The following is a 144179-nucleotide window of genomic DNA, read 5'->3' on the forward strand; positions in this document are numbered from 1 at the left end:
TGGAGAATAGCTGTGTACTGCCCTGCCCATTGTCCACCCAATCTTTCCATAAATTACCCTAAACAAAACTCTGTGTAAGTGGTATGGAGTGGCTTGATTACATTTTTTTTTTTTTTTTTAATCTCAAAGTGACTTCTCAGTCTGGAGAATTTTTTTACTGTCCCTTCTCTACCTTCTAACTGTGCCCCATGCATCCTCTCTGATCTTGGCTGTGGAGGGTCTTAGACTGGTCAACTCTCGAGTTCAGTAAAGTACGACTAATCATATATCACTCTATGTGTGTCGTGCTGGCACCCACTTTTGGATTATGGCGACAGATACTTGTCCTATAACTCAAATTTTCAATCTGTAATAGCTCTGTCAGAAAACTGCAGGTTGGACACGACGTCTCCTATCCCGCTTCGCACATCTGCTTTCCCTCTCAAGGTATGTCTGAAGGCACAGAGCCTTAGTACAACAAATAAAAGCCTAGAGGAACATGTGCATGCACAACTTCAAGTCTATCTACATACCTCTGGCCATCACCGTTGAACCAGTACTTTTATAGCACCTTGACACATTGGATCCAGAGCATTTTACCAGGGATTTACAGTTCCCATCACAATTCCTATGGAACTATGCCATTTGCTACAATGTTTCCAAATTCTAACTTACAGGAATGTACGTTTTTTAAAACCCTCACCTTAAAGTTTGGGTACTGAGTGATAAAGAAAGGAGTTTTGACCTCCAAACTACCTTATCTTCCTTAGGAAACTATCTTACCTTCCTATAAACTCAGTTTATAATGTTCAAAATAGTATTTTGATGAAAAACAATTATCTTCTCTGCAATATGAAAGAAAAATATGAATGGAGTCTATTAGGGTTATTGCTTAATATACTAAAAAGATTTAGAAAATTATGTCTCTCTGGAAAAGTTTAGATATCTAGATAATTGTTTTTCATCAAAATACTATTTTGAACATTATAAACTGAGTACAGCATTAATTCTTTAATTCCCTTTGCATTCCTGCTGCATCAACTATTACTCTCCACACATAAACTGAAAAGAATGCCTTGATGTACTAGTGAGACAATTACAAACCCATTACAGAAAAAAATGGTGCCTTAATATATTCCAAAACATCAGATCCACTACACCTGAAAGTGAAACTGCAGACTTAGGGTGGAACTGATTTGAATTTGGAATGTATTATCTACTAATTTCCTCCAGACTTTCCACTAATTTCTTTTGGATTGAGAGAACCATGCAAGTATAATTCATATTTTATCATTTCCCTATTACCAGAAATCAGGTAATTTCTAAATCAGAAATTGACTCCCTTGTGTAACATGAACTATCCTTGAGAACCTGTAACTCTAAGATGATCCACTATCTGATGAAAAAACAAAATTTTAAGAATCCATTTTTTTGATGTATGGTAGGGTTCTATTAATGTCTATTAATTGTCTACCTTTGTTACTGTTCTTACAAAAACCTAGACCTCATTTGTCTCTCATATGGCTTTGTTTTCTTTATCACCTTCACCTTAAATTTGACCTTTATAACCTGTACCAGTCATACCTATTTATATCTGTTCAAAATAATTTCTGTATTAGTTTTCAATAACTGAGTAACAAATTACCTCATAATTTAGTTCTTAAAACAAAAGACATTATCATACCACTCTGTGTATCAAGAACTGGAGAGCCCTTGAGGGTACTTCTGGCTCAAAATTTCTCATGAAGTTGCCATCAAGATTTCAGCTAGGCTGCAGTTGTCTGGAGGATTTGCTGGAGCTGAAGGATTTGCTTGGAACCTCACTCATATAGCTGTTGGCAAGAAGCCTTAGTTCCTTGCGGTTGTTGGTCAGAGGCCTCCATTCCTCAGGATAGGGGCCATAGGAAAGCTCTAGTGTTCTTATGACATAGAGAAAGCTGCGTACCTTTTATGATCTAGTCTCAGAACTGTGACTGGCTATTACTTTCACTTTCAACATATTCTATTTGTCAGGAGCAAGTGATTAAATCCAGCCCACATTTAAGGAGAGGAGGAAGTAAGCTCTACTTCTCTAAAGGGGGAACATCAGATAATTTGTGGATATATTTTGAAACCACAACACCCTCCTCCAGAGAACTACTTTTCTGCCATAATAATGCATTTGACTTTCATAATGCTCTCCTGAACCCAGGAGTTATGTAATCAGATAAAGCCAGTGACTTCCATCCACTGGACAATGATGGTGCATTTTAGAGTTTAGTGCTAAAGCTTTTTCACTCTTCCACCCAAGAGATGTGTCTATACTTACTTGTTATAATCCCCTTACCAATATGCTCTTTGCTTTCCCAAATCTATAGATTTGTCCATGAGATTCCTGCCTGAAATACATTTCTAAATAATTTCTTCATCTTACTATATCTTCTGAATCTTTATGTATAAAATCCTAATATATCTCTGAATTCTAGTTCAAATACTACCTCATATTAAGGTGCTCTGTATTAAGAGTACCTTACCCCCCTTTCCCATCCTCTTATATTCTCTCAGTCTATCCTTTATTTCAGCCATTGCCACAGATTCACACAGGTACCCCCATGAGCTATACCAATGATCTTTTACTTTCTGTCCCAAGCTTCTCTGACACAGAACACCTGTGGGAACCAATCTGGGCAACCTGGGAGTATGAGAGCATTAATGTCCCAATGGGCCACTATTAATAGACAGGAAATAATTGCTATTAAGTTCTGACTTCCTTTGTCCTTTAGACAGGCAGTTCTGGGACATACCCTTCATGGCTCCACAGAAGGTCAAGGGAGAATCAAGCCAAGTTGCCATCAGTTGTGACTGATGTAAGAATGTACTCTGGGGTTGGCATTTCCTTCTTCCCTATTTCCCTCAGCCTGATCTGACACTCCTCTTCCCTGTGACTATTCCTGAAAATAAACTACCTCTTAGCAATATTCTCTACTTCTGTTTCTAGGTCAGTAGCTTGAGGAAGACATTCTACTTGGTGATAATGAAAAGCAATCACTTCTTTCTTTTCTATCACAGTAGGTCTTCTATGTTGTCCTTATTATGCCCCCCTGTCCTTGGCTGTAAAATTTTTTAAAGTGGAAACAGTATGCCATTTATCTTCACAGCCATGATGCTTACCCCAGTGTTTTTAACATCATAGGTTTTTAATCATTTCTTGAATGAAGACGTAACTCTTAAATTCCTTAAAAGGAGATGACATAGTGAATACATATGCATGTTGTCCACAGAACCAGATATGTAACTTCGCTGAAATGTGCACTATAGCATTTAGTCAATGAGACAAGTCAATTTCAACTTGTTTATGTTCTCAAAACAGATGCAAACTCTGGCAGTTTGGATTTTGGGAGGCATCTCTTCTAGCAAATTATAGCTGTAGATTTATGGGGAACTTTCAGGGATTTTAAGGACTTAATAAAGCCCAAACTTCTTGGGAGAATCATCTGAGGCTGTGTTATGTGACACACACACACACGCACACACACACACACACACACGAAAGAAAATAAATTACAGCATAGCCAGATTAATATAAGATTGAAAAGCATTATTTTAACATAGAAACCAGCCCTATCATTTCCCTTTGCCTGTGTTTCACAATGTTCTGCTGTTATGTAGGAGATTTCTAGAAAAAAATTCCTTATCTTTTGGTTTGTCTATTTTCTAAATCTTCACAAAGTCAACATCTTTCATTTTAAAGAGTTATAAGGTATAAATGTTTTCCCTGTTCTCATTTGACTTAAAATTAATTTCCCACACACAGTGCCAAAATATTTTTGAAAATGCCTATCAGATCATGTCATCATCCTACTTAAAAAAGGGGATGTTAGAATAAATCCACCTCTTACCCAAATTACATAGCTCTGTATCATCTGACTCTTGTCTCTCCCAGGTTTCATACCATTCTCACTGTTGATTATGGTGCTAGGCACACAGTCCAGTATTCTTTAACATTCCAGTTTTTTCTCATGTTGGGATCTTCACCTTACTTCCCTCTATCTGGAGTGCTCTTTTTGCATGTCTGAGTCCTTATTATCCATCAGTATCAGTTCAATGTTATCTTCTTAAGATAATTCTCCCCTATAATTGTATCTAATGAAACCATACTTGATCATTTCTTTCACAGCACCTTTTACAATCTAACATTAAATTACATGTTTATTTGATTATTATACATTTTCCTTGTCTCTTTCCACCCTCATTAGGTCCATTAAAGCAGAAGGGTCTTTTGCTATATCCCTCTTGATCTTCCCATAGCAGGGGGTATTCAGTAATTCTATATTGAATAAATGAATGAAAATCAGTATATAGCATGGTAGGAAGAGGATGGGGTCTTAGAGTCAGACTGCTTGGTTTTGAATATCAGCCACACTGCCCACTAGCTATACACCATAAGCAATTTACTTGCTCTCATTATGCCTCAGCAATATGGAATTGATTTAAAAAAAAAACCTCAACATTATTGTGAAGATTAAATGCCTAGAACACAGCTCAGATTAACAAGCACTCAATGAACTTAGATTTGTCAGGTTAGGGAGAAATATGGCCTTATTTTAAAAGATGAAAACTGCCTATATCTTTACTACTCATTTTCAAAATTAGGGATGCTAGTAATTAGAGGAAAAGAGAGTGGTGGTGGATATTCTTTGTTATCTTTACGTAGAAAGAGAAAATTTTAAATGTTTCCATCAACAAGACCCCTGAAAAACTGGGCATAATCATGGGGTGATGTAGGCTTGCCCAAGAAAAATGTCTAGGAGGCAGTGATGGTTCTTCATGGAGTACCACGCATAATGACATGAAAGATTCTCAGAAAGAAAGGTCAAGACGGGTAAATGCTAGAATTTCCTTAGACTAGCTTATGAAAAGACTGAATAATTTTCCGAAAGTGGTTTTGTACAAATGAAAAACACTATTTTGAACCAGAAGTAATGGATAAGCCAAATTCAAGGTTTTTTTTTGTTTGTTTTTTTTTTTTTTTTTTACTTTATTTCAGTCTTTTGAAACTAGGGTTAGATAGCATGATGAATCAGTAATAGGAAATAAAATTACAGGATTTGTGAATGTATTATAACACATACATTTTGAAATTCTAGATCCACACAATACACTCATTTTGAAGATTTTAAAAAATATTCTATGAAAAAATTCACCAATTATGCCATATCTAACACCAAGGAAAAGGTCCTCAAACTTCAATAGGTAAAATAATTGTATGGTAATATTATGCAACTATAGATATGTAGTATTTAACTCCAAATAGTCTGATTCAGTAAGGTTGAGTAGGCTTGGAAATCCGTTTTAAAAAAAACTCAATGACCAGTCATATGACAGGCTGCTTGAGGACTAAACTTAAAACTCTTTGTGTTAAAGATCTGTCAAACTGGTAGTACCAACAAATTAAGAAGGCATTTTCACAGGGCTTATTCCACAAGGGAATAACAAGCCCAGATTTTAGATGGTATGAAAAGAGGGGAATAAATCATTGAAAATATAAATACCATCTGTTCACAATCTAAAAACCTGATAACTAACATTGGTTGTATTAACTGATAACCAGAAAAAGTTGAAATACTTTAGAGAACGCAAGCTCTGTGTAATTACAAAGCTTAGGGAAAAGAAATATTACAATGAAATGAAGACAAAATTTCATATCTTTCTTTCTTCTACCCTTCCTGAGTATTTTATTTCCAAATAGCTACATTATACCTGAAGTAAATACAAGGTGTGCTAACTGCTCACATGTACCTTAATTTTATACCTATGAATGTGCATAATCAAGGGCAAATATGTTCCCATTGGAGCCTCAAGTGACATGAGCCAATTTGTCATTTCTAAAAGAATTTTTTTCCCACTGTGTGATTCTTTCTGTGTTTTACATTCAGCAACAGGTAAAACTAATCTATACTGTTAGAGGTCAGGATTGTGGTTGGAGGAGTAGAGACTGGGGTTGGAGGTCTGGGGAGAATGAGGAGGCTTTGGTGGTGCTTGTGATATTCTACTTCACGATCTGGGAGCTAGATACACATGTACTTTCTAAAACTGTTTTGTAAAATAACATTTGTTGTTGTTTTAGAATAGTTTTAGATTTATAGAAAGATTATAAAGATAGTACTGAGAATTTCCATATACCTCACAACCAATTTCCCCTATTAGTAACATCTTATATTTGCCATAATTAGTTTATTCAGATTTTCTGTTCCAGGATTCTATCCAGAATTCTACATTGAATTTAGACATCATGTCTCCTTAGCTGTAACAGTTTATCAAAGTTTTTTGAGTTTTGATGACCTTGACAATTTCAAGAATACGGTCAAGTGTTTTGCAAACTATCCCTCAATTAGAATTTGTCTCATTTTTCTCATTATTGATTGAGGTTATGGGTTTTTTGGGGAGAAAGTGCCATTCTCATCACATCATATCGAGAGTACATACTATCAACCTGATTTACCACAGTTGATGTTAACCATCTTTACTTGTCTAAGATAGTTATTGTCACTGTAAAGTCATCTTTTTTTCTTCCTTTCTATACTGTGCTCTATGGATGGAAATCACTATGTGTACCCACACTTAATGAGTAGGAAGTTATGCTCTAACTACTTGAATTTAGGTATCCTAAATTATTATTTAGGTATTATTAGGTATACCTAAATTATTTTAGGTATCCTAAATAAATTATTTGGAATTCTTCCACACAGGAGTTTTATCTATTTTCTTCTGTTTATTTGTTTATTCTGTTAGTTATATAAACATAAACTCATAAATATTTATATTATACTTTGGATTGAACTAATATTACTTTGTTTATTATTTGCTCAAACTTTACCAGCTTTGGTCACTGGGACCCATTTTAGCTGATTCCAGTGCCCTTTTTATGTATCCATACATTGTACCTTTTTTGTTTTGTTTTTGTTGCATTTGTTTATTTGTTTTGGTGAGCATTTCCTTCCTTCCTGGCATGACAAAAAGCTCCAGGCTCCTCATATATTTCCTGCCTCAGGCCTAGAATCAGCTATTTCTTCAAGGAGCAACTGGCTCTTTTTATTGGAGAAAAATAAAACCAAGATTTGAGAGCTAAACGTGATCACTATTACTAGGATGTCATTGATTCTAATCCTTTTCAGCTTACACAAAAACGCGTGTGTGTACCAGCTTATGTATGTTTAAATATCCATAAATATTTCTATATGTCATCACCTATATCTACTTTAATCTGAATATAAATATAACATAAATATAAGAAAACTCTATTCTATTACTCCATGAATCCTTCCAGCTCTTCCTCTTACCTGTAACCTCTCACTCTAATAATAAGAATCTTGGTTCACAATGTATGCAGTCTATTAATTGGTCAGTTGAAGTATACATGTAAAACATTATCAGAATTATTAACCAGTTTTGCTGTGTGAAACAGTTTTTATCAATTAAGGTACAGTACTTACATGCAGTTTCTTTTGCCTTTTGTCTTACAGACTTCACACTTTTCCAAAGTCACTTCAGTCATCGCCTGTCACTCCATCCCCTTTAGTGAAATTGTTTTAATCATTTAACTCTGCATTCTATCCTATGGCATCTTTTTAAATATTTAAATGATTAAAAATTTTCATACATAAAGGTTCATTCTTTTTGCTATAAAGTTCTATGGGTTCTGCTAAATATGCAGTTTCATATATCTATCATTACAGTATCATACCGAACAGTTTTGCCTCCCCTCAAAATTCCACCCCCCTCCCCTTCAAAATTCCATCCCCCATCATCTTCCCCCACAACCACTGAACCCCTAGAAGACACTGATCTGTTTATTGTCTTTATAATTTTGCCCTTTCCAGAATATTATATAATTGTAAGTATATGTATGTAGCCTTTCAGACTGGCTGCTTTTCTTTAGTAATATGCATTTTAGATCCAACTATGTGTTTGTGTGGCTTGATACCTTGCTCCTTTTATTGTTGAGAGTATTCTGTTGTATGAACATAAAATAGCTTGTTATCAATTTACCTATTGAAGAACATCTTAGTTGTTTCCAATCTTTGGTGATTATATGTAAAGCTACTATAAAAAATTGTATGTGGGTTTTTTGTGGATATACATTTTTAAATTATTTGAGCAAATGTCTAAGAGTTTGATTGCTGAATCACAAATTAAGGTTATGTTCGGCTTTGAAAGAAGCTGAAATGTCTTCCAAAGTGGCTGTGCCATTTTGATTTCCCTCCAGTGATGAATGAGAGTTTCTGTTGTTGTATATCCTAACCAGCATTGGTAAATGTCACTTGTTTGGATTTTAGCCATTCTAATATGTGTATAGTGGTATCTCATTATAGTTTTAGTTTCTTTGTCTTAATGACATACAACATTGAGCATTTTTTCAGGTGCTTATTTGCTATTACTATATCTTCTTTGATGAGGTATTTGTTCAGCTCTTGTGCTCATTATGTACCGATTTAACTTAATTTTGTGTTTGAAGAGTTCTTGTATATTTGTCATTTGTTCTTTATCATATATGTGTTTTACAAATATTTTCTCCTACTTTGTGGCTTGTCTTTCATTCTCTTAATATTATCTCTTGCAAAAGCTTTTTATTTTTTTAAAGATTTTATTTATTTATTCATGAGAGACAGAGAGAGAGAGAGAGAGAGAGAGAGAGAGAGGCAGAGACATAGGCAGAGGGAAAAGCAGGCTCCATGCAGGGAGCCTGACATGAGACTCAATCCCAGGTCTCCAGGATCACGCCCTGGGCTGAAGGTGGCTCTAAACTGCTGAGCTACCTGGGCTGCCTGAAAAGCTTTTCATTTTATTAAAGACCAGCTTACCATGTTTTTTCTTTTATAGATTGTGCTTTTAGTGTTGCATCAAAAATTAGTCACCAAATTTAAGGTCACCCAGACTTTCTCATATATTTTCTTCCAACAGTTCTGTAATTTTCCATTTTACATTTGGTATCTACATTTTTTATGTAAGATATACATCAAGGAAAAAATCTTTTTGTTTTTTGTTGTTAGTTTTGTTAAGATGGATCTTCTATTCCAAAACATTTTTACCAAGGGCTCAGCCACCAGAGATTGAGTTGGATTAAAGAAAAGTTGTCTCCAGGAGTTGTCTGACCTCAATTAGACGTACCAAAACTTTGGCAATGTTTCCTCTAAGTGTGATAGCTGTGTTGGCTGCCAAGACCAAGCTCCAGCTTGGTGCTATGAGACCTCAGAGTTCCAGTCCATTGCTTATGGTCCATGCTTCTGGATGCGGATCTTCTCTGGCTTTAGGTGAACTTGAGGGCTCCTAAAATCTTAGGTTGAATCTTTAAGGCTGTATCATGGAGAAGGAAGGTAGAAGGTAGTGGTGGGTTCTACATGGCATACACTTGTATCCTTAGTTGCCATGTTTGAGGTTCAATCCTATAAATGGTTTTATGCTAAAGAAAAGACAAAATAGCTTGACCTGATTATATAAATGAAATTTACTTTGTTCTTGTGCAAATCTTACTTCAGCAATTGATACCAGGAGGTCAGATTGATAGACAGCTCTTTGGAAACCATAGCACAGTTAGAAACGCAGGTGGGTGGGCATGGCTGACATTTTAAAAACTAGATTTATTATACAGCTAATTCTAAGGTTCAAGTACTCTCCCTTAGGTTGGAATTCAGTTTTTTGTTAATTAAAAACCCATTTATCTAAATTGTATTAGGTTTCCCACAAATCTGAAATGTGAACACCTGCAAGTGATATTGACATTCTAAAGCTCTGGCTGCATAAGGGTGGGTGAGTTATTTTTCATTGTCAGAAATGCCCTTTTTCCAGATCTCTATATGAAGAAAATAAGTATGTAACAGAGAAAAAAAAATGAAGCCCAGCATTATCCTCTGAGAAGATGGATATTTTTTAGAGGCAAGGGAATGTCACTATATTGATAAATCCTTATTCTGAATTATTTTGCAGTGGATATTTAGAAGTAGTAGAACATTATGATAAATGAAAGCTCTGAAGCCAAACTACATGGGTTTGTATCCCAGGTCCAAAAATGACTGAATAGTTGATCTTGCACAAGTTACTTAATCTCAGTTTCCTAATGAAAATAGTATGTTAATTACATACATTACCATGAGTCTAATGTTACCTATGCTCACAGGGAAATATGCTGGCTTAACTTAGTGCTGCTTTGGTCAGGGGTGAGGTTCTTGCTTCGGCCCTGTTTCCATCAGGATGTTCAAATTTCCTACCATCTTTTTAAGAGGGAGTTTACAAACATCCAAACTGTGAAAGAGCAAGTTGTTTACCGTTGATACATTGGTAGGAATAGGGGAAATTAATGACCAACCCCAGTTCCATCTTAGAGGTCTCTCCAAACAATCCATTTTCTCCTTTAGGTTTTAATGTCACATCATTTTTTATCTCTCGTTTCCACAGGCTATTTTATCTCACAAAAAGCCTGTTTCTGAAAAACAAAACAAACCAAAAAAACAAAAACATGTTTTTCCCTTTAGATTGGCAGTTTTTTTATATCTTTCTTTTCCCTTTAGTGTAAGATAGACAGAAAGAAAATAGCCCCTGGGTTACAGGTGTGAAAGAGGAGGGAAGAGAAGCATGGAAGGTACCTATATTAATTAATACTTCAGGATATAATTTGACCATACATATAATGCCCAAAGTTCAGTGACTGGCACCCGTAAAAAGACTAGTAACAGACTTGTTATTATATAATCATATCACCACTATTATGATGACTGTCTTAGTCAGTTTGGGCTGCTGTAACAAAATACCACAGATTGAGTAGCTTATAAACAACAGAAATTTAGTGCCAGCATGGTCAGGCCAGGTCCCTATCACAGACTTCTTATTGTATCTTCCTTTGGTGGAAGGGGCAAAGGTACTTCCTGAGGACTCTTTTATAAGAACACTATCTCATTCATGAGGGCTCTACCTGCATGACCTAAGCAACTCCCAGTGTCCCCACTTCCTAATACCACCATTTTGAGGCTTTGTATTTTTAACATATAAATTTGGATGGGTAGGTGGTGGATGGGACACAAACATTCAGACCATAGACATGACCCAGAAAGTTTCCCTGACATGGGGTTTGGAAAAGGTTATAAATAAGAATTCCTGACTAGAGAGACTTAAAAAAAAAAAAGAAGAAGAAGAAAAAGAAAGAAAGGAAGAAAGAAAGAGAAAAAAATAAAGAAAACTGTCCTGACCACTTCAAATAGCCACCAAACCAATAATAGAGACCAAAGAGAGAGTGACCCATGGGATAAAAGGAATCAGAATTGTCCTGAATGCTTTCTTGGACTAGTTTGTACATCACTCTAAATAGCACCTTGATCTCCGATCCAGGAAAGACAAAATCAGTCCTTCTTAGGCACCCAAATACATTTTGGTAAGTGACAACAGATCATTGTGCAATGAACAGCAAGATAAGTAACACACGTAACTTTCACATCAGTCTGGTCTTGAGTGTTGGTCGCCTCAGAGCCTCAGATGGTGCCAAGACCAGGGCTCACTACAAGGTCCAGGCTGGGTGACCCCTAACATTTTCCTTTTCTTTTCAGGACAAATGATTTCCAAGTCATTTGGAATAAAGCAAATTTAATAAATAGGAAACTCTTATGCAACTGGCTAATGTTTATTAACCAGAAATGGTGAGGTAGTTAGAAGATTGATCCTATATTAAGGGTTTAAACAATTTGAGAAATCATTTTTTTATTTCTTGGGTCACTTTTACATGTTGTAACCAGAAGCTAGCGTTATTCCCGTTACTAGTCATCAAGCCTATTCCTTTTCCTGACAGGATAGTCTCTGAAGCTACTCTGCAGCTACAATGACTTAATCATAATTTTTTATTTGTTTTCACTAAACATGCAGATTTTTAGCATTGAACCTCAACTTGACTTTTACATAATAATGGCCTATTTGCATATGCCTTACATGTTAATTATTATGCTGCTAATCTCTTTGCTATAATTAAAGTTAGCACTTCATTATAAAAATCCTATTTTCTAAGTTTTATAGCATGGCAGTAAATATTTCCTGAAGCTAATATTAACCTACCCACTTATTTGCAGTTACTTTTTATGTATTGAGATGGATGCGTGTGTGTGTGTGTGTTTGTGTGTGTGTGTGTGTGTGTCTGTGTGTTTACCCAAGTGTGAGGATGGTAAAGTTTAGAAAGTTTTGTATTTTTGTTGTTTTCATTACTTAACCTAGAGTTAGTTTACGTGTTTCACAGTGATTGCACAGATTCATTAATGGTTGTTTTATCTTTATATTAATTTGTGTTACATATATCTGATGCAATATTTCCTATATTCCATTTATATTCCTATAAAATAAAACCTTTTATTTTAAATCACTTCTACCATCTTATGATTTGTGTGAGTTTTGAATAATCTAACTATTTGAGTGTCTTCTTCCAATGGAAATAGACTCTACCAGAACTTTGCTAAGGGCTGACACCAATATTGACTCTGCCAGTCTTACTAAATTTAGAGACTCCAAGAGAAACACAAAGCACAGATATCATTTACTTTCCATCTAATTTCCAAACATAAGCCATATCTATTGTCTCTTCAAATCCATCTTTACTAACTGAAGAAAATATTCTGAAAAGAATTTGTAACAATATGATTGGTTGTCAAGAGACCAAAGTTTTGTCTAGCAGTTTGACCAGCTACATGCCTCTTAACTTCTCTGGTATTTGGTTCAAAATATGAGGTTTTTGATGAGATCATTTGTAGGATCTACATGCTTTAAAATTCTGAGATTCTGAGACTGAAATTTTAAAGCCCTATGCTCAAATCCAAATCTACTCTGATAAGCTATTAATTGGTCAATTGATCTCCCTGGGGTTAGGTTTCTCATCTGTGAAACAAAAGAAAGGGCAGTTTGGGTGGCTCAGTGGTTTAGTGCCGCCTTCCACCCAGGGTGTGATCCTGGAGATCCGGGATCAAGTCCCACATTGGACTCCATGCATGGAGCCTGTTTCTCCCTCTGCCTGTGTCTCTGCCTCTCTCTCTCTCTCTCTCTCTCTCTCTCTGTGTGTGTCTCTCATGGATGTATGTATGTATGGATGGATAGATAAATAAATAAATAAATAAATAAATAAATAAATAAATAAAATCTTAAAAAAAAACAAAAGAAAGAAGCATCTGATATCTATAGGCTTTTTCAAATGTAACATTAAGGATTATAAATTACAAGTGCAGCAAAATAAAGAATGAAACCAGAAACAATGGCATGTTGAATGGATGTATTATGTTCTGCTTCTTCCTAAAATCCCATTAAATGACCCCAAAAGAATGTTTATAAGATTTGGAGATTTGAAGATTTGGAAAGAAAATCTTATAAGAAAATGACAAGAACAATGAGAATGGGAAAAGACACAATAGCAACAAAATTTGGAGCAAATGACTTGGTACATGCAAGAAAACTGAACCCTAAGCAACGGTAGGGAAAGCAGAACAGCAACTATATTTATACTGTGACCCTTGAAAAGGATCCAGAATTCATTTTACTAGTTAATTCTGAAAATGGGGCAGACAGTAGGGCTATACAAGGTTGATTGGATATCTCTTTAAGATATTGGTAGACTTCCACATGCCCTTCTCAGTTTTACAACTGAACAATGCCTCCTCCTCTATCTAGAGAGTGACTGAAGTTCTGTTTAAGCATTGAATCATAGGGTTTCTGAACTGGGGGAGAGCAGACCAAGTTGAAAGTTAGATTCTATACAGAAAAGAGGCAGAAAATTAAAGTACACATATTGATTAAGTCCTCAAATTTTATCCCTCACTTGGTCCCTAGAATGCTAGCAGCCAAGTCAGGAGATAGAAAGAATCCAACTACTCTTGATCAATCAAGAGGAAAAACCTAATGATATTGACAGAAAATGTCTCAATAAATAAATAGTCCACATGAACATCCCACATTAAAGCTACACTCAATACAATCTTACCTAGATGTCCCTATCAGTGTGTTATTTTCTACTCTAAAACATAGATGGACAGCCAAGGATTAGTAATCTGACATTTTAGGGATGCATTTAATATGAAAGGGAAGGCCAAAAATAAACACAGAAACAGAATAAAAGGATAACTTGGAAAAAACAATCTTTTTAAAAGCAACGTGATAAGGAATTACCAAAAAGATTTGAAAAGATGATGCGGAAGTATAGGGATCGAGGGATGAAGAGCAGGAGGGGGAAGAGAAGCCATTCTCTGGATAACTGATGTAGTAAACTGAGCCAAATTTCAACCAATCAATACCCAGAAAGGAAACTTTGTAAGTTATTGACCAATTCATTCCTTTCTTTAATATGAAGAATCAGAGGTAAATTTCAAGCTTAAGGAGTATTCAAACATAAGATCCTAAAATAAGAACTTACAATGAACTTTTATTTAAAAGGCTCTTTTACTCATGGTTATTTGGATTCATTGTCTCAATTTTCTCCTCAATTCTCTTAGCTAAATTCTGGCTGCAGTGACACAAACATGCTGAATTCTTTCTCTTTGCTTGTTTTGGAACTGATTCAGAGGGAAGTCTCTTTCATATCTCTAGAGGTCCTCTGGGGGACTAACAAGGGCAATCCCAGGTGTTTGAAACACACATACATTGGGGGACCCACTGATTTACTCCTGTCATTTTTAGAACATTGTGGTAAAGGGGTGTATTAGAAGTATGAATTGGCAAGGACTGTGGCAGATCTGTCTGAAACAATGGCACAGTCACCAGATGGAGAGGAGGGACTCACTTAATGGTTTGGGACCCCAGTGGAGAGCATATGGCTGTGCTCATGAAAGGAAATCCACATGTACGTGGATCCATATGTTTCATCTCCTTCCCGTGGCATTATCCAGGGAAAACCAGGAGCCCAGGCCCAGATTATCACTTTACGTGCTTACTATAACACAGTGGCCTGCTTGGTATGTGCAATTCACAAGCTGAATTGCTCACTTTTCTTTCAACTTTGTAGGTGTCCAGTTTCTACATTTTAACCCAGTGGTTGGCCTGGCCTAGGAGCTCCCAGCTAAGGGAGGAGGCTATGCTGCGTGAAGTAGCCCCTCTGTTTTGTGAAGTAGATTTGAGAGCAAGTGGAAGAGGCAAGACACAGCTATTCTAACCTATTTTGTGGGAAAGGAAACCAATATGCATCCTGTGTTTGTTTCTCTGCTACTGCTTTTTTTTTTTATTAGTATGCAGGAGGGTAATTATTCTTAAAACACCAATTTTTAATTTGATTGGTATTTACTTTGTATTCTTAGGTGTGGAAATACTATTTAACTATATAGCATGCCAGTGATATCTCTTCTTGTTCCAATATTCCCTACTTACTTCACAGAGGTGAAAGAGATTGTCACACTTCAATGAAGGATCCTTCATAAACTGCAAGTGCTAGTTTGAGAAAGCTGACATTTGAGAAGTCATGCTGTGTTTCCATGGAAACTACTTGCAGTTTTAAGAAAAATTCTTAGAGCCAGATTTTAATCTCAAATGCAAGAAGCACAGAACTACACATTCTAAATGGAGAAGAGAAATGGAGGGATGGAAAAAAATGCTAATTTGAATGCACAGAATGATTGTTCTTTGCAAATTTAAAACCTCATCCTAAAGTTGTATTTGTTGTATGTATATAGTTTCCTAATAGTGCATCCAAGTTTGATTTTGTCAGAGGTCCAAGTGCTTTGATTTAAAATGAAGCATTTTAATACGAGACTCATCTTCAATTTTGGAGGGAATTTGAGAAAGCTATTTAAAAGGAAGAACTCTGTGAAGGGCTACTTTTGCAGTAACCCACGATGAAGCTATGAAAGTTTGGCGTAAACTCATCTCTGTGGAAATATAGCACCATTCTTAAGCACTAAATGACAAATTGGCTGTGTGTTAAAAACTTATTACAAGGATGGACAGGGTGTGATAAATAAAGACAGAATAAAGGAGTAGGATTCTTTTGTAATATTAATAATGAAAAAGAAATGGGAAAAGGGAAAAGCTTTATGATAGTCTCAAAAACATTCATACGTATGTTGGCACATTTTAAAAGTAAGTTGGAAGGAGATATGAGGTATTGCTAGCTAAGACAAAATGTCTTTCAAAAGTTTTGAAAGGTCTTTTGAATGTTCTTGCCATCTGTGAAAGATCAAAGCCAACTAGAGGATTAGTGAATAGGTGATGAATGTTATAAAATGTCCTAAATAATTCTTTTTTCTCAGTGAAATTTTCAGAAAAGGATAAGTTAATGAGAATTTCTTAAAAGCCTAGATAAATACTGCTATGATTGTTGAAAAAGGAGAATGGAGAAAAGGTCCCTTATTTCCCAGAAGAAAAATAATGAATCTATCAGAAATGTGATAAATCATCAAAACCATGTATATAGCTACAAATAAATCATTACACTAGGTGACAGATCTATTGCATAACAAAATTCTTTATCAAGATATAAACATTTTAATGGAAAACTGTCTTTTTTACAACCCAAGAAATGGGAGTATTTTGATATTTTAATTTTTATGATTTGCTGCTTTGCTAATGCTTCATCTAACTCTGGGAACTTCTATGCATTGAGATGTAGTAGTGAGTAAACAAAGAGAGGACCTAACAGGTCATGGAGCTTAAATTCTAGAAGGAACGACAGACTATAAAACAGCTATATAATATTGTCTTTTGGTAAAAGATCCTTGAAGCAAAGTGATATACTACAAGGAAATAGAAAGTGATATGGCTGCTATTTTAAATAATATAGTCAGGGAAGGAATTTACAAATATCTTGGGGAAGATCATTCTGGACAAAAGAAACAGCAAGTACAGAGAAAGGAGGAGCCTGAGGAGCACACCCATATAGAGCACTCTAGAGACAGCAAAAAGGTCTGTGTGGCTAGGGTGGAGTGAGCAAAGGAAGACTGAAGTAAAGATGATCAGGACAGGCTAGATCATGCAGGGTTAGATGCCTACTAAATACTTTAGATTTTATTCCTAGTGTGAGGGGAGTCTTTGGATGGTTTTATGAAATATCATGATATAACTTAACATATTAAAAAGAATCACTCACTCAGCTACTAGGGAGGAGATAGATGCATGCTTCCAGAAATAGAAACAAGGTGAGAAATTACATTCAGGAAATAAATGATGGTGCCTATCCAAAGTGGCCTTAGTAAATGAGTGAGAAAGGTTCATATTTGGGACATATTTTAAGACAGCACTAGCATATTCTCCATTAAGAAAATGGATGTGGGATGTGAAGTAAAGATTGAGTCTAAGGATTTTGGTATGAAGAACAGAAAGTATGCTGGGAAAGCAAATGTTTGTGGGATGTGGGAAATTGAATTCAGTTTTTAAAAGGTTAAATTTAAGTTACCTATTAGACATCCAAAAATCAGACTAGCTATATAAGCTTAGTCATTCAGGTGAAAAGTCAGGGCTTATAGATACAATTTTGGAAGTTATATCCTATAGATATAGTTTTGGACGTTATATGCATATCCATGAGATTTAAAGACATGGAACTAGACAAGTTTGCCTAGAAAAAGAATGTGGATAGAAAACAGAAATGTACAAGAACAGAGACCAGAGCCTTGTATCTTTCATGAATATGCAGCAAGGTAGAATGCTAAAGAGCAATGAATGTTAGAAGGAAAACCAGAAGTGGGTGCTATCACCAAAACTAAGAGAAGAAAGTTCTTTGGGGTGCTTTGGTGGCTCAGTTGGTTAAACATCTGCCTTCAGCTCTGGTCATGATCCCAGGGTCCTGGGATAGAGCCCCATGTCAGACTCCCTGCTCAGCGGGGAGTCTGCTTCTTCTTTTTCCTCTGCTTCTGCTCCTTCTGTCTCTCTCTTTCTCTCTCTCTCTCTCTCCTTCAAATAAAATCTTTTTAAAAAAGTTCTTCAAGGTGGAGGAAGTGATTCACTGTGTCACTGCTGAATTTGAATAAGATGGAGACTGAGAATTACTTTTTAAATTTGGCAATTTGGAAGTCATTAAAAACTCTAATAAGAGCATTTTTAGTGGAAAGAAAGATTAATTGGATCTAAAAGGGAATATCAAGAGATGAATTATATAAGAGAGTATAAACAACTTCCTGAGTTATTTGCTATATAAAGGAGCAGAGGGCTATAACTGGTAGGAAAGAAAGTCAAAGGAAAGTTTTATTGTTGTTTTATGATGGGTATATTATATATTCTTCTATGAAAATAAGAACCATCCAATAGATTTAAAAAAATGGAAGATAGAGAGGGTATAAATAATTCTGGAAGCAAAGTCTTTGAGGTGAAGAGAAGGAATTGGGTTAATTGCGCAATTCAAAAGATGGCCTTAGGAGCATGGAAAGTTTATACATTGTAACAGGAAAGACAGTTGAATAATCAAGGAAAAAAAAATTAGGTAGATTGGAATACTTGCTAATGGATGTAGAAATTCTCTTCAGACAGCCTCCATTTCCTCAATGAATTCCAGAGGTCATGTACAAAGAGTTTTGGGGATTCACGGGTGCATTTAGTTGTATATTGCTGTATAACAATATCACAAATTTAGCAGCTGAAATAATGCAGATTTATCATCTTCCAATTTCTGTGGGTCAGGAGTCTAAGCATGGTTTATCTGATCCTTTAAAAGGTTGCAATAAACTAAAAATAAAAATAATAACAAAAACAAACAAACGAACAAACAAAAAGGGTTGCAATCAAGGTTCCAGCCAAAGCTGTGTTCTCAAGATTTGACTAGGGAAGGATTCGCTTTCATACTCATGTAGCTGTTGGCAGGATTCAGATACTTGCAGGCTGATGGATTAAGGGCCTTAGTTTCTTGTTAGTCTCTTGCTTCTGTCAGCGGATTCCCTTCAGTTCTTTGTCATGTAGACTTTCCAAGTAAATCCGCTTGCTTCATCAAAACCAGCAAAGGGGAGTCTTCTAGCAAAGCAGAAATCATAATCTCATATCATAACCACGGAAATGAAGATCTATTAACTTTTGCAGTATTTTCTTGGTTAGAAGCAAGTCCCAGGCCCCCACACACACTGAAGAGGAGGAAATTATACAAAAACTTGAGTATCAGGAACTTGGGATAGCTGAGGTTGTCTTAGAGTATGTGGACCACAGGAAAGAATGGGAGTTTGTGTCAGATTAAAAAATATTTAGTCCCATGTGCAGACAAATTGAGAGGGGATATGGGGTATGGACTTTTTGTCAGGGGGACTAAGATAAACAGGAAAAAGACACAATGTTATTTATACTGATAGTATCTTATGAAGAGATGGATGATTAAGTCTAATTATAGACCCATCTAGGAACTGGTTCAAGGTTAGGTTTGGATAATTGGAGGATGGAAAGTTATGGTCATAATGAAAGTTAAGCCAACTCTGTCATCTCCCCCGCCTTACCCCGACAATACCTGATCTAATGGATGGTTCTTTCCAGCAGCAGTTAGCTTTTAGTATGTCATTATAGCACAATTAAGCACGGAAGCTCTAGAGTTGAACATGTCTAGGTTTAAATCCTGGTCCTATAATTGTTAGGTCTAGAACCCTGTGCAGGTTACTGTGAATCATTTTCCTCAACTAATACACATACCTCCAGGAGGTAAGTGCTACTATTATTTGCATTTTTACAGATGAAGAAACTAAAACTGGAGTTAAATTAGCTCCTTTAACCTCACACAAATGATTTGAAGCTTAAGGAAGCAACAAACTTAAAATAGAGCCAGTAGATACTCAAAAACTATTAGTCATAAATGCTATTCTCATCCAAGATGGACCAACATGCTCTAATCAAATTACATGTAGGAAGAGTAATAAAAGTTCAAATATTACCTAACTTAGAGTTTATAACTTATGAAAAATATAATAGATCATTACCACTAAAACTTACTTTCAAAGACCACAAAGTTCAAGGCAGGTTATAACATGTGAAAGTTGCTTTGGTATTTATTTATTTTTTCTTTTTTTAATTAATTTTTATTGGTGTTCAATTTACCAACATACAGAAAAACACCCAGTGCTCATCCCGTCAAGTGTCCACCTCAGTGCCCGTCACCCATTCCCCTCCAACACCCGCCCTCCTCCCCCCTTCCACCACCCCTAGTTCATTTCCCCGAGTTAGGAGTCTTTATGTTCTGTCTCTCTTCCTGATATTTCCCAACATTTCTTCTCCCTTCCTTTATATTCCCTTTCACTATTATTTATATTCCCCAAATAAATGAGAACATACAATGGAATATTACTCAGCAATTAGAAATGACAAATACCCACCATTTGCTTCAACGTGGATGGAACTGGAGGGTATTATGCTGAGTGAAATAAGTCAATCAGAGAAGGACAAACAGTGTATGCTTTGGTATTTATATTTAACAATTGAAAAGAGAATTTAAAAATGTATGGCATCATACTTTGTATCTCAATAATTCTATCTATAAGAAAAAAATCTGGTCTGGAGAGATGTTATTTGTAGCATTTAGTTTTTATTTTATTTTGTCTTATTTTATTTCATTTTATTTTTAGAGAGGAAGGAAGGAAACTGGGAAGGAAAAAAGAAGGAAGGGAGGAAGGGAGAGGGAAGAAAAGGGAAAGACAGAAAGCAAGAAAGAAGTGAAGCGAAAAAAAGAAGAAAAGAAGAGGAGACCCTAGAGAAATTTTTAAAACTTTGAAAATGAAGTACATGTAAGCTTATTTCCAACTTGATTATCAAGCTTTCAGTGAAAGTGTCACTATAAATTGTCAGCTCACTTGAAACTAGTTAGTTAAAATAGGTTTCTCAAATTCATAGTTGAAAACATTTTATTTCTTAGAACACAGTAATTACCACTAAGAAAGCATGATGCTTATAAATGGTGAATAAAAACACATTTCTCTGGAGTTCTTGGAAATCAGTGCACAATAAAGTAGAAATATTTCAGTTTATGAATTCTTGGATTGATGCCTACAAAAGGCAAAAAGTCAAAAAGACTGAAATGTTCCAGGGTATCATTAAAGAAAATCAATATTTTCTCAGCTATCTTAATAATATATAATGCCATAATGCTGAGCAACAAAAGAACAGTTGTCAATTAGTGAAAGATACCTTAATTAAAGAAAAGTTTTGGGTGTTTCACTAATGATAGAGAGATTACTGAGATCAATCTCCATGACTTTATAATACATCTGCAGAATATCAGATATTACTTGAAGAAAGTGAATGTTTGAAAGTGTGGAGAAAAGGGAACCCTTGCACATTGTTGATGGGAATGTAAATTGGTATAGCCGTTACAGAAAACTGTATGGAGGCTCCTCAGAGAATTGAAAATAAAACTGCTATAAGATCCAGTAATTCCACTTCTGGGTATTGATTTGAAGAAAACAAAAGCACTAATTCAGAAAGATATTTGTACCCCTATATTCACTTCAACATTATTTACAGCAGACAAGATATGGATATATCCATAGTCTATAGATAGATGAATATAGAAAGAAGATGTAATACATCCTCACACACACACACACACACACACACACACAATGGAGTATTACTCAGTGATAAAAAAACAATGAAATCTTGCCATTTGATATGACATGAACCTAGAGGGTATTATGCTAAGTGAAATAAGTCAGAGAAAGACAAATACTATATGATTTGAAACAAAACAGAACAGGACTCTCAGATACCAGAAACAAACTGATGTTTGAGGGAGACGGGGGGATGAGGAACAGGTGAAAAAGTTAAGGGGATTAAAATGTACAAACTTCTAGTTATAAGATAAATAAGTCATGTAAAGTACAGGATAGGGAATATAGTCAATTATAGTATAATAACTATATGGTAACAGATGGTAACTAGACTTAAACTCCATCATTTTCTAAAGTATTTAAATTACCTTAGTTAAGTCAAAGTTAGAACAAAGTTAGGAATTTTAAGTTTATTCATACTTATGTAATGTAAGAAATCTAAGGATAAAGAAACTTATTATATGTGAAAATATCCATTATTAAATGTGTTTCATATAATTATCGAATACTATAATTATCAAATACTATAATCATGAAAATTTCCAAATATGAGTCTGTGGCAGCTGACATGGAGAAAAATATATAAAATAATGGGTTCTCAATTATTAGTCATCCCTGCATAAATGTATTATTTTTTAAATTTTCTCAATTTATAAATTATTGAATGAAACTTTATAAAAACAGCTGACTTTATGTGGTTTTTTTAATTATAACAAAACAATTTACAGCATCCTCTCTTGATTAAAACTCTTCACAGTGTAGGAATAGAAGGAACATACCTCAATATCATAAAGGTCATATGTGAAAAGCCCACAGTGAATATAATTCTCAATGGAAAAAAACTGAGAGCTTTTCCCCTAAGGTCAGGAACATGACAGGGATGTCCATTATCTAGTATTATGTTCAACATACTAGAAGTTCTAGCCTCAGCAATCAAACAACAAAAAGAAATAAAAGGCATCTGAATTTGCAAAGAAGTCAAGCTCTCACTCTTTGCAGATGACATGATAATATATATGGAAATCCCAAAGACTCCACCCCAAAATTGCTAGCACTCATACAGGAATTCAGCAAAGTGGCAGGATATAAAATCGATACACAAAAATCAGTTGCATTTCTATATATTAACAATGAGACAGAAGAAAGAGAAATTAAGGAGTCAATCCCATTTACAATTATACCCAAAACCATAAGATACCCAGGAATAAGCCTAACCAAAAAGGCAAAGGATCTGTACTCAGAAACTATAGAACCTTCATGAAAGAAATTGAGGAAGACACAAAGAAATGGAAAAATGTTCCATCTTCATGGATTGGAAGAACAAATACTGTTAAAAATGTCTATGCTACCTAGAGCAATCTACACATTCAATGCGATCTTTATCAAAATACCATCAATTTATTTCAGATTAGGAACAAATAATCCTAAAATTTGTATGGAACCAGGATAGACCCTGAATACCCAAAGGAATGTTGAAAAAGAAAACCAAAGCGGGAGGCATCACAATTCCAGACTTCAAGCTCTATTACAAAGCTGTAATCAGCAAGATGGTATAGTACTGGCACAAAAACGAACACATAGATCAATGGAGCAGAATAGAGAACCCAGAAACAGACCCTCAACTCTCTGGTTAACTAATCTTTTACAAAGCAGGAAAGAATATCCAATGGAAAAAAAAAAAAACAGTTTCTTCAATTAACACAGATTTAAACAAAAGATCTGTGTGTATGGTTTTGTTATTCAGTCCTCCTTACCGTTGAATTAATTTAATATTCATTAATAAGCACCCCTTTTAACATAGGCAGAAAATTATTGGGTTATATTGTAAATGTAGCATATTAAGAAATAATGTCCTTATTGAAGCTAAACAGGCCATGCTTACTTGAGGCAACAAAATCAACATACTTAATTTAAGTGTTTTTTTCTTCTTTGTAAAAATCTACAATTGTTAAATAAATAAATCATGAATAATTTTCAAATTAAGCTTAAAATGGATTTATAAGAAAAATATTCATAAAAGAACAAGTTCAAGAAGCTGCAGCATGTAGAAAATTCTATATCACTTGGTGTTAGATGTTATTAGATTTTGTGAGCAAATCAATCTGAAGTTTTCTCAAAACTGCCAATTCTTAGAGGATTATTCATGCATCCTCAAAAATACTTGCCACTTTTCCTTATAGAAATTAACATATTTTTGGTAAAAAGTATCTTACTATTCTATTATTCAGAAATAAAGCGCTTTAAAACTGGCACACTTAAGTGTCTCAAACTCTTTCTTTTTGCTTGACTAAGTTCACTCATGGAGAGAACACCCACAAACTCATCCAAGCAGTTGTTACCAACTCTACCTGACACAGTGGTTCAACCACAGTAGGGCAAATACTTGATTACCATAAGAAATTTTTCAAATTGTAGATGCTTAGAAATAACTGCTCCACCTAGGGATCAGCAGTCCACAGGTAGTAGACCACTAGTCAATAAACTCAGTTATTCTTCTTAAGCCCCATTTCTGTTTTATCCATCAGTCCTTAGTATATTATTCACCTTAAGCAAAAGTTTGATGGTTTCAGGGCTCAAATTATATACCTTTTACAGGAAATCCAATCCACAACAAATAAAGTTTTTGTGTATTAATTTATAATTCTCAGAAGGTGGCAAAATGTCAAAAATTATATATCATAAAACTTGTTTTCCTCTTTTTTTAAATTAATTAATTAATTATTTATTTATGATAGTCACACAGAGAGAGAGAGAGAGAGAGAGAGAGAGAGGCAGAGACACAGGCAGAGGGAGAAGCAGACTCCATGCACCGGGAGCCTAACGTGGGATTCGATCCCGGGTCTCCAGGATCACGCCCTGGGCCAAAGGCAGGCGCCAAACCGCTGCGCCACCCAGGGATCCCAAAACTTGTTTTCCTAAAAGGTGTGTACAGTGGAATTTGGCTCTTGATTCAGTTATTTGATGTAAACTTGGGCAATTTATTAACTGCTTTCTCTCTCCATTAAGAAATTGATGCCAATAACAATCTATTTCCTAACATATGTGATGTACTTAAGACAAAGCTGGCTCATAGTAGGAACTCAGAAATTCAATAAGGTATTTTCTTGGTTAGCCCATGTGTTGGGTTCTTAGGCTTTAAAACTTGAGTGACTCCTTTGTGAATGTTTCCTAGCCTTTCAGAGAGGACGTCTTTTTCCTTATCTACCTGATGTCTTTTCCTTATCTACCTCTATGTTCAGACTTACAACAGTATATGCAGTTGTATTAATCAGAACTATTTCAGTTTCGTGAATGAAATCTAACTAAAATTAGCTTAATCAAAAAGGAAGGTTTACTGGCTTATGGAATGGAGCCGAAAGGCAGACATAGATTAGGGTAGAATTTGAGAGTTCCAAATATGTTATCAAGGCTATTTTTTCCCACTTCTTGCGTCCCTCTGCATATTTTTTTCTCAAAGACTTCCATGTAGGACAAAATATATCTATGGAGTGCTCCACACCTATATTATTAGAGCATAACTGAGCTTGGTTCACATGCCTAGCCCTGGAGCAATCACTGAAGCAAAGAGAGTAGATTCATTTGCTAGTTTATACTAACCCAAAGATACAGGGATTAAGAATACTGCCAGGACCACACAGAATAGGGAAAGATTGTCCCTCAAATACAAAGCCAGACCTTTTATCATAAGAGTCAAGGGACACTGGGGAAGCGGAAATGACAATTGTGAAGAAATTATTCTTTGGCTTCTAACATGTGAACTCCTTCGGCATGGAGATATTACCTTCATTTTATTTCCTCATTATCTAAAAGTAAGTACATTATATATGTGTTTGATGAAAATAATGGGTGTAATCTAAACTAAAATAGACTAGTCAAAGGCAGCCTGCCTGGAAAGCCCTCACTGATATTTCAGCAAATTGAAGAAGGTGAGGGACCACCATGGTATATTTGTCAAAACTAAGAAAGGAACACTGATTACTTCAGACTTTATTCAGGCTTTATTTATCAATTTATTCAGTAATTGTTCCCTTAATGTCCTTTTCTTGTTACAAGGTCCAGCCCCAGAAACCATTTGCATGTAGCCGCCAAGTTGACTCAGTCTCTGCTGGCCCGGGACAGCTAGCCTTTTTGTTTCATGACCTTGGGAGTTTTGTGGAGTTTTGCTTAGATATTTTGTTGAAAGTCCCTCAGGACTAGACTGAGATTATTGTTTCTTGAAGAGGGGACCACAGAAGCAGTATATTTTTTGAAGTCAGAAGAAAACAGATCCTATTTGCTGATGAAATGAGTCAGCAGAAAAGGGGAGATTTAATGCTGTTCAAGTAAGAAAGGGCTACTTACTGTCAGAGTCATGCCTTTGAGCACACAAGAAAAAATAGGATTTCGAACCTGGAGGAAGAAATTGGCCTTAGATGAAACAAGGATGGTTTATTCATAATTAAAAGAAGGTCTGATAGAGTTTATGAGCATAGCGGCTTGCAGGGCAGTGCAGGTGGTGGCAGTAGCTTATGCACATTTTCTTTTGATTGTGTGTTAGTTTTCCATGGCTATATAACACATTATCACAAATTTAGCAGTCTAAGATGAATATTTTATGATCTTACAGTTTCTGTGAGTCAGGATACCTGGCATGGCCTACCTGGATTCTCAGCTCCAGGGTCTCATAGGGCTGTACTTAATGTGTCAGCTGGTGCTGAGGCAAATGTAAAGCTGAGTCTTCCCAGCTCATGGGCTGTTAGGGGAATCATTTCCTTGTAGCTGTAGACAGGGCTCACCTGATTAGATTAGCCTACCAAGGATTAATCGCCTTTTGATTAACTTAAAATCAACTGAGTAGGTATCTCAATTATATCCTCAAAAATCCCTTCACCTTTGCCATATAATAATTGTGGGAATGGTAGCGCATTAACTGTGATGTATTCTGTTTAGAAATAAATTAGAGATCCTGCTCACACTTAAGGGGAGGGGATTATATAAGAGCATGGCTCATTGAGCATCATCTTCAATTGCTTCTACTTAGTTAAGTAGGAAGCAAGATCACAAATTGGATAGAAAAGGTAGTGGAGGTTTCAGGAAATGGGAAAAAGGATGACCTACATCTAAAAAGGTGTACCTTTTGACTAAACAATCTCTTCAATATTTCTCCAAAATGTGGTTTCCTTGGATAATGGCTTATTCAACCCAATTATCATACTTTTGTCAATTACTTAATATTTTGAATGGTATTTCACAAATAGTTAAGAAAAAATCGACTCTACTGTCTTTCTTAAGATTGAATGATCTATGAGGAATTATGATTAATGGAGAAATGAGGTTAATATTCAACACATGGTTTTCTCAATCTTAATATTGATTGAAAAGCATGTCAATATTTACTTTTAAAAAATTTCTGGTGCATGTTCTCTTTTAATAGCTGTGTTAAATTTAGCAAAACATTTAGTGGAAAGAGCACAGGGATTATGCAAATAGCTTAGAAGCTATGACTATCTCAAACATTATACTGTTAGGGTAAATGACTGATTACGAGTCTGTTTAATTGGGACACTTCTAGAATTTCTGCTACTAATGTGTTCAATCAACAAAATAGCTTTACTTTTACATAAGCAATGTATTTTTTTTTTGTCTTTTTGGTTTTGTTTGCATTACACAACTTTCCTGAAATTGACTTCATAAAAAAAAGGGTCAGAAAACAAACAAAAAATCTTATGAGACACAACTACAATCTTATTTCTAGTATTTTAGTTAATGAAGATAAAAAGAAATTGTATCTGCCAATATTATTTGGTTATAGCCATCAACTCATAGAACACATCTATAATTTTCTTGCCAGTAGCTCGAGGAATAGAATAACAATAATAAATGTTCATGAACAGAAGCTTCTGTGTAACACATTGTTTTATACATGCAAAGCTTCATATAAATCTGTCTTCAACAATAATTTAATTGGCATCTACTCTTTGTCAGACATTGTGAGTGTAAGGGTGGAAAAGACACATTCCCTGAGGTTTCAAAGTTATAAAGAATGCTACATTTCATTACATTTAGTATTGGGTCTATGTCTGCCTTTTAAGAAAATGTATATATCTATTATGTTATTTTTTCTATATGTGATATATTTATATTCTTAAAAAAGTGAAACCAAAGATATTTCCCACCCCCAGAAAGATAGTCATGAAGCTTATCTCAAAACAAAGTAGCAGAGTACCTGAACTGGGTGATTGCAGGGAAAGTGTTGGGTGTAGGCAAAATACTTGTAGATAAGTTGGCCCTATAGGAGAATGAGATAGTTTAGTCAGACTCACCTCTACTCAGCTGTGGGACATTGGCAACTTCTGTAATATACTTTATTTAACTATAAAGTAAATAAAAGCTACCTCAGAGTTGGATGCATATTACATGAAATAACATGTATAACACTTTAACACAGCATTTGATAGATATTAGATATTTTTTAGAAATATTTATTTCCTTTCTTGCTTTGATTTTCTGATCCAGTCTCATCCTTTTTTTTTTTTTTTCCAAGTAGGAGCAAATAAGTGAGGGACAATGAGAAAGACATCGCACACACATGCACACATACACATATATGTTTCCATGGGTTTATGAAATAGCAAGTTGTGTTTAATAATCCCACTGAAGTAAAATAATATTGTCACAAAAATTTTGAGGGAAAAAAATTAACCAGGAGATGAGACTGTTGCTATATGAATAGAACAGTAATGAGGCATCTTCTATACCTTTGAAATTTGTGCTTTTATTCTACAGGAAATTAGCTGTCACTTAAAGGATTCAAAGCAAAAGAATGACCTAGATTCTGGGTCTGGAGATTGATTTGAATTAAGCAATACTCTAGTTATGTAAACCAGTTGAGGAAATCTAACAGGCCAAGTGAAAAATGATGATGTCCTGGGTATGGTCAGAGGTTATACAGATAGAGAATGGCAGAGAATGGCATAAATATTTAGGAAATGTCTAGGGGGAAAAAGGTAGCAGTACTTAACTGGCTGATGTGATTTAGGGCACTGAGAGTGTGTAGTAGGGCAAAGAATGACTCTACATTTCTGGTTGTGTGGTATGAATGACAATGTTATGAATTGAGATAGGGAAGCAAAAATGAGGGAAGATGTGAAATTCTATTACTAGTGGAAGTGACATTCTTGGCCATAGTGTAAAGATATGTTTAACTTGGGATGCCTGGGTGGCTCAGTGGTTGTGGGCTCTGGGTGCGGTGCTGGATCCCAGGACCGAATCCCACGTCAGGCTGCCTTGAGGAGCCTGCCTTCTCCCTCTGCCTATGTCTTTGCCTCAATGGGTCTTTCATGAATAAATAAATAAAATCTTAAAAAAACGATATGTTTAACTTTATAAGAAATTGCCAGTGTTTGAAAGTTGGGGAAATATTTTATACTAGCACCAGAAAAGTACGAGTCCTTTAGCATTGTTAAGTCTTTTTAATCTTAGTCATTTGTATGAGTGTAGTAGTACCACACTGTAGGCTTAAAGAACACTAAGATACAGACAATTCATCTCTCTCTCTCTCTCTCTCTCTCTCTCTCGCATATGTATGTGTTGACTGAGAGGAGTTGTATAGCTCTGAATTTTGGCAAACGTATAGTGCTGTTGAGTAACCAAAAATAATTTTGTGCCGCTCCTTTGTAATCAAGGCCCTGTCCCCGAATCCTAGACCTCGGGGACCACCAATCTATTTTGCCTTTTCCAGAATATCATAGAAGAAGAATCATAAAGTATATACAGGCTTCCCCTGCTACCTGAGGGTTTGCTTTATGCCACTTTTCTTTCAGGAAAGACCTACATTAGTATCAATTTTTGCTAACCAGAAGAAATTCGAAGAGGATTTTCACTTTTGTGAAATGGTAATTGCTTCTGTCTTCACATGAGTTTAGCTCACAAAGGTTTCATAGGAACATTCTTTCAGATAAGTGGGGAAAACCTGTAATCCTTGGCAGCTGACTTCTTTCACTGAGCATAATGCACTGAGATTTATCTATGTGGTTGTATGTATCAGTTTTTTTTATTACTACTGAACAATATTTTATTATATGAATGTATAACAGTTCATTTGTCCTTCTGCTTACTGACAGACATTTGGGTTGTCCTTATTTTGAGTATAAAAATGACAGAGGTGGCCGACATTTACTGATCATTAGCATGTTTCAGGACTATTTTAGGCACTTTATTCGTATTAACATATTTAATACCCACAATGATGTTATTTGAAAGGCAAACATTGGAGTAATAAAATCCAGGGTGGATTACAGATGTTAATTTTAAGGTTTATATGATTATATCAAATCTGCTTTTTTCACATAGTTTATATGTCTGTAGAAATGCAGGCTTTTACATTTTTGTTGATGTTTTGATGTTTTAAAAGATATAAATTATGTTGTTTTGATGTTTTTAAAGATATAAATTATTTATTCATGACAGACAGAGAGAGGCAAAGACATAGGTAGAGGGAGAAGCAGGCTCCCTGCAAGGAGCCTGATGTGAGACTCAATCCCAGGACCCAGGGATCACACCCTGAGCCCCAGGTGACCCTTTTTCGTTTTGATTTTGATGCTACTGATAACATAAAATATTAGTTCTAAATAGCAATCTTAGCTGTTATCCAACCCAATGTCTTCATTTTAAAGATAATGGAAACCCGGCAGATGAGTTATCAGTAAACATTTTAGTCTCCTTTTTTGTAAATAAATGGTGATGTACTACCAATTCAGCAAATATAAATCTTTTTCTGTATAAAATTGTAAGCAATATAATTTCTTTTCCCTTCTGGAACTAATATATATTTGACTCAGCCTTTCATTTTGATTATTTATAAGAAAACTTCTGTTACGAATATAGCTTATTGGGTACAAGGGATCAAAAAATGTTAACTGCATCACCTGAAACATAATGCTTTGTTAAACACTTTAAGTATTCTGAAAGCAGGAGGCTAGCATCTTATTCGTGTGTAATCCCTTTCACCATTATACACTCTGGCAAAAATTCAAGAAATACTAATATTTTTTAAAATGGGAAGAATTGCTTGAAAGATACATGGACTTTTTGAGACAAATGGATGGGTGCGTGGGTGGGTGGATAGATAGATATATAAATGCTTTTAGTGATTGTGTTTTAGCATGATACTGCAATCACATATTTTAAGAAAAAGCCTTATGAAATTTGGTCTTGACATATGATAATGAGGATTTTGATAAAGGTATCATTCATTATATTACAGTTTCCTTTCTGAGAACTCTCAAAAAGAAATTCCTCTCTTAATATTAAGACAGATATATATATATATACATGTCAATTATTATACATAATTGATATATATTTGATTGATATTATATATATAATTGATATATATATAATTATATATATATAAAATTGACATGTTACATCAGTTTCAGGTGTACAACATAGTGCTTTGACAAATCTATACATTATGCTATGTTGACCACAAGTATGGCTACCATCTTTCACCATACAACACTATTATAATACCATTGACTATATTCTCTGTGCTGTACTTTTCATCCCTGTGGCTTTTTTATTCCAGAACTAGAAGCCTGTGTCTCCAAGCCACCCCCCTTTACCCATTTTGCTCATTCTTCCACCCCTTCCCCTTCTGGAAACCACCACTTTTATTCATGTGTCTGCTTCTGCTTTACTTGTTCACTTTTGTTTTTTAAATTCCACATAGAAGTGAAATCATACGGCATTTGTCTTTGCCTGACTTACTTCACTTAGCATAGTACCCTCTATGTCCATCCATGTCTTTGCAAATGGCAATATCTCATTCTTTTTATAGATGAGTAATATTCCTTTGACTCTGTTTACCACATCTTCTTTACCCATTTATCTATAGATGGACACTTTGGTTGCTTCCTTTATCTTGGCTACTGTAAATAATACTGAATAAACAGGGATGCGTGTATCTTTTCAAACTAGTGTTTTCATTTTTGTGGGTAAATATTCAGTATTAGAATTACTGGATCTTATGGTGTTTCAACTTTTAATTTTGTACAAAACTCCTCCCATAGTGGCTGTATCAATTTATATTCTCACTAATGGTCAATGAGGGTTCCCTTTTTCTCTGCATCCTTGCCAACACTTTTTTTTTTCTCTGAATTCTAGCCATTCTGATAGGTATAAGGTGATATCTCATTGTGGTTTTAACATTTCTTGATGATTAGTTGATGTTGAGCATCTTTTCATGTCTCTGCTGGTCATCTGTGTATCTTCTTCGGGAAAAAGTTTATTCATGTCCTTGGCCTATTTTTAAATCACATCTGTTTTATTGATGTTGAGTTGTGTAAGTTCTTACATATTTTGGATATTTACCCTTTATTGTATATATTATTTGCAAATACCTTCTCCCATTCAGTAGGCTGCCATTTCATTTTGGTGGTGGTTTCCTCTGCTGTGCAAAAGCTTTTGATTTTGATGTAGTCCAATAGTTTAATTTTATTGTTTCCCTTCCCTAAGGAGACATATCCACAAATATGTTGCTAGAGCTGAGGTCAGAGATTACTACATATTTTCTTCTAGGAGTCTTATGGGTATAGGTCTCACAATTACGTCTTTAATCCATTTTATTTTGGGGTATTGTGTAAGAAAGTCATCCAGTTTTCCCAATGCCATTTATTGGAGACTTTTTCCAACTGAACTCATAGATTAGTTGACATATGAGCATGGGCTTATATCTGAGTTCTATTCTGTTCCATTGATATATGTCTGTTCTTGTGCCAGTGTCATACTGTTTTGATTATACAGCTTTGTAGTATATTTTAAAATCTGGGAAAGTTTTGTTTTTCAAGATTGATTTGGCTATTTGGGACCTTTGTGGTCCCATATATATCTTAATATTATTCTCATTCTATGAAAAATGCTGTTGGCATTCTGATAGAGATTGCATTGAATCTGTAGATTGTTTTGGGTAGTATGGACGTTTTAGTAATATTATTCCAATTGGTGAGCTGGTGTATCTTTCCATTTGTGTTACCTTCACAATTTTCTTTCACCAATGTTTAAGAGTTTTCAGAATTCAGATCTTCCACCTCATTGGTAAAGCTTATTCCTAGGTAATTTTCGATAGTTTTAAATGGGATTGTTTTCTTAATTTCTCTTTCTTGTCATTAGCATACAGAAGGACAACAAATTTCTATATATTTTTTATCCTGCACCTTTACTGAATTCACTTATTTCTAATAGTTTTTTAGTGGAATCTATAGGGTTTTCTGTGTTTTGTACCAGGTCATCTGCAAATAGTTTTCGTTCTTTCTTACCAATTTGAAAAAATGTGGTAAGAGTAGACACCCTTAAGACATAAATAAGTTTTATCTTACTCTATGAACATTGCACAACATGTAGATGATGTTTGTTTCATATTGGCTACTCAAAAGCTTAAATTTGTAATCACCAGTATAGCAGTGTATTTTCCATAATATTGTTTTCCTTTTAATGCTGGGTTCAACATGTATCCTATTCTTGTTCAACTGAGACTTTTTGTCACGCTATATATTCTAACAGATCACTAATATCCTCTTGGAAACAAAGCAGATAAGAAAGGCAGGTAAATAGAGAACAAGAAAGAAAGGTTGAATAGCAGGCCTCAAAAAGGCAGAAAATAGGTTGCAGAAGTGGGGGCTATAATTAAATACGATTACAGGGTTTTCTACTTACTTTCCAGGCTTTAAACATGGATTCATATCTACTAAGTAAAAGAGCCAAAGGACTTCAAGTCCTTCTCAATAAATAAAATTAATTCAAATCAGCTATTCAAAAGCCAAATTAGGTTAAAGGGAGAAGACTGGCTAAGAGATATGAACCTCATTGTTGGGGTACTTTATTTCCGATCTTCCGTAAAACCTGGGAAGACATCATATAATCAAAACCCTCATGGATTCACTTTCACTGAGTTTTGTTACATACTTAGGATTTACTCAATAATCATCACCATAACTAGTCCCATGATAAATCTTTGTAATTTTATAAATAATGTTCTCAATAGTTTTATATTCTTTATATCAGAGGTCACAAATTAGTGACCCTAACCAGAAAATACTTTTAAAATCTTTTCTGATATTTGCCAAAATGTTATAATTAGAAAAATTTATAGACATGTGGGCATACATACTTCATTTTAGTGACCCATAACTACAAAATGAACATTGACAGAGCTAACTAGCAATTACTCCTTTTAGGTGAGACTGGTCCAAAGTTCCTTGGACTCTCTAGGGTCTTCAACCTGATGCATTTATTTACATTACATTGCCTGACAGGTTCCTGTAGGTTTTTACATTTTTATTATGAGGTATAATAATGCCAATGTATGAAATTGTTTTTGAAGTGTTTTTGTTTTTTTTGTATAGTTAATATACGTTACATTAGTTTAGCTGTACAACATAGTGTTCTAACATCTCTATACATTATTGCTATGCTCACCATAAATCTAACTACCATTTGTCCCACACTATTACAGGACTGTTGACTATATTCCCTATGCTTTTTTATTTTAAATTGTGACGACAAGGTAAAGTTTACCTTGTAGAGGAAAGGAGGTGCTTCTTTCCTGACCAAAAAAAAAAAAAAAAAAAAAAAAAGCCATATAATATCTTGTATTAACTACTCAGAAGCTTGATACCAAATATGTAGTCAATCATATATGCTAGCATTGTATACATATTTTTTCAAAATCCCATTTTTCATTGTTCATGTATTTTTAAATTCTCTTTATGGAAACAATACTTTAAATCCTGTCTTCAAATAGAGTACACATTTTATTTATTTTTAAATATTTTATTTATTTAATCATTGAGAGACATACAGAGAGAGGCAGAGACACAGGCAGAGGGAGAAGCAGGCTCCATGCGGGGAGCCTGACTTGGGACTGGATCCCCGGTCTCCAGGATCAGGCCCTGGGCTGAAGGTGGCGCTAAACCGCTGAGCCACCCGGACTGCCCGAGTACACATTTTACATTCTTTTTTTTTTTTTTTTTTTTTTTTTTTTTTATTTTTTTTTATTTTTTTATGATAGTTACAGAGAGAGAGAGAGGCAGAGACACAGGCAGAGGGAGAAGCAGGCTCCATGCACCGGGAGCCCGACGTGGGATTCGATCCAGGGTCTTCCGGATCGTGCCCTGGGCCAAAGGCGGGCGCCAAACCGCTGCGCCACCCAGGGATCCCCCGAGTACACATTTTAAAAAGAGAAAACATTACCTACACTTGATATAGGAGTGACTCAAGTAAAAAGAAAACAATGAAATAAAATATTAAACATTAAAATAATATTTTATTTGGGGATTATATTGTCTTTAGCTAAGAATACATAATATTCATGAGGAAAAATAGAATTTGAGCTCAGCTACTATTCATAAAATGATCGTCACTCAACATTTTTTTTTACAAGACAGCTAAAAAGAGTGTAGTTTTCAAGAATGTACTTTAATTAGATATAACACCAAGTTTTCAAATAAGAATTTAGCAGCCTTGCAGTTAACTTTTTACAAGAAGCCAGAGATTAGATTGCTCTATTTTAATATTAATGGCTTAATAGCCTGCCACATGGCTAATGAATCTAAGTAATTAAAAAACAATACATAGAATGGCAGGATTCAATAAATACAAACTTTGACTATAACAAATGTTCTGGCACGCTCTTCTTAGGTGACTATATAAATTTCTAAACTTTATTGCATTTATTACAATTGAATTTCTTCTAAATATTTTTCTCTTTTGTATTTGATAGTTTCAAAATCAGGGTAAAGATCACATTAGACATTATCAAATTAATATAGTACTGTTTTCATAATGGCCTTTTGTAAAATGCACTCAAACACTTTCATGCATGAACATAATTAATACATCTTAAATGTGGCTGAATAGTTAAGTAGTTATCCCTTTATTTCATGTTGTTTACAACAATCTTTGGTCAGACTGACCAATTCTTTCAAAAAGTCAAAAACAAACCATGATGATATAGTCATAAGTTGAGTTATGTATATAGAATTATCAAACCATAGAAACTCATTGTCTTATTTCATGAAATATTTATTTCATGGGGTATTTTCTGAAAGTCTCTTTATGATTTATGATAATTTATGATTAAATTTATGGCTAATTTTTTAATATAAATTGAGAAACAAAGTAAGATGCTTTTAAATGAAATCTAGAACATCCAAAGTAAAAAGTGCTGTTTTAACTTCACTAAACTTCAGATCTGTTACCACATATAGTTATTTTTCTTTTAATACTATAAATTATGTAACAACAAAAACCACATTGAAAAAATGTTCCTCTCTTCATTGATGAAATCTAACAGCACTACTCTAAGTTCTTTGATCAGACTGGAATGGGTCTCTATAAAGTAATTAAGCCAATGTAGTACTTGAATTCTCAAGAATGATGATCTTACAGGAAGCATACAATAACATTTAGACTTTGTTATGTATCCACATAAAGTCAGTATAAAATTTAATTTGAAGTACATTTTTTAAAAAGAAGTTCTGAGCCAAAAAAATTGTTTTGCTTGTGGCTAGGCCCATTTATCATTTTGAAATTGTAGATATTTATAAAAATAACTGAAATTTTGCTGGTCATAAAGTATTGCTTCTATGCTATGGGACATGAAAGTGTTCGACTTTAATTCAAAATTTAGACACAGACTTTCAAGAGCTGTTTCTGTAGGCACTGTAGAGTTCAGGAACAGTCTTCATGTTTAAACTGAGTAACTGATCAGTTTGAAAAAGTGCAGGGTTAGAAACTTGGTAGATTCTCTGGTGGTCTGTTAGAGCTAACATATGATTATGCCCAAAGAATAAAAAAAATAAAACATCTCCAACCCCTCCCCCCAAAAAAACCCCACATTTTTTGTGGGTGTGTTTAACTAATTCACAGATTTAAAATGTATATATAGTTAAAGACACAGACTTTGTGTTACATATTTAAATAAAGAAAATATACAGTGTTGAATGAATATTACTTTTCATCTGTTAATCAGAAATTAAACATATTTCATAAATAGAAAGGAACACATTTTTATATCTAAGATACACGATTTCATGTATGCTTTTATTAAATGAAAAGTTAGTTACTACATATAACAAAATAGCCTTTTAATTACTTTTAAAACAGAAAAAAAGTTAATGTATAACTTAAACATTAATAACAGCAGTTTTTGACAATATTAATCCTCAAGGGGAACAATGAAAAAAAGACTGTTTTCTATAGAGTCAAAACAGATTGATTAAACCATAAAAGAATTATGATTCATGCATTGCATATATTACACTGTTTGACAGTTATTTTAGTTTATTGAATTCACATCTAGATAGTTTAAATTAGGTAACCAGTTCTTTGCTTTTACATGTGATCATAATGATCCAAACTGTGTTATAAGTCCAATGATAAAGGCAGCTGTAATGAATACCTGAGGAAGATTTTTGAGAGCATTCCTCCCTAAGAATAATGAAATTATTAAACAGGCAAAAAGACACAGGATAGTCATATAATTATAAATTCTTAAACCACTCTGAGATCAGATTCCAAACATTTTCCTTTGAGAACAAATCTTTTTGTTTTACTTTGAAATCTGATCATTACAGGCTAGTTTGAGTAATGTATTGGGAAGCACAACAAAGTTCAGAGGTATAGAGTACTGCTGTACTAGATTATCTAGGCTTGCAAGGGGAGCAAGATAGAAAGTGGTGGTATTTGTGCTGAGGTTTTGTAGACCTTGGTTTTATAATTTCAGAACTATTTCAAAAATTTTTCTGTTACAGTAGGTTCAGATATGCAGTATAAGCAATGACAAAAATTCCTCTGTGGTAGTTATTTCTCTAAATTTAATAAAATATGGTAAAAGTGATTGTTAGACATATTTACAGCTTATCCTATGATAACATATAGTGGCTAACTGGATATAAGAAAAAAAATATCCACAGGTTAGGAAGAGGCTTCATTATATCATTATAGTGATTTATTCTGATAATTTCTTCTAGAAAGTAGATTACTACTATTGTTTGCATTTCACATGGCCTGATCATTCTCTGAGAAATGGCAAATTCTTAAGGTTTAAATAAGTTTTATATTAATCATGCCTCTTTTCAAATAAAAGATATTTTATTTCAAAATTACTAACTAAAAATAAATTTCACCACCTGGTGGGCTATTTTATGATAAATTCTACTGTTACCTTATTTCTGAATGAGTATCTCTAAAACCTGAAGATTTATATGTATTATTGTTTAGTACTGCCCTACTGCTTCTCTTTAGTAAATTAAATATCTAAGGAATAATCATGTCATAGTATATTTTATAGTTCTACTTAACTCTAAGAATTGAAGAATAACAATCTATTAATGAGATTCATTTTTTAGCATATTGATGGATTAATTTGTCATAATATGATAAACAACTGATCACAAGTATTGAATATGATAGGTACTGTCAAAGTATAATGTTTTTACATGGGGATATTTTGTCTTTTAAATGAGATATTCCCATCACTAAGTGTTAAACTTAAAAGTCAAACTTCAGGAATGAATTTAAGATATAAAAGAATTTTCATTTCTATGTCCTTAAAATGCAAAGTAATTTTTCTTTATTTTGTTAAAATAGCTTAAAATATTAAGAAGGAAAGCTAATGGTTGGTAAGAAAGAAAAAGATTGATACTAACAGTTGGTCTCTGATTAACATTGAATTAAAAACATGAATGACAAGGCAAAGATTGACAGGTATCCAAAAACTTGTATTTTGGTCATTCTATCTTCATAATAACTATAAACCAACTAGGTTTTCTTAACAGAGAAGCAATCATTAACTTCTATGACAGAATTTTTCATAGCTTTTAAAGCAGACACAGTAGACATGCAAAATACCTAGCATGCTATGTTATCAAAAAATCTTCAAAGAATGATGCATATTGTGCTGCAGAAAGCAGGCCTTCCTAACACAATATGATTCACAGTAAGGCTTAAGTTAAGATTTTATTTTCCTTAAGAATTCTTATTGGAGACTGGACTGTATTAGTGAACAGACTGGATGACTGAATCTTTGAAAAAAAAAAAAAACTAATGAAATATACATTATCTTGTAGATCTTATTTTCTTCACTAGACATATCAAATATACACATTCTCTCTCGTTGGGCCCAGAATACAAGCAGGATTTAACTGTGCATTCTCTATGTAATAATGTCAAATAACATTATTTGCACAACTTTTCTCTCAGATTTTTTTCAGTGCAGAATTGTGAAGGGTGACAATGATGATATTAGCATTTTTTTAAAAATTACAAATTCTTTTTATTACATATATACTGATGGGATAACTGCCAAACAACATGAAAGGTGTTTATTGAAATTAGGTGATTTCTATAATTATTTATGCATTAGGAAGGAGGCAGCTTCTGATCAACTGTATAACCTGCTCTTTCCTTACTATATTTCTCAGACCACTTGCGAGTTAGTTCTAGATAAAGACTTGGTTTATGAGGCCGGTAATCCAGGTATATTGTATTACTGGTTCTTTTGGGAATAGCTTTTTCAATCTGAGTTCCTTCATGCCACTCATTAAAAGAGGTGATCGAAATTATACTGGGATGGGCATGGAGTGCAGCATCCAGAGCAGTTTCATAGTACTTCCCGTTGATTCGGTTCCGAGTGTTCTGAGCGTTCCATGGACGGATGCTGGTATCTATATATCCTGGGCCCACACTTGGGATAAACAGGAGGTTGAACTGATCACAAAAAAATCTTAGCCTTGCCCAATTCTCATATGATGAGCCATAAGTAAAGCCATTTGTGGCAAAATATGTGTAAATTCCATCAAAACCACCTTCAAGAATATCATATCTGTGTTTGCTCTCTACCAGAAGTGCAATAAACAGTCCATCATAAGGAGAATTGCGGATGCTCTGAGACCCTGTGGGGGTTAACAAATTGGCCCATTTTTCAGGCTTTGTGATATAAGAATCATAGATATAAAACATAGGAAGAGCATTGCCGGTCCTAGTCTTGTACCTATAAAAGGCTGGATGATTTCCATATCTAGAATACAAAAATATGTAAAAGTGAAGTGAATATCTGCAACTCATTTTCCACAGACAATAACTGTTTCTATATTGAAAATAGCTGAAACACGCTATTCACTTTCTTTGGGGGATCAGTTATATTAAGGGTAATCATTAAGAATGCATTTTTAATTTTGCAGATTGGAAAAATGAGACACTGGATACATCAAGACATTACCTAACAAGAAATTAATTATCTTATATTGAAGTTTACAAATGATGACCAATACTCTAAAAAGCCCATTTTCTATATGAATATGTCAACTGCTTTTTTTCTACCAGTGATAAATGTCTCACTGTTGCTGGTAGGTTTCCTTTTAAGAGTACAGTATCTGTCACAGGTTCCTATCAGTAAAAATCCTTGAACACAATGAAGCTGTAGAAATTTTTTTTCTTGTAATCAGACTAATTATAAATGAAAATAATGGATGTGGGCCCACAGATATAAAAGCAGTTCACATTTTATAATTTGAACCTTCTTTTGAAAAGGCAAAACTCTGTATTAGTGATTTATGGAATACCAATTTAAAGTATCAGCCAACAAATCATAAATAAAGCTTAATAAACACAAAATCAGTAAATAGAATCTATACAAAAAGTGAATCATAAGGAATTTCAGAAATGTTCCTCAAAATGATTATTTATTATAAAATTTAGTATATCAGACCATAAGTCTTCAAACTCAAATATAATTTAAATGTACTCTTATAACTGTATATTATCATTGGGTCATAAAACAGTAATATAAACAAAGAAACTCACTTGTCTATAATATATTTGACATTTTTGTACATGTTTTGATCATCTCGATTGCTATATGGTTCAATGTGAAAAGTGACCTAAAACAAAACAAAAAAATCGATTAGAGAAAAAATTATCTATAATGTAAAAATAAAAGTGAAAGTATATATTTTTAATAAAGTGATTTAACAACTTTAAGATAAATACTTATTAAACATAAATATTAACAGAATTCTAGCAGAAAAAGCCCTTAGTCAATTTTGTTATTGTGAAATAATATGCTCAAGAGTCTACTTTTTAACTACTTTAGGGAACTATGTGAAGGGAGGTACTAAATGAGGTAGATGGTTGGAGGCAAAATGGACAATCTGAATTCAGAACTCAAATGTTTGACTACTATGCAATACTTCTTCCTATATGTTTATTTCTTATAAAGAATAAATAGGGATATACTCTACATCCAGAGAAGTCTCTTTAAAAAGAATATGGTACAGAAAAATCTGGATTCTATTCCCAGGTGTGACCAATCAAGTTTACATCTAAATGGAATCAATAGCAACTTTTTTTTTTTTTTTTTTTAAGATTTGAGAGGAAGTGTATACCAGTGGGAGGAGGGAGAGAATCTCAAGCAGACTCCCCACTGAGCTCAGAGGCTGCCTAGGAGCTAGTTCCTACCATCCTGAGATCATGATCTGAGCCAAAATCAAGAGTCAATGAGCCAAGCAGGCACCCCATTAGCAAATATCTTAAAATGACAAAGTCCTCTATCATTAAAACATTTACAATTAATGTAATCAACATTTAAATAATCTACATTTAATGTGTACTATTACTCAAAGAATTTGTCATAAAATTACCAGAAAAATAACACCCACTAGTACTATGAATGCTTATTATTATGGTTTATAGATGTCTACCATAATTGGAGAAAGCAGTAATCAAAAGTATTTTTTTAAATACTGTGCACAGAAGATTCATTCTTTAAACTAAAAAACATTAGTTATATATAAATCAAGAAAAATTGGTTATGGCTAGTAAAACTATTTTGTATGAAACTTCTAAAGTAGTGTAGATTGTCACTTAGATCTGTAAATCAAATTTTGACCAGTAGCCATTGAACATCTTTATGACAATCTAAAAAACTTCTTGATGTTACTCTGATTTAGGGTTTAGTCTCTATGAAGCATGTATGGAATTAAAAACTTCTATGCTACTGCAACATAAAATGCTTTTGTTTTCGGGTCACCATGGTGGCACAACTGGCTAAGCATCCCACTCTTTGTTTCCGCTTACGTTGTGATCTCAGGCCCACCTTGGCTGTGGCTGTGCACCGAGTCTGCTTGGGATTCTGTTTCACTTTCCTTGTGGCCCTCCCTCTCATGCTGTTTAAAATAAATAAATCTTTAAAATGCTTTTGTTTTCAATTACCCAATTAATGTAAATTGAATAAATAAGTAATATGAATACTATGAATAATAAAATGAATTTTACTTCTTGTCACAGAATTTTAAAGTCAGACAGCATGTAGTGAAAATATTCTTAGTATTATTGAAATCCCATTTTTATTAAAAGGGAAGTTTTATCGGTAACGAAGGTTAAAAACAATTCTGTGTATCGGAAGCATTGCTAGGACAGTCATGGTTTTCAGTAGCTCTGGTATTTGCTTTTTAACTTCAAGTGAAGCAGATTGGCAAGGGTATAGGTATTTTCGTGTTCTTATCTAATGTTACCTCGGGTAATTCTCCCTTTAGATGGAATGTTGTATTTTCTAAGCTTCCATTTTATATATAAAGGGTACTATATTTAAGCAAATAGTACCACGGCATCCTTTCCTTCTTTTGCAAATTATAGATCAAAAAAAGCTGTTATTGAAATACATTATTTTCATTTTCCCTCATATAGTTCAAACTTATTATAATAAAATTATGATGTGATCTAGTTACTAGTCCTCTTTCATTGGGAAAAATCAATTAGACCAATACTAAAGTAACCTTATAAATGACAAAATATTCTCTATATAAAATCAAATGTTTGCGTTAGCTTTAGATTAGGAAATAACAGTCATAAATATGCCCTCATTTCATGTTTCTACACTTTTGACCTTTTTAGCTCTTCCTCACCCTGCAGCCAAAGTGAACTTTCTAAAGTGAACATCTGATGATTCTGGAGAGTGGGGTCAAGCAAAATGCTTGCCATAAAATATTCCCATTTATCCTCCCTCCAAAATCAAAGGATTAGACATTCATACATGAACAAAAGGACTCTCGTGGGTGTTTTTAGCCCTATTATCTTATACTCTAAGGAATCCTCTGTATGGGCTGGGAACCACAGGAGCCAGCCAAACTTCCTAGACCCCTCTTGCCCCTACAGGACAAAAATCAGGTAAGTGTAGAGGGAATAGCATCAGAAAGAGAACTTGCCAGAGTTTCGCCTTTTTTTTTTTTTTTTAATTTTTATTTATTTATGATAGTCACACAGAGAGAGAGAGAGAGAGGCAGAGACATAGGCAGAGGGAGAAGCAGGCCCCATGCACTGGGAGCCCGACGTGGGATTCGATCCTGGCTCTCCAGGATCGTGCCCTGGGCTAAAGGCAGGCGCTAAACCGCTGTGCCACCCAGGGATCCCGAGTTTAGCCTTTTCTAAGGCAGACTCTGGCACATCACTGTAAAGGGGAGAAAATAGAAGAGTTTGTCTGCCTGAGAGATAGTAAGAGAAACTTTCACTGGGCAGTGGGGTGGTTGCCAGGAAACAATGAAGAGTGCTACTTTATCTAGTGGTGGTGACCTCTCCTGCAGGGAAAAGAGAAAAGCAGTGAGTGCCTAGTTATGGCAACTGGAGAAATCCATTCTCTCCCTCAGCACTGGAGTAGGTAGGAGATCTATAACTGGGGGTTGGGAGGATATTGGGAAAGCAGCAGATAAGAATTTCAAATGGTGTAAAAGGGATTGTGCTTAGCAGGGAATACTACTGCTGGGATCATCCTACTGGGTGTAAATGCACCGGATGCTAAAGCCACATCTCTCTCCTCATGCTCTGTTATTTCTTATGCAGGATCCCATGTGCCACTGTGAGAGCAGTCTCCAGGAGATAAGAGAGCGGGCTCAGAAACCACAAACTTGAGCTATAGCATTACTTCTAGAAAACAAACAAACAAAAAGATTTTTGGCCTGGTACATGATAAGAACCAGGTAAGACATATAAGCTTTAAAAAACTGCCACAAAGAAGGTACAAAACTGGAACAGGTGCATCTTCATAAACACAGAGGAAAAAGATGACAACAGCAGTACTATAGAACATAACACCCATCTGCAGAAGACAAAAAGAAGAATTAAAGAGGTATGTACTACTTCAAATGTGAAAGTACTAATGAATTTCTACAAAGGTTATGAAAAATCAAGGAAATATGGCACCACTAAAAGAAAATTATAATCTTCAGCAATCAAGCTCACTGGCACAGAATAGTTTAACTGATAAAGAATTTTAAATAGTTGTAATAAAGAAACTCAACAATTTATAAGAAAATTCAGAAAGACAATTCAATTAAGTTAGGAATCAAAAACACAAATAAGGGCAGCCCAGGTGGTTCAGCAGTTTAGCGCCACCTTCAGCCCAGGGCCTGATCCTGGAGACCCGGGATCGAGTCCCACGTCAGGCTCCCTGCATGGAACCTGCTTCTCCCTCTGCCTGTGTCTCTGCCTCTCTCTCTCTCTCTGTGTCTCTCATGAATAAATAAATAAAATACTAAAAAAAAAAACCACAAACAAAATGAGTTCTTTACCAAACAAATTCTGGATCTGAAAATCCAGTAAATGAGATCAAGAATGTAACAGAGAACATATATATGAGGCAGACCACAAGGAAGAAAGAATAACTGACATGGAGGATAAGAATTTTGACATTAACACAGAAGAGGGAACTTAGAGTTAAAAAAAAAAAAAAGTGAAGAAAGCCTAATGAGTGATTATCCATAAAAAAAGACAAATATCAGAATAAAAACAAAACAAAACAAACAGCGGAGGATTTCCTAAACCTGAGAAAAGGCTTGCCTACTGAACTCATAGATTATCCTTTTATCTCTAAACAAAATGACCTTGTATAAGACATAAATTCTCACAAATCAGTACTAAAGAATCATAAAGGCATTCAGGTTAAAAAAAAAAGTAACTTACATAGGAATTCCCATTAGTCTATCAGATTGCTCTGTAGAACCTCTACAGGCCAGTAGAGAATATAAGGATATTTGAAGTGTTGAAAGATATAAAATTGTCAGCCAACAATACTTATCTGGCAAAGTTTTCCTTCAGATGTGAAGAAATAAAAGCTTTTCCAGACCAACTAAATCTAAAACAATTCACCACCACCAGACTTGCCTTGCAAGCAATGCAATAAGGGATTCTTCAAGCTAAACAAAGACAGGCTGACCAGCCACATGAAAACAGAAAAGTACACAACACACTAGGTAAACGTAAAAAAATATACCTTTCAGACTTAGAAAACTAACTGTAAATTAGGATGGTGTGTTAGCTATTCATCTACGGTATAAAAGTTAAAGGAAAAGCAAGAAAAATTACAAGTTGTTAATGCAACTCAAAAAAAAGAAGGTATACATACATTGTAACATCAATAATATAAAATAGAAACTTTCTAGGCAGTCAGAAATAAGTTATCCTCAGCCTGAAATGGTTTCATCTCTAAGATATTTTATGCTAGCCCCATGGTACATACAAGACTAAAAACCCACAGCCGATCAACAAAGAAGGGGAAAACAGAGCATACCACCATGGTAAATAACCAATTTACAAAGGTTTCTACCTAGAAAGAGAGGGAAAAAGGAAAAACTGAAATACAAAACCAGGAACCAATTAAAATAGCATCAGTAAGTCTCTACATATTAATCATTACTCTACATGGAAGTGGATTGAACTCACTAATCAAAAGGCACCCTGGTTGGCTGGACAAAAAATATGACCCAATTATTGGGTGCCAATAAGAGATGTACTTCAGCTTCAAGGATGTGTATAAGACTTGAAAGGATGGGAAAAAAATACTCCATGCAAGTGGAAACTGCAATAGAACATCAAATATCAGCATATAAATTCAAGAGGACTGAAAAATTAAGTGTTCAAGTGAAAATCATTAATATTTTATGGGAATATTTTCATTGGCTGGGCAATGATGCTATATTTTAGTGTTGCTTCTGGTAATACTTTCCCTCAAAATATCAACAGATATAATTTATTGTACTTACACTAATTACTGCTAACTTTCATCTTTACAAAATTGTGTCTCTGTGTCAAATGCTTTTGTTTCTTTGTAGTTTTACTTTATAATTTTGTTGAATAATAACTCTAGTAGGAAAAGAAAAAAAAAACAGTTCCAATTCAAGATAGGGACCTAGGAAGAGCCTATAACTCATCTCACATGGACACACTGAGTCTATAGTTATCTATAGAACAATTTCCTCTGGAAAAAAAAAAAGAAACCCTAAAACCTGGTACAGTGACCTCTTCGCATGTGGTATGCAAGGGCAAAACCACATCAAAGTGGGCAGGAAAGGTGAAGGCACAATCTCACCATAAACCCCCACCCCTGACCCATAATCAGATAGGGTTTTAAAGGTTGGAGCCTCTCCCTGAGAAGCAAAGTGTTTGATCCCACATTGGGCATCGTAACGTTTAAGACTGGCACCTGAGAGATGAGACTCCCATACACCTGGCTTTGAAAACCAGGGTTTATACCTACCAGATTAATGGGGATACAGTCAACTGAAAAATGGCTCTTCAAAGACTCGTGTGCAGATTCACTTGTCCCAGGGCCCAGTACGGAAGGAGTCCTTGGCAGGTGCCCAGACTTTAAGATTAGCAAACAAATCCTTCAAATAAAGCAGTGGTCTGAAGGGCAGGTGTCTACTCTGGTGAGTGCCATGTTCCTGATCTCTCTTGGTTGTGCTATAGAGTAATAATATCTTCTGGAGGAGAGCTTTTATCCATGCCCAGGATCCTGGTTTTTATGTCTGGTGCTCCAGTTTTGCGGTTGCCACCCAGAAACACCCCTTGATCACTTGGTTCTAGAGAATGAGCAGCTTGTTTTTGTGGGTCCCACAGGACTGTAACAATCAAAGAGGCAGTTTGGCAGACCAAGACTTCCAGGGCAGAGTACAGATAGCAGACCGAATCTCACTCCCAGTCTGAGAAAGAGGCCCGTTTGCTAGTCCAAGAGCTCTGACTGGAGGGTTTGATCTGACGTTCTTAGTTTGGCACATTTATAGACATCCACAGAATTGAGTTCAGTAAACAGAGGCCAGTTGATGCAATGTTTACACTCTCCATCTGCCTTGCTTAAGCTTGCCCTTAAGAGAGGAACTTCTATTCTTGGCTGGTGCCTTGGTTTTTACAACTGCTTCTGGGGGACACCTCTACATCAACTGGCTCTGGAGGCCAGTGGAGACAATGCTCATAAATCCCACAGGATTATAACCAATAGAGAAAGAGTTCTTAAACAGCTATCACCCCCAGGGCACAGCAAGAGGTAGAGAACTAGGAGCTCAGTCTTTTTGTGAAAGAGGCCTATTAGCTTATCATCATAGCTGCAATCTGAGAAGCAGGCTTCTAATTAAACACACATTTAAGGGATGACTGTAAACCTTTCCCCGAGCCCTGAGAGGGCAGGTATTATCTATCATTCTCCCTCTTTTGTACTCCAAAGTATCAGCATCTCTTAGGAGGGAGGCCTTACATGTGTCTAGTGCCCTGATTTTTGTGGCTACAACCCAGAGGATAACCCTTCATTACCTGGCTCTGGTAGCAACTGAGCTTGAGTTCCTGAGTCCCCCAGAACTGTAATAATCAGACAGTTCTTGGGGTACCACACAGAAGACTGAAACACATCCCCATTCTGTTAAAAATGGTGACTTGCTTGTCCTGGAGCTTCAGCCCTAGGGACAGGCCTCAGGTTTGGCACCCAGCTAGAGCCTACAGAAGTGCTCTCAGGGAATGTAGGCCAGGGAATGCTATCTTTGTGCTCTCCTTCTGCCTCATTATAGCTTATGGAATCTTCAAGAAAGGAGCTTATAAATTTGCTTAGAGCCCTAATTATCACAACTACCACTCAGACAATGCCTCTAGATCACCTGGCTCTAAGGGCCAGTGGGTCTTATGTTTGTGGTCCCACTGGACTATATATATTTGCATTGTTTAAAAGCTACTGCCTAAGGGTCTGGCTTCTAAATCAGCCTGAATCTAGATGCTGACTGAGGCCCTCCCCCACTTTGGGTTGCTAACTGGTACTGGAACACCACAACTACAAGGATCTACTAGAAATAAGAAGATGCTTGGACAAACACAAAGAATTGAGAGACAACCAGAAGCTAGGGCAGGGTTGAATGTTAAAAAGTGAGAACTTTGACAAAGGGATAGGGAACATAAGAAAGTACCAAGCAGAAGTCAGTGCTAAAGAATAAAATAGCTGAACTGGAAAAAATACAAGAGGGGTTCAATACCATGAAACAGAGGAAAGGCTCAAACACAGGACAAAGAAACTCCTCAATTAGAGTAGCAATAGATAGATAGATAGATAGATAGATAGATAGATAGATAGATAGATAGAATGGAAAAACAGTGAAGCTCGATTAAGGGACTTACAGGATAAAATCAAGCAAACTAACATTTGCATGATAGGACTCCCAGAAGGAAAACAGAGAGAAAGGGGCAGAAAACTTATCTGAAGAAATAATGACTGGAAATTTCTCTGAGGAAGGAAAACACCTCCAGATCCAGGAAGCTCAGAGAATTCCTAGAAAGATGAACCCAGAAAGATGCACAGTTAGACATTACCAAATGTTTTCAAATGTAATTAAAACATCAAAAGTTAGGAACAAGGAGAAAATCTTAAGAAGACTAAGAGAAAAAATAGTTGTAACCATACAAGGAAGCAGGCCAGAAGAAATGTCACAACCAAGAACACTCCACCTAGCAAAGTTATCATTCAGAACTGGAGAGATAAAGAGCTTTCCAGACAAGCAAAAGCCAAAGGAGTTTATCACCACAAACCTGCCTTACAAGAAATGTTAAAGGGACTGTTTTAAGTAGGAAAAAAAGTGTGCTAAATAGTAACAACTTGTGAAAGTATACATTTCACTGGTAAAAATAAATATATATTGAGGGTAGTGAATTAATCATAAAGCTAGCATGACAGTTAAAAAATAAAGAGTAAAAATAACTACAATAATTAAAAGATACACACAATAAAAAAATATAAAATGTGATATCAAAAACGTAAAACAGGATGTGAAGAGAGTAAAACTGCAGAGCTTTAGAATGCATTCAAAATCAGCTTAAATCAGATTGTTATAAATTGTTATATGTGAGCCTCATGGTAAACACAAAGCAAAAACCTATAGTAGATAAGCATATACAAAATAATGAGAAAAGAATCTAGAAACACCACTAGCAAGCCATTAAACCACAAAAGGAAGTAAAAGAAGACAAAAGAAACAGAGGAATGGAAAGAAAACCACTAACAAAACAGCAAGAAGTGCATAACTATCAAATTACTTTAAATGTAAACGGACTAAATTCTCTGATCAAAAGATCGGGCAAATGGGTTAAAAATAAAAAAAAAATAAGATTCTATGTGGTACCTATAAGAGTACTCAGATATAAGAATATGCAGTCTGAAAGTGAAGGGATGAGAAAAGATATTCCATGTAAATGGAAACCAAAAGGAAATCTGGATTCGCTATATGTATATCCACAAAATAAGGTTTTTTAAAACAAAGACTATCATAAGAGGTTAAAAAAGGAGATTACATAATGATAAAAGGATCAATTCAATTAGAAGAAAAACATTTGTAGATATTTATGCATTCAGCCACAGGAGCACCTAAATATATAAAGCAAATGTTAAAACATCTGAAGGGAGAAAAAGCAATTCAATAACAGTAAGGAACTTCAATACCCACTTATATCAATGGAAAAATCAATTAGTAAAAGGAATTATAGGCCTTAACATGTCAGAACAGATGAGCTTAACAGATATTTACAGAAAATATAATTCAAAGCAACAGACTGCACCTTCTTAAAGTGTATAGTCATTCTCCAGGATAGATTAGATGTTAGGCTATAAAACAAGTCTTAACAAATTTAATAAGAGGGCACCTGGTTGGCTTAGTGGTTGAGTGTTGTCTGCCTTTGGGTCAGGTCATGATCTCAGGGTCCTAGGATCAAGTCCCACATCAGGCTCTTCACAGGGAGTCTGCCCCTATCTCTGCCTCTCTCTCTCTGTCTCTCTGTCTCTCTCTCTCTCTCTCATAACACACACACACACACACAAAACAAATAAACTCCAAATTTAATTTAATAAGATTGAAACCATATACTACATGGTCAGAAAAGATGTCTGATAAAAACAATTATAAGAAAACTGGGAAATTCACAAACAAGTGGAGATTAAATAACATGATACTGAACAACCAATATATCAAAGAAGAAATTAAAGGAAATTTAAAAATTCCTTGAGACAATGAAAATAGACCTAAAAAAAATACAAAAACTTAAGAGGGGGAATTCTTAGCAATAAATGCCTACCTCCAGAAATAAGAACAAATCTCAAGTAAACAACTAACTGTATGGGTCAAGGAACAGGAAAAAAAAGATAGAGCCCAAAGTTAGTAGAAGGAAGGAGATAACAAATCTGAAGCTATATATATAAATATATATATTAATTAAAAAGTTTGGAGTTATTTATAGGAAACAGACTAAATGACAATGGAAAAGAAAGAGCTGTTTCTTTGAAAATACAAATGAAATGGACAAACCTTTAACTAGACTCACCAAGAAAGCTCAAAAAAAAAAAAATCAGAAATGAAAGGTATGTTACAAATTAACCACAGAAATACAAAGGATCATAAAGACTACAATGAACAATTATATGCTGATAAACTGAACAACCTTGAAGAAATAGATAAAAAGACAATCTGAACAAACCAATTACTGGTAAGGAGATTGAGTCAGTAACCAAAAACTTCCAATAAGCAAAAGTCCAGGACAGAATGCTTCATTTGTGAATTCTATCAAATATTCAAAGAATTAATAACAATCCACACTCTTCCAAAAAATAGAAAAGGAGAAAAGAGCAAATTCTTCTAAACTGTTTTTACAAAGCTAGCATTACCCTGATACTTAAACCAGACAAGGATGCCACAAGAAAAGAAAATTATAAGCCGATATTCATGATAAACATAGATGTAAAAATTATCAAAAAATATTACTAAACTCTATTAATTACAATAGCCAAGACAACAGAACCTACATGTCCGGTGAAGGATGAATGGGTAAAGATGTAGCAGTATGTATGTATATATTCTCTCTCTCTTTCTCATACACACACACACAGACACACACACACACACACACACACACACACGGAATATTATTCAGCTATAATAAAGAATGAAGAATAAAATCTTGCCATTTGTGAGAACGTGGATAAGCCCTGAGGAATTTATGCTACGTGAAATATGTCAGATAGTAAAAGAGAAATGCTAATATGATCTCACTTAAATGTGGAACAAATCAAGCTAACAGCTACAAAGGCAGGGGTGGGAGGTTGAGACATGTGAGCAAAAGTATTCAAAATGTACAAATTCCCAGTTATAAAAAATGTTAGTCATAGGGATGTAATATGCAGCATGGTGACTATAATTCCTAATAGTTTCAAACTGCACATTTGAAAGTTGCTAAGAGAGCAAATCTTTAAAGTTTTTATCATGAGAAAACTTTATAATTACACGTGGCTGATGTTCACTAGCTTTACTGTGGTGATTATTCCACAATATATATAAATATAAAATATTTACATTTTAAACCTGAAACTAATATAATGTTACATGTCAGTTATACCCAATTAAAAGAAAAGAAACAGAGTATCTCAAAATAAATGAAAATGGAAACACAACATACCAAAACCAATGGGATGCTGCAAAACTAATTTGAGACAGAAGTTTATAGTGATGAAAGCACATATTAAGAAATGAGAAAGACCTGAAATGATGCTACACGGATGGAAAACTATAGACTCTATGAAAAGAGAGGCAACAGCCTAACTTTACACCTCAAGGAACTAAAAAAAGAACAAACTAAGCCCAGAGTTAGAAGGAGGAAGGAAGTAATAAAGATCATTGTAAAAGTAAATGGAAACCAGAAAAGCAATATAAAAGACTAATGAAACTAAGAGCTGTTTGTTTTGGAAAGATTAGCAAAATTTACAACTCTTAAAGGAAGACTGAGAATATGAGACTGAAGACTCAAATAAAAAGAAATTAAAACAGACACTACCAAAATAAATAGGTTCATAAAAGACTACCATGAATAATTATATGCCAACAAATTAGATAACCTGGAAGAAATGGATAATTTCCTAGAAATACAAATAGGAAGTCTGAACAGTAGCAAGTAAGGCGACTGAATCACTATCAAAAACTTCCTGACAATGGAAAACCATGACCAGATGTCTTACCTAACTGGGAAATTCTACCAAATATTTAAAGAAGAATTAATTAAGCCATTTTATGAGGCCAGCATTACCCTGATGCCAAAGCCAGATAATGATGCTACACGGATGGAAAACTATAGACTCTATGAAAAGAGAGGCAAATATTTTCAATATTAACAAACTGAATTCAGGAACTCATTAAAGGAATTATATACCATGACTAAATGGGATTTATCCCTGGGAATCAAAAATTGCTCATACTTAAATCAATGAGATATATCACATTAATAGAATAAAAGATTAAAAACATAGGATCAACTCAACAGACACAGGAAAGACATTTGAAAAAATACATCCTTTCATGATAAAACCCTCAACATGTATGATATAGAAAAAACATACCTAATGGCAATAAAGTTAAAATACAACAAACCCACAACTAACATTATAGTCAGGGAAAAATTGAAAATTTTTCCTCTAAGATCAGGAATAAGACAAGTATGCTCACCTTACCACTCTTACTCAATATAATTGGTATAAGTCCTACGTAGAGTAATCAGTCAAGACAAAGTATCCAAATAGGAGAGGAATAAGTCATTATTTGCAGATGATAGGACCTTATATATTGAAAACCCTAAAGACTCAAAGTATTGGATTTAATCAGTGAATTCAGTAAAGTTGCACAAATTAAAACCAATACATGGAAATCAGGTGCATTCTATATACTAACATACATCTGAAAAGGAAAATAAAATCGATCTCATTCACAAAAGCATCAAAAACAGTAATAAATACAGAGGAATAAGCTGAGAAGTAAAAGATCTGTATATGACTTTGCTAAAAGAAATTGAAGACAACATAAACAAATGGAAAGATATCTTGTGTTCACAGTTGCAAGAAATAATATTGTTAAAATATTCATGCTACCCAAAGCAATCTATAGATTCAGTGAAATCCTTATCCCAATCCAATGTAATTTTTCACAGAAATAGAAAAAACTATCTTGAATTTGTTTGGAACCACAGAAGACTCCAAATAGATAAAACAATCATGAAGAAAAAAACAAAATTAGAGCTATCACACTTCCTAATTTCAAACTATCTTATGACGCTATGGTAATTACAATAGCTTGGTACTGGCATAGGATAGACAGACATATGGACCCACAGAACAAAATAAAGAGCCCAGAATTAAATCCCTGCATATAAGGTCAACAAGTACTTGGTAAAAGGATCAGGGATATCCAGTGAGGAAAGGATAATCTCTTCAAGAAATGATGCTGGGAAAACTGTATAACCACATGTAGGGGGAAAAAAAAAAAAAAGGAGCCCTATCTTATACAACTCACAAGAATTGCCTCAAGGCAGACTTAAAGACTTAAATATAAGACCTGAAACTGTAAAACTCCTAGGAAAAAAACACAGGTAAGAGCCTCTCTGACATCAGTCTTGACATGATAGTTTGTGTGACACCAAAAGTACAAAACAAAACAAAAACACAAGAAAACTCCACAAAAAGCAGTAGGTGGGACTATATCAAACTTAAAATCTCCTACACTGTAAAAGAAACAATAAAATGAAAAGAGAACTATGGAATGGTAAAAAAATATTTGCAAACTATGTATTAGATAGAAGTTAATATCTAAAATTTATAAAGAACTCCTATATTTCAGTTAAAAAAATCTGATTAAAAAATGGGCAGGGGAACAGCTGAGACATTGTGTCTAAATACACAGACACAATATCCAAATGGCCAACAGGTACATGAAGAGGTGCTCAATATCACTAATCATCAGGAAAATCAAAATAAGATACTCATAATAAACAGATGTGAGGTGCTATCATTAAAAAGAAGTGTTGATGAGGATGTGGAGAAAAGGAAACCTTTGTGTACTGTTGGTGGGATATGGAGTTTCCTCAAAAAATTAAAGATAGCACTATCATAATATAGAAATTTCACTTTATTTATTCAAAGGAAATGAAATCACTATCCCCAAAAGATACCTGCACCCTTCCATTCCTTCCAGTATTATTTACAATAGGCAATATTATGGAAACAATATTAAGTGTCCAATGGATGAGTGGATAAGGAAAATGTGGTATACATACACAATGGAATGCTATTCAGCCATGAGAAAAAAATAAATCTTGCTTTGTGTGGCAACATGGGTTGATCTTAGGTCATTAATCTAAGTGAGATAGGTCAAACAGAGACAGACAATGTAGGATATCTCTTATATGTGGAATCTAAAAGAAAATGAATGCAAAAAACACAGCAGAATGGTGGTTGCTAGGGCCTGGGGCCTGAAGGAATTGGAGTGATTTTGTTTAAGGGTATATACTTGCAACTAGTAGATAAAAATCATGGAGATCTAATAAACTGTAGTACAGTGGTTATACACAATAAAACTATATTATAAACATTAAACTTGATAAAAGACTAGATCTTAATTGTTCCCACCACTGGAGAAGATAATTATGTGACATGATAGAGGTATTAGCAAGTGCCACAGTGGCAATCATACTGTGGTAGTGTAAATTTTATCAGTGTGTTGTAAACCTCAAATTTTCATGTTATATGCCAGTTATAGCCCCCAAAAAGGAGCTAAAAGTCAGATCATGCCTCTTCCTCCAATTCCTCCATTCCCTACCTTTACTCCTTTATACCCTTCATCTCCCCCTAGAATACAAATGAGGTCTTCCTACACCCATATGGTGCTTTAATACTTCGTCCTTTTCTTGCAGTTACTTGTGTTTGTCCCTGACCTCCACCAAACTGCAAAGTTCCTTAAGGTACAGGGGTTATATTATTTGTAATAGTGCCAGCATCTGGAACAGTACCTGCCAGGTAGCAGGCCCTGCATGAATGCACACATGAGTGAGTAACTTCCATGCAAAACTGGTAACAAATTGAAGTGCAGGTCTGCCATTAAATACCCCATTTGTGTAAGATTTACCAAGTTTTCACCACAAATTCACCCTATTAAAATAAGAACAAGAAGACAAAAAGGGGGAAAAAGGAGACCATGGAGAGTATAACATCTTCCAAATGGAGCTAAAAAATAATCTTAAAGGGAACCACATACTATATGCAACTTTTAACATAGCCAAAAATCTGTGTGAGCCTGAGAAACAGATAGAATGATGACTTGAGAGCCATAGGCCAAATAAATATTGGATGCTGATAAATCAACAGTATGAGAAATGGGATTTATATATATAACATAGAACAACATTTGTTATTTTAAATACTAAAAATGTTGGTTCTTTCATTGAATCTGCTGATTTTCTTTTACCTAGATGGATGGGTTAATTCAGTCAGACTCTATTTGTGATGATGTTGTATAATTAACCACTCACAATCTCAGTGGCTTTCAGAGACAAATATTTGTTGCATAGTTATACGGACTGGCTATGTTGGCTCTGCTCCAGGCTGTGGATCAGGTTCAGATCTGCTCCATGTGCCTATCCTTCTGGGTCCTAGGAAGAAAGAGCACCTGGAGCATGCTGTTCTCATAGAAAAGAATACAACCATGGAAGCATATACATGTTTATGCTCAGACATGGTACATATTCTTTCACATCTCATTAGCTAAAGTAAGCCATGAGGCCAAGCCCCACATCAATGGGTCAGGAGGTACACTCATTCTTTTCCATGGAGGGAAAGGAGGAAAGGAATATCTACTAAACAATGACACAACCCATCAAAAATATGTCTCAAACACTGTTTCACTGTTGAGCTCTTTTTTTTTTTCTTTTAATTTAATTTGGAGAAAAGTATGAATGGGAGGTGGGGCAGACGGACAAGGAGAGCAGCAGAGTCCCCACTGAGCAGGGAGCCCCATAGGGGGCTCCATCTCAAGACTGTGAGATCAAGACCAGAACCAAAATCAAGAGTCTGATGCACAAGGAACTGAGCCATCCAGGAGAGCTCCTCACTGCTGTGTTCTTAAAGGTACAGAAGGATGGCAAAGATAGAGTGGAAAAGATCTAGCTCTGATTTTTATTATATGATTTCTACAAAACCACCTACTCAGTGACAGTTAAAAGTACAACAGCAGCCCTTGTTCCAATGAATATGCTAACAAATATATCAAAGAGCAGATATCTAACGATTCGGGGTGACGCCCGAATCCTCACTGCTAATGTGAGACGAATTTTTGAGCGGGTAAAGGTCGCCCCTGAGGTGACCCGCCTACTTTGCGGGATGCCTGGGAGCCGCGATCTGCCCGGCCCCCCCCTACTCTGAAAGAGCAGACGAGCGGCGCGGTGGGCTGGCGGGCTGGGGAGGCCTCCAAGTCTTCCTATCGGGCCGGAAAAAAAAAAAAAAAAAAAAAAAAAAAAAAAGAGCAGATATCTAAATCTCTTTGAAAACTTCTAATTTATATTTTACTTTTATTCATTGACTCTGCCCCCCTAAGAAATTAATTAGTCCATGTTTGCTAAAGATAAAGCAAAACAAGTAACTAAAGTGTCAAACATTTTTGTTATTCTTGCTCATTTGACTTAAAGCACTCACCTAAAATTACTCTTGGTTGAAGGTAGTAAATAAAAGCTGCAATTACAAATTACTTAGTGACTAATACTAGTTAAACCATTATGTAATCAGAACTAATGAGGTGTGACAAATGCTTTACTGTGAGACAAACTCATTCTTTAACAAACTCTCTATTCCTAAACAAAAAACAGAATGAGGATAAAAGGAAAAACATTTTCAGCTCAAAAAGTAGAAAGAGTATAACAAACCCAAAGAATGATTAATTTTATCAATCAAGATTGAAGAGAACGAATAGATTAAAACTATTAGAACATTTAATAAAAATTATTCAAATATTTTAAAAATAAAATTGATAAATTGAAGGGCTGCTTTTTTGGCAGGAAGGGGCTAAGCAACTCTGTACTAATCAAATTGTAGGAAAGGGGAGATTATTTCCTTGTGCTAAAAAATTAGCAAGGTAAAAAGAGTTGTTACTAATAAACCCACTTATTTTAAAATTTCAGATGTGGGAAGTTATGCACATCGTAGGCCCCAGTCTATTAGCACAGAATTCACAATATTATTCATCTCTTCTATCATTGCCTTAGAACTTTAATTTTAGTAAGTTACTGTCATTATTTAAGCATTAACTTTTCTTTGTATTAGCAGGCAAAGTTTCCATTCTTTATAAAAACAGGATATATTACACTTTATCTAATTATTAAAAAAAAAATCTGTTCAACACTACAGAAATCACACAAAAATCCAATAAATAAAATCATCTTATGGTTTCATCCTGTCATTCTACAAATGAAGAAGATAAGCCAGGAAGATAAAGTAACTGAGATAACTCTAGTCTCTTCCTGGTCTATTTTTGTAAGCACTGCATAGTCTCTCGCCAGACACGAGGCCAAGAAATTATCCTAAACATTTTGTAAAATATTAGCCTGTCTGGTTCCAAGTGTTTCTGACCATTAGATATAAAAACTAAAGTACAGAGAGACCAAGTATGTTGACAATTAGACATCTTTGCCACATTCTCCTAAACAGGAGAAAACCAAACCTATCCTCAAGCATCAGAACACCCTCATTTTACCTTTAAATTACTGAAAGTACGTACTAAAAAGCCAGCTTTCTTGAGTTGTGAAGGCCTTTTCCCTCTTATCTCCCAGGATTAAAGTACCTATAATTACATGGACAGAAGAGTGGTCTCTGGACCTGTTTTGTGGAAGATAAATCATATTATTTATCCAGTTTCAGACCTGGTGCCAGAATTTGCAAGGTCTGTGTATTTGCAGATTTCAAGTGCCAATGAGAGCTTAATGAATGGTACTGGGGGATATGGCAAATGACAGCTCTTTCCAGTCAGCTAATTTAGGAGATGCAGCCTTAAGAGCTTTAGGATTATAAAGTAGAAAAATAAGGCTTTATGGACAGGAATGGGGGGCAGGGAGAACCTATTTAGCTGATCCTGTTTCCCCAGAGTTCCAGTTCTACTCCCCAATAAATTACTGAATCCTTATGCTGCAAAAGAAGAATTAAAACTAATTTTTCATATTTTTATTTGGAAACAAATATTTCAACAGTGATCTATATCATCTCTTAAAGAACTCACTTAATTTACCTTGACTGGACAAACAACCCTGTCTTCCATTAGGATATATAAACTGCAAGGCATTTCAGACAAAATAAAAACCCTCAGTGATTTTTAAGAGTAGTAACAACCTGAGAATTCAGAGTAAATAGTCTGTAGTGAAAAGACACTGAGTCACATTTTCATTAAGATTTGCTAACACACTACCTTAAAAAACAGGAATAAACTTGAAGAAAAATGAGCAATCTAAGAATTATCAGACATGAAAATTATTGCCTAAAACAGTAGAACAGATAATGCAAAAAAACAAAACCAGTATCATGAAAATAAGATTATTAATAAACATTCCTTTTATATTTCATTCTAAGTGATTCTTGAATTATATACTATAATCTCATATCAAGTGGTTTGTTTCTGTACTATTATGTTTCATTGATCTTTCTGCATACTAGTACTAATGCCTTACTCCTAATATGTCATTTTATAGTACATGCAGTTATTTGGAAAAAGAAGTTTTCCCTTCATTAATAAACATTAAAAAAATTTTTAAAAGATTTATGAGTGAGAGCATGTGGGAGGAAGCAAGAGCAGGGGAGGGGCAAAGTGAGAGGGAAAAGGAAAAGCAGACCCCTGCTGAGCACAAAGCCCAACAGAGCGCTCAATCTCAGGATAACCCTGAGATCATGACCTGAGCCAAGGTCAGACACTTAACTGACTGAGCCATGTGGACAGCCCTAAAAGTCTTACTTCTGTCTAACTTATTTCTATACTTTAGGATTAAGTGGTTAAATTCCGCATTTAAAATCTCATCAGAATTTTTTATTGCACTTAAATTTTTAAATCATATTAAAATATAAAATATAAAATACAAGGGTCCCTGTGTGGCTCCATCAGTTAAATATCTGCCTTCAGCTCAGGTCCATGATCCCAGGGTCCTGGAAACAAGCCCCCACACAGGACTCCCTACTCAGTGGGGAGTCTGTTTCTCCCTCTGCCCCTCCCCCTGCTAGTGTACGTTTTCTTGGTCTCAAATGATAAAATCTTTAAAAAAAAAAAGGTTATTTGATAAGTGAAGTCTTTTACTAACCTATATCAAGTTGAACTCACATTATTAAAAAATGAATGAGTTTTTATTTCCTTGAAATTTCAGTACCCATTAAGATGATATTTTATCTCCTGCAAATAATTAAGTTTTACTTAACACTTATATAGTGCTATGTATGACATTGAGTACTTTTCAAATATTACCTCACTGTAAAGTACAGTTTCTTACTTCTTCCATTTGAGAAATGAGAGAACTGAGGCATAAGATAGTTACATAGTTCTTGTAAGTGGTTGAGCCAGGACTGAATGCTGAGATACGGATGCAGATTTTATACTCTTAAAACTATTCTTAGATTCTTACTAATAAATGCTTCTTACCTAAGTATTCTTCTGAAATTTTGCATATATTTTCCTTAGTAAGATCAGTCTATAATCTTTTTTTAAAGATTACTTATTTGAGAGAGAGAGAGAGAGAGAGAGAGAGAGAGAGCAAGCACTGGTACAGTGAGGCGGGGAGGGAGAGGGAGAAGCAGACTCCCAACTGAGCAGAGAGCCCAACTTGGAACTCCATCCCAGGACCCTGACATCATGACCCAAGCTGAAGGAGACACTTAACTAAAGGAGCCACCCAGGCGCCCCAGGATATAAATCTCTCTCATGCTATATAAACTTGTTTGGTTGGAAACCAGTAGAACAGGGCAAAAGTGAGTCACTTGTAAGATTATGTCAAGAAAACACGGCAGCTTCTCCACTGGACTCTGTCCCAGATCATTCACTATGAGGAAACTAGCTTCCATGTCCTAAGGAGACTCAGGTAGCTGTGGAGAGGCTTAAAAGAACCAAAACTCCCACTTCAATAGCTGAAAGGAATGGACACCTGTTAACCTTCATATGAGGAAGCTTGGAAGTATCTATAGCCTTCAGATAACTGCAGTACCAGTAAAGAGATTGCCTATAACCTCTTGGGAGAGCCTGAACCAGACTCACCAGGGTAAGCCACTTGCGGATTCTCAGCTTTTAGACAATGTATTCGATAATACAGGCTTGTTGCTTTAAACTGCAGAATTTTAGGGTAATTTGTTATGCAGTAGTAGACAATAAGGAAACTTCTTATTATATTTCAGTATCATAAAATCCACTGTTTCTCAAAGGTTGACTAGAAGTGCCAGGTGAAATCTGATGCTATGGGAAGACAAGTTCAATAAACTTTTAGAATTTTATAGGACACAATTAATTTAGATTATTTAAATTTCTTCCTGCACATAATTTTTTTTTTATTTTCTAAGAAGATAGCCCATTTCTCATACATTTTAAATATGGTGATATAAAATCTAAACTCTCTTCTGTATGGGGTATTTTAATATTTGGCTTATATATATATTTTTTTTTCCTTTTTAAATCTCACCAGTGACTTTTATAGTTGTAAGTGAAAAAAAATGATGGATTTATCCAGGATACTGTTTTGAAGGTTTTGTGTTCTATTTAATTGCTTGCTTCATCCTTATTAATTCCTCTTCCCCTTTATTATCAATATCCCAGGAGTATTGGTAATGCAATAATTTTATCAGGGCTATTTTTATGTCTTAAATTTCACTCTTGGTTTTTCTTTTCAAGTAGTATTTTAACTAGAATTTTACAATTAATTTTTTTTATTTGATAACTTTTAAATGGTTCATTTGGCCTTTTATTGTTTCATTATACTGAATAGGGTCAAAGAATGCAGAATCTATGGTTATATTTCTTGTGAATTTATTAAGATTGATGTTGCCACCTACTACATATCCAATTTTTGAAAATTATCTGTGTATAAATAAAAACAATGGTATTGTCTTGCTATTTAGTATAAAATTTTCGTTTGCGGTGCTACTGAAAATCTTTAAAACATCATTTGTTTCCATGATTCATTGATTTCCGTAAGAAATAAAATCTTACACTGTGAAAAAATATCCATTTGTAACACACTTTAATGCTACTACTGTGGGCAGCCCCAGTGGCGCAGCAGTTTAGTGCCACCTGCAGCCTGGGGTGTGATCCTGGAGACCCAGGATCAAGTCTCACATCAGGCTTCCTGCATGGAGCCTGCTTCTTCCTCTGCCTGTGTCTCTGCCTCTCTCTCTCTCTCTCTCTCTCCCCCTCTCTCTCCCCCCCTCTCTCTCTCGTCTCTCTCTGTGTTTCTATGAATAAATAAAAAAAAAACCCAAAATCTAAAAAAAAATACTACTACTACTACTATTACTACTACTTCGTCTTACACCTGTCTTTAGACTTTCACCTGCTTTTATATGTAAGTAGATATGTGTGTGTAGAGGGTATATGTATTAAATACAGTTTAAATTACCGATTGTGACAAATTTTTGAGCAGCAGTTTGTTTTCCAACTACTTTATAAATACTTAATTTCACACAGTTAACACTTATTTTTAGTATATCTTTGATATCTAGAGTTAAGAATATAAATCTACTTACTATATTATCTTCATAAAAGAACATTTCAATCCTTTTCTAAGTAAATAATATGTAAATGAAGGTAATATATGCATATAAAATAGTAATGGATCTTTAATAAATTATAATGTATACAAGTTTTGGAATTCATGATAGGATTTTTTTTTACAAAAAATACAGTATTGGAAAAGATTCTCATTCATATTTTCATACACTTTTAATAAAAATAAATATTCCAGAAACTAATATCCTCATGTCCAAAAGAATTAACTTATGAGTAGCTTGATAATAAAATGAAATATCTTCAGAGGGTCCAGCTTAAGATGGTGACATAGGAGGACCTTAATTCATTTCCTCCCATGAAAATAACAAATAAGTACAAGAGTACAAATACAACTAAGTAAAGAGTAATTTCCTCTGTAAGAAATCCAAAAAGTAGCTGAGCTACTTCTATACGATCAAGCTAACAAGAAAAAAACCCCATGTTGAAATGGATACAACAGGCTGAGACACAATCTAACCATAAACTCCAATATCAGTGCAGCAACCCACAATCATGAGGGACATAGATGCAAAAATTTTCAACAAAATATTAAACTGAATACAACAACACATGAAAAAGATAACACACCATGATTAAATGGGGTTTATTCCAGGAACACAAGAGTTATTTCATCAGCAAATCAGTCAATGTGAAACACAACATTAATAAGTAAAAAGAATATCATCTCAATAGATGGAGAAAAAAACATTTGACAAAATTCAACATCCATTTATGATAAAAGGTTTAACAAAGTGGGTATAGAGGAAATGTACCCAACATCATAAAGGCTGTATAGAACAAGCCCCCAGCTAACATCATACCTAATGGAGAAATGCTGAATTTATTTTCCTCTAAGATCACAAATAAGACAAGGATGTCCACTCTCACCACTTTTATCCAACAGAGTAATGGAATTCCGTACCAGAGCAACAATGAAAGAAAAAGAAATAAAGGAATGCAAATTAGGAAGGAAGAAGCAAAACTATCATTATTTACAGATGATATATGACACAGAAAACTCTAAAACTTCATCAAAAAACTGTTAGAATAAACAACATTTAGTAAAGTTGCAGAATACAAAATCAGTATACAGAAATATGGTATTTCTATTCAATAGTAATGAACTATCACAAAGAGAAGCTAAGAAGATCCCATTTATAGTTGCATCAAAAATAATAAAATACCACAGAATAAATTTAACCAAAAAGGCAAAAGATCTGGATGCTGAAAAGTATAAGACATTAGTGAAAGAAAGGCAAGAAAATCAAATGGAAAGACATTTCGTGCAACAGAACTGTTAAAATGTCCATACTACACAAAGTAATGTATAGATTCAATACAATCCCTATGAATATTCCAATGGCTTTTTCAACAGAAATGGAGCAAATCCTAAAATTTGTAATGGAACAACTACAGAGAACCAAAGCAATCTTGAGAAAGAAAAACAAACCTGGAAGCATCAATGTCTTTGATTTCAAATTGTATTACAAAACTATAGTAATCCAAACAGTAGGGTACTGGCAAAAACAAAACAAAACAAACAAAAAACTAGACACAGATCAATGGAACAGACAGAATAGAATGCCTCCCTCTCCCCCAAAAACCACATGCAGATATGGTTAATTAATCTTCAACAATGGAGCCAAGAACACACAATGGGGAAAGGCCAGTCTCTGCAAATAAATTGTGTTGGGAAAACTACAGCTACAAGCAAAAAAAGAAAAACTGAATCACTAAATTATACCATATACAAAAGTAACTCAAAATGGATTAAAATTGGGACACCTGGGTATCTCAGTTGGTTAAGCATCTGCCTTCAGCTCAGGACATGATCTAAGGGTCCTGGGATGGAGCCCCTCATCAGGTTTTCTGCTAAGCAGGGAGTCTGCTTCTCCCCCCACCCCCCCACACCTCACTCCACTCATGCTCTCGATAAGTAAAATCTTTTTAAAAATGGATTAAAATCGAAAACATAAGTCTAGAAAGTATAAAACTTCTGGAAGACAACACGGGTGGTAAACTCCTTCACACAGGTCTTAGTGATGGTTTTTTGGATCTGACACCATAAAGTAAAGACAAAAGCAAAAATAAACAGTGGGATTACATCAAACTAAAAAGCTTCTGCACAGCAAAGTGAAAGGCAAATAGCAAACAGGAGAAAATATTTACATAGTACATATTTAATAAGGGTTTAATATCCAAAATCAATTTAAAAAGTACAACCCAGGGTCACCTGGTTGGCTCAGTCAGTTAAGTGTCTCCCTTTGGCTCAAGTCATGATCTCAGAGTCATGGGATCAAGTCCCACATGGGGCTCTCTGCTCAGTGGGGAGTCTGCTTCTCCCTCTCTCTCTATACCTCCCCCTGCTCAAATAAATAAAATCCTTAAAAAAAAAAAAAAGAAGTACAATCCAATTTAAAAAGGGGCAGTAGTTTAGACTATCTTTCCTAAGAATATATCCAGATGGTTAACAGGTACATAAAAAAGAACTTATCATCACTTATTATCAGGGAAATGCAAATCAAACCACAATGAGACACACCTGTTAGTATGGCTATTATCAAAAATATAAGAAATAACAAGTGTTGGGCACCTGGATGGCTCAGTCAGTTGAGCATCTAACACTTGGTTTCAGCTGAGGTCACGATCTTAGAGTTGTGGGATCAAGCCCCGTGTCAGGCTCCACACTCAGTGTGGAATCTGCTTGAGATTCTCTTTCTTTCCCTCTGCCCCTTGCCCTGCTCATGTGCAAGCCCCTTCCTCCCTAAAATAAATAAATCTTTAACAAATAATAAGTGTTGGAGAGGATGTAGAGACAAGGGAACACTTGTGCACTATTGATGGGAATATAAATTGATGAGGCCACTATAGAAAACTTTATGGAAGTTTTTTAAAAAATTAAAAATAAAACTACCATATGATCCAGTAATCCCCTTTCTGGTATTTATCCAAAGGAAACAAAAACAAGCTTGAAAAAATACCTATGCTTACTGTATCCGTACAACATGCTTCAGAGACATTACGGGTTTGGTTCCAGACCATCATAATAAAATGAATATGGCAAAAAAAAAAAAGTGAGCCAAATGATTTTTTTTGGTTTCCCAGTGCATAAAAAAGTTATGCTTACACTACACCGTAGTCTAAGTTTACAATGGTATTAGGTCTAAAAAAACAATGTATGTGTCTTAATTAAAAAATATTTTAATGCTAAAAAGCACTAGCTATCATTTGATCTTTCAACAAGTCATAATCACTCATCGCAAATCACCTTAACCAATATAATGAAAAAAGTTTGTAATACTGTGAGAATTACCAAAATGTGATGCAAAACATGAAGCAAATACTGTTGGAATATAGTGCTGATATATATATGCTATATGCAGCCTTGCCACAAAATGTCAATTTTTTAAAAAAATATAGTATCTGCAAAGCACAAAAAGCTAAGCACCACAAACAAGGTGTGCCTATATTTACAACAGTCAAGAAATGAAAATAACCTAAATGTCCATTAATGAAGAAAATTTATATAGACAAGGTGAACATTATTTTACTACAAAAAGAAGGAAATCTTGTCATTTGCTACAACGTAGATGGACCTTGAGTTCATTATGCTACAAATAAGTCTGTCAGATAAAGACAGATATCGTATGATCTCACTTAAATGTAGAATTAAAAACAAAAACAAAACAACAACAACCTCATAGATACAGAGAACAGATGTTCTGAGGTGAGAGGGGGGAGAGGGTGAAAACTTCTGGAAGACAACACGGGTGGTAAACTCCTTCACACAGGTCTTAGTGATGGTTTTTTGGATCTGACACCATAAAGTAAAGACAAAAGCAAAAATAAACAGTGGGATTACATCAAACTAAAAAGCTTCTGCACAGCAAAGTGAAAGGCAAATAGCAAACGGGAGAACATATTTACATAGTACATAGTGAAGATGGTTAAAAGGTACAGATTTCCAGTCATAAAATAAAAATATACCTAGGTATATAATGTATAGCATGGTGACTATAATTAACATGGTATTATACATTTAAAAGCCAATAAGAATAGATCTTAAAAATTTGTATCACAAGAAAAAATAATTTGTAAAAATGTGATGATGAATGTCAACTAGGTTTTTGTGATGATCCTTTCACAAAATAAACATATCAAATCATTATGTTGAACACCTGAAACTAAATATGTCATATGCCAATGATATCTCAATAAAAATATAAAATTAAATACCTTCAGATTATATTTATGAGCTTTATCCAAAATAGTTGGTACCAAGTCATCAGTATTTTCTCCATTCTCATCATTTGTACCAGGTGGGTACCAAGATAGGGCTAGTACACCTAATAGAAAAGGCCAAAAAGAAAAATAAATATAGGAACAGGAGTAACTAGAGTTATTCTAAAAAAGTTTTTAAAAAGGTAGAATAAAGATCAAATTGTTAATAATAGAAAAGAAATACATTATCATATGAGTTGTTGTTTTCTTACTTAGATACTATGTATGGTTATTTACTTTATATAGTCATATTTGTGAATTTTTTATCAGATATGAATATATTTTAGTTAATAGGTTTTACTTTCCAGAATAAGTTTAGGTTTACAGAAAAATTACACAGAAAGTAGTTTCCATATATTCTCCTCCTACACCCCTCTCCAACTCACATACAGGGTTCCTGTTATTAATATCTTGCAGTAATGTAGTATATTTGCCACACTTGAACCAATATTGATACATTATTAAGCAAAGTCCACAATTTACATTAGGGTTCACTCTTTATGATGTACAGTTGTATGGCTTCTGACAAAAGCATATGTGCCCACGATTATAGTATTATGCACAATAGTTTTACCAACCTCAGAATCCTTTGGCATTCATCTATTCATCCCTCCTTCCTCTCCCTCTCAATTCCCTGGATAATAACTGATCTTTTCAGTATCTCTACTGCTTTGTCTTTTCCACAAGGTTACATAGGTGGAATCACACAGTAACTCTTTCGGTCAGCCATCTTAATTAAGGTTCATTTATGTCTTTTTATGAATTTATAGAGCATTCTTTTTACTGCTGCATAATATCTCATTGCACAAATGTACCACAGTTTATCCATTTACATACTGGAAGATACTATGGATACTTACCATTTGGCGCAATTATGAAAATTCAAGGAAAAAATTAGTTTCTCCTTGTATTACTTACTTACTTTTGAAATGATATATTACAAAATAAGTTTTAGAAACATAAGCCTGCAAAAAAAAAAAAAACCACTAACTTTGAAGGAATATTGGAAATCAACTAATTCAAAGCCTCACTAATATATAAAGAAATGAGAGGCCATTAATAAAATGCTACTTATTTCTAAATCATTCAAAATACTCTTCAAGGCATGGAGATAAATACAATAGTACCAAAAGAGAAGCATGTGGAAATACAGAAGTGCAAGGTTAGAAACTGGCAGAGAACTAAATTATAAGCCTTAAACTTTATAGTAGAACCACAATGTACAGAGCAGCCCCATCTAGAGAAATAAAACAGAACTGTCATCAAAGTTTACAGAAAGAGATGTCTGTATCATCTATCCACTCTGAAAATAAAAATAGCAATAAGAACACAAGAAGTAGAAAAAAAATCTATAATACATCAGATGCTTTAGGGAAGCTTATGGCTAGCCACGAAGGGAGTCCACCATATAGAGAAAAATGCTGGTAAGAAAGTGTCTGGAAACAATGGATCAAACATCTAAGCTGCCTACTAGCCTAGCTTATAAAAAGAACACTATCAGTGAAAAGTCACAATCAAAATATTCTCAACATAGAACTTATGAAAAAATCCTGCAAGAAATAAATGAAGAAAACAAAGTTGAGACAAAATAGTAAAGGAAGAATATACAAAAGAAAGAAAATGCCGTGAAGCCTAGGAAAATTGTAGGCATAGCATTCTTCCATGAAATACAAAAGATTCCTGTTTCTAATAATAGATTAGGCTACACAGAACATTTCCAAAGAAAAAACTTATTAAATAAAATGTGGATTACAAAAATCTTAAAGAGGTGGAGAGTAAGGAATTACTTGTCCAAACTGAGGCAAAATCATGAAGAAGAGAAGTAAATGAGCAAGGAAATCAGTCTGCCCAAAAGAGTTGGCAGAAGTAAACCAATCCTCAAAATTGTGGATTAAGTCCCAGTTTGAAAACACTTGGGAAATTCTCTAGCTTTAAAGTGACGAGTATTTTCTACTGTATTGAACAGCACAGATATAGAACATTTTCATTATCAAGAAAGTTCTATTGGACAGCATTGCTAGATTATTGATTCTCCTAATACTCTAACCATTTCATTCTTCTCTACTGATTTTTCTTCCTCATTTTCCTCGTTGAAGTTATATACTAAGGCTTGAGAAGAATGTTCTTTGTTCCTCATTTTCTTTCAGATTTTTATTGTATCAAATTATCCTTTCCATATGTCTAATTCTATCCCCATACTGTGTTCCACAGTCTAAATTATCTTTGTACAGTGTCTCTTGGACTATATGACTCATGAGTTCTGAGTAAGTAATGGCCTGTGAAATAACCCAATGATGATGGTCCTCCTCATGAGGAGGGTTGGACCACTTACAGAGGTAACGAATCATCACAGCAACCAGAAAACTTTCTCTAAACACATAAACTAAGTATCATTTACAAATATGATTACTGTGTCTTTCTACTATTTCAACTGTTTAGTGAAAATAGATATTCTTTGAGGTCTATTCCTAGAATATTAGCAGTTTGTTTTTTATTTTTTTAAGATTTATCTATTTGAGAGACAGAGTGTGTGCCAAGCAGGGGGTGGGGCAGAGGGAGATAATTTTCAAGCAGACTCCCTACTGAGCCCAGAGCCTGATGTGGGGCTTGATCTCATGACCTTTGAGATCGCAACCAGAACTGAAACCAAAAGTCAGACACTTAACCAACTGAGCCGCCCAGGCACCCCTAGCATTTTATTAAATACAGATGTCCTATTGATTATGTTGTTCCTCCATAGCACATACCACAGGGCCTTCAATATAAATGAAACCCAATTATGTTTTCTTCCAATGTAGTCAAATAATGAATCTAGACAGATAATAGTTAAGAACACAAGACATGAAATCAGACCTAGAGAATCAAGTTCCCATTCCATTATTTGATAGGTATTTTTTATTTTACTTAAATTTCCATTTGTAAAATGGATATAAGTTCAGTTCATTCTCTAAAAGTATGTTTTAAAAAGTACAGAGAATGAATTAATAGAATAAGACCCCCACATAATTACAAGGAAATAAAAAGACAATGACAAATAAAGTAGGATGCATTTAACTCCGCAAAGTTTATAATAGCTTCTCATATAATTTATTGTTTCTTTCTAACATATCAAACGTTATTCCAAACTAAAGATTTAGAAGAAAGGCAAGCCCAGTTCTAGACATGAATACTATTGTCACTATATAAGATAACCTATGTTCAACAAAAAGCACAAAGCATATAAAAAAGCAAGAAAAAAATAACTGTCAAGAGCCAAAGCAGTCAAAAGAACTAGACTAAGATATGAAACAGAAATAATTAAACAATGAGTATAAAATTATTATGATTAAAACATTAAAAGGTCTAATGGGAAAGAGAGCCATCATATGTAGATCAGCTGAGATGAAAACTAAGAATCAAATAGAAATTCAGGCAAGATACACAGGATGATCCCAAACTCACCTCCTCCCATGGACACACCTCTAAGATTATAGCCACATATATGTAACTAGCTCTGAAAATAATCTGAAGACTGGCAGAGAAGACTTTCCACAGTTAAATCACAGACAGGTAGTCACATCAAAAAGGATAGAAGAGGTGGAGGCACAATTAAGAATCAAAACGCCAGGTGAGATTAACCACAAACAGGACTTATACCACAACTAAAGAAAAGGAAGAGGATTAAACCCTACACCAGCATGCAGGGCACTGGGGAATGCACTGGGAAGATGAGTTCCCATAACATCAAGCCTTGAAAACCAATGGGACTTAACTTGAAGAGCTTTATATCAGCAAGACTTAACTTAGCATACTTTAAAAATGAGCTGGGATTAACTTCAACAGGGTCAGATAACAATAGGGAACAGAGTCCTGCCTTTAAAAATCCATCATAATTATTAATTCAACCAGAGACACAGCACAACAGCAGTCTGAAAAGTGCCTGGGGTATACATGAAGGAGATTTATTCAGTAATCTTAGAACATATGCCAGGGGGAGGGGGCGGGGGGGGGGGGGGGAAATCATCAGAAGACTTCTTTAGAAACAAAAGTATTGGTAAGGTGTCATTTCTCTCGCCCTCTCCCATCCTAGGTAGTTGGACACTTGCAGGAGCCAGTACTAACACTCTCTACCTATCTTGCTAGTACTATGTGCTCTGTCCCCACATTCACCTGCAGACCTGACCATCCAACCCTCCTGCCGCCCTGTCAGGCATTCCACCAAAGTGGTTCCTGCCCCACCATAACCCGCAAGCAACCCCAGCAGGGACCAGCATCACTCAAAAGTGATTCCTGCCCTGGGGAAAGGGGAAGATAATCCTACACACTAGAATGCCCAAAGTTCCAGCATCAAAGCCTCTTTACTGGCTGAACAGAAAGAAGGTTTGCTGTTTGGTATCCCACAGCTGTGGCAGAAAGGCTAAGGGCAAACAGCCTGATTGCTGACCCTACCCACCTACTAGCCTGCCAAGGCCTCAAATAGACTTCTCAATTGCACAAACTGCCTAGTGTGCCTACAATGGGTCACTGCAGTTGGCTGAGCTGAACACAAAAGCAGTTCCACCACAACATTAGGGCACACACCGCCTACAGAGGAGACACCCCACGTGTACCTGTTTCTGGTGACCAGGGAGGATTGACAGGGTACCACAGGACCTCTTCTACAGGTCATTACTTTTTAAAAAGCAGGAGACATAAATGATCTCCCTAATATATGGACACAAACACAGAGTTAGACAAAATGAGGACATGGGGAAATATGTCCCAAATGAAACAAATCATAGCAAAAGAATTAAATGAAACTGAGATAAGCAAATATGCCTGACAGACAATTCAAAGTAATGATTATGAAGATAGTCACTGGACTTGAAAATAGAATGAATGACCTCAGAACTTCAACAAAGAAATGCCAAAGAAGAGCCAGTCAGAGATAAAGAACTCAATTGCTTAGATTATGAAACAAAACCAAAAACCAGAGGTAATCCACAGAAGATTAGAGGATGTAGAAGAACAGATCAGTGATCTGGAAGACAGGGTAATGGGAGGAAGCATCCAAGCTGAACAGCAAAGAGAGAAAGAGGTTAATGAAAAGAAGAGGAGGAAGAGGACGAGGAGGAGGAGAAGGAGGAGAAGGAGGAAGAGGAGTAGTAGCAGGAGGAGGAGGAGGAGGAGAAGAAGAAAGGAAAGAAAGAAAGAAAGAAAGAAAGAAAGAAAGAAAGAAAGAAAGAAAGAAAGAAAGAAAAGGAAGAAGAGGAAGAAGAGGAGAAGATGATTAAGGAAACTCATCACCAAGTGTAGTAACATCCACATTATAGGGAAAACATAAAAAGGAAAGAGAGAAGGCAGGAGAAAATCTGCAAAAGTAAAGCTGAAAACTTCTCATCTGGGGAAGGAAACGGACATCAGATCCAGGAAGCACACATAGGCACCAACAAGATGAACTCCAGGTCCACACTAAGACACATAGTAAGTAAAATGGCAAAACATAACGATAAAAAGAATTTTAAAATCAGCAAGAGAAAAGAAAAAGTTATATACAAGGAAAACTCCCTAAGGCTATTAGCTGATTTCTCAGCAGAAACTGTAAAGGTCAGAAGAAAGTGGCATGATATATTCAAAAGTGGCATGAAAGGGGTGGGGGGGGGAACAAAACAAAACAAAACATAAAATTTGCTACCAAGAATGCCCAGCAAGTTTATCATTCAGAATAGAAAAAGAGGTAGTGGGATGCCTGAGTGGCTCAGTGATGGAGCACCTGCCTTTGGCTCAGGTCATGATCCTGGGATTGAGTCCTGCATCGGGCTCCCCAAGGGAGCCTACTTCTCCCTCTGTCTATGTCTCTGCTTCTCTCTCTCTGTCTCTGATGAGTAAGTAAAATCTTGAAAAAAAAAAAAAGAAAAAGAAGAAGAAAAAGAAAAAGAAAAAAAAAAAGAAAAAGAAAAAGAAAAAGAAAAAGGAAAAGGAAAAGGAAAAGAAGTAGCTTCCCAAACAAAAGTTAAAGGAGTTCATCACCACTAAACCAGCCTTACATGATAAACAGAATTCTTCATATCAAAAGAAACCATAAGTACAAGTAATAAAATTATAAAAGAAAAAAATTCACAGGTAAAAGCACACATACTGTAATGGAAGTAAATGAATTACTTATAAAGCCAGTATGGAAGTTAAGACACAAAAGCAGTAAGATCAATTATACCTACAAAAATCACCTGAAGCATATACAAACTAAAAAGACATAATGTATATATATTTAGTACTATTCAGAATGTGTTTGAACTTAAGCAATCATGAACCAAGACTCGTATGCACATTATATATAAATTAATGGAAAACAAAAATCAAAAACCTATACATGGATACACAGAGACACACACACAGAATCCAAGCATAACATTAAATAAAACCATCAAACCAAATTAAAAGAATGATACAGAGAAAAGCTAAAACAACCAAAAAAGCATTAAGTACATACCTATCAATATTAAATATAAATGGACTAAATGCTTAAAAGACACAGGGCTACTGAATGGCTAACAAAACAAGACCCATCTATATCCTGCCCAAAAAACATTCACTTCAGACCTAAAGATACACACATACTGAAAAGAAGGAGACCTGGAAAACCTACACCATCCAACAACAACAACAAACTTTGTTATCAATACTAATGGGACAGAATAAACTTTAAAACAAAGACTGTAGCAAGAGACAAAAAAGGGCATTACATAATAATAAAGGGGTCAATCCAACAAGAAGATATAACAATTGTACATATCTATACACCCAAAATAGAAACACCTAAATATATAAAGCAACCATTGACAGCAATGGAGAAATTGACAGTATTATAATAATAGTAGAGGTGTTTATACCCCACTTACATCAATGGAAAGACAATCCAGAAAGAAAAATCACCAAGGAAAAAGTAGCTCCGAATGACACATTAGATCAGATGGAAATTAAAAGATGTATTCAGAACATTCTATTCAAAAACAGAAAAATATACATTCTTTCCAAATGCACATCGAACATTCTCCAAGACATATCATATGTTAGGACACAAAACAAGTGTCAATAAATTTAAGAAGATTAAGATCATATATAGGATCTTTTCACCATGATAATGTGAAACTAGAAGTCAATTACAAGAAAAAAATCTGTAAAGATCATAAATACAGGAAGGCCAAACAACATGCTACTAAGCAGTAAGTCAATCATGAAATCAAAGAGGAAATTAAAAAGCACTTAGAGATAATGAAAATGAAAATATACTATCCAAAATCTTTGGGACACAGAAAAAGTAGTTCAGCTCTAAGAGAGAAGTTATGGCAATACAGGCCTGTCTCAAGAAACAAGAAAAATTTCAAATTACCAAGCCCAGGCCTAAGAGAGCTAGAAAAAGAACAAACATAGCCCAAAGACAATAATAAAGTTCAGAGCAGAAACAGAGATAGATAGATAGATAGATAGATAGATAAGTAAATAAATAAATACCACCAAACAGAAAAAAGAAAAAAAGATCAATGAAATCAGGAACTGCTTCCTTGAAAGGAAAAACAAAATTGATAAAATTTTGGCCAGATTCATCAAGGAAAAAAAAAAAAAAAAGAGGACTCAAATAAATAAAATCAGAAATGAAGGAGAAATAACCGCCAATACCACAGAAATGTAAAGATTTATAAAAGAATATAATGAAAAAAATATGTTTCAACAAATTGGTGCAACAGGCAGCTTGGTGGCTCAGTGGGTTAAGTACCCAAATTGATTTTGGTACAGGTCATATCAGGGTCATGAGATTAAGTCCCATTTGGGGTTCTGCACTGGGTATGGGGCCTGCTTAAGATTCTTCCTTACCTCTCCCCTTCCCCACCACTTGCACATCCATAAAATTGGGATAGCCTAGGAGAAAAGGATTAATTCCTAGAAACACATCATCTTCCAAAACTGAATCAGGACGAAATAGAAAATTTGAATAGGCCAATGACTAGTAATAAAATTGAACTGGTTATAAAAAAGCTCCCAACAAATAAATGTTCAAACCCAACAGATTTACAAGTGAATTCTACCAAACATTTCAAGAAGAGTTAATGTTTACTCTTATCAAACTATTCCCAAAAACAGAAGGAAAATTAACAAATTAATTCTATGAGGCCATCATTAGACTGATACCAAAACTAGACAAAGACAATACATGGAAAGAAAACTGGAAACCAGTATTTCTGATTAACATGTAGATATAAAATCCTCAACAAAATACCAGCAAACAGAATTCAACAATATACTAAAAGGATCATTCACCACAATCAAGTAGGATTATTCTAGGGATGCAAGGGTGTTTCAATATGTGCAAAACAATCAATGTGATATATCACAGTAACAAGAGAAAGGATAAAAACCATATGATAAGCTCAATCGATGCAAAAATAGCAAATGACATAAACATACACCCATTTGTGATAAAGACTCTCAACAAAATGGGTTTTGAGGTAACATTATTCAAGATAATAAAAATCACATTAGTAAAACCCCACAATTAACACCACAGTCAATGGTGAAAGATTCAAAGTGTGTCCTTTTTCAGGAATGAAGCAAGGATGTCCACTCTCACTATCTTTATTCAATATAGTACTGAAGTCCTAATTGCAGTAATCAGACAAGAAATACAAGGTATCCAAATTGGTAAAGAAGTAAAATTGTCACTATTTGCAAATGACATGATACTATATATAGAACACCCTAAAGACTCCACCAAAAAACTACTAAGAACTGATCAATGAATTCAGTAAAGTTGCAAGATACAAAATTAATAAAAAGAAATCTGTTGCATTATCTATACATTACTGACAAAGTAGAAGAGAAATAAAGAAAACAGCTTCATTCATAATCACACCAAAAATAATAAAATATCTGAGAATAAACTTAATAAAGAAGTTAAAAAAATTATACTCTGAAAACTATAAAACACTGATGAAAAAAATTAAAGAACACTAATAAATGGAAAAATGTTCCATATTCATGGTTTGCAAAAATACTGTTGAAATGTCCATATTAACAAAAGTAATCTATAGACTCAATGCAAGCTCTATCAAAATACCAAAGCACTTTTCACAGAACTGAAACAAATAATCCTAAAATTTGTATAGAACCACTAGACCTCAGTCAAAGCAATCCTGTGAAAGAAGAATAAAGTTGGGTCACCTAGGTGGCTCAGTCAAGTGTCTGCCTTTGGCTCAGATCATGATCTCAGGGCCCTGGGAGTCCCGCATTAGGCTCTCTGCTCAGCGGGAAGTTGGCTTCTCCTCTTTCTCTGCCTCTGCCTCTGTGATCTCTCTCTCTCTCTCTCTAATAAGTAATTTTTTTTTTTTAAAGGAGTAAAGTTGAAGGTATCACAATCCCAGATTTCAAGGTATACTACACAAAGCTGTAGTAATCAAAACCGTATTGTATTGGATAAAAAATAAGATACATAAATCAACGGAACAGAACAGAGGGCTCAGAACTAAACCCACAGTCAATTAGTCTATAACAAAGGAAACAAGGATATACAATCGGATAAAGATAGACTTGTCAATAAAGTGTCCTGGTAAAGCTAGACAGCTACATGCAAAGAAGTGAAACTGAACAACTTTCTCCCAATATACAAAAAAATAAACTCAAAAGGGATTAAAGACCTAAGTGTGAGACCTGCAACTCAATATCTCCCTAGAAGAAAATAGTAATGTCTTTTGACAATGGTCTTAGCAAAATTTTCCTAGTTTTGTCTCATTTGGCAAGGGAAACAAAAGCAAAAATAAACTATTGGGACTATCCCAAAATAAAAAGCTTTGCCCAGCAAAGGAATCCATGAACAAAATGAAAAGGCAACCTACTGAATGGGAGAAGATATCTATAAATCATACGTCATATCATATAACTTAACACCAGTATCACCAATAAAAAAAGAAAAAACAAAAAATAATTTGATTTAAAAATGGGCAGAAGTCTTGAATATTTTTTCCAAAGAGGACATACAGATGACCAATAATCACATGAAAAGATGTTCAACACCACTAATCATCAGGGAAATGCAAATCAAAACCAAAATGAAATATTATCTTGTATCTGTCAGTATGGCTAGAATAAAAAAGACAGCAAATAACAAGTCTTGGCAAGAATATGGGAAAAAAGAAACCCTTATACAATGTTGGAAGGATTGTAAATAGGTGCAGCCACTGTGCAAAAAACAGTATAGAGGTTCCTCAAAAAATTAAAAATAGAAATACCTTATGATCGGGGGCACCAGGTGGTTAAGTGTCTGCCTTTGGCTCAGGTCACGATCTCAGGGTCCTGAGATCAAGCCCCACATTGGGATCCCTGCTCAGTGGGGAGTCTGTTCTCCCTCTCCCTGTCTCCTCTCTACATTCATGCATTCTCACACTCTCACACAGATAAAGAGATGATAGATGATAGATAGATAGATAGATAGATAGATAGATCTTGAAAGAATTCAGAAAGGAAAGAAGAAAAAGACCTTATGATCCAGTAATTCTACTACTGGAAATGAAAACACTTATTTTTTTCTACAGAAAATGAAAACACTAATTCAAAAAGATATATGCACCATTATTTACAATAGCCAAAATATAGAGGCAGACCAAGTATCCTTCCATAGATGAATTGCTAAAGATGATGTGGTGTGTGTATATACATGTATATATGTACACACACACAATGGAATATTACTTAGCCATAAAAAGAATGAAGCCTTGCCATTTGAAAAACATAGATGGACCCAGAGCATATTAAGTGAAATAAGTCAGGGACACAAATATCATGGTATTTCATTTATATGTGGAACCTAAAAAATAAAACAAACAAACAACAAAGCAGAAACAGACCCATAAATATGAAGAACAAATTGGTAGCTGCCTGAAGGGAGAACGGTGGGGGGATGGGTGAAATGGATAAAGGATATTAAGAAGTACAAACTTACAGTTAAGGAATAAATAAGTCAGAGAGATGAAAGGTATAGCATAGGGAATGTCATCAATAATATTGTAATAACACTGTATGGTGACAGATGGTGACTACACTTATAGTAGCACTAAGCCACATATGTTGAACAAGTATGTTGAGCACTTGATATTAATACAACACTGTATGTCAGTTGTACCTCAATAAAAAGAATAAGAAATTTGGGTATGAAAAACATGTTAAAAGATGAAGAATACCTTCAACAGACTTATGAACAGACTGAACAGAGCTAAGGAGAGTAAATTCAAGCAAGTCACAAAAATTATAATAATTAAAACATAATAATAAAGTTTAAAACAAAACATTAAACATTTCTAGGATAAACATCAACATTCTACCATTCATCTCATTGAAAACTCTGAAGAGGCAGAAGGTATACACGTCAAAGTAATTGCTAAGAATTATCTAAAGCAGATGACAGACAAAACGACAAATTCAAGAAGCTCAGAATACCCAGGATAAATACCAAAACCAACATATACAAATATCTTTAAACTGCTAAAAATCAAAAACGAAGAAAAAAACATTTTAAGTCAATGCAAAAAGACAGAAACATTCAGAAAAGTAAAGATATGAAAAGATTTGTAAAAATTATAGTATACTTATCAGAAACCAGGATCGAAGATAATAGAGTAACATTTTTAAAGTTCCATAAGAACACAGAAACCTCTAAAATCTGCCCACTGAGAATTCTATAGCAGAGGAAACATCATTCAAAACAAAGAATATAAACAACACTTGAAAGAATTCATCACAAGCAGATTAGTATTATAAGAACACTGGAAATATAAAAGATAAAATTAACATTTGTCTTTTAATTATTTATAAGATGAATGATTGTTTATTTTACTTTTTTTTTTGAATAATTGTTTAAAGCTGTCATCAACAAACTATGGCACACGAGCCAAATCTTCTCCTCTGTAAGTTTTCTATACATTTGTTTACATATGGCCACTTTTACATTTAATGGCTGAGTTGGGTAGTTGTAATAGACAATGTGGCCTACAAAACCAAAAATATGGCTGGTCCTTTAAAGAAGATGTTAGCCAACCTCTGATCTATAAGAAAAAGAGTAATAATGTACAGTGTCTTATGTCTTATGTGACAGTTATGACAATAGCAAACGATATGGGATGGAAAAATCTGGAATATATTGTGATGAGGTCCTTATACTATATGCAAAGTATGTATTATTTGTAAGTGGACTGATCACATAAAGGTGTACTTGGTAAACCTTATGTCAACAACTAAAAAAAGAAAAAAGAAGCAAATAGTGAAGAGTATATGAATCATAAAAATTATTCAATTAATCCAAAGAACACAGAAAAAAGAGGGGAACAAAGAAATTGAATAAATAGGGAGTGGCAAATGACACACTGCAATCCATCTAATCCTGTAACAATCACACTGAGTACAAACAGTCTAAGCATACCATTTTAAGGACAAAATTTTCAAATTGGTTTAAAAAAAGCAAGACCTGATCAGACTGATTTCCTTGAACACAACTTAAGTATGAAGACATAGATGGGTTAAGAAAGAACAAAAAAAAAAGATTTACCAGGTAAACACTAATTAAAGAGAGCTTGAGTTGTTATATTAACATCAAAGAAGACCTTAGAACAAAGAATATTTCCGGCACTAATAAGGGATATTTCAGAGAGGCATGGGTGGTTCAGCAGTTACGTGTCTACCTTCAGGTAGACTTCAGCTCAGGGCGTGATCCTGGAGTCCTGAGACCGAGTCCCATATAGGGTTCCCTACATGGAGCCTGCTTCTCCCTCTGCCTATGTCTCTGGTTCTCTCTCTCTGTGTCTCCCATGAATAAATAAATAAAATCTTTAAAAAGAAATAAGGGATTCTTCATATTAAAGGACTCCATCCAAATGATATAGCAGTTCTCAATGTTCATGTACTTAACAAAAGACCTTCAGGGGATCCCTGGGTGGCTCAGCGGTTTGGCGCCTGCCTTTGGCCCAGGGCGCGATCCTGGAGACCCAGGATCGAATCCCACATCGGGCTCCCGGTGCATGGAGCCTGCTTCTCCCTCTGCCTGTGTCTCTGCCTCTCTCTCTCTCTCTCTCTATCATGAATAAATAAATAAATTCTTTAAAAAAAAAAAAAAAAAAAAAAGACCTTCAAAATATAGAAAACAAAAAAATGGCAGACCTGGGAGGGGAAACAGATTAAGTCCACAATTACACTTGAAGACATCAACACTGTTTTATCAATAATTGATAGAACAAGTAGACAACTGGCAAGCATAGAAAAGACCTGAACAATACTATCAAGAACTTCAATTGACATTTGTAAGATATAATTCCACAGCAATCAACATTTTTCCAGATAATGAAACCAAGTATTGGTTGCCTGAAAGGATCAGTAATATTAGATACCCTTGACAAAATTAAAAAAAAAAAAAAGAGGAAAAAAAATATTAAAAGCACAGATGAAAGAGGTAAAACATTCAGAATATAAAGACCTCATATATTTTAAAAGCGTAATGGAGGGATAATATAAACAAATTTTTGTACATAAAACTGACAAATATGATGATACTGACCAGTTCTTTAAAAACTGAAAAAGGACCAAACTCACTCAAGAAGAAATAGATAACATGGATAGTCCTATTAATGAACTTGAATTTAAATGAAATAAGAAACCACCAGGCAAAAATGGTTTCACTGGAGAATTCTATCAAATACAGAATATGAAATACCACCAACTCTACTTAATCTCTTCCAGAAAAAAAGAGGGAAGTTTTAACTTGTTTTATCAGGCTAGCCTTTTTATTTTTGCTTTTTTAACATTTTAATTATTTATTAGAAAGAGAGTACAAGTGTAAGTGAAGGGAGGGGCATAGGGAAAGGAAGAGAGTATCAAGCAGATTCCACACTGAGTATGAAGCCTAATGTGAGGCTGGATCTCATGACCCTGAGATCATGATTTAAGCCAAAATCAAATGCTAGACACCTAACTGAGCACTCCACCAGTACTACTTTAATAACAAACAGACAGATATTTCAAGAAAAGAAAAATTGCAGACCAATCTACCAGCTGAACATGGACATAGACAAAATCTTTTAAAAAAGATTAGCAAACAGGATATACTATTATATAAATAGGATAATAAATTATCAACAAATGGGGTTTATTCCAGGAATGAAGAATAAGATTTAACATTAAAGAGTAAATCCTCTCAAGTCTATATTTAATATACTATATTAAAGACTAAAGGATTAAACAACAGTATATCAAAAAAGAAATCATAAGCCAAGTGTTTTCTAAACACTTAGAAAAAAATAAAGCAAACATGACATATCAAAACTGGATATGGACAAGGTGATACTAGCTAAGGGGATAAACTGACAGCCATAAATGCTTACATCTAAAAAACAAGAATGATCTCAAAACCACCACCTAACTTTACAACTTAAGGAATTAATACAAGAAGAAAAAAGTAGTAAGATTTCTAGAAGGAAGGAAATAATAAAGATTAGAGCACAGATAAGTGAAATAGGGAATTAAGAAACAGAAAAATCAATGAAAACAAAGGTTGGTTCTTTGAAGAAATCATCAAAACTAACAAACCTCTAGCAAGATGGGCTAAGAAAAAGGAAGGAAGATACAAAGTACTAAAATCAGAAAGACAAGTGGGGACATTACTAATAATTCTACAGAAAGAATTATCAGAGAGTACTATGAAAAAATATATGGCAAAAAAATTGGACAACCATATTGAAATGTACAAATTCCTAGAAGCCCCAAAGCTACCAAGACTAAACCATGAAGAAATAAATAGAATGGACTTATAACTAGTAAGCAAAGTAAATCACTAATCAAAAATCTCCCAACAAGGAAAAGCCCTGGACCCAAAGGCTTCATAGGTGAGTTCTATCAATATACATTAAAGAAGAATTAAGCCAATTCTTCTCAAACTATCCAAAACATTAAAGAGGAGGGAATACTTTTTAATTCTGAGGTCAGCATTACCTTAACACCAAAGCAAAGACATAACTAAACCATTATCCCAAACGAATATTGATGTAAAAATTCCTCAACAAAATACAGATGGTACCAGATACGAGATGGTTCAACCTAAGATTTTTCAACTTTATGACACTATGATAGTGTGAAAGTGATAGGCATTCAGTAGAAACTGTATTTTGAATTTTGATCTTTTCCTGGGCTAACAATATGTGGTATAATACTCCCTCCTGATGATGAGCAGCAGCAGTGAGCCACAGTTCCTAGTCAGCCAGGTGATCATGAAAGTGAACAAGCCATACATCTACAATCATTTTGTACCCATACAACTGTTCTGTTTTTCACCTGCAATATAGTATTCAATAAATTACATGAGATTTTTGAGACCTTATTTATAAAAGAGGCTTCATATTAGATGATTTCCCAACTACTGGTGAATATAAGTGTCCTAAGAACCTTAGCTATGTTAGGTTAGATGTATTAAATGTATTTTCAGGGCACCTGGGTGGCTCAGTGGTTGAGTGTCTGCCTTTGGCTCAGGTCATAATCCTGTGGTCCTGGGATCGAGTCCTGAATCAGGCTCCTCACAGGGAGCCTACTTCCCCCTCTGCCTATGTCTCTGCCTCTCTTCTCTGCCTCTCATGAATAAGTAAAATCTCTAAAAAAAAATTTTAAATTTTAAAAAATGTATTTTTGACCTATGATATTTTCAACTTACTATGGATTTAAACCCATCAGAAGACGAGGAAGATCTATCATTACTTAAAAAATCAACAGTATAGTAAAAGGATTACAAACCTTGATTAAGTGGAATTTATTCCTGGAATGCAAGGATGGTACAGTATGTGGAAGTAAATAAATGTAGTATACCACAGAGTGAAGAAGGAAAAAAAAATCTACATTGATGAGAAAAAGGGCCTGACAAAATTCAACTCTTCCATGATAAAAATACTCAAAAACTGAGAAGGAAATTATCACAACGAAAGCTATATATAAAAATAACAGAGTGAACAGCTAAGAGTGAGACTAAGTTTTTCCTAGAGAATCAAGAACAAGGCAGAATGGTCACTTTCACCACTTCTATTTAACACATATACTAACACACTAACCATAAAGCATCTGAAAAACATGGAAGAAAACTCCAATTCATAATACCATCAAAATAATAAAAAAAAAAGGTATTCACAAAATAACACAGGCATAAAACTAAATATGAACTGAAAGTTTTCTTCCTAATCACGATTAGATAATAACATACAAAGTATGTCATTTACATATTATTTCTTTATATGAACATATATGGGGGAACACTCATTGCATAAAGTTCAGTTTGCACTTAAAATCTGAAACTTCCATGGATATCCATTTTTTTGTAAAGCATAGCTTTTATAGTTACAATCAACCTTGAAATAACAAAAATGACTTAAATGTGATATAAACTCTTTGTACAAATAAGAAAAGCCATTTGAAAGGTTTTTCTCCCCAAAAGTAAATTGTGAACACAGATGGTAGTCAATGCTGTCTGATATTTTATATCTTTATCACAGACCATAGAAACTGGAGCTTTAAGTATATATTAGAAAGGTAGATTTTTTAAATAAGAATTACAGAAGAAAAACAAGTCATCTTACACATAGTTGATGTAGATTCACAAAATTCTACATTTTGTTCAGGAATAAGTCTTGCACACCTCTGATGTACATATCAGCTCAATAGTGAGTTTGTGCTTTTTGTACAGCTATAAAAATGTGAGAACACTCAATTTGTTTTTATGGCCCTGGTGTTAGGGTCACTAATAAGACAGAGGAAACACAACAACACAATTTGTTGTTGTTGTTGTTGTTGTTTTAAGTAGATTAACAAATTGAAGAATTCTCAGGGATCTAATTATTTTTTTTAATTTTTTTTTACTAATTACCTATGGGATAATATGGCTTTATGTAAACGTGTGCAATTGGAGTGCCAGAAGTTAGAGGGAAGAGCAAGTTAAGGGGAAAAGTGAACAAAAATAACAAGAGACTTCTGATCAGATAAAGTGCATATTACAAATTTTAGAGCAATCATAAAATAACAAAGATGAAAATATATGAGAAGAGAAAAAATGGAACAAGCCTATTTTATACAAGAGAAGGCAGAAAAAGAGGAAAAAATAACAGATGGGATAAATAGAAAACAGCAAACAAAACATTTAAAATAAACCATATCATCATTACATTAAATATAAATAAATACAAATTTAAAAAGAGATCATTAGACTAGTTTTAAAAAAACAGAAAAACAAGACCAAATTATATACTACATGCCTAAAATTTGAGACTGTCCAGATGTCCATCAAGATGAATGCTGAAATAAATTGCTATAATCATATAATGGAATACTACTCAGCAATAATGACTAAACTACTGACACAGTTAACAACATGAGTAAACTTCAAAATGATGTGCTATGCTGAACAAAGGACTACACACACACACACACACACACACACACACACAAATGCTAGATGATTCTATTTTCATACAATAAGAGAATACTCACAACTACTCTACAGTGACTGAATCAGTTTCCTGGGGAGGAATACGGGGTATATAAGTGAAGCATGAGGAAAGGTTTTGGGGTATAGAATGTTTTACTTCATGTTGGGGTAATATTTAAACAGGTGTATACTTTAGAGAAACATAATCGAGCTTTATACTTCAAGTGGGAGAATTCATTGTATCTTATGTAAATAATAATTTAATATAATTAAGAATATTAAATTAGAACCCGATAAAAATATATCCGGAAATGTTCCAAATATTAGAAATTAAACAATGTACTTTAAAGTAATGTTAAAAAGTGGTGTCCTGGGATCCCTGGGTGGCGCAGCGGTTTGGCGCCTGCCTTTGGCCCAGGGCGCGATCCTGGAGACCCGGGATCGAATCCCACATCGGGCTTCCGGTGCGTGGAGCCTGCTTCTCCCTCTGCCTGTGTCTCTGCCTCTCTCTCTCTCACTGTGTGCCTATCATACATAAATAAAAAAAAATTAAAAAAAAAAAAAACAAAAAAAACCCATTTGTTTAAAAAAAAAAAAAAAAAAAAAAGTGGTGTCCTGGGTGTTTAAGAATATATATACAGCTTAATTTGGTATTTATAAGTTTAAAATTATAATTAATAACAATGTGAAGAGTAATGAGCTATTTAAATGTTCTACATTTATATACACACACAATCACATACCTAAGCACACACATATAAAAATAATTACCAATTGAAGCTGAGTACATTTGTTTCATGTGACTTTCAATGACAGAAGGATCCCGAGAGCTGTAAATTCCCAATTCAGGGTAAAAGCTGGAGCCAATGTCATCCGGGGGACTGTGTTTCCCTTGTGGATAATTCTTAGTTATTCTAGGGTCCCAATGCTTCAAGATTGGATGGTTCCAATGTATATATTTACCATCAAATTGTGGATTTCCATACCAACTGTAATAAAATGCATGTAAATAATAATTCAGGGGTGGCAGCTCTTCCAGGTAAGGTTCAGAGGTTTTGGAAGGTTTCATAGTGATTTCAACACTTTTTAAGTTCTTGATATTTGTTTCACTGTTGACTTTGTCATTGTTTTGGGAATCAAAGCTTTTCCTTAAGTGAGTTTGTTGATGAAGTTCTGGAAGAAGTTCAAGTCCAAAAGGATCTCCGGAAGTAGCTTTATTTGGTCTCAGCATTTTTAAACCCATCATCAGGGAGAAAATAAATAGAATAATAAGTGACAAAATGATGCAAGTCCTTCTTCGAAACTTTGCCATGATGACATACTTTAAACTCCAAAATGGTAAATGTTTAGCTGTAATTTATTGAAAAATGGTAATTAGTAAATGGTATTGACAATATTTCTCAATGTATTTGAAATGAAAACTAAAATCCATAAATTTCATTACACTGAAGTTTTAAAAGTACATTATATTAGTTGTATCATCAATCAAGGTCTAAGAAATATATGGCTAGACCAAATGGCAGTATTTACTTGGAGATACCACAATTATGTTTTGTCGGATAAACATCTTAGGAATTTTATTTAAGAAAGTGTTTTTTCATTATTTAAACAGATTTTGTGTATGCTAAATATATAAAATTAAAGGCTCATAGTTTAAAAAGGCAAATACTCATGAATTAGATTAAAAGCCTAGTCAATATATGAATTTTCAACAAACTTTTTTTAACTAAAATAATGATTTTACAAGAGAGGAACCACACATTTTTGAAATGAAAAGAATGAGATAAATAATGATCACAAGTGAGAGATTCCTAATTTAAAAATATATTACTACTTTATAACTTTGAAAATCTTACTACTGAACAGAGGTTATAAATACGGACTTACAACTTCTAAAATAGTATTGTGTTTGTATTTTTGTTTCAATAACTATGTATATAAACATATGTATAGGTATATGTTACGTATCTATGTACATATACAGATACATATACATACATAATAAAATTTTTGTACAAATTTCTTATTAGAAAGGTTATCTGAGGAAAAATTGACATTGACTATATTTACAAAATATGACTTTCTATAATAAATCATGCTGTTGTTATTCCAGAGAATTAAGTTACAACAAATTAACCTTAATAGAAAAAAACAAGTAAAACTTAATCTAACTAGCAAGTAATTGTGTCTCTCATCATAGGCACACACAAATACTTTCTATAAATTGCTACTTCTATTATGCATATATGCAAGAATTACTAAGATGAGCAAACATATTTATTTTAAGGCAAAAATAAGTCATAGATTTTTCTTGAAGTTAACCTTGTTTAATTGTGAAGCATGACACCTTAAGATTAATATATAAGACTTAGATCTAGGTTGAAATACAAACATAGGCAAAGGAAATGGACAGTTTAAAACCCATCTCCATCTTTTGTGCCCCTTGCCAATCACTAGCCCTCCCCCTTCGCCTTAAGAACGACTTGACTTTTGTATTTACCATTCTCACCTTTCTTTATAGTTTAAATAGTATAGTATAAACATAAACATACCTAACCAATATTAATTGTTTTGCCAGTTTCAAAGTTTTATTTAAGTATATATGGTATATCCATATAAACTACATACATACACATACACACATTACTAATATGCTTATTAATCTTATACATAGATTATGTATGCTTTACATATACTTACTTACATGCTATAAATACATATAATCAGATATAATTAGATATACATAAAATACACAAAAATATTGGGAAACATTATTAAACCTTGACATTTTACTTTGTATCCTCTTTCTCATCCCTGCATTTCACCATATGAGTCCTTCTGCTCTTATTTTAAAAAGCCACGAAAGTGGAAAGGCATAGGTAGACAGGTCTGGAGAATTTTGTTTTACAACTCTATTAATCCACTAGTTTAATGGAAATGCTTTCATGTCAAATAGTCTCCTTCTTAAACTTTGGAAACAGAAAGTAACCCTTCCTCTACTGTCCCTAGACTCTAGTTTAGGGACCCCCCTCCCCCAAGTTTTATTACATGGATACACTGTGACCATACCAATAAACTAGACTCCTTAAAGTGTGTCATGTAACCAATCGATAACATTACACATAAACTAAGCATTATAAAAGTAGACATAGTTGACTTTAAGATGAGAAATGGCTAAATTCTTACTATTGTTCAAGGAAAAAACAAAAATTTATTTCATTTGGTTGAAATATCAAAAAAAGTCTAGAAAACTAAAAAGATGTGTAACTCAGTTTAACTGAACAACTAAACTTGTGTAAAAACTAGTATGCTAAGCACCACATGAAATTGATTAGTAACACACAGTTCTTATGTTCAAGGTGCTTAGAGTCCATGAAGAAAGCAGAAGACATATATGCAAATAACTATGATTCAAAGAAGAAAAGTCTCAGAAGTGAAAGACATAAATAAAACAATAAAATGCCTTATATAAATTAAGACTTGAATAAAATGGTAAAAAAAAAAAAAAAGGTAAAATCTTAGAAGAATGAGCACAATATGAATAGGCTGGTGTAAAAGGAAAGGAAAAAGAGAATGGCCACAGTGTCAGAGAAAGGATGTGCCCAGAGATATATTCACTGGATATGAAAGATGCTGTGAAACAAAAAGTCCTCTGTAGGCTGCAGCCAAGAAAACAAGATGAGGAGGAAAAATAAAGTTGTAGGGCCATGCTGGAGCCATACTGTACCAAAGAAAGAGGACTTTTCTGGTAAATAGGGAAACACTGAAGACTTGTAAATAAAATATTGGCATAATGAGAGTACAGATTAGAAGGATAGAGCCCTTATAAAGAATATTCAAGACATCAAACTTAACCAATTTCTCAATCTAATAATCTCCCATTCACTGATAATTTTAACTAATTTTCTCTTTTCCTACATTACTGTTTTTAGTGACTCTACCAACATGGATGATCCATCTAGTAGTTTAACCTCCTAATTCTTTTCCTAAAGATTTGTTCTTCCATTCCCACTTCACCAATTCAGGTGTCATACTCTTCCCTCTTGATTTTTTTATTAAATCACTTAACCACTTCAAAATCTTTAATTTTTTCCCCCATTTTCCAAACAATCTTTTGTGCTTCGAGGCCCTCTAATTCAGTATTCTCATTCTGGCAATTCCTGGACCTTAATGAGATGTCCAAGCTACTGAGTCCACTGTTTCTGTTATTTCTCCTTTTCGTCATGTTTTGTCTCTAGTATAACCCTTCACTTCTCGCCTTTCTTGACACATACCTGGTAAAATCTTAAATAAATGACGTGTGTCTTGATCTTGATTCAGAACCACAAAACTATACCGGACAAAAACATGCAACCATGACTTTTCCCTATGAATTCATGACCCTAAATTTCAAATGAACACTCAAGAATGCTTAACTATCCTGTTACCACACTCTAATATGTTCACTTTTCTAACCTCAGAATTTCATTTTCAGTTTTCATCAAACATACTGCTATCTCACCAACTTCCTTTATTATCTTCAGATAGTTATGTCGCATACAGTTGACCACTGAACAATGCTGCAATCAATTGTGCAGGTTCCTTCATATGTGGATTTTTTCAATAAATATGGTACAGTACTAAAAAATGCACATTTTTAGATTTTCTTAATCATTTTCTTTTCTCTAGCTTACTTTATTGTACAAATACAGATATAACATGTAGGACATACAAAACATTTTAATGAAGTGTTTGCTCTTGGTCAGGCTTCCAGTCAACAGTGGGTAATTAGTTATTGAGTTTTGGAGTCAAAAGTTATATGCAGATTTCCAACTGCACAAGAGTCAGCACCCCTAACCTCCATAGTTTTCAAGGGTCAACAGTACTTCATAGAGAAAACGGAAACAATCATACAGGAACTCCCTTATCTTCCCATTAAGAAATTAACTAACCTATTGGCATCAACTTTATCAACAAATGTTTCCAATTATAATTGTTTTAATATTTAATTAAATATTTAATATTTCACTGCCTTTTTTTTTTTTTAAGATTTATTTATTCGAGACACACAGAGAGAGAGGCAGAGACATAGACAGAGGGAGAAGCAGGCTCCATGTTAAGAAGCCTGATGTGGGACTCGATCCCAGAACTCCGGGATCAAGCCCTGAGCCAAAGGCAGACACTCAATCACTGAGCCACCCAGGCATCCCTCACTATTGCTTTTAATTTTACAAAAATTGTTTTCTTGAATTTTGCTCAATTTTTTCAATTGCATTTTCTTTTCAATTTTTTGTTTCTTTACACTCTTTCTCATAAGGCATGATCTGTTGTGTTTATCTTGTGTCATTTATGAAATAATTAGCTCATTTCTGATTTTTCAGAGTTTAATTAGCTCATTTCTGATTTTTCATAGTTGTAATTTGCTTATTCATTCATATCTCCTAACTTTTAGTTCTACTTAAATATTAGGTTACAGTGGTCATATTTTGTGAACATGTCTCTCTGGCATGTCTTCAGTGCTTACAAGTATGTTTACTTTTTTGCCTATAATGACTTTGTATGGGATGTGGCTGATCTTTTTCTGTTGCTAAATATTGCATGAAATAATCTCAATTTTTAGAAGTGAGTGTTTTATCATGATAGTTTTTCTAACTTCATGCTCCAGAGAACTTCCATTGTTTTTGTGAAATCTTACTACGGACTTAATTTTTTTCTGAGATCAGCTGGATTTTTCTCCATTCTCACATATACCCGGATATTTTAATTTCCTTGGCTTCTATTTTGTTATCCTGCTCAACTTTAAAGTTATTTCCAAAAGTTAGTCTTCAATACGGGGTTTTGTCCTAAAAACCAAGATACTCTAGCACCTTCAGGTAGAAAACTTCAAAGTTTCCCCTCCTCGTCCTTGCAGCTATTGTTCTCAGAGTGGGCTGTCACTCTTTCATATAAGTATATTTAGGAAGGTTCCTGTTTCCAGTTGAAGCAGATGCATTACTGCTTTCCTCTCCTTCCTCCAGCAAAACAATTAGAACACAAGTCTTATAGCTGTTATTGAGCAGTCCCCTTCCACTCATACCTTGGGGGTCCATGGGGATAACTTGTCATTTTTTTGTTAGATATTTGTTTGATTTCAGAATGATTCAAACACTATACCGTTGCTGTTGCCATGACCCCGAACTGTATACTTCCCTTAAAAATCTGTTAATACCATAATTTTACTGCTCAGTACATCTTTAGCACTATCTTGTGAGTTTTAGACCCCTGTATCTCCATGACCACTTAGTTCAAAATATATTCAGATTTCCATCCTTTCCCTTAATGACTTATTTGTAAACATATTATATATTTGGGAGACTTCCTAGTTTTTTTTATTGATTTATAGTGTGACTCCACTGAAAACATCCCCTATATGATTTCAGCCCTTTGAAATATATTGAGACTTCCTTTAAGGCTTGACCTATAATTCTGTTAAGTGTACCATATACACCTGAGAATACATATTCCACAGCTAGTGGAATATATTTATAACATTTACACATGTCTACCAAACCAAATATGTTGTTTTGCTTCTATTTTTCACATCCTCACTTTCTTCCATGTTAAAAATCCCCCACTACCAAATTTATCTCTATGTTTACATTACATAATTTTAATTGATATTATGTAGAGACAGATTTGAAGACTATTTTCCTAAAGCATTAAATCTTATAATGAAATTTCCTTTTCTACTAATTGGTTCTCTTACATTTTACTCCAATATTAATATAGCTACAATGGATTTCATTTGGTTCACGCTGGAAAGAGTATCATTTTCATCATTTCATCACCTTATATGGTTATTTTTTAAAAATATGACATTGTTTTATTATTGTTGCTGTTTTTAATCTAATCTATAGTCTGTCCAGAAATTGTATGATGCAGTGCATTTACAGTTCTGCAAATATGGACATATAAATATACATCTTACCCATATTTTTCCTTTTTGGCCTTCTTACAAGCTCCATTTTTCTCTTACCGTTTTTTTTTTCCCCTACTTGTTAACTGTATATTTACATTCAGTTTGCCATTATTTTTTTTGCCATTATTTTTATTATCTTTGTGATTATAGCAGGCATTCTTGTCAAAATCCAGGATGAATTAGATTTTTTTTTACTAGATCTCAAACAATAAAAGCACACTTAGAAGATTTTAGTTCCTTTATCCTTGGCCCAACTTTGTGCTCTGTTTTGTTGTATTTTACTTTTTACACAAATCTTTAACCCCACCAGATAGGATATTGTTTTACACACTCAACATTCATTGCATTTACCCTTTCTTTTGCGTTTCACTTCCTCCTGCATCCTACTTACATTCAAAGCAACTTTCCTTATGGTGAAGAAAGTATTCCCTTCAATGGGGCTTTTATTATCAGCCTGCTGCTGCTAAATTCCTTATTTTTTTTGAAAATATATTTTGCCTTCACTGTAACATGCACCTCTAGACTTCTATATTGGTAATTTTCTTTCAGCACAATCATCTTCTGTTCTTGTTTCTGTTGAAAACTCAATTACTGTTTTGTGGGGTTTTTCCTTTGTTCTTTAAAGACTTCAAAGGATTTCTTTATCTAGCTCCTTTTAATATTTCTTATCTTTGGTTTTTCAGCATTTTCCTATGGAATATACATGGAATATGGTCTTCTTAGTATTTATCCTGCTTTAGGTCAAAAGTGCTTCTTCAATCTGTGTGTTTACAGCTTTCCCTAGCTTTGTAAAATTCTTGACCACAGTCTCTTCAAATATTGCTTTTGCTCCATTATTGCCTTCTCGTTCATTCCTCATCTTGAAATACAATACACATTAGAATTTTATTCCCATTGTTTTTAAGCATTTTAAAACTTCCCTCTTCTCCCCATGCCTCAGTCTGAGTACTTCTGAACTCATTTCCTAATGCTCTTCATCTGTGGTTTGTTATAACTTTACTCTTAAAACCTTCATTTGATTCTTTTCAAAGACATCAGTTCTTGGCTAAAATCTTCGATCTTCTAATTCCTTGAATATGTTAATCCCACTTATTTAAAGTCCACTTCTACTAATTTGAATTGGATCTTAGGGATTCTGTTTCTATTGCCTGTATTTTTTTGGTTTGTTCTCTCAATATCTGGACACTTTTTTTGTATGCTGGGTACAGTTTTTAATTGAATGCCAATCATTGTGTATGAAATGTTTCTAGAGACAATGAAGCTCTGTATATGATTTTCCTCCAGAGAAAATTTGTTTGCTTCTTAAAGATTGCTAGGGTAGAGAAGATTATCTTAACCTAATCAGAGTGGAGTCTTCAAAACTAGTTAAAGTCCTTGTAAATATTTGAACTATTTCTGATTAATCTTATTCCCTTACAGGCATGGGTAATGAAACTAAAGCCATGGGTTTTATCAACATCCTGCCACTTTCTATCTTCTACTTAATGTTCTTAGCTTCTCCGCTACTTTTGAATCAGGGGTTTTAAACAACCTTTCCCTATTTCCTCCTGTCTTTGGGACAGTCTCCCAAAGAATAACATATGTTGCAGGTCTCAAAGCCATTGAAATGATTAATTTATAATCATTATAATCTGAATATAATGGAAAGCTTTATAACAATGACTTAAAATTCAGATGCAATAAATAAAAAAGGCTTAAATTAACTGTATAAATTTAGATGTATATTGGAAAACACTATAAACAAAGGACAACTGATGAACAGTGAAAATATTGGCAGATCTTCTACCTCACCCAAAATTTTTTAAAAATGCGAGTTAAAGAAGCTCCTGGGTAGCTCAGTAGGTTAAGAATTCAAATTTTGATTTTGGCTCAAGTGGTGATCTTAGGGTCATGAGTTCAAGCCTGCTTGAGATTTTCTCTGCCCTGTTTCCCCCCTAAAGTTAGTAAATCTTCAAAATAATGCAAATTAAAGCTACATAAAGATATCATTTCTTATCTGTAAGACTAACAAAAACAAAAATATATTATATTGGCAAGATGATAGGAAATCAAGCACTTCCAAACACTGCTAGCTGAATGCAAACTGTACAGCCTTTTTGTGAATTTGGCAATATCTAACAAAATTACACATCCATTTATCTTTGGACTCAGAAGTCCTACTTCATGGAAATTACCTTAAAAATACACAACCACATAAATAACACATAAATCCATATACAGCACTGTAATTCTAAAATACTGGGATATCCAGCTGAATAAAATGAGGAAGAGCTCTCTGAAATGACATATTGATTTTCTAGATATACTGCGCTAAGTGAAAAAAGGAAAATGAAAATAAGGAAACATACATTTTCTCAAATGCACAAAAAAACAGTGGAAGAATAAACAAGACTCTTAAGGAGGTTATGTATAGGGGTAAGGAGAAACAAGACTGAGATTGTGGGGTGAGAACAGGTAGAAGGTTGGAGAATGGAAGGGACTCTTCTTTTTGTACAGTTTTGGGTTTTTTGAGCTATGTCCTATTCCACATACTCCAAAATTCAAACATTAAATGTTAAACTCCTGTTAGTATGTTTTTGCAATGATACATATTAGCAATTCTTAACACTTAATGTGAATTCTACAGGTAAGCAAATAATGTATGTTGGAAACTGGGGCCCAGATTTTTCCATGGACAAAAAAGTGAGTTATGTATAAAGTGGGAGGCTGGAATGAAACTTTTGTTGTCAGATTGTAATTAGCAATATGAATATGTGGCTTTTTTCAGTAACAAGGGGTGTGTGTTTGTGTTATGTCTATGCATTAATATATTCACATTATTTCCTAGTTCTCTCCACCGACAGAGTCTACAAGCAAAGAAACCCCAGCAGCAATGAACACATCTGATGCCAAGATTTTTGTTTTTAAATATCCTTCTCTACTTAAAAGTAGGTCCCTCGTTGAAATGTTGATTCCCAAACTGTGGCTGGGAAAGTACAAAATGAGCCTTGATCATCTTACCAGAAAGTAAGAAGTACTCAAAAGGTGTTGGAGACATTTCCATTGGACAGAGGAGCTACTGTGAAGGCGCAACCACTGGCTAAATCCCGGACAATTTCAGCATCAAAACAGAGAGTAATAAATGACAGGTATTAAGATAAGAATTCATGAATCCATACTGATTTATTTTTTTATACTAGTATTTTTTTTGATGCAAAAATAAAAGGAATGAAGAAAACTCCTATTAGAATGCCAACTAATAAAATTCAGATGGAATAATGGAATATCATTATTTGGCAACTACCATAATTGTCCTAGGCAAAAATCATCAATGGGTATCAAATGAGGGAATAAAAGTCTCATGAGAAACAGGATAGCCATATATGGGCAAAGAATCTCCCCAAAAGACACCTGATTGACTACAAAAGGAACAATAATAACTCGGTGCCTAGCAGACACCACCTTAAACGAGTGATCAAAATGAACTTTGCCAGTTAATTTTGGTTAAGTATTATGAGTCTCCTGAGAGGATACCCTAACAAGGAACCAAAAGCACTGCTACGGTATTTGTCAAAATTTAACTTGGATCAAAACATGAGGAAACATCAAACAATATATTAGTCATTCACAAATATATCCAAAATACATATCTAGGTACACACATACATGTTACATGTAATATATATATATATATATATATATATATACACACACACACACACACACAATGTAATACATAAGTATGTGTACATCAGTATAATGATAAAGCAAATATGGTAAGATGTTACCATTTGGTGAATATACAGGAAAAATACACAGGAACTGAGTTGTTTGTACTATTTTTGGGACATTTTTAAGTCTAAAATTTGAAAATTAAAAAAAAAATGAATACCACCAACAAACTGGAGACATGAGCTGATAAACCTAATACTTATTTTTGGGAAGGGCCAACTCATATCATCTTTCAAGCTCTGCAATACATGACCCCTGGGAGTAAAATTCTAATGTATGGAATGTGGCAGCCTTACAGAGAAGAATAGAGATGACACAACAATTTTGGCCTGCCTCTACTATTTATTGTCCTGAAATTTCCAAGTTATCAAGATAAAGACAGTAAGAAATTTCACAAGCCATGAAGTAGAAAAAAATAATTATTGATATATAGGATCTCAACTACATTAAAGATACACACATGAAAAAAGAAAAGTACTTAAACATGTAAAATTATTACATCTGGGTGATAAAATCCAGTGGTATTTTCTAGTTCTACCTTCTAAAATTAGAATACTTCAAAAGTAACATTTGGGAAATAGCAGCAATGAACACTATATAAGTCACAGAGCATGGGAGCTATAACTTCATGATTTAGAAATTAGCAAGACCTTGTTTTTTGAGAGGCTGACCAGATGAGTGGTGAAATGTTGGAAGAGTCAGGATATATAACAGAATATTGGCCTTGCAATCTAAAAACCAAAGTCCAAATCAGCCATATTTGCCTTCCTGTGGGACCCTAGGTCATTTAATCTCTTCTTTAAAAAACATTATCTGTTGTGTTTCCTGACAAAGTCTTTCTGTGAATCATACAAGCTAATATACGTGGAAGTCTGAAAGGGTAGCTTTAATCTATGATAAATACCAACTGATTTAAAAATAAAGGTGAAGTTAAAGGTGAAGAAATATAGAAAACAAATAGTTCTGAATAGTTCTGAAATGTTCATGTTTGTTGGATTCATTTCTCAGATTTGTTTCTCATATCTACACAAGAATATGAAACAAAATGTACATTTATGGAAGCCACCTTGTCCCTTGCAGTCCTTGCCCATAAATATAATTGAGGTCAATCCCTCTTCCTAACATTACTTAATTCACTAACTTAAAATGTTCATTTATTACATCATTATAGATGATTCACTGGCTTTAGCCCAATCCTCACAGCTCAATTAACAGTAAGTCACCTCAACCAAAAGTTAGAACACTGTGATTAAAAGCAAATAACCTCCAGCTGTGCCTTTTAGAAGGCTATTTCACCTATTCAAATAACCTCATCTTTCTCTGCTTTTCTCATCTTTACAATGAATTATTACCTCATTCACAGATTTTTGAGCATAAAATAAGTTATTATAAAACTTTTAGAATCACTTCCTGTTTAGGGTAACACTGAATAAAAATGAGTATTTATTATGAAGATGATTATTAAAGATGGGCATCTGGCAAGCAATTAATAACCAATTCATCATTTTCTCTAAATGTCTATTCTCTACATGACTAACTTTTAAAATGTTACTCATCCTTCAAGATAAAGCTGAATCGTTGCCTCTTCTTGATACCTTCCCTACTGATTCCAGGGTGCAAAGTACTCATTTTTTTTCATTCATTCTTTTGTTACGGTACTACCTACTTATTAAAATAGCATTTCTTTACATATTGCATTATGCTATTTACTTACATGCATTGTATCCACTATTACATTGTTCCTTAATGTCAGAAAATGGAGTCCTTGTCTTTACAGTGCAGAAGAGCCCCATATATCTCATAGTCAGTGACCATCAAATATTCAGCTTAACCGATTTGAGGCCCTTTTGTTTTTAACACTGGTATATATTTGGGCAGTCTGTGTATAAACAGACTCTGACTGTACAAATGGTTGACCTTTCCATAATCTATACTGGATATTATTTAGGAGGAAATACAGATCCAATAATTTTAAAAATTCATTTTAATAAAATTATCATGTTCAAGATAGCAAGACCACAATGACCCCTGAGATGTGTTACAAGTCTAATGATGTAGCAAGAAAGGAGTGGAGGAATTATTTGGCTTCAACATAAGAAGTTTCAGAAGTCGCATGAGAAAATAAAATTATAATTGCAGATGTATGGGTTTCCAAAGTTGCAATCTACTCAAGATATTGGCTATTGAAGGCCTGTTTACTTCCAAGGACAGTTTTCATTACATAATAGGATACACAGAAGTTATACCAAACGGATTCTCTTGAAACTCTATGGTTTCTACTTTTGTGTTTTATGCTTTTAATCTTCAAAATGCTAGTTTTTGACTTGGAGGTCTAAGAGATCCAGAGCAGTGTAATATCAACTTATTTCGAGAAGTATTTGCTGTCGATCCAGTTAGGCCAAAAGATTTCACTTTTTAATTATTATTAAATTATATGGACTCCTAGTAATTTTTTAGCATCAACTTAGAAGCCACTGTAGATAAACACAACTAATAATAGAAGACACACCTGGGACTTTCAAAATCAGTTTGGATACCAAGGCTTCTGGCTCAGGGGGTTTGACACCTACAGACTCTGGTTAACAGAAATTAAGTTAGGCATAATCTCATCCTCCCATTTTCGCCTTCACAACTACCTACGAAGTACAACTTTTTAACACCATTTTACAGATGACATAACAGAGGTACAAAGCAATTAACTGTTAAGTTTTCAGTAGGTTAGTGAAGGGCTAAGTAATTTGCCTGAGGCTAGGAACCTGGAAGAAGCAGAGCTAAGTTTGGCTCTAGAACTGAAATTCCTGACTTCTCAGTGTCCTACAAGGGACGTAATATACAAATTAAGCTTAGAGACTTTTTGTTTTCGGTGGCAGATGAAACTGTGACATGTGGTCATGTTTTCATTTAAATAGGGGATCCCTGGGTGGCTCAGCAGTTTGGCGCCTGCCTTTGGCCCAGGGCCTGATCCTGGAGTCCCGGGATCAAGTCCCACATCCGGCTCCCTGCATGGAGCCTGCGTCTCCCTCTGCCTGTGTCTCTGCCTCTGTGTGTGTGTCTCTCATGAATAAATAAAATCTTTAAAAAATAAATAAATAAATAATAGTATGGGCTTAGAAAAGAAGGATTATGCTCCCTACTAATAAATTGCAGCTCAACTCTAATCTGAGGACAGTTTCTTTTCCGATCTTACACTTACTATTCATCACCTGACTACCAGAAACAGCTCTGGTTAAGGTTTTATGCACAGGGCGTCAAAGTTTACAAGATTCACTGCACCCCACCGGTTTTCTAAGCTTACATATAGTTCAAGGAGGAGGAACTGAACACTTTGTCACGAAAACGATTTGTAACGTGACAGGTTTACCAGACCTACATTTTGCTTTTCTTTCTTTCAAACTACTCTCTAAAAATACCTAAACAACCCACTCCAGTCCTTTTCGTCCCTTTTAAAGTCCTATAATATGATCCTCCCTTGTTCGACTCCTCGTTAAGTTACTTCCACGTTTTCTCTGAACATTTATCCATAGGGGTCTTACGCTCTTTAAAAGGAAATAATCTTTTATAGTCCTATAATGTCTTTTTTTTTTTTTTTTTCATTTGCCACAGGAGCAAACTGAGATTCAGGCGTTTATCATACTTTTCCTTTTATTACTGTAATATCATCCTCCCTTGTTCGACTCCTCTTTAAATACTTCCACGTTTTCTCTGGAGATTTATCCATAGGGTCTTACGGTCATAAAAGGAAAACTATCATCAACGCCTGAATTTCAGTTTGCTCCTGAGGCAGATGGAAAAAAAAAAAGAAAAAAGACGTTAGTCCGGCAGAGCCGCATCCTGAAACTTAACAGTCTACGCTGACAGAGCCAAACGTGTTGACAAGTGAGCCGAGGAAAAATAAATAAATAAAAAAGAAAGAAAGGAAAAACCAAAAGAGCCAAGTCTGGGCGGCCTCGCCGTCCCGCTCTCCCCCGGGAGGCCCGAGGCGCTGGAGGCGGCGGCCGCGACCCCCCGGACCCCCGAGCGCGGGCGGCCTCGACCCTCCTCCTCTCCCCGCAGGCTCACGGCGCCGGCGCGGCTGCAGTTCGCACACAAAAGGACGAGGCGTTCAACGGCTTCCGTCCCTCGGGGAATTTCCAAGTTGCCGGGGAGAGGAGGGACAACCGAGGCGACGGGAGGTTCCGCCCCAGAGAAGCGGCGCACGCCAGGCCGGAGGGTCGGGAGACAGCCGGCAACCCGCGAAGGCGACCAGACTAACCGAGGCACCCAGGAGGGCGCGGCGCCGCCGGCAGGTACCCCGGGGTCCCGCGCGCCGCCCGCCGCACGCGCGCGCCTCTCGCCGGCCGGGGGGCGCGGGGTCAAAGGCCGCCCGCAGACGCTGCGCGCGCATTGGCTGGCCGACGGGCGCGCAGGCGCCGGGGGTGGGTCCGGCCCCGCCGCAGCCGCGTCTGCGGAGCCCTGGGGCCGCCGGCTACTCACCGGGGTCTGGGAATCCGGCCACCAGCACACGCTCCAGCCAGAGCCGCGGGGGGTGAGCCGGGCGGGCGGCGCGGGTACCGGATACCGGATGTGGAGCCCCGCCTCCCGGAGGGCGCGCGCAGAGCGTCCCGCAGCCCCCGGGGGCGGGGCCTGGCCCCGGCTCTAGGAGGGGGCGGGGCACCGGCTTTCCCCGCGCGGGCTCCCCTCTTCTGTGAGCGTCGGGAGCGGCGCGGGGGGAAGGAGCGGAGAGCTCGTCGGGGCGTGCGGCGCGGGTGGAGCTCTGGCTGGACGCACTCCTTCCCTCTCCGATTGGAGGGGACCCACCTCTCTTAAAAACTGTTCTTTTTCTTTTTTTTTTTATAAATTTACTTTTTATTCGTGTTCAATTTGCCAACATACAGAATAACACCCAGTGCTCATCCCAAGTGCCCCCCTCAGTGCCCGCCACCCAGTCACCCCCACCCCCCGCCCACCTCTCCTTCCACCACCCCAAGTTCGTTAAAACTGTTCTCCCGTCCCTCCGGGAAGCTCTGGCTGACAGAGGACAGCTGGCCTGGGTGGGGGAGGCCTTCCAAAGTTGCTGCAAACTCCACTTGTTTTCAGACTCTTTGAAGGGACCGTTTTATCATTAACAAAACACTGGAACTTCGCTTGAACCCCTAAGTAGATGAAGATGACCTTGGATTTGCAAACGTATAAAATCACACTTGTAGTGGAAGTACAGAAATAATCGGGAGCCATGAGGCGGGTGTAAAGAACAGGAATTTTCGAAGGAGAGGTTACAGCTGAAGGTTTCCGTCTTACATCAGCCAGAGAAGCCAGGAGAATTCTCTATTTTGTTTGGTTACGTAGTAACAAGGAAATCGTGACTCACAGCCTAGAACTTGCTGACGTAAGCAATTTTGTAAGGGCTGGGCCCTAAAAATCACACTGGATTTTTTAAGAGGAATTTTAGTTGTGAAATATGCGGATATGAATGTATCCCGTATGCGCACATTTTTGAGCATAATGAAAAGAATACCCTGGTATCCACTGCAGAGCTGAAGATGCAGAAGAATACCAGTGTCTTTGAAGGCTTCTCCAAAGCCCTCTCCATCTCCTTCGCAGACAGAAATAAACTTTATGCTAAATGTTGTATTACTTATTTCCTTGCATTTTGAACACAGTTATATATGTATGACTGTCTAAAAATATGTTATTCTGGTGGTGTATTTTTTCTTTTTAAGATTTTATTTATTTATTCATGAGAGACAGAGAGAGAGGTAGAGACACAGGCAGAGGGAGAAGCAGGCTCCATGCAGGGAGCCTGCGGGACTGGATCCGGGGTCTCCAGGATCACGTCCTGGACTGAAGGCGCTCAACCGTGGAGCCGGGCTGCCCTCCTTTAACTTTCTATATTATCTTTTGATTACCAAAAGTTGTATATTTTAAGTACTGCAAGTTGAATTTAACAGATATTTTCATTATAGTTTCATGCATTTTGCTTTCTTTAAGATTTTATTTGTTTATTTATTCATGCGCGACACAGAGAGAGGCAGAGAGAGAAGCAGGCTCCATGCAGGGAGCCTGATGTGGGACTCCAGGATCACGCCCTGGGCCTAAAGCAGGCGCCAAAACCGCTCGGCCACCCGGTGATCCCTGCTTTCTTGTTTACAAGAGTCCCAAGCCATACCTAAGGTATTCTTTTTTATTTTCTAAAAGTTTTAAAGTTTAATTATGAAATATTTTTGGACACAGAAAAATAAATAACATGAACACCCATGCATTCAATTATACATATTGAAAGATTTTGCAAGCTCCTCTTATGATTCTTCTCTTAAATTGTCTTTACCCTTGGCTCTTTTTATTTTCATACAAACTTTAGGATGAATCAGCCAAGATCCATAAAAAATCCTTTTTGGATTTGTTTGGAATAGATTTGACTTTATAGATTAATTTAGCAAAAGTTGTTTCCTTATCAGTGAACATGGTAGAAATAGTCATTTATTTAGGTCTTTTATACTTCTGCAATGCTTTATAAGTTACTAAAATTTTGAACAACTTTCATTACATTACATTTTGAACATTTCATTTTATTGCTAAAATTGAAGCTATCTTTCTTTAAATTATATTTTCTGATTGGCTATTAATGGTTTATTAAAAAAAGACCTAAGTTTGTACCAATTTTTGTATATTGGTCTCATATCCACAAAACTTTGCTGATTTTTTTGTGTGTTTGCTTTGTTACCTCTCTGGATATTTTATATAAACAATCATATCATTTATAAAAAAAGTAATTCTTTCCTTCCTTTTTATTTCTTAAACCACCTATTCGTATTTCTTTGTTTTGTATTAACAGGACCTTCATACAATGTTAATGGAAGTAGTGATAGCATCTTTATCTTGTCCCTACCTAACTTTACTGCTGTATTTTTAAAATTTTATTATAAAGTATAATGTTTGCTATGGCTTTTTGGTAGATACTTTACCAGGATTATTAAGGGTTCTATTTCTAGTTGCTTACTGTTTTTTTTTTTTTTTTTTTTTTTAATTTTTATTTATTTATTATAGTCACAGAGAGAGAGAGAGAGAGAGGCAGAGACACAGGCAGAGGGAGAAGCAGGCTCCATGCACCGGGAGCCCGACGTGGGATTCGATCCCGGGTCTCCAGGATCGCGCCCTGGGCCAAAGGCAGGCGCCAAACCGCTGCGCCACCCAGGGATCCCTAGTTGCTTACTGTTTTAATCAGGAATGGTTATTTTTTTTTTTTTTTGCATTTTTTGAAATAATCATTATTCCCTTCTTTAATATGTTTACAGGAGTTATATTAATAAATATTCTGATGTTGAATGAAATAAAGGATATTTTATTTTATAAATATATCAGTGCATACCTACTTCTTAAAAACTATTTGATTATGCCTGCCAGCGTAAATAAATTAGGACAAATATATTCTCTTTGCATGCCTTTTTCTATCCATCAGATCCAGTACATAATACTATTTATAAATTGGATTGGGATTGTAGATAATGCCCCAACCTATAACTCTGTTCTGTTGGTCCCTTGCTAATGGCAAGAAATGTTAAATATCACTTATAGAGACAGTATTGTCATTGTTTTCTTTTTCCACATTACATTTTCTTTTCAAAGTGTTTTTTTTTTTTTTGTAGATTAATTATTGGGAGGAATGGGAACGGTATTTCGTTGTAATGATTATATATATTTTTACATACTAAATCCTGACATTTTCAAATATAGAATGGCTGTAATTTCTACGAAGTTCAATTGTCTACTTTTCAGATGTTTTAACTGAAAAAGTAGCATTGGAGGAATATGCCATTCATCTAATAGATGAATTCCCAGAAGGAAAAAAAGTGAAAGCTGCATATAAATTGATTTTATGTAATAAATAGGCATTTTAAATGTGTTGCATCAGCGTGGTCACTGAGATCCCAAAGAAAAAAAAATGATCCAAAAAGGGAATAATGGAAGAAAAAATACAAATTTTGCTTATCAAATTCTAGTTGAGAATTGTTCTAATGCATTAAACTAATATTAGCCTTTGGCTTCTCCTAATTACCATCTATTATTATAATAGTCTCTACTCCACGAGATCCTTGGGGTTGATCTTGTCTTGCTACTAGCTAAATAGCATCCCTTTTTCTTTTGGTATTAGCAATAAAGATCCTTCTTATTTTCCAGGCCTGTGCAAACTTTTATACCTACAGACATCCTTCTCACTCTATTTCAATGAACCTCAGAAATATACAAAATATACAGTATGTAAGGAGGTACACCAGTTAGGATAAGCTTTAGTTGCATAAAACAATATTCAGCAGTTCACATTTTGTCAAACAGAGAATATTTATTTATTTATTTATTTATTTATTTATTTATTTATTTAATAAAATTGAGGCAAATACCCTGCTTAGAGTGTATATAATGGGCTCTGTGGTTCTGACTATCCCAGCCCCTAAATGGTAAATTCTAGGGTGTCAAGGAGATCAATATCATGCATACCTGTAACACATTACTGGCACCCTGAATGGCAAACTCTTTCCTGGATAATTAATTTCAATTCATCACAGCACATCGCCATACAAAGAGAAACTGGGGCTCCGACAAGTATGCCAGTGGGATGATAGAAGACCACAGTGCATGCTACTGTGGCTTGTGGATGGCATGGGAAGTCATCCATCTGGGGGAGAAGACTAGGTTCGGACAATCTCCTTATTAGTGCTGTATAAATAAGTCCCTGTGAGTCTTCCATAGATGAGGGTTATTACTTCGCTCTGCATCTTCTGATTATATCTTACAGACTAGTGCATGTCTTTCTAGCCCTTTACTTTCCTTGAAGCAACAAAGGGTATGGAAAAGAGTGAGATATCATCATCCTTTTGACTGTGACAGATAAATTTTGTCATATCCCTTTTCTGTTTGGCTAGTGAGTTTACACCACTTCATTCTTTAAACTCTGTGTTCTATTTGATTAGAAAAGAGGACTATCAGAATTGTAGCAATAGAATTTAAATCCAGAATTTGTATCCTGAAAGCCTTGACTGCACTGTAAAAGATGAGTGTCTCCTTGACAGCATGGATTTTGCCCTTTTTATATGTCCAGAGCCATCAAAAGTTGTTGACATATAACAAGACTGCAACAAATAATTTATTCAGGGGATAAAAGAATAAAAGACTAAGAGGTTACTTACTCATTATTATTTAATCCTACTTTCTGATACGTACTATTTGCTCTAGTCCTACAACTGTCCTTACTGTCTGTCATCTGAATTGTTGATGTCTTTTTTTCTCTCCAGTCCCTGAAGTTTCATTAGAATTTCCTAGACATATTATGTCATTTTATACCTTTGTTCATCACTCCACTCACCTGACATGTCTTCTCAGTTCCTGTCTATATCATCTCCACTCATGTTAGAGTTCTTTTTTGTAAGCAATAGAAAACAATCTGGCACACTAAAGCCCAAATAGACCTCATGTAAAAGGTTATAGAGTATAGCAGGAAGGCAAAGCCTAGTAAATTAGACAATGGGCAGGACCCCAGAAGGACTGGACAATTGGGATCACAGCTTCTTACAATGATATAGATTAAGGCACTGATATTTTCAAGTGTGTATTGAACTCTCAATGTTGTTGACACAACCATGAAGAATTTATCGCTCTTGCCTGCAAGGTTTGCCTTATCCAAGATTCAAATCTTTGGTTGGAAAAACCTAATTACCTAAGCCTAAGTTATATGTCTGTATCTCCTAAGCTACCTTGAAATGGGAGTCAGTCCTTTTAGCTTCCTTCATGAGAAGTCAGGCAAAAACACACAGTCTGGTATTCCTCCAAAACCAGAAGTATTTTTGGATTCTAAATAGCCAAGAAACAACAAATGCAATAAATCCCAAAACAAAAGTTCAGTTATCTATTACACTATGCTTCAATGTCCATGTCAAGTCTACCTACTCTAATGCTATGGTATTTCATACAACATAATTATTATTATATACATACATTGATCCCTATTTCCTTATAGTCAGTACTGTGAAATGCAGGAATAATTTCTTCATTAATTAAATTGTCATACCATTCTTTACATCGTATTTTCCTTGATAAAGGTGTAACTAGGCTATCTCTTGATATCATTTAGAATGCAAAGATATAACTCCCAAGAAATCCTCTGAATAGAATACCAGAGCCTCTACCAGTTGATAGCAGCAGATAATTCATAGATCCAAACTCTTACCCATCACCTAATGCTCTAATTTTCACCATGTATATCCAAAGATCATAAGTACCTACCAGTCTTGACAACAAAGAATCCACTCTCTCTTACATAAATTGATGAGTTGTGACACAGGTCTAAGAAGAAACTGGCCTTGGCAGATCATGTCTCTAACCCAGAGCTGTGTAATTCCCTGGTCTTGTGTGGCCACAGGAGCTAAGATGCCTTTTTTATTCATTAGTAGAGGCTGATTTAGGATTGACTCAGTGTAGGTATTTCCCAACTACTATGGTCTCAATGTTTGCATCTCTTTAAAATATGTTGTAACCAAACTCCTCAGGTCGTACTGTCATACCAGGAGGTTGAGACTTTTGGAGGTGGGGACTCTGGAGGTGATTGGGTCACTAAAGCAAAGCCCTCATGAATGGGTACAGTGCTTTTATAAAAGAGGATCCAGAGAGATCCTGGCCTTTTTCTGCCATGTGAGGATAAAATAAGAAATCTGTGACCCAAAAGAAGGCTTTAACCTGATGATGCTGGTCTTGATCTTGAACTTCCAGCCTCCAGAACTGTGAGAAATAGATGCTTAATGTTTATAAATCATCTGGTTATCATTATTTGATATAGTGTTCTTAAGCAGACTAAGAAATGAACTAAAAAGGCCATGTCCCTTGACAAAAGTTCATTTTTGATTCAAGCACTAGACCAGGTCATGGAATTCTAAGTGGATGGAGATGGGAGAGAGTTCCATCCATTATCATCTTCCTACACTTCTGGTTAATTGACGCTGCTAGATTGAATGCACTGATGACTGGATATGGGCCATCTCTCCTGGCAAGACCCTGTTCCACATGGCAGTTGAGACAGAGGCTTGTCTTTAATTGAAAGCTGGGCCAGAAGAAGAATAAGGCCCTTCCTGAGTGGGGGAACTACTCCACAAGTTAATACAGAGCCTGACAGTGTTTTGAAGGAACGAAGCTTCATGTGTTGTGTCTGAGCATTAATTTCATAACCTAATTAGCAAACCTCCAAATGTTGTACTACCTATAGTCCAGATTTTACAGTTATTTTCCAAGGCATTAGGTTGTTTGTTTGTTTGTTTTTCCTTTCCAGGATAACATAGATTGCTTAACCAAATCGACCTAACCTTTATTCTGCCATAAAATCATCATCTCCTGATGTACAAAAAAAAAAAAAAAAGTTTGCAAAGTCACTAAAGAGAAAAAAGGCTTATTGCTTAAGATAGATAAGCCCACTCATCCTCTATTTATGTAAGAGAGAACACAAGTAATTTTTCTCAACAGTGAGTGCTGCAAGGTGATTTTCTGTGCTTGCTTATTCTAAGAAGTAGCCGGTAATTTCTCTTGCTAAAAGAGTAAAAGAAAGAACGTGCATTTTTTTTCTCTGATAAAATATTCCTCTATTATACAAACTAATTAAAAAACAGGTCTGTGCCTTGCACATCTTTTCTACCTCCCATAATGTCAAGATCCATGAGCACAGATACAAAGATGTCTAATTCACTGCTGGGTCTCCTATATCCAGCATGTAGTAGGTGCTTGAAGTAGGATGAGTAATGGTCCCCAAGAGAACTAGCTCCAAATCTTCGGAAAATGTGAATGTTACTTTACATGGCAAAAAAGACTTTGCAGATGTGATTAAGTATCTTGAGGTTAAGATTGTCTGCGTGGGCCCTAACTATCATCACAAGTGTCCTTATCAGAGGCAGGGAAAGGGAAATTTGACAGAGAAGGCAATGGGGCTGCTGAAGCAAAATGCTATGCTTCTGACTTTGTAGATTGGGAAAGAGCTGCAGGAAAGGAATGAAAGGAATGCAGCTATAGAAGCTGGAAAAGGCAAAAAATGAAATTCTCCCCTAAGCCTCCAAAGGGAGAGCGACCAACCAAGCCAGCACCTCGATTCCAGCCCAGTGAAATTGACTTCAGCTTTCTGAATTCCAGAACTGCAAGAAAATAAATGAATGGTGTTTTTTTAAGCTATCAAGTTTGTACTAATTGGTTCCCATAACTAAAGGAGACTAATATGGTGCTCAAGAAATGTGTTGAATAAGTAAAGCAACGAGCAGTAGGGATTCAGTAAATGTTACATTACAAGACACCCAGGTTGGTCTAAAACTAGTGTGTGAGAAGAGAAATGGTAGATGTATTGTTTACTCTTCTTTTTATTGTGGACATTAAAATGGTTTTTTTGGATGTGAGAGAATTGTCTTTCAAATAAATGCATGGAGTTAAAATTAATCATGCTGATCTAACTTGGGGTTTTCCTTCATCAAGTCTTATTCTGGTTGTTTTGTTTGGTTGCGCTTGCTCAACATGTTAGTTTTATGATAATTGGTTTTATTTGATTATGCATTTATTCACAATTTTTGTGGGGGGGGCTGCCTATGGTCAGAATACATCAGTTCAGAAGAAATACCTGCCTTCCGGGAGCTTGCTATCTACAAGGTACAGATATACACACTATGTGGTTTATATTAATTACCCACTTACCACTGTATGGGCTACTGCAATTTTATTTGTAGATGCCTATATATGTTCAAGTTTGTGTTCCTGTAAGGTGGGTTTTCCTTCCTTCATTTTTTTTTTAAGATTTTTATTTATTTATTCATGAGAGACAGAGAGAAGGCAGAGACATAGGCAGAAGAAGAAGCAGCTTCCATTCAGGAAGCCCTTTGTGGGACTTGATCCTGTGACTCCGGGATCATGCCCTGAGCCAAAGGCAGATGCTCAACTGCTGAGCCACCCAGGCATCCCTCATCTTTATATTTTATAGCACCTAGCTCAATGCCTTTACATAGCAAGTCTTCAAATATGTTTCTTTAATTGTATGTATCTAGTGGGTAGAAATTTATTCTTTATTGACTAAATAAGGAATAAAGCACTGTGTGTGTGCATGTTTATTCACATGTGTGAAAACTTGGTGATAACATTTTTATGTTCCTGCTTCTTTCAAAATAAATTCTTTGAGTATGATGCTTAATAATCTTTTACAATAAAAAAGTGCAACAATAAAAGCAGAACTTACCAAATTACCATTTATGATTCCACAGCAAAGAAATACACATGTATTCTCTAAACACTCTCTCAATATTTTATGATTCATTAGAAAAATATAATATGCTCCCAGAAAGATTAGAAATTGTTTTACCATGTAGTTGAACAGCTTTTGTATGTTTAAAACTTGTTTCAACATCTGAAATAGCCTTATTTTGCAACATTAATTTTTCTATTTTGTACTTGTTCAGAAAAAGTATAGAACATATCAAAAGAATGAGAAAATATTGACTTCAAAAACTATTTTTCAACTATTTTTTCAAGTGGATGTCAATAATATTGAGTCCATTTGAAAAAAAAAAAAACGAGATAAGGAAATTTTAGATTGAGTTTACCAAGAAACAGTACGTTGGCTTCCCCAAATTTTTCTCTAAAATCTCTCGTTCAGTTTTGATTTTCTCCTATGTATGTTCAGGCTCCCCAGATGATTCTTATCTTCCTAGTTCTGCCTGGGGTATCTTTAGCTCCAAGCCTGAGATTTCTTTTTCCTCCAGCTCTTACTGTGGGTGGCTCTGTGATATCCCTCACAGACTAATCTGTAGTCCTGAAAATTCTGACTGGAGGTACCTAGCTTAGGTTCATTGGCTCCCCTTTGATTACATCAGGCTTGCATCTACTGGGGGCTTTGTTGGAGTTATGGCAACTCACAGAATTTTAGAGTGTGAAGGAATATTAAGTTCAGCTGGACGGTATTTCTCTTGGTAGAACAATCTCTTCTACAACATTCCAAACACATGGTTACTATAGTTTGCTTGGAATAGTGAAGAATAGGCAACTGATGCCCACAAAGTCAGAACAACTTGCTGTAAATTTTCCTCGAACTAAGCCAAAACTAAGCCTATCCCTTAAATATATTGGTCCTAGCTCTTTTTATGGAGTCACAGAAAATGCTATGATCCCTCTTCTATAAGAAAGCCCTGAAAATAAATATGTTTCTAATTTTCTTTCCAAGTTTTTAGAGAGGAGTATTTGACCTCTTTAACATTCTCTGTGACTTTGCAGCCAGAATAAAGAACTGAGTTGCCAGTGAAGAATATACTCTATTTTTTTTGTCAATTTAGTCCAGGATGTCAGTATCATAAAGAAAAAGCCCTAATTTTTCACATCAACTTACTTTAAATATCAAGTTCCTGGTGAACACAATTTTGGATGAATTAACCAATGTAGACAGCCCCCTTCCCACACACATAGAAATGCTCTGTAAAATGTAATACCAAACTGTTTGGTTTTAATAACAGAGCAGTGAAAGAGAAAGAGACAACTTTTAAGTTTCAAAAACAAAGAGAATTTGAAGCCAAACAACAAAGGCAACAATTCAATTAATAATAGCAACAACCCATTAGTCACAGACTGTTTTAGAAGAGCTACTGAAAACTGTTCAAAGAAACAAGAAAACAAGATTGAAGAGTCAGGCAAATACAACTAAATTTTAAACGGATGGTAGAAAAGTAAGTAAGTAAATAAATAAATAAATAGATGGTAGTTATATGCATTTCATATTTTTGAGCATATGGAAATATTTTATAATATAAAAAACTAAGGATATATGTTTAACATACTTAAAATATGAAATGCATGTACCCACAGTTTGCTGTCTCCTGCTGCCAAAGTTGTCTGGACAAGAGTGTTTCACTCATGGTAATTGTTACAAACTTTTTGTGGATAGTTGCTGGATATGTGCTGAGCAACCTGGACCAGTTCAGAACAGAGAAGGTAAAAGAAGATGAAGAGCTGTTAATGTCCAACGTGCTTTCAGAGAAAGCCGTGGCTTCTTTAAATGAACAAAATGATTGGGCTAATGACGCAATCATTGTGGGTATTGAGTTTCATAATGATATATTTATGGTAAACATTTTGCACTTTTTTAGTATTATGCATTATAGGAACATGAGTTTGTATAGTCACTTAAAACATTAACTAGCCCCTCATCTGGCTCCCTGCTCAGCAGGGAGTCTGCTTCTGCCCCTCTTCCCTTCTCCTTCTCTCTATCTCTCTCTTACTCACTCTCTCTGATACATACATACATACATACGTACATCAAAAAAAAAAAATTAACCAGAATCTCAGAGGAATCTTGGGAAACTTGGTAAGCAAGTGTAATTTTGGTTTTTAAATTTCTAAAATTTTTAAATTATTTTTTAAGTTTTTAGCTTTAATTCCAGTATAGTTAAAAGACAGTATTATATTAGTTTCAGGTGTACAATATAGTGATTCGACAACTCTATACATTACTCAGTGCTCAAAATGATAAATGTACTCTTAATCCCCTTCACCTAATTTATCCATCTTCCTACCCATCTCCACTCTGGCAACATCAGTTCTCTTTAGTTAAGTGTTTCCTGGTTCCCTTTTTTTTTTTTTCCTTTGCTCATTTGTTTTGTTTTTTAAATTCCACATATGAGTGAGATCATATGGTATTTGACTTTCTCTGACTGACTTATTTTACTTAGCATTATATTTGGTAGTTCCATTCCTATTGTTACAAATGTCAAGATGTCATTCTTTTTATGACTGAATAATATCCAATGGAATATTGGATATATATGCGTACGCATATATAATTATACTTTTTTAAAAAAGATTTTATTTATTTATTCATGAGAGACACAGAGAGGGGGAGAGAGAGAGAGAGGCAGAGACATAGGCAGAGGGAGAAGCAGACAGAGAGGCAGAGGGAGCCCGATATGGGTCTTGATTCCGGGTCTCCAGAATCATGCCCTGGGCTGAAGGCAGTGCTAAACCGCTAAGCCATCCAGGCTGCCCATAATTATACTTTCTTTATCCACTCGTCTATCAATGAACACTTAGGCTGCTTCCATCACTTGGCAATTACAAATAAGGGTGCAATAGACATATATCACTTTGAGTTAGTGTTTTTGTATTTCAGGGGTAAATACCCAGTAGTGTGATTACTGGATCATAGTGGGAGTTCTATTTTTAACTTTCTTGGGGGACTCCACATGGTTTCCAACAGTGGCTCTACTAGTTTCTATTCCCACCAACAGTGCACAAGGGTTCCTATTTCTCCACATTGTCACCATCACTTGATGTTTCTTACATTCTTGAGGTTAACCATTCTGACAGGTGTGAGATGATACTACATTGTGGCTTTGATCTGTACTTCCCCGACGATGAGTGATGTTGAGCTTTTTTTCATGCATCTGTTGACCATTAGTATGTCTTCCTTGGAGAAATGTCTGTTCACGTCTTCTGTCCATTTTTAATTGGATTCTTTGTGTTTTGGGTGTTAAATATATTTTAAACTATTTTATTTATTTATTTATTTATTTATTTATTTATTTATTTATTTATTTATTTATTCATGAGAGACACAAAGAGAGGCAGATGCATAGGCAGAGGGAGAAGCAGACCCTCTGCTGGGAGCCTGATGTGGAACTTGATCCCAGGACCCCAGAATCACAACCAGAACCTAAGGCAGACACTCAACTACTGAGCTACCCAAGTGCTCCTGGGTGTTAAATTATATAGGTTCTTTATATATTTTGGACACGAACCCTTTATCAGCTACGGCATTTGCATATATTTTCTCCCATTCAGTAGGCTGACTTTTAGTTTTATTTATAGTGTACTTTGCTGTACAGAAGCTATTTATTTTGATGTCATCCCAATACTTTATTTTTGTTTCCCTTGCCTCAGGAGACATGCCTAGAAAGATGTTGTTACAGCTAGTGTCAGAGAAATTATTGTCCATGATGCCTTCTGGGATTCTTATGGTTTTAGGTTTCACATTTAGGTCTTTAATCCACTTTGAGTTTATTTTTGTGCATGGCTTTAAAAACTGGTCCAGTTTCATTATTTTGCAGGTAAATGTCCAGTTTTCCCAACATCATTTGTTAAAGAGACTTTTTCCATTGCATATTATCACCTCCTTGTGAAAGATTAATTGATCATATATTTGTGGTTTACTACTGGGCTATCTTTTATACTCTATTGATCTATGTATGTATTTTGGTGCCAATAACATACTGTTTTTATTTTATTTTTTAATAATAAATTTATTTTTTATTGGTGTTCAGTTTGCCAACATACAGAATAACACCCAGTGCTCATCCCGTCAAGTGCCCCCCTCAGTGCCCGTCACCCATTCACCCCACCCCCCGCCCTCCTCCCCTTTCACCATCCCTAGTTCATTTCCCAGAGTTAGGAGTCTTTATGTTCTGTCTCCCTTTCTGATATTTCCTACCCATTTCTTCTCCCTTCCCTTCTATTCCCTTTCACTATTATTTATATTCCCCAAATGAATGAGAACATATAATGTTTGTCCTTCTCCGATTGACTCCTTTCACTCAGCATAATACCCTCCAGTTCCATCCACGTTGAAGCAAATGGTGGGTATTTGTCATTTCTAATGGCTAATATCCCGTTGTATACATAGACCACATCTTCTTTATCCATTCATCTTTCGATGGACACCGAGGCTCTTTCCACAGTTTGGCTATTGTGGACATTGCTGCTATAAACATCGGGGTGCAGGTGTCCTGGCGTTTCATTGCATCTGCATCTTTGGGGTAAATCCCCAGCAGTGCAATTGCTGGGTCGTAGGGCAGGTCTATTTTTAACTCTTTGAGGAACCTCCACACAGTTTTCCAGAGTGGCTGCACCATTTCACATTCCCACCAACAGTGTAAGAGGGTTCCCTTTTCTCCGCATCCTCTCCAACATTTGTGGTTTCCTGCCTTGTTAATTTTCCCCATTCTCCCTGGTGTGAGGTGGTATCTCATTGTGGTTTTGATTTGTATTTCCCTGATGGCAAGTGATGCAGAGCATTTTCTCATTTGCGTGTTGGCCATGTCCATGTCTTCCTCTGTGAGATTTCTGTTCATGTCTTTTGCCCATTTCATGATTGGATTGTTTGTTTCTTTGCTGTTGAGTTTAATAAGTTCTTTATAGATCTTGGAAACTAGCCCTTTATCTGATATGTCATTTGCAAATATCTTCTCCCATTCTGTAGGTTGTCTTTTAGTTTTGTTTACTGTTTCTTTTGCTGTGCAAAAGCTTCTTATCTTGATGAAGTCCCAATAGTTCATTTTTGCTTTTGTTTCTTTTGCCTTTGTGGATCTATCTTGCAAGAAGTTACTGTGGCTGAGTTCAAAAAGGGTGTTGCCTGTGTTCTCCTCTAGGATTTTGATGGACTCTTGTCTCACATTTAGATCTCTCATCCATTTTGAGTTTATCTTTGTGTATGGTGAAAGAGAGTGGTCTAGTTTCATTCTTCTGCATGTGGATGTCCAATTTTCCCAGCACCATTTATTGAAGAGACTGTCTTTCTTCCAGTGGATAGTCTTTCCTGCTTTGTCGAATATTAGCTGACTATAAAGTTGAGGGTCCACTTCTGGCTTCTCTATTCTGTTCCATTGATCTATGTGTCTGTTTTTGTGCCAGTACCACACTGTCTTGATGACCACAGCTTTGTAGTACAACCTGAAATCTGGCATTGTGATGCCCCCAGATATGGTTTTCTTTTTTAAAATTCCCCTGGCTATTCGGGGTCTTTTCTGATTCCACACAAATCTTAAAATGATTTGTTCTAACTCTCTGAAGAAAGTCCATGGTATTTTGATAGGGATTGCATTAAACGTGTAAATTGCCCTGGGTAACATTGATATTTTCACAATATTAATTCTGCCAATCCATGAGCATGGAATATTTTTCCATCTCTTTGTGTCTTCCTCGATTTCTTTCAGAAGTGTTCCATAGTTTTTAGGGTATAGATCCTTTACCTCTTTAGTTAGGTTTATTCCTAGGTATTTTATGCTTTTGGGTGCAATGGTAAATGGGATCGACTCCTTAATTTCTCTTTCTTCAGTCTCAGTGTTAGTGTATAGAAATGCCACTGACTTCTGGGCATTGATTTTGTATCCTGCCACACTGCCAAATTGCTGTATGAGTTCTAGCAATCTTGGGGTGGAGGCTTTTGGGTTTTCTATGTAGAGTATCATGTCACCAGCGAAGAGGAAGAGTTTGACTTCTTCTTTGCCAATTTGAATGCCTTTAATGTCTTTTTGTTGTCTGATTGCTGAGGCTAGAACTTCTAGTACTATGTTGACAGATCAACAAAACCAGGAGTTGGTTCTTTGAAAGAATTAATAAGATAGATAAACAATTCGGTGCCTTATTAAAAAGAAGAGAGAGAAGACTCAAATTAATAAAATCATGAATGAGAAAGGAGAGATCACTACCAACACCAAGGAAATACAAACGAATTAAAAAACATATTATGAACACCTATACGCCAATAAATTAGGCAATCTAGAAGAAATGGATGCATTTCTGGAAAGCCACAAACTACCAAAACTGGAACAGGAAGAAATAGAAAACCTGAACAGGCCAATAACCAGGGAGGAAATTAGCAGTCATCAAAAACCTCCCAAGACACAAAAATCCAGGGCCAGATGGCTTTCCTGGGGAATTCTATCAAACGTTTAAAGAAGAAACCATACCTATTCTACTAAAGCTGTTTGGAAAGATAGAAAGAGATGGAGTACTTCCAAATTCGTTCTATGAGACCAGCATCACCTTAATTCCAAAACCAGACGAAGACCCCACCAAAAAGGAGAATTATAGAGCAATATCCCTGAGAACATGGATGCAAAAATTCTCAACAAGATACTGGCCAATAGCATTCAATAGTACAATAAGAAAATTATTCACCATGACCAAGTAGGATTTATTCCCGGGACACAAGGCTGGTTCAACACTCGTAAAACAATCAATGTGATTCATCATATCAGCAAGAGAAAAACCAAGAACCATATGATCCTCTCATTAGATGCAGAGAAAGCATTTGACAAAATACAGCATCCATTCCTGATCAAAACTCTTCAGAGTGTAGGGATAGAGGGAACATTCCTCAACGTCTTAAAAGCCATCTACGAAAAGCCCACAGCAAATATCATTCTCAATGGGGAAGCACTGGGAGCCTTTCCCCTAAGATCAGGAACAAGACAAGGATGTCCACTATCACCACTGCATACTGTTTTGATTACTACAGCTTTGTAACATAGCTTGAAATCTGGAATCATGATTATTTCCAGTTTTGCTTTTGTCTTTCAAAATTCCTTTATCTATTCAGGGTCTTTTGTGGTTCCATACACATTTTAGGATTATTTGTTCTAGTTTCATGAAAAAATGCTATTAGTATTTTAATAAGGATTATATTAACTCTGTATATTACTTTGGGTAGTATAGACATTTTAACAATATTTTTTCTTCCAATCCATAAGCATGAAATATCTTTCCATTTCTTCATGTTGTTTTTCCATTTTTTTCATCATTGTTTTATAGTTCTCAGAGTACAGGTCTTTCACCTCTTTGGTTAAGTTTATTCCTAAGTATTTTATTATTTTTGATATAATTATAAATGGGGTTGCTTTCTGAATTTCTTTCTGCTCATTCATTATGAGTACATAGGAATGCAACAGATTTCTGAACATTATTTTATATCCTGCAACATTACTGAATTCATTTAAGAGCTGTAGTAGTGTTTTGGTGTTTAGGGCTTTAGGGCTTTCTATACATAGTATCATGTCATGTACAAATAGTTTTACTATTTCCTTATTGATTTGGATGCCTTTTTATTTCTTTTTGTTGTCTGCTATGGCTTGGATTTACCGTACTATGTTAAATAAAAGTGGCAAGAGTGGACATCCTTATCATGTTCCCTACTTTAGGGGAAAGCTGTCAGTTTTTCCCCATTGAGGTTGATGCTAGCTATGGATTTTTCATATATGCCTGTTATTATGTTGAGATATGCTCCCTTTAAGTCTAGCTAGCTGAGGGTATTATCACAAATGGATGTTGTACATTGTCAAATGTTTTTTTTTTCTGCATCTATTAAAATAATCATATGGCTTTTATCCTTTCTCCTGTTGATGTATCACACTGATTGATTTATGAAGATTAAGTCACCCCTGCATCACAGGAATAAATCCCACTTGATTGTAGTGAATAATGTTTTTAATGTATTGGATTTGTTCTGCTAGTCTTTTATTGAGGATTTTTGCATCTATGCTCATCAGACATATTGTCCTGTAGTTCTCTTTTTTGTGTTGTCTTTATCTGGGTTTGGTATCAAGGTAATAGTGGCTTCAGAGAAAAAATTAGGAAGTTTTCCTTCTATTTTCTTGGGATAGTTTAAGAATAGGTATTAAATCTTCTTTAAATGTTTGGTAGAATTTGCCTGTGAAGCCCTCTGGTCCTGGACTTTTGGAGGTTTTTTGCTTATTGATTCAATTCCATTGCTGTTAATCAGTCTGTTTAAATTTTCTATTTCTTCCTGCTTCAGTTTTGGTAGGCTATATGCTAGGAATTTATGCATTTCTTCTAGGTTGTCCAATTTGTTGGCATATAGCTTTTCAAACTATTCTCTTACAATTTTTTGTATATCTGTGGTTGAGTTGTTATTTCTCCTCTTTCATTTGTGATTTTGTTTGAGTTCTCTCTCTTTCTTTCATGAGTCTGGCTAGACATTTATCAATTTTGTTGATCTTTTCAAAGAACTAGCTCCTGGTTTCATTGATCAGTTATTTTTGTTTGTTTGTCTCTATATCATTTATTTCTGCTCTAATCTTTATTATTTCTTTCTTTCTGCTGCATTTGGATTTTTTGTTTTGTTTTGTTTTGTTTGCTCCTATCGGGTAAGGTTAGGTTGTTCATTTGAGATTTTTCTTGCTTTCTGAGGTAGGCCTGCATTGCTATAAACTTCCCTCTAACAACTGCTTTTGCTGTATCCCAAATATTTTGGATTGTTATGTTTTCATTTTCATTTCCATGTATTTTTTTGTTTCTTCTTTGACCCATTCATTGTTTAGTAGCATATTACTTAATTTTCATGTATTTGTGCTCTTTACAGATTTTTTTCCTGGGGGATGATTTCTAGTTTCATGGCATTGTGGTCACAAAATTGAATGGTATGACTTTTAGCTTTTTGAATTTGTTGAAACTTGTTTCGTGGCCTAATATGTCATCCATTCTGGAGAATGTTCCATGTGCATTTGAAAAGAGTGTATATTTTGCTGTTTTAGGATGGAATGTTCTGAATGTATCTGTTAAATCCATCTGATCCGGGATCCCTGGGTGGCGCAGCGGTTTGGCGCCTGCCTTTGGCCCAGGGCGCGATCCTGGAGACCCGGGATCGAATACCACGTCGGGCTCCTGGTGCATGGAGCCTGCTTCTCCCTCTGCCTGTGTCTCTGCCTCTCTCTCTCTCTCTGTGTGTGACTATCATAAATAATAAATAAAAAACAAGAAAAATAAATAAATAAATAGATCCATCTGATCCAGTATGTCATTCAAAACCACTGATTCCTTGTTAATCTTCTGTTTGGATGATGTGACTATTGATTTAAATTGGGTGTTAAAGTCCTCTACCGTTATTGTACTAGTATAGATTACTTCATTTATGTTTGTTATTAATCATTTTATGTATTTGGGTGGTCCCATTTTGGGTGCATAAATATTTATAATTGTTATATCCTTTTGTTGCATTGTCCCCTGACTGATTATATAATGTCCTTCATTGTCTCTTGTTACACATTTTGTTTTGAAGTCTATTTTGTCTTATATAAGTATTGCCACTCTGGCTTTCTTTTGTAGTTCATTTGCATAATAAATGTTTCTGTATTCCCTCATTTTCAATCTGCAGATGTTTTTAGGTCTGAAATGAGTCTCTTGTAGACAGCATATAGATTAGTATTGTTTTTGTTGTTGTTGCTTTTAAAGATTTTATTTATTTATTTGAGAAAGAGAGAGACAGCATGAGCAGGGAGGAGGGGCAAAGAGAGAAGGAGAAGCAGACTCTCCACTGAGCAGAGGGAATTTGATGCAGGGCTCGATCTCAGGACCTTGGGATCATGACCTGAGTTGAAGACAGTCACTTAACCAACTGAGCCACCCAACCAACTGAGCCACCCAGGTGCCCCAAGTCTTGTTTTTTTTTTTTTTTTTCCCACTCTGTCTTCCTATGTCTTTTGATTGGAACATTTAGTCCATTTACATTCAAAGTAATTATTGATAGATATGTATTTATTGCCATTTTGTTACTTGTTTTGTGGTTGTTTTGTAGTTTTTCTCTGATTCTTTCTTTTCTTTCTCTTTTTCATGGTTGTTGGCTTTCTTTAATGGTATACCTGAATTTCTTTCTCTTTATTCTTTGTATATGTGTTACTGGTTTTTGTTTTGAGGTTACCATTAGGTTTGTATGTAATATCTTCTGCATATAGCAGTCTATATGAAGTTAATGGTCACTTAAATTTGAACTTATTCTAAATTCCCCCACCCCTCACATTTTAGGCATATTGTCATATTTTATATCTTTTTATTTTGTGAATCTCTTGATTGATTTTTATAGATACTTATTTTTACTGGCTTTGTGCTTCCAACTTTTAAAAATATTTTATTTATTTATTCATGAGAGATACAGAGAAAGAAAGAGGCAGAGACACAGGCAGAGGGAGAAGCAGGCCCCCCTCAGGGAGCCCAATGTGAGACTCCATCCCTGAACTCCAGGATCACACCCTGAGCCCAAAGCAGAGCTTAACCACTGAGCCATCCAGGTGGTCCGTGCTTCCAACTTTTTATACTTTCACTTGTAGTCTTCCCTTTCCACTCAAAGGGTCCCCTTTAACATTTCTTGTAGGGCTGCTGTAGTGGTCATGAACTTCTTTTCTTTTTGTTTGTCTGAGGAACTGTTTACTTCTCCTTTTATTTTAAATGATAGCTTTGCTGGATAGGATATTCTTGGATGCAGAATTTTTCCTTTCAGCACTTTGATTATATCATGCCACTCTCTTCTTGCCTACAAAGTTCCTGCTGAAATTCTGCTGATAGCCTTGTGGGGTTTTCTTGTACATAATTGTCTTCTCTTCTCTTGCTGCTTTAAAGTTTTTTTTTTTTCTTTATCACTACTTTTTGTCATTTTAATTACTATGTACCTTGATGTGGATCTCCTTGGGTTGACTGTGTTGGTGAATTTCTGTGCCTCCTGGATCTCAATGTCTGTTTCTTTTTCCAGATTAGGAAATTTTTCAGCTATTTTTCTCCAAATAAATTATCTGTCCCCTTTTCTCTTCATCTTCTGGGATCCCTATAATGTGAATATTATTATGCTTGATGGAGTCACTGAGTTCTGTAAGTCTATTCTTGTTTGGCATAATTCTTTTTCCTCCTTATTCTCAGCTTGATTACTTTCCATTACTCTGTCTTCCAGGTCATTAGTTCATTTCTCTGCTTCTTCTAGCCTATTTGTTCTATTGAGTGTATTTTTAAATTAATTTATTGTGTCTCATCTCTGATTGGCTTTTTAAAAATATCATTGTTAAGGGTCTCACTGTTGTTTTGCATTTTTTCTCATCCCCAGTATCTTTATGATCATTACTTTAAATTATCTATCTGGGATATTGCTTATCTCCATTTCCTGCAGGTCTCTTACTGTGGTTGGTCCTATTCTTTCATTTGTAAGACATTCCTCTGTTTCATTTTGTCTAACTCTAGGTGTCTATTTTTGTGCTTTAGAAACTCAGTTATACCTCCTGCTCTTGAAGATAATAACTTTATTAAGAAGAGGCCCTGTAGTGTCCTGCAGTAGTGTCCTCTGTTCACCAGACCCTATGCTTCCAGAAGTGTCTCCTCTGTGTATTGCATGTGCCCTGCTGTTGAATTCTGGTCACTTTTTCCTTCAGTCTGGTTGTGTGCAGAGGCTCTCTTTGACTGTTGTGGGCAGTGTTTGGTTCCTGGCTGGGTGGGGTACATTTTAAGAAGGTGTGCACTGCTCTGCTTACAAAATGAGACCTGCCCTGCTGCTGCTACCACTAGTGGAACTGAGGTCCCAAAAAACACACAGGTTGTGAGATGAGGTGTTGGCGATATTTGCACCAGTCTTCTAGGCAACAGGGCCCACATCACCAGAACTGAGGCAAGCATGGCTGGGAAGGATGGACCTACCGAGACAAGGTTTGGGTCAGGGGGTGGTATAAGCAAGTTTGGTAACAAGCGTGGAATCTGCACTGGGAATCTGTACTGGGAGGTGGGGGAAGGAAAGGGCACCTGCCAGCTCTTTTGTTCCTCGGCGTGTGGGGGGGGGTCTTCCCATGAACCCTGCCTCTCTGGGCCAAGGTCTGTGATGAATAAATAACTTCTCTTCACTCTGGCCTGGCATTTTTAAACTTCTGCTTCCAGGCCCTATCCCTGCAGGGTGTTTGTCATGCCATCTCTTTAAGGGTGAAGACTCTACTTTCTAATACCATCTAGGCTCTCTCAGGCAGGCCTGCCAATTTTTAAAATTCCAGGTTTTAGTCTTACTTGTAAGAACTCACAAGATTTAGCCCCCCCGTTTTCAAAGCATAATATTATAGGAATTTATTTTCCCCATGAGGGCTCCCTAGTATGATAGTCTATTTTCCCATGCCTTTCCGCATCCTGTGGGGTGCCTCCTTCTTCATGACAGATGGCCATGGTCCTTTTCACTTCCAGTGTCTTACACTTCCTAAATACTTTGATATGCCCTCTTCTCTACCTTTAGTTGTATAGTTTGTTCTTCCCATCTTTGGGTCATTTTCTGGATTATTTACACTGATGTGAGCATTACCTCATTGTAATCATGGGACCAAGTGAACTTAGGATCCTCCTACTCTGCCATCTTCCCAACCTCCCTAAGCCAGTGTAATTCATAATAGATTCCTTATGAGAATCGTCTCTGATAAAGTGTATCTACTCTATGAGCTGTTCTATTTTCTAGTGAATTCTTCATTGATTAAAGATTTGCCTTAACTTACTATTGTACATTCAGAAAATATCCCAAGACACCTCCTATGTTTTGATTTAAGTTATTTAGGAAATAATACTCTTAGAACTTGGGTTGGGAAGGGTTGTGGCAATAGGAAGAGACTGGAGAGTGGCATTGGAATCTGGGTAAGTGCTGCTAACACCACCAACTGAGGTATATGAAGTATCTGATTGAATATAAACAGTTAGCTACCCTTCAGTTAAGTCCAAACACAAAGTTTTGGGACTCAGAAATATGGACCTTTTATTCAAAGTTATCTAAATATTTTCTGACTTAATAATGAATTTTATACTGCCAATTTCTCATAGACACAAAGAAAATCTACTAGGTTAAAAGGCCAGTCTTGTAAAATCATGTGTGGGCTTCTAGTATGTCACATTGGAACTCATGTAAGATTCAGACAAAGAATAAATAATGGTATTCAATGGTCACAAAAGCAATTTTCATTCCTGTAAAAGGCAAAGGCCATGGCATTAAAATGACTGATAATACTCAGTTCGAGCTAGGACACAGAATATGGACACTCTCATATATGATTAGTGGAAATGTTAGTTGAGAAAACCTTTCTGAAAGGTAATTTAGGTACATATGGTAAAGTCTATTCTTTGTGTGAGCTATTTGTGGCAGTTTCTCCTACAAATTACACCCACAGTGTGCAAGCTATACACATAAGTAAATGGCACAAAAAGATGTTCATGTATTTTTTTAAGAAAAATGAAGTTGCAAGTCATGTAGATAACTATAGAAATACATTTATGTTTATATAGTTTTCTATCACTATCCTATAAAATCACCATAAATTTAGTGGCTTAAACAACACAGCTTTATTATTTCACAGTTTTTGAGGTTTGAAGTCAGACTTAGGTCTCCTTAGGGTAAAGTCAAGGTGTCAGCAGGGCTCCCTTACTTATTGGAGGTTCTAGGGGTGATTTAGTTTCTTTCCTTATTCAATTGTTGGCAGAATTCAGTGTCTCACAGTTTAATGACTTGAGGTCTTCATTTTTCTGTTAGCTGTAAACTGAGGGCAGGTCCAGTTCATGGATTCATTGATTTTTTTTTTTTTTTTTTTGGCTCATGATCCTGTTCCTCCATTGTCAAAGTAAGCAGAAACAGGTCAAGTCCTTCTAATATCACATTCATCTGACCCACTTTTCTGCTTTCCTCTTCCACTTTTAAGGACTCATGAGATTTTAGTGGGCCCACATAAGTAAATCAGGATAATCTCCCCATCTCAAGATCCTTAACCTTAATCCCATGTGCACTTTTGTCACATAAGGTAACATAGTCACAGATTCTGGGGAATAGGGTGTGGACATCTTCCAGGGCCTATCATTCCACCTACCACAATATCTATAAGTACATTATATATATGTATGTATATATAAATTCCTTTGTGTACTTATGCATATATTTATATGCATATACAACCACAGAGGTGAGGAAAGGGAGACAGAGGGTGGACAACATTGACAACAACAAAAAATAAATATGTGTTCATGTAGAACAGATATCTAGAAATAAATATACCAAATATTTTTAGCTGGTTACTTCTGGGAATTGGGGTTTCAGTTTCTATGTATACTTTTAAGAGTGGTTTGCATATATACAATAAGCACATATTAATTTTGCACTGAAAAAAGTAATAAATTGATCAATTGGCCTCAAGACACTTGATGTAAATCACTTGCTACATCCCCTAATATAAACCCCTAGAGAAACAGTCTCTAAGTAAAATCAATGCTCCTTGAATTATTCATCAAAATAAATTGGCAGACACTTCACCACAGGTGTTATATGCTCTGAATTGAAGAAATTAACCTTTAAACTAGCAATTGGCTGATTTGTGGCATATCTAAATGTTCTTAGTCTCAAATAATCATATTAGTATTATTAATAATAACCCTCTTCTGAAATGGTAATAACAAGGCAAATAATAAATTGTTTTATATTTTAGTGATTTGTATGCTACATTTTCAAGTACTTTTTTTTAAAATTCTGAAAACTATCATATAATGCTAAATAGAAAGGATAACATTATCATCATATTTTGGAAGGGAAAATATTCAAAAGGCCTAGGTAAACTTTGTGAAGTTCCAATAACTCAAAATTATGCAGAACAAAAATAAGTACTTAAGTGTTCTATTTTGGGAACTATTATAATGTAAAAATAAAGATAATTTCTTCCCTAATGAAATTAACAGCATAGAAGGGGTGGTAAGACATGCATGTGGGTGGTCATACTCAAAGCAGAAAGTCATTAGCATTATATAAAGAGTACCAATGAAGTTTTTTATAAGAGTTCAGAGACAAGTAGTTGCTTGAGCATGAGATCATTAGGGAAATTTGATTAAACAAGCAGTATTTGGATTGAGCCTTAAATAATACAAATGGTATGATTTTCCATAAACAGGAATTGAAGCAGGAGTGTGAGAGTATAAGCCCAGGGTTGAATAAGAGTAGTCCTATTAAAAGCCATGACAAGGAGAAACAAGAAAGAAGCAAGAGTCATTGTGCATAGAATTAACATCAGAAGACAAATGAGAGGAAGAAATCAAAGATGAATCCGCATTTTCTATTCTGGATACAGAAAATAGTGGAACTGTTAGCAATACTCATGGGAAACATTTCCTTACCTTCCTTCACTTCCTGAACCTTCTGTATGATGTTATTGCTCTCAGTACTCCTTAGGAATTGCTTTTTCAAGGTCTCTAGTGATGTCCTTGGACTAAATAGAATTTTTTAAAAATGTAGTCTCTGCCATATTTGATTTCCTGATTATATTCAGCTCTATAGTCAGCTCCATCTGTCTTGAACACTTTCTTCTTCGACTTTCTTGACTCCACACTCTCCAGTTTTACATATGGCAATTTATGCAAACTGCACTGTACTTCATGCGCAGTGCACATACATGTTAGCTTAATCCTATGATTATTCCTATTACTTTTTTGATGATCCCACAATCTCCTCTGTAGGCTTGTCTTTTTTGGTTTAGCCCTTCAGTAGACTCTTCTGTCTCGGTCCTCTCTTTTCTCATGCAATATACTCACTGTTGGCAACCTCTGTTCAGTTTCTTGGCTTTCATAATCATCAGTATCTTAAGAATCACCAAAGAAAAGTTTCTAGTTCAGAATTTTCTCCTAATATCCAGACCCATTGACTTCTTTTTGACTATTATGTTATTTCCTTTAAAAAAGCTTTTTCCTGGGATCCCTGGGTGGTGCAGCGGTTTGGTGCTTGCCTTTGGCCCAGGGTGCGATCCTGGAGACCCGGGATCGAATCCCACGTCGGGCTCCCGATGCATGGAGCCTGCTTCTCCCTCTGCCTGTGTCTCTGCCTCTGTGTGTGTGTGTGTGTGTGTGTGTGTGACTATCATAAAAAAAAATAAAATAAAATAAAAAAAAGCTTTTCCTGACACCGAATCAGGATTAGGTGACCCCTTTGTTCCTTCATCTTATCACAAGCTCATCATAACTTGGCACTTATCGCGCCATCTCATATTTTTTCTGCTAACTAGTGAGCATGCATGTCCCTTAATTCTGTATAAACTCCCTCAGAGAAGAGATCTTGTCTACCATTTTCATCAATATACATCCAGCAACAAAAACTGATACAAAGAAAGTATTCAATAAATACAACAATGAATATATAAATGAGTAGATGAATGAACAAGTAGAGAAATAGATTTAGAAAGGTATAAAATGATGCACTGAAGTTTGGACATGTTGCTTTAACTTAAAGTCATCATCATACTATCCAAGGCAGGAACAAGTATTCATCTGAATGGCTAAACCAGAGTTTACAGAAAATGCAAATGTAGATAGTAAGATCCATAAAGTAGAGATATCTGAAGCCACAGAGCTAGATGAAATTGTATATAAAAAATATAGAGAAAAAGAGAAAAGAATCAAAGATAAAACATTAGGTAATATCTAGGTTTATTTTTAGGTAAAAGCACAGAACACCTGGTCTCTGATGAGTAAAATCTCCATTAAAGACTTCAGAAAAACATAATTTGATGAGGATTTAAGTTTGTGAATGAGAAGCTATTGGTGATGACTTCCAGAAAAGTGAATGCCTTGAGTATTAGTACATCTAGTACCTTTGCCAACCCAATGTTCTTAGTTACCCAGTAATTAATAACAAAATGCCCAAAGAAACATAAAAATGGTGAAAAGCCTCTGTAATATTAGAAATCATGACTAATCAATATACCTCAAAACTGAGTTAATTTACCTGGAAACAAATAAAGGACTCATTGCTTCTTCCTGAGATTGTAATGTAACATTACAGAAAATAAATTTAGGAGATTCTGGCATTCACAATTTCCAGAAGAGAGAGAGATAGAGGTAATGGCACAGCATAAAATAAGCAGGGAGCACCTAAGATCCCTTTACTTGCTCAGATCAGCAGCATTTTTTCATTATCTGCCCTGGGAGGCATATAAGAATGTAAGCTACTCAAGGAGGATGTCAGTAGGTGGTGGTTTACTCCCTGATCTACTAGGATTCTTCACAATGATTGGGTTAGTAACAGGGGAGAGGCAACAGGATACATCATATCTGTAGATTTAAGACTAGGGCAAATGGAAGATGAGACACAGAAAACTGGTGCCTGGATAGCAGCCTCAAATTATGATGAGAAATTATATGCAGATTAAACTATTCCACTAGGCCTGCCCATGTCTTAACGTCCTTCCAGTTCTTTTTTAGAGTGCTGGATTACTAAATTTATGCTAACTGCCTTTCAGGTTTAAAATGTTAAAAACGAATTCTGAAAAATATATTAAGTGTATAATAAAGATACCAAAATGTATCTTTCCATGTGCTACTTAGACAAATTGCAGGCCATAAATGACCTCTCTACGTTACAGATGAAGAAAACAGAATGAAGAAAATTGAAAGTAATAGTTTGTTTTAATAAAAGGAGTAGAATCCAACACTAAAAATTGTTTGTTTGTTTGTTTTTTTAAAAAAACCTTCCCTGGGAAACAAAATCTGTTTTAAAGTGTCTGTCTCAGAAAAAGATATATACCGTTATGATCTCACTTACAGGTGGAATCCAAACAAACAAACAAAAAAAATTAGTTCATGAGTATAGAACAAAGATTGTTGGTAGCCAGAGGTGGGTGGGGAAAACAGGTTCAGGGGGTCAAAAGGTACAAATTTAAGGTATAGTAATATAGAGCATGGTGACTATAGTTAATAATACTGTATTGCATATTTTAAAGTAGCTGGGGGAATGGATCTTGAAAGGTCTCATGACAAGAAAAAAAAATGTGTAACTATGTATGGTGTTGGATATTAACTGGACTTTTTGTGGTGATAATTTTGCAATATATACAAATATCATACCTGAAGTTAATATGTTATATGTCAATTATACCTTCATATAAATTATTTAATTCATTAATTCACAAAAAGAAATTATAATACATTAAAAAAGTACACTGCAACACATTTAATTTATCTCCACAATGGGATATATAGCATGTCTTATTAATTGGTCAAATGATATTAAAAAATAAAAATGTCTTATACCATCAAAAGAATTCACGTGGACTCTTGAAGCAAAACATAAGATGAAATGATAATCAGAATACTAAGTTTGAATCTGATAACAGTCATTAATATCTTAGTTTCAAGGAATTTGGACTGAAGATGTGTGCTATAATTGAAGCCTTACTCCCTGCCACACATCAATTATAAGAGACTATTGACCTCAGACAGTTAAAGGTAGCTAGGTGGAAAACTACCCAATGCGACACTTTTTGTCATGTTTTCTCTTCTGGAAGTTGGCTAATAGCAAAGTATGTCATTAGATGATGGATGTGTAACACATGGTTGTGAGGGTACATCTAAATTGCTTAAAAGACCAAATTCCATTAGTGGAGGCCTACAGGTGAAGTAGGCCTACAGGTGAAGTACAGAGAAAACATGCATCTATGCAACAAAGACAAAGCCATCAGAAAGTTTTTTTTTTTTTTTAATCTCTTTTAGATTCTTACCAATATGGCTGGTTCACAACACAGTAGAGGAGCAATCTCTAATACACATTCTTGCAATAGGTCAATATAATACCTCATAATTTAAAAAACAAAAATTCTTTGGCTTTAATGATCTGAGACTATATAGCTCTCACTCTCTTTAGACAGCTAAATATTTGAACAGGTAATAAAACTGTTCCAATCCCTTAAACTTAAGTTCTGTGTAGATGATCAAATGAGGCCCAGTAAACAGAAGACTTAAGAAGAATTCAACCAAATTCTTGTAGCACATAAGTAACTTACCTGAAAATTATAAATGACATTCTCTCTAGGCTGACAAAATATTAAAAGATATCCTTTCCCTGTGATTTCAACTGAAAACCAGGAGACAAGGAACCTGATTGATTCAGTACCCATTGGACTTTGTCCTCTGACACACCACAGTGTGGGGAAAAATACATCATAATAAGCAAACAGCATAGTGACCACTAACAATATTAATATACAAAACTAACAGCTTTTCTATCTTTTCATGGTACCTTGCAATTTATGTAACTAGTCCTGATTTATTTTCACATATAGTCCATGAAATACAAATTAAACATGAATCTTAAAAACTGTTTTCAGATTGAAAAAGATAAAAAATCTTGATGATCTAACATACTATTAAGAGTGTAGATAAGGGAGGTGCCTGGGTGGCTCAGTTGGTTAAGCGTCTGACTCTTGATTTCCATTCATGTCATGATCTCAGAGTTCTGGGACTGAACCCAGTGTCTAGCTCTAAGCTCAGTGGCGAGTCTGCTTGAGAACCCTTTCTCTCTCCCTGTCCTCCTCCTGCTCATGCTCTCTCTCTCTAAAATAAATAAATAAATCTTTAAAAAGAAAAGAATATAGATAAGGCAAAACTCATAAAATTTTAGTTCAGTCAATTGCAAACATTCTAGAATCATATGCCAAAACTTAAAGTGATCCAGCCATTTTTCCTCCAGAAATAGATCTACAGAGACTAACAGAACCAATATGTAAAAATAAGGATATTTACCACAGTATTGTTTATAACAGCAAAAGCTCAACCATTTAATGTGCATAAAATCATTGATTATAAATTTAAAGATGCATTTATATTTGTATAACTTGAAGTGTTATACAAATTGTACATTTGCATAAACATACCCATATGATATATAAAGGTATATACAGTGATATGGAAAGATATCCATGATCTACTGCCAAGTGAAAAGCAAGCTATGTAATAAGGAGAGTGAAATGCTATAGGTACCTATAGAAAACTTTGTGTGTGTGTGTGTGTGTGTGTGTGTGTGTATACAGAAGGTGGCTCGGAAGTTCTGGTGGAAGAACGTGAAGATGATTGTCTTCATCTGCGTGATTGTTTTTATCATCATCCTCTTCACGTGCTTTTCGCCACTCATGCCATGCCTACATAGGGAGCCCCTCCCCCCTCCCTGCCCTCTTCTTTAGGGCAACCCTCCATAGCAGGTGCCAAGAAGGGCCCTCTCTTCCATCCTCATCTGCAGGAAGTGCTGCTGAGTCCTCCTGCCCCTCACTCTGAGGCCCCTCTGCCATACTGTCGCCCCAGGCACCTTGGTCCCCCAGAAGGAGAGAGCTGGACTGTGGCTGTTTCATGGGCCCTCAGAGTTGGTTGAAGAGATATCCAGAAGGCCCAGCATGGGGCTAGGATACTGATGGTGGCCGGTGGGCAATAAAGACCTTTCAGTATCCCTTCAAAAAAAAAAAAATATATATATATAATGTCTGAAAAGAAAAACACAAAGATATTTTTGTCTGGATTATGGTCAATTTTCATTTTTTCTTATACTTTTGATAGCTTACTTTTTTAACAATGACCTTTTATCCCTAGTAAAATTAAGAAAAAACATTTCATTATAAATTAATAAGAATCAGTCTATTTAATTTTGTGTGTGGTCATTAAAATACTGAAATACAGGCCTTCCTTCACTCAAGATGGGGTGAATAAACACATCCTATCATAAATTGAAAATGCATAATATACATAGCCTACCAAACATCATAGCTTAGCCTAGCCTAACTTAAATGTTCTCAGAACACTTACATTATAGTTTATAGTTGGGTAAAAATCATCAAACCCAGCCTATTTTATAAAGTGTTGAATATATCTCATGTAATTTATTGAATACTGTACTGAAAGTGAGAAACAGAATGGTTGTATGGATACAAAATGGTTGTAAGTGTACTGGCTGTTTACCCTCATGATCACGTAGCTAACTAGGTTCTGTGGCTTGTTGCTACTGTCCAGCATCATGAGAGTATCTACTATTTGGCACTAGCCTGGGAAAAAAAATTTAAAATTCAAAATACAGTTCCTACTGAACACATTATTTTTGCACCATCATAAATTTGAAAAATTATAAGTCGTACTATTGTAGGTTGGGGACTGTCTGTATGTAGTTGCAAAAATAATTTTAAAATGTCATCAAATAGGACAAATGACATAAAAAATTCTAAAAGAAAAGAATCAACAATGTTTAAAAGTTATAGTAAATTGTTTCAAACATGAAGATTATAGAACTAAAAATTTGAAGGTAGAACCACAAGTATACCCATTTCTTCCTCTTAAAAGGAAGCAAATAAATATACAGTGGTTCAGTTCTGACATAGATAATTAAAGAAGTATAGGTTTAATTTTGTTTTTGAAAAGCATAATTATAGTAGAATTTATAAGGATTTTTAGAAGCATGAAAAATATACCAGACAGCACAGGATTATGAGGTAGAACATAAGTCCGTATATCTTGAGTTGGAATGAAGAATAGTACTTAATGTGAAAAATAATAATGGATTTGGATTCAAATTTAATTAAAGAGAGGAAATCATACCACACTTAATGAACCAAAGAAAATTTCAGTCTTTCATCTAAAAAGAGAGCACACAGAGTGTAGCTGAATCCAGATGATGTATTACAGCCATTGAGTTAATTCTCCCTGTTGATTAAAATAAATACATAATCTCCAATAAATTGCTTCCTGATATTTCTTTAAGTTGTTTTACTTGAAAGAGACTTCAAATGGAGGAAAATAGCATACATCTAAAATAAATTCAGGACCACCTGCAGTTTGACTCTTAGAAGTCTGATGAGTGGAGATATTTTAGTCAAGTGTCTGATGTAAAACATCACATTTCTATCATCATTTTTGATTGGAAAGGGGATTCTTGGAAGTTATCCAGTACAGTGTGGTAGTCAAACTGAAAGGTAACATAATGCTAATTTTATCTGTATATCTTAGCTGTTAAAACTTAATTTTAAAGAACTTAATCAATGGGTGTTTCATTTTCTTGCCAAATTCACTTAAAGTTTATCAAGTCATTTCTTTTTTTGCTTTTTGAAAACATTGAAACCTATGCTATCAAAGTGATAGAGTAAGAAAAATTACATAAAAATTCAAAAATTGAATCCATATTGTCTATATTCATTATATTGATAGCTGGATAACATGAAGGGATTGAAGAGCTTAAACCTTTTAATCATTAACTAGGGTCACCTGGGTGGCTCAGTGGTTGAGCATCTGCCTTTGGCTCATGTCATGATCCTGGGGTCCTGGGATTGAGTCCCCATATCAGGCTACCTGCAGGGAGCCTGCTTTTCCCTCTGCCTATGCCTCTGCCTCTCTCTGTGTCTCTCATGAATAAACAAAATCTTAAAAAATAAATAAATAAACATTAACTAAAATGCCTGTGTTATAGGTTGTCAAAAGTAATACTAAATTAATTGCCTATGTTATAGGTTGTCGAAAGTAATACTAAATTAATGAATGCCCCTTTACAGAAAGCATTATTCTTTTTATATGTCTGACCCTATACAAAGGCAAATGCTTTAGTGACAAAATTTGGCCACCTTAAACAACAGAATGCTTGTGCCCACTTCAGAAAATAGGTGACCAGAAGAAAAACAATGAAATAGTAGCTTAGCTGGTTGTTTTTCAGCCTCTTTTCTGTAGACCATCAGCATAAGGAGTATCTGCCTGCTTTTTAAGAATTCAGATATTTAGCCCTGGTTTAGAATGACAAAATCCAAATTTCTGAGGTAAAACTCAGGAATATGCATTTTTGCCAAAACCTTACTAACATCTTTGAATAGTCCAGTACGTTAAGGTCTCTAAGCCACTGCTTACAGGGTGAGAGGCAAGAATCTGCAGGAGGAGACAAGGAAAAGCATGAAATGTGACACAAGGGCCATTAGTTGGTTCTCTGAGAGCAGCTGACTTCCTAGTTCTTAGGCTCCTCTACGCAAGACTCTGTAGGTTCTGTGGGGTCTGCATCAGGAAGACAGATGTCCTGAGCATTAGGTGCAGAGAAGAGAGTGACCATGGAGGGTGCAAGTCCCTGATGTATCAGCAGTTTTGCAGATAAAACTTAGGAATGAAAGTTAAGAGATGTATACTTATCTTCCTACCTGCTGTATGAGTTTTGGGAAAAACATATTTTTATATCTATTTTGCCATCAAAAGTAAAAAAAAAAATTAAATAACGGATGCATCCTTCCAGCCCCAGATAAACATTTATGGGAACAATTAAATGTTTCAAAGAGCTTTGGCATGTCCATAGAACTGGTGCTTTCTTAACCAGGCTCACTACTTGTCACTATATCAATTTTCTTCCTTTCACTGAACTATATCCCTCTTTTGGGGAAAATATTGATAGACTTCCTTGTAGAGTAACATTTTAATATAATACCTAGAATTGTCAGCAGACATTTAATTTATTAATAAGGAATATTTAGTATTGTTGGCAAATTTCTTACATTTATGTTTCACGTTCGCCTATTTTCTTTTTAATTCATTGATCAAACGTGTTTGAGTCTTTACTTGTACAAGTCACTAGTAGTCCCTATTCAGGAAGTGATATACTCAATAGACACCATCATAAAGTTTGCAGGATAACAAAGGAAACAAATATCAGACAAGTATTCAAGCAAATACATTTTTAAAAACTTGGAGATGGGATCCCTGGGTGGCTCGGCGGTTTGATGCCTGCCTTTGGCCCAGGGCATGATCCTGGAGTCCCAGGATCGAGTCACACATCGGGCTCCCTGCATGGAGCCTGCTTCTCCCTCTGCCTGTGTCTCTGCCTCTGTCTCTCTCTCATTCTGTGTCTCTCATGAATAAATAAATAAAATCTTAAAAAAAATTTTTTTATAAATAAATAAATAAATAAATACATAAATACATAAAAACTTGGAGATGCTATCGACAAAAAAGCATACGGTACTGTCAGAGAATATAATACAGTGATTAGCACAATAATTTAATTAATGCAGTAATCTGATAGGAAGGTCACTAAGGCCTCTCATAGGGTGTCCTATTTGAGGAGGTACTGGGGCCTGAAAGATAAATTTGTTAGCATTTGTCCACATGAGTGAGGGTGAAAGTGTTTCAGACAATGCAGAGGTTAAATAGTTATCTTCAAAATACAGAAAGCGGTCTAGTGTGGCTGAAGCATAATAATAAAGAGAGGGACTGTAGCTGGAAAGAAGCTGAATATGAAGACATGAGTCAAAGCAAAAACTTAAAAACTTGTGCTAAGGTAATGGTAAGCCACCGAAGCATTTGGAGCAGGAGAGTGACTGGATCCTCCTGGCTGCCTCCATGGAGAAGAGATGTAAACATTAAATATGAGAACATTAGAGGCTATTTTATTCTGGGTAAAAGATAGTAGTGACTTGTTTAAAGTCATCTAGCGCAGTTGGTGAGAATTGGTTAGTTTTAAAATATATTTCACATGTGCTACCACCTAAATTAGTGGTGGGTTAGCCGTGCAGTTGGCTGGAATGAGAGGAAAGAAAATGCCAAGCTAACTCAAAGATTAAAAACCTTGCTTATCTGACATTTTCTCATTTTTTTAATTTGACCAGGTATGATCTAGGAAATAAGGCTTGGGGTAATCCTGGAGAAATGCTGACCTAGAACTAGGTCTCACCATAATGGTGAAATAAAATTTGTTGCCAGGAGTTTGGAAAAATGCAGTTCAGAGAGTAGAGTACAATGTTGAAAAGCTAGTATGTGTTAACTCTGTGGTATCAGAGGGAGCCTACTGAGAGGAACAGGTTTAAAAATTCCAGCAGGGAAGCAGGGGCAGCCAGGCAACAGCTGATTGTCCTCCTCAGATTGGGCAGCAGGTTTTGATCTTCAGGGAAGAATTACAATCCCTCACTTTGCTACAGAAGTAGGTAAATCCAGAGGATCTAAAGTACTGGGTAGGTAACCATGAGAGGGATTTGAACTCACAGAGGAAAAGGCACAGCTCAGTCTTCAGAACTCATATGTAAGAATAAAACCAAGGCAAAAGTTTCAAAAGTATGGCAAGACCAGTGGCACAGGTGACAACGCTTAGTGTCAGAAGGTGGGGCTAGGAGTCATTAGGCTTCTCTCTTAGAACCCATAGTGCTGTGGGTGCAGCTTAGGAATCTTCAATGGTGGTAGATCAGAGAGCAGAAGCTGGTAGGTACCTCCAGGTAAAAAATGCTTTGTATTTTAAATCACTGGATGATATGGTGCAATGTGTGTTATGGAATAAATGTCACTACAGAAACTTAAATGTGCCAAGGATGTGTGCTGCTGATTTAAAGTGATGGGTACAAGCACCAGAATCACCTCAGTTAGCAGTGCTCGATCAAATCTTTCCCAACTTCCAACTGTAATATCTATAAAGAAATTAAACATAAGCATCTGTAACTACCCAAATCAATACACTAATATTATCTACACAAATTACACGTTTCTTTGAACTGAATGAGAAACTATAATTAATGGGTGATGCTAAGACACACTTTGCTTTTTTGAGGGATGTATTCCCCAGAGAAGCAGAACCAATAGGATAGATAGCTATAGATAGGTAAGATGGAGCTGATATAGATATATAGATACAGAATTATTGTGAGGCATTGGCTCATGTGATGATGAACGCTGAGAAATCTCACAATCTGCTATCTACAAGGTGGAGACCCAGAAAAATTGGTGATATAATTCAGTCTAAGTCTGACAGCCTGAGAGCCAGTGGAACTGATGATGTTAAATCCCAACCAGGAGAAGAAGATGAGATGAAATGTTCCAGCTCCAGCAGTGGACAGACAAGGTGCACATTTCTCTTTCCTCTTTTTTGTTCTGCTCAGGCCTCCAATAGATTGGATGATGCACACTTGGGGAAGGCCATCTACTTTACCAAGTTCACAGATTCAAATGCTAATCACATCTGTAAATGATCTGACAAATATATCCAGAAATAATGTTTAACCAGAAATTTGGGTATCTCCTGTCAGGCTGGCACATAGAATTAACTATCATAGGAGATAACGAATGTGTAAACCTAAAAATCATTCATCTTCACAGTTTTACCACAGGTAGACTCTTGGCCTCAGAGTCCAAATCTCTATACTAACCACAACACGAAACTTGTTTTCCTCTAATATGGAGGAAAGAGTTGTTTTCTAAAACATACAAGACCACAAAATCCTCCAATTTATCTCATTTGTAGTTCTCTCTGTTCATTCTGGAAATAAAATTTCTATTTTAGCCAGAGGCAGACATGGAAGGTGTTGGTGCTCTTCAGGAATGTGGAAGGATCAGGAGGGAGGAACCATGATGGGAAGCAATGGAGCAGTGTATGCTGTGTGCTGTTATCATTATTGTCTAGCAAGGGAAGATAAAAATAATATTTTCAATCATTAAAGTATAAATGATCCTTTTCAAAAGACAACCAGATAGCTACAAGAGATAAATGTTTTCTGAATGTAAGAAATTTTGATAAAGACTCTGCACAAAAAAAAAAAAAAAAAAAAAAGACTCTGCACATAAACTCTGTGTCTCAAAGTCCATGCAAGGGAGATTATAATAGAGTCAGATGGCCCATTAATTCATCCACAATGTTTATGGACAAATACCATATTTGGATACAGTCTTCCTTATCAGAAAAAGCAAATGTAAAAGATATGATTGACATAAAAGAAGTATAATGGTATTTAAACTGCAAGGACATATCTTTGGAAAGAGGAAGAGATTGGAAACGGTTTTCTATCAGAAATATTGATCACTTTTTCTTAGAGCATCTGCTTTGTGTCCTTAACATAATTTAAGAAAACATGGACTCTGACTTAAAAGGTAAAAATGTGAAGTGAAAATGCAATAGATTGACAAGAAAAGGACACTAATTGAGAAGGTAGAAATTAAAAACAAAAATGCAATAACAGACTCTCCACAAAAAAATATATATATATATTAAAAACATACATAAAGGGGCTCCTGTGTGGCTCAGTTGGTTAAGCATCTGCCTTCAGCTCAGGTCATGATCCCAGGGTCCTGGGTTGGAGCTCCACAACAGGCTCCCTGCTTAGCGGGGAATCTGCTTCTCTCTTCCACCCCTCTCCTGCTCATGTTCTCTCTCTCTCAAATAAATAAAATCTTGGGGATCCCTGGGTGGCGCAGCAGTTTAGCGCCTGCCTTTGGCCCAGGGCGCGATCCTGGAGACCCAGGATCGAATCCCACATCAGGCTCCCGGTGCATGGAGCCTGCTTCTCCCTCTGCCTGTGTCTCTGCCTCTCTCTCTCTCTCTCTCTCTCTCACTGTGTGCCTATCATAAATAAATAAAAATTTAAAAAAATAAAAAAATAAATAAAATCTTTTAAAAAGTGCATAAATCCAGCTAAGCAATGAGCTCAAGTAAAAGACTCAATAATACATGGTATTAGGCATTAGAAACAGTGATACACAATATGTTGAATTAAATGTTATCGATAGGTTATGAGAAAAAATATAAAAGTAATTCTTGAAATCATATATACAAAGTGTAAAAATAACAATAAGGATCTGGCTTCAAATTCCAGATTATGACAGACAATTGAAAGAGGTGAATCCCATATTATCCAACAAACAACTGAAGGAGGGATGAAGGAAGCAAAATAAAGCAATGCTAGAATCCAGAACTACATCAGATAGTATCAAAACACTACTTTACTTCTTATTTTGATTATTATAATTCATTTTTAACATGTATATATCTGTTAAATTTAAAATATGTTTTATAAAGCGCTAGCAAAAATTATAGTAAAAACATAGCCCATGAAGAGTCAGACAGGAAAGATAAAGATGTATTTAAAAATGTCAAAATTGAAAGGGCAAATAAACAAGCTTTTCAGGCATAACAGGTTTAAAAGATTTGAGGTTGGATGAGTCAAACTGTTCTATTGAAGACAAAGTTCAATCTATGTTATTCCCAAGAGACATAGCTACGGGGAATATGATACAGAAAATTGAAAGAAAAAAGAACTGTCAGAGATGTATTGGGTAAAGAAAACAAAAGAGTGTAATATTAAAATCAATTATATTAGATTTTGAGGCAAATAAGTCATCATACAATCAAAAAATGACTGTCATTTTATATAAAAATTGTAAGTTTTGGATCTATAATTACGGGAGATATTCAAAGCATATGCCTTTGTATGACAAATAACACAGTACAAAATATTTAGAGTAAAAACTACCCTATGAAACTTTACAAGAAAAAACTTAGAAAAGAAGAAAAAAGTAGCTTTGAAGACACATTTCTCAAATTCTGAAGAACCATGTAGAAAAAAGTAAAAATATACAGGATATATAATACTTTAATTTATAATTTAAAAGAGTCCAAATGTGTTTCAAATATGCAGTACATACACTTTCTTCTAAAAGTCAATGGATCATTTACAAAAACTGAACATCTAATCAGCCACAAAGAAAAGTATTTTAAATAAATTACAGAAAAGCTGAAATTGGGTATGCCATGATATTAGATCAGAACATAATAATAGCCATTAATAACAAAAGTTGAAAATTAATTATTTGGAAATAAACAATGCATGGCTCATTAACGTGGATCAAGGGGGATGGATTACTGATTGTTTACAAAGCAGTACAAATGAGAATGCTTTATTAAATATTTGATAGAAGCTTTATGTCTACAAATTCTTTGGCTTAAAATTACAAGATGGGATGAATTAACAGCTAGGAAGATAGTGATTAGCACTAGGGAAATACACCTTTAATGTTTATGGTCAAATACCATATGTGGGGACGCCTGGGTGGCTCTACGGTTGAGCATCTGCCTTTGGCCCAGGGCGTGATCCTGGGGTGCCGGGATCAAGTCCCACATCGAGCTCCCTGCAGGGAGCCTGCTTCTCCCTTCTGCCTATGTCTCTGCCTCTTTCTCTGTGTTTCTCATGAATAAATAAATAAAAATCTTTAAAAAAATACAATATATGAATATTCTTTCATCATGGAAAAAAGCAGATTTTTTTTGAAATATTTTATTTATTTATTTATTAGAGAGAGAGAGAGAGAGAGAGAGAACACAGGGAGGGGGATGGCAGAAGGAGAGGGAGAAGCAGCCTCCCCATTGAGCAGAGAGTCCCATGGGGGCTTAATTCCAAGGTCCTGGGATCAAGACCTGAGCCAAAGGTAGATGCCTAACCATGTGAGCCATCCAGGCACCCAAAAAAAACAAGCAGATTTTTAAAAAAAGAAAATGTGCATGGGTGTAGTTAAAAATGTAGCAAGCAGTCTGCAGCCAAAACAAAGTTATTTTAAAATTATTTTAAATTTAAAAATTAATGCAGCCAAATTATTTTTAAAGGCTTTCAATACCAAAAATAAACAAACCACCACCACCAAAAAAAAAACAAAAACAAAAACAAAAAACAAAACAAAACAAAAAAACAAAGCACACCAAAGAAAGGAAAGAAGAAATAAAACTAAATATAAAGAAAAGTCAATCATCTGCTTATTTTATAAAAGGTAGGTATAATTATTTAGTATGGTGAGTCCAACAGTAAAAGAGATGACTGCCATAGAGAAGAGAGTTTATTACTCACAGTTCCCAGGACGGAGGCAAGGCATGCCTTCATGGGGTCCCGCAGGGAAGCACCAGTATTGGTCAGGAAACAGAGGTTACAAGGGAAAAATGTGGGTAAGAGCCTTTAGTGTGGTTTCCGTGGCAAGGAACAGACATAGCAGGGCAAGCAGGTTTAGGGTTGACTGTACTGAATAATTTCAGTGGGCTCTGGGGTGCCGGGGCTGTCAGAAACTGTTTAGTACCCAACTCTGGGGTGATTAGAGTAGGGAGATAGTGGCCTTGAGAGTAAGAGAGAAGGTGGGGGGTGGGAAGACTCTGGATTGGTTGGTTTGCATATGAAAGGCATTCTCCTGGCCTCATCATTTACTACCTCTAGGAACTGGCTAACACCTGCCAGGCACATCTCTCCAGGGTCAGCAAGGCTTCAAGATGTCAAAGCTTTGGAATTACAGAAAAGGTGTGATTAATACACTGCTGATCCCAGCAGGTGGCCCAAAGCAGGCTTCCTTATCTCCCTTCCGCAGCCAAGGCAGATGCTGTGATGCACTGCTGCATTCCTAGTTAGAGAGATGAATGACTTCTCCCAGCTGCTGTCAGCAAACACCTCTCAGCTGCATTGCTCTTTCCTAGGTGGGCCCACATCCAATGGGTGATCTGTGCAGGACAGGGTTTCTCAACCTTGGTATTATTGATAATTTTAGACAGAATAATTCTTTGTTGTGGGGGTCTGTTCTGTGCACTGTAGGATGTTTAGCAGTATCTCTGGCCTCTATCCACCTAGATACCAATAATCCCAGCCCTCAGAATGTCCCCAGACACTGCCAAACATCCCTGAAGGAGCAAAATCACCTCCAAAAGAGAACCACTGGCATAAGAGTATAAAAGCCCACCTGCTTCTAATTCTGGACAGCTGTAATGTGTCATTCTTTCTTCCGCACATCCCACGAGTTCCATATGAAGCCCACGACTCTGGTCACACTATCCACTTTTTCAGGGCTAATCCATCCATTTCCATGCATCCATTTTCATGTATATACTGACAGGTTTTAGGTCCATATTTCCAGCCCAGATCTCTTGCTTAATCATCAAATCTGTATAGTTAACTATCTATTGGCTGTGTCTTTTTATCAAGAGACATTTTATTTTTATACTTAAGAAAATGAGCTCTAAAAAAAATAAGAAGGAGAAAGAAAAAAAACAAAAACAAAAACAAGAACACAAGCTCTAGAAGCAGTTGCTCATGTATGTACCTTGACTCATCTACTAGCTTTATAACTTTGGGATACTACTGAGCCTCCCTTTGCTGCTTCTTCATCATCTATAAAATGGACACATGACTATGATCTACCTTATAGGTTTGTGTGGAACTTAAGTGAGTTAATGTAGATAGAGAATTTAAAACAGTTCCTGGAAAATTTTAAGTTCTCAATAAATGTTAGCTATTACTATTAATCACTAGATTGTCTTGCCAGTACGAAAAGGAGTATGTTCAAGTCCAAACTAAATTCTCCATTTCCCAACTTGGGTCTTCTGTATTTATTTCCATAAATGACATCACCAACTACCTATTTAAGCCAGATGCTTATTCAGTGATGTTATTATTGATTGTTCCATCTCCTACAGCAAATCATAGTGAATTTACTTTCTTAGAATTGGTTGGATCTGTACATTTTCTTCATCTCAATTGCCACTATCTTAGTGTAATCTCATATCTCTTATTGCAAGAGCCTAATGAAGAAATGAAGAACGTGGATGCTGGAGTCACAGCTGAGTTAAAGCTCAGCTGAATGATATTGAGTAAATTATATTTCCTCTATTTATTTCTTTGTCTGAAAAACAAAGACAATCAGGCTTACCTCAGAAGATTGTAAAGAATATTACAAGAGAAACATTGTTTGTATTACTTTCAACCTAAAATAACACAAATAACCTTTATTATAAGACTGGATTAAATAAGTCATAATATTTTCATATAATAGAATACCATATAGCAATAAAAATAAGGAAAGTACCATTGCACAGTACAACATGGTTGAATCTTGAAAAGATAATATTGAGCTCATCTACCAAAAAAAAAAAAAAAAGGCAAGACGCAAAAGAATACATGCAGAATTTATATAAAATTTAAAACAGGAAAATCTTAACTATATTATTTATTTAGTGATATATACCTAGTGGTAAAACTGTAAAGGAACACATGCTTGTAATTACCATAAAATTCAAGCACATGAAAAGGTCAGGGAAATACTGAGGAGGGTTGATTTGGAAAATGACAATATGGTACCTTTTGAGATACTGACAATGTTCATTTTTTCAACCTAGGAGGTGGTTGCATGGGTATTTATATATAAATATTATTTATTTTATTGTGGATTAAGATTTTTATGTTCTTTTTTATATGATAGTTACATTTCACAAATTAGAAAAGGTTAAATAAAAGGAATGTAATAACTGAAAACTAAGTATAAGCACAGAAATAGAAAAATGTAACACTTTGAAATTATATATAATATATATTCTATATATTTTATATTATATATAAATATTTATGTAAATATATATATAAATATATAAATATTTTATATATTATATATATAATATATATATTATATATATATATAACTTCTGTGAATAAAGAGTTACTATCAGACCTGAATTTTAGGCCTGTTTCAGGAATATCTCCAATTCTCACAGCACTGTTTCCTTGGAAACAGTAGTGCTAAAATAAATGAGGAATATTTTGTTTGCCTCATTGGTGTGTGGAACACACATCTGCCTTGTGTTAGGGAGCTTTGAGCTGGTTTGAGCTGGCATTGGGCCTATGTGGTAAATATGATGTAAAACTTGGTGGGAAATAGAGGCGGGGGTCTCCATGTGTCAACATGACCCATACATACTCTGGCCCTCATCTGTGGCAGTCATATGTGTCTATGTAGGTGAGGCTGCAAGTGAAGCCATCTCTTTGTGTACTTATGTAGCTGCTGAGGCCAGATGAGGAGATGAAGATGCCTAACCTGCATGTATGGCCTTCTTTTCTTCTCTAATGCCAAGTAAACAGAGATTTATGTCAAATCTTGCCTATGTCTCTTAAGTGTGATAGCTTATTCACACCTATAACCACATCTGTGGTGTTAGACACTGGTGTCCAAAATAGACTTGTCTTTCAGGCCCTTGAGTCAAAACACTGTGATGCAGGAAGCAGAACTGGGCAGGGTAGGGAGGAGACTGTGATGAGAATTTGCTGTCTGGGGGGCTACATGTCAGATTTATCTTCTGGGTTACTGATAAAACAGTCAAGGAAAGGCAAAGTGAGGTAGGGAGCAGCTGAAAAAATAAGGAAAGGGTGAATCAGATAGACCTATTATTAGGTGACTATTAAGATGAGGGATGAGAAGAGACTTTTTAAAAAAGATTTTATTTATTTATTCATGAGAGACACAGAGAGAGATAGGCAGAGACACAGGCAGAGGGAGAAGCAGGCTCCCTGTAAGGGGCCTGATATGAGACTCAGTCCCAGGACCTCAGGATCACAACCTGAGCGGGAGGCAGAAGCTCAACTGCTGAGCCACACAAGCATCCCAAAAAGAGAAGAAATTTAAAGAGTTCTTTCAAAAGATTTACTAGCTCATTATCAGTAGTTGGAAAATCTGTTCCATGTCAAGCAGAGTCTTCCCTTAATTAATCTCATGAAACATGTTCCCTTTAACCCAGTCTGGATGAATTTAAATCCAAACATACTATTAGGGAACAATAATAAAAGGTGCTAACTAAGGCTGTTAAATGTACTCTGTAGATTGAGGCAGTAGAAACCAAAAAGGATTAACCTATAGGCTAGGATATTTTGCCCTATCCCTGGTGGAAGCTCCAAGATCATGTGCTTTGGTTAAAGTAGAATATCATCATATGGTTGGTAAAACTTTTGGGTTGAGTGGATACTGGTATGTAATGCACTATGAATTTCCAGAGAGCAAGATAATATGAAGAAGCCAAAAAGGAAGCTAAAGGGGGATGGAGATACTGTGATAAGATGTATCATGGTCCCAGTAAACTCCAGCTTGAAACCTGATAAAGGAGAAGATATCCAGTAGTGGTATCCTCTTTGCTTGAATGTATTACTGGAAAGGATGTGATGCACAAGTAGAAGATCTTGCCCTCACTGGCCTATAGTTGAATGTTGGGGACATCTGCCCTTTGCCAAGTCTTAATTGGATCAGCTAAATCAGAGCCTTTACAATTGCCCTAACCTTCTCCTGCAGTAAAAACTATACTACCTTCCAGGAGGGCATCAGGCAATCTTAGTCCTGATTAAAGAGGTCATGGAACCAATTGTCCTTCTCAGATACCAATTCTTTCTACCTTCGTCCTATCTGTTCTGGGAGAAAGTCCAAAGCTTCTACTATGCCAGACATGTAAAAACTATCAGGAAATTCAGGGGATAATGGTGATGGTATGCTGTCATACAGACTCAGAATCTTGAAAATGTCAAGCAGAGGAGAGACCCCATAATATATACTTTTACTGTCTTTTTTACAGTTCCTCATATTCTCTGGGATTCAGTTACTGCCCTGTTGATTCATCAAGTTGATATTATAATGATACTGCCCCTCTTGAAAGAAAGCTGAGGCTGGAGGGAGGGGAAATTTAAAAAGCTGTAGTTGTAATAGGGCTAACCAAGGGTACCTGAATAATCTGGTAAGGAGACAGGCCCCAGTTCAGTCAGACCTTTTTCCAGGAATAATCTGGGCTATGGCCACTAGAGGATTTTATAAACAATAAAGAGAAAATTGTCTTCCCTTCTGGGAGACTAGAAAAAGAAATGGGTTTGAATGTAGTCCAGAGCAGAGGGTAGCCCAGGCTGTCCCCCTGGGATTTTATAATCCTGACATAACCAGTGTATTTAAAGAAGTGTACTGCTAAAACACACACAGACTCAAGTCCCTGGCAAAAGCCTTACAGTGCTACTTATAGACAACTGTTAGACTTCTGGACTAAAATCTCCCTGATACTTTTTCTAAGAACAGCCCACATGAGAGACAAGTACTGGCACACTATTTGCCTCTAGCAAAAATAACACACATACCTAAGAGCATCAGATTATATTGAGGCTTGAGTTGTCTATGACATCATGGGGGATATAGAAAGAGACTCCAGTACAGAAAAAACCATACAAGCTCCCTGACAAAATATAAAAGGCATATTTTGGAACATGCTAAAGAGATCAGCTCTGAGGGAATGCATTGTGTCCATGAATAGATAGGTTCTCTGCCTCTACGATGGAACTCCCGAGCTATCCACTCTTATCTGACAGTGGTCTGTTAAAATCTCAGCTGCAGAAGGCAAAATGTATACACGGTGGGTTAAATTGAGGGCAGTATATTTGACAGTGCATGAAGAACTTGGTTCTTGCCTCAGGGAAATATGTAAATATATATAGACTCCTGGATCATGCCCGTGGTTTTGTTGCATGGACAGGCAGACAAATGGTTCCTTGACGAATAGATACATAAGAAAAGCCTGGTGTGAAAGGGTAAAATTGTGGATGTTCCTACAGAAATTCCTGGGGAGAATTCCATTCATAGATGTTCATCACTATTTATGGCTCAGAGGGACACTGGAAAGCCAAGGCCATTGCCCTGGTCTGCCCCTGGGCAAAAACAGTTGGGTACATGAGATGAGCTGGCAAAATGGTGCTCAAGCAATGCCACTGTGGCTGAAACAATGACATATACTAGTATCACTCTGAACAGCCAATAATAAGGTGAGAGACTGTCCTGAATTCTTTTCTTTTCTTTTTTTTTTTTAATTAATTTTTTATTTATTTATGATAGTCACAGAGAGAGAGAGAGAGAGAGAGAGAGAGAGAGAGGCAGAGACACAGGCAGAGGGGGAAGCAGGCTCCATGCACCGGGAGCCTGATGTGGGATTCGATCCTGGGTCTCCAGGATCGCGCCCTGGGCCAAAGGCAGGCGCCAAACCACTGCGCCACCCAGGGATCCCGACTGTCCTGAATTCTGTAAAGAGGGAAAAAAATGTCCAAAAATGGCATTCAGGGAATTATATGAAGTCAAGGATCAGTGTATCATGGACAAGTGGATTATATAGAACACTGCTCATGGCTCCTGGAGTATTCTGATAGGTCTTTTCAGGAATAGACAAGTGTTTGGAGTCTCCTTTATATGCTTTGTAGGATGTCCATTTCACCATACCCAGTTTACCAAAATGGGACAAACAGCACAATGTAGAATGGGTCTACCATTTGAAAATAGAAATGGACAATTAAAATATTCATTTTTGAGTGACAGGATGCTAAGGATGATAAGAATGAGAAAGCCTGGATAATAAACTCAGTGAGTATGTGCTTCACTTGAATATGAAAGTAGGTGAAAGAATAGCCTTAGGGAAGATTGTGTACTGGGAATAATGTGCCCCTGATGCTGTGGTACTAATCTGTCTTCTGCATATCACAAGGCTTTTCTTTGGAGTTACTAGATCTAATGGTTTAAGTTAAGATTGCATTTGCCCTCTTTCCAGCGATGGGAGCATTACTGCTTAAGATACTGTATTCATTTGAACTTGATTATATGTATTCCTGAGGAAATCCTAGAGTAGATGTCACTTTGCTTAATCTGGCCTGGCTAGGATGAACTCCATGCCACCTTCAGTGGGAGAGAATGACCTCCTACCTTTTATCTTTGCAAACCTACCACCTATTTTTAGGAATGGAGAAAGAAGGACTTGGTGATGCTCTATTGCTACCTGAAGGGAAAGAAAAAAAAATCCATTGAGACATTATGCCCTGCAACACCTCTGGGAAGGAGCTATACCTTCACCCAAGAAGAGCTCTCTAATGTGGTTGATTGCTATTGTGTTTAAGAAATAATTCCTGGGTGTTTTAGAAACCCAAGCCAGGAAGATACACCTATTGAAATTCTAAGAACCATCTGAATTATAGCAGGACGTCCCTAGAATATGTGGCCCTTGTCATCATTCCCTTACTGCCTATGTGCCAGGAATTTGAAAAGAAGTGTCATTTCTTACTATATAGTTAGTGGGTATTGAGCAGATAAAAGACCAACAATGTGTCCTCTTTATAGGGTAAATGGGCTATACTCTACATTAGTATGTGGGAATCAGTGTCAATAAAAAATTATTATTTCATAGCTGGATATAATTCGTCCCCCAGGCCAGAAGGAATCCTGAATTTACTAAACACTCTAGTAACCATCCTTGTCACTGAAAATATATGTTATAAGGGTAAGTGATGGTTCTGTTGGGAAGGATGGAGAAATTACACTGTAATAAAAACATTTGGTGTGCTAAGTATTACTGTAATAGCTACTGCTATATAGTATAATATCAGCAAGTAGTTTGTATGCTAAGCATTATTTTAATGTTTCATTTACTGTTATTTGATATAATAAAGTATTTTATGGGCTTACATATAAAAATTAAAGAAAAAATAAATGTATACTGATGATGACCCCCAGGATGAAAAGATATTTTGGGAAACTGG

At 35.4% G+C, this 144179-nt stretch overlaps 2 protein-coding genes and 1 non-coding gene across 6 annotated transcripts; 2 read left to right on the forward strand and 1 right to left on the reverse strand.

The window, feature by feature from the left end:
* Positions 1-34635: 34635 nt before the first annotated feature.
* On the reverse strand, positions 34636-98666 carry MANEA (mannosidase endo-alpha). 4 transcript variants are annotated; one of them, XM_041761070.1, is made up of 6 exons: positions 98230-98666; positions 93046-93124; positions 83880-84458; positions 65615-65724; positions 40308-40384; positions 34636-39522 (listed from the first exon to the last, which is right to left on the reverse strand). In XM_041761070.1, exons 2-6 carry the CDS (start codon positions 93086-93088, stop codon positions 38865-38867), a joined length of 1467 nt encoding a protein of 488 aa, XP_041617004.1. In that variant the 5' UTR covers positions 93089-93124; positions 98230-98666; the 3' UTR covers positions 34636-38864. The 4 variants fall into 4 exon arrangements, with proteins under 4 accessions (XP_041617004.1, XP_041617013.1, XP_041617018.1 ...); XM_041761079.1 differs by lacking the exon at positions 98230-98666 and adding an exon at positions 98009-98025; XM_041761084.1 differs by lacking the exon at positions 93046-93124 and having other exon boundaries at positions 98230-98665.
* Positions 55855-56008, forward strand: LOC121475468. Its single transcript, XR_005983763.1, has one exon. It is a non-coding gene; the product is annotated as a U12 minor spliceosomal RNA (small nuclear RNA).
* On the forward strand, positions 93167-100836 carry LOC121486413 (collagen alpha-1(III) chain-like). The gene is made up of 4 exons (XM_041747277.1): positions 93167-93173; positions 97665-98281; positions 99758-99906; positions 100780-100836. Exons 1-3 carry the CDS (start codon positions 93167-93169, stop codon positions 99797-99799), a joined length of 666 nt encoding a protein of 221 aa, XP_041603211.1. The 3' UTR covers positions 99800-99906; positions 100780-100836.
* The last annotated feature ends 43343 nt before the right edge of the window (positions 100837-144179 follow it).

This window comes from Vulpes lagopus, chromosome 1 (assembly GCF_018345385.1).
Source record: "Vulpes lagopus strain Blue_001 chromosome 1, ASM1834538v1, whole genome shotgun sequence".
NCBI lineage: Eukaryota > Metazoa > Chordata > Mammalia > Carnivora > Canidae > Vulpes > Vulpes lagopus.

Coding starts and splice junctions, on each gene's coding strand:
- MANEA (XM_041761070.1), bottom strand. CDS start 93,088: ATGGAAATGTCTCCAACACCTTTTGAGTACTTCTTACTTTCTG. Junction 84,459..93,045: donor TGAGTACTTCTTACTTTCTG/GTAAGATGATCA, acceptor AATAAATTACAG/CTAAACATTTACCATTTTGG. Junction 65,725..83,879: donor AATGTACTCAGCTTCAATTG/GTAATTATTTTT, acceptor CTTTTCTATTAG/GTGTACTAGCCCTATCTTGG.
- LOC121486413 (XM_041747277.1), top strand. Junction 98,282..99,757: donor TCCAGCCAGAGCCGCGGGGG/GTGAGCCGGGCG, acceptor TGCGCGACACAG/AGAGAGGCAGAGAGAGAAGC.